This window comes from Ictalurus punctatus, chromosome 2, assembly GCF_001660625.3.
Source record: "Ictalurus punctatus breed USDA103 chromosome 2, Coco_2.0, whole genome shotgun sequence".
NCBI lineage: Eukaryota > Metazoa > Chordata > Actinopteri > Siluriformes > Ictaluridae > Ictalurus > Ictalurus punctatus.
In genome coordinates, this window is record NC_030417.2 from 6537030 (window position 1) to 6681208 (window position 144179).

The window sequence follows — 144179 nt, forward strand, 5'->3', positions numbered from 1 at the left end:
GCCTTTTTCTCACAAAAACTGTCGCCCGGTGAACGAAATTATGATGTGGGAAAACGTGAACTCCTGGCCGTCAAGTTGGCCCTAGAGGAGTGGTGACACTGGTTGGAGGGGGCCGACCATACATTCATGATTTACACTGACCATAAAAATTTAGAGTACCTGAGAACTGCCAAGTGGCTCACGCCCCGCCAAGCACGCTGGTCTCTGTTCTTTTCCCGGTTCCAGATCACTCTGTCATACAGGCTGGGAACAAAGAACTCGAAAGCCGATGCTCTGTCTCGAATCCACTGTCCTGAACTTTGAGTAAACCATGTATTGTTCCAGTATTGTTGGCAGCATAGAGTTGGTTCTAGATCCAGCCTTAGCTTGCTTCCCCAGATCATGAGTTCTGACAGCCTGTCCTCCCGGGAGACAATTCGTGCACACGCGCTACCGTTTGGAACTTGTCACCTGGTCCCACATGACACTCGCGACGGGGCATCCGGGAGCTCATCGCACTTACCAAATGCTGGCTGAGAAATATTGGTGGCCCCACATGTCCAGAGAGGTGCGGCGCGTCGTGTCCTCATGTTCCACCTGGGCTCAGTCGAAGGTACCGTGAGCCCTACCAGCTGAAAAGTTGGTACCGCTTCCTATACCTGTACGCCCATGGTCGCATCTGGCTCTGGACTTCATCACAGATCTCTCAGAGTCTCGAGGTAACACGGTGATACTGGTGGTCGTGGATCGGTTTTCCAAAGCCGGCGCTTCCATCGGCCTTTGCCACAGCCAAATTACTGTTCCAACATGTTTTCCACTACTGTGGCATCCCGGAGGAGATCGTGAGCGACAGGGGGCCAGTTTTATGGTGAAGATGGGAGTCATCATTAACCTCACGTCCGGTTATCACCCCCAGGCCAACGGACAGGCAGAACGGGTGAATCAAGAAGTCATACGATTCCTCCGAACCAAACCGGAGGACTGGAGTCACTTCCTCCCGTGGGTGGAATATGCACAAAACTCCCTACAACATTCCGACACCCAGCTCACCAATTTCCAGTGTGTCTTGAGTTATCAGCCGCCCTTGTTCCCTGGAACGCCTCCCCAATGACTCAATAATAGTAGATGAGTGGTTCCCCCAGAGTGAACAGGTCTGGGAACGTGCCCAGCAACAGTTGGTGCAGGCCTCCCGCATCGCCAAACAAAAGGTGGAGAGGCGTTGCAGGAGTCACCCCAACTATCAACCCGGGGACAGGGTGTGGCCACTCCCGAGTAGGAAACTGAGACCCATGTATATTGGCCCATTCCGGATCCTGAAGCAGGCTGACGAGGTCACATACCGCCTGGACCTACCCAAGCACAGCCGCATCCCCCCATCGTTCCATGTCTCTCTCCTCAAGCCGGTGACACCGGGCCCCTTGGCCACAGCGGTTCCGGAGGACTCTCCACCGGAACCACTAAAGATTGAGGGCCGCCCAGCCTACCGCGAACACGAGATCTTGGACTCCAGACGTAGGAGAGGAGGACCCGAGTATCTGGTAGACTGGGAGGGTTACGGCCCAGAGGAGCAGTGCTGGATCCCATCCCGGGACCATCTGGATGCACACTTGCGCAAGGAATTTCATGCTGCTCACCCAGAGCGACTGGGGCCCGGAAGAGAGGAAGACCTCGGAGGAGTTCAGCTCCCGCAGTGAGCCCTTTGGGGGGGGCTCTGTTACGCTACGGCGAACTCGCGGCTGTAGCACCGACGAGAACTACACTTCCCAGCCGCACCTGCGCTCAAGTTCGCCGGAGTACTGATTGCGAACACCTGTGCTTCGCCCAAGGTTATGTAAGACCTCGTTAACGAGAGCTCGGCGCCAAGTAAACACAAAGTATCTTCAACGCTGTCGTTCTACCAAGCATTTTGTTTTCATATTGGATTTCCCTGGTTCACGGTTTCTTTGCTTGTACCTGACCACGATTCTCTTGATTACCCCTTTCAGATTGTTTACGCTACGTTAACTGGACACTGTCCGTCGTCACAGACTTCTCACACCGGTGAATTCCACGTCTCCCTGCGGCTGCTAAAACATTAAAGAGCCAACACCATATTTAACCGTGTGCATGAGGTAATTTTCCATATGGCTACCTCTCTGTGTGTGCCAAAACCATCTCTGTTGTTTATTGCTAAAAAGCTCTATTTTGGTTTCATCTCCCCACAGAACCCGATCCCATTTGAAGTTCCAGTAGTGTCTGGCAAACTGAAGATGCTTGAGTTTGTTTTTGAATGAGAATAGAGGAGTTTTTCTTGAACCCCTTCCAAACAACTTGTGATGTAGGAGACTTTGGATTGTAGTTTTGGAAACTTTCTGACCCCAAGACGCAGCTAACTTCTGCTATTCTCCAGCGGTGTTCTATGGTAGAAATTTAGACAAACAGCAGTAGACTCGTCCTCTCAGGTGTAGAAGTTTTATTACAGAGAGAGATGAATACAGGATAAAAGAAGCACTCCTCTCAGACATGTCCTATATAAGTTTTAAGATAAAGAGAGCTGGACATTTCGAAAAGGGAGTTCTAGGAGGGCTGAGCCAGTTTGGTGGTTTCAATGTCTTAGCAGATGTGCAGACTTTACTGAAGACAATAACATGTTTGTCAATGAAAGAGGAAAGAATTTTCTGTACTCATCTCCATGACATGACTGCAAGCGGCATTATTCACTAATGAACATGAGCAGAGTGAACAGAGCTATTACAAAGAAAGAAATTAATAATTTCCCTCACACTTCCTTGGAGATTTTTTTGGCCACTCGAACCATCCTGTTCACAGTATATTGAGACAATATAGACACACGTCCAATTCCAGGTTTATTCATAATTTATAATTATTTATCCAGTTGACTGGAACTTCTTAATTATTACTCTGCTGGTGGAAATGGGCATTTTCCATGCTTGTGCTATTTTCTTATAGCCACTTCCCATTTTGTGAAGCTCAACAACGTTTTGCTGCACATCACAGCTATATTCCTTTGTCTTACCCATTATTATGAATGACAAAGTGAATTTGGCCTATGTGTTACCTCATATTTATCAATATGATTTGTGGGTGTGAAACAGGAAGTCATGATTGAACAATTTCCTGTTCCTAGTCACCCAGGTGTCCTAAAAATGTTAAAATATCAATGGGAATATACTTCAAATACATTTTCTCATTAATTCATAGGGGTGCCAATAATTTTTCAACACCTACCTTTAACAATTTTTTTATAAACCTGTGTTGTGTTTGTAGTTGTTTGATATCCATGAGTGCAGAGTATTTTTGTGATTTATTTATTTATTTATTTTTAACAAAAGATCAAAAGTTTAAACAATAAAGACAATTTTTCACAGCCTTCTTTGCTCATATTTATCAAGGGTGTCAATATTAGTGGAGGGCACTGGACTTATGACCTTTCAGTCACTACCAACACCTCATGACCATAAGTGAGGATAGGGAGGATTGAGCAGTAAACAGAGAGCTTCATCTGCAAAATGAGCTCCCTCTTCACTACCACAAAACATTACAGCAGCTGCTGCAGAACAGATCCGTTATTCAATCTCACTCTTTCTTTTTCCATCCCTCATGACTAAGATATAAAGATACTTAAACTCCTCCACCAGGGGTAATGTTTCTCCCCTCCCAGCAGTGGCTGTTGGAGCTTCACTTCAGATGGTGCCAAGAGAACATCATCTGCAAATAGAAAGAATGTTACCCATAGTTCCCCATACTGAGAATATCCTCAACCTTGGCTGCACCTTGATAGCCTGTCCATGAAAATCACAAACAGTATTGGAGACAAGACACACCCTCGACGATGCCCAACAACCAGATTTGATGGTTTTCATTTAATGCCAAGAATATGAATGCTAGACTCACTGCACTCAATCCGCTATGGCTTGCACAAATTAGCGGCCAATATACCACATACTCCTGCAGAACCTTCTACAATAAATGATCAAAGGACTTCTCCAAATCCACAAAACACATGTAGACTGGATTACCATACGTCTCTTTACAAATCTGTAAAAGTGTAAAGAGCTGGTCTGCTGTTCCACCACTGGGAGGAACCCACATTGTTCCTTCTGAAATCTCTTGGATGTAGTCTTCTCTCCAAAACTCTGTCATAGACTTTTGCTGGGAGGTTGAGGAGTATGATTCATTTCAGAACACCCCCTCTGATTTTTAAAATAGGCACCACTGTTTTGGTTTACCAGTCCAAAAGCACTGCCCCAGATCTCCATGTATAACAACAGCTTAATCAAGTTGTTGTATAAAAAGTTTTGTGAGGGAAATTACTAATTTTTACTTTGTAATAGTTTTGTTCTTGTTCTATTTCATTCTCGTCAGAGGATAACACCATGTCATGTCACTGAGATCAGTACAGAATGTTTATCCGCTTACAGAGACACAAACATGTTCTTCTGTTCAATGTTCGTCTAAAAGTCTTCCAAGATCCTAAAATAAAGCCTGTTTGAACTGCCTCAAACTGCTTTTTATTGGTACACAGAATAATGTCATGCTGTGTTTCATATATATAGTAGTGGTTTAGTACAAGGGTTTCAGAGCGCTCTCATTATTCTATCCTGCATTAACCATCTTTCTGTAATAAACTTTATTTTACCTTCAGAGGACGAGCCTGCGAGTGTAGTCTAATTTCCACAACAGTTTTCAACACACTGCACTTTCAAAAAGAGGTGGGGAGAGAACTGGGCACATCAGAAAGTGATATCTCCAGTGTAAGTTTCGTTTATGCCTTACTAGTGCTGAGAAGATAAACTTGCCCTTGAAACAAACACCATATTTGGCTCTTTAAGGAAGAGAGCATATTATACCAGTAAAGGGTAATAGACATAAGACAGTTTCATAAATACCTTATTGTTTGCAAATCCTATTGGTGCAAAACATTAAGTCAGTGTGCAGAATTGTTAAATATTAATAGCCCTTCCACATGTTCTTGAAAAAACCTGAAATTAAACTAATTAGAATATGAGAAAAAGGGAACTTGCTGAGCAGAGGAATGTCATGGGTATGTAGTCATGTATTCTCAGTGTCAAGGTCATGTAAATGCAGTAACAGACACTTTATTGTCAGTGTTACACACAGCTACATTGTGTTGTTAACAGAATGGTGTGAAAAAGCATGCCTGGAGCTGATTTCTGTCTAGCCCAGACTGTACAAAGAATGAAACACCCCTTGATTTTGTGGGCATTTGGTCTGTTTTTTTTTTTTGTTTTTTTTTTTAAAGCAGTGATTGAAAAAGGAGCAATGATTGAAAAATGGAGCATGTGAAATATAGTTGAACATGAACATCTCTATCATCCTTATTTACCCTAAAATGTCTTTGGAGGAGAAACTAAAATGATGTATACTAAGTGCACATTGTCCAATTAAAGTACAACAACCAGTTCCAGGAGGAAATGCAACAAGTGGCGCTGAGATAAGGGGCGTGTTCAGCAGCCAACACAGCTAGTTATCTAGCTACAAAGTGACTAACATGATCAGTCCTTCCAGGATTTCATGATCGCAGAAATTAAATTGCATTTTATCAATAACCTCCCAGAGATATCAGCTATAATTGAATCACCGTCTGATCCCAAAGAACTTGATCAGGCGACTGAATGCTTCAAATCAATGCTCCTCTACACGTTACATAAGGTAGCTCCACTTAAAAGAAAAATAAGTAGAATTATTAGGTAGTATTTCAAACAGCATGGAAGGAGCTATCCTGAACTATAGAAAATCTCTTAGTACTGCTAGATCAGTCTATCTCCCCACCTTAATTTAACATAACAAAAATAATCCATCCATCCATCCATCTTCAACCACTTACTCCTTTTCAGGGTTACGGGAAACCTGGAGCCTATCCCAGGGAGCATCGGGCACAAGGCGGGGTACAGTCTGGGGTACAGACAGGGTGCCAGTCCATTGCAGGGCACACAATCACACACCCATTCATACACTACGGACACTTTAGACACACCGATCAGACTACCATACATGTCTTTGGACTGGGGGAGGAAACCAGAGTACCCGGAGAAAACCCCCGCAGCACGGGGAGAACATGCAAACTCTGCATACACAGAGCCGTGGAGATCGAACCCCGACCCTGGTGGTGTGAGGCGAACGTGCTAACCACTAAGCCACCGTGCAACAAAAATAATCCTAGATTCTAAGTCAGTAGCAAAATTAACTAGGAATAAGACCAGCACAGAAACATGCATACAATCATTATATAGCAGCGGTGATTTCATGAATATTTTCAGTGGCAAAATTTTAAATATTAGGCGATTAACAATCAACGATTACCATGTTTTGCTCCCCTTAGAGAGACCGAATTAATTTAATAAATTTCATCAACATCGTCAACTTGTACAGTGGGGGAAATAAGTATTGAACATGTCAACAATGTTTTTCAGTAAATATATTTCCAATGAAGCTATTCACATGAAATTTTCACCAGATATCAGTTTTAACTCAAGAAATCCACACATATAAAGAATTCACAGCATTAAAGTCCATAAATAAAGTTATGTGTAATAAAACGGAATGACAGGAAAAAAGTATTGAAGACGCTAACTGAAATGTATTTAATACTTAGTGGAGAAGCCTTTATTTGTAATGACAGCTTCAAGACGCTTCCTGTATGAAGAAATTAATGGTCGCAGTATTCAGGTGGAATTTTGGCACATTCTTCTAAACATATTGTCTTTAAATCTTGTTCAGTTGGATTCGAGTCAGTTGATTGACTGGGCCATTCTAACATCTTGATTTTTTTTTCTCTGCAACCAACTGAGAGTTTCCTTTGCTGTATGCTTTGGATCGTTGTCCTGCTGGAAGCTCCACCCACGTCTCATCTTCATCATCCTGGTGGATGGCAGCAGATTCTTCTCAAGAATAAGAATATTCTTCTCAAGTAAAGGGCTCCATTCATCATTCCTTCAATTATATGAAGTCTCCCAGTACCATGCGATGAAAAGCAGCCCCACACCATGATACTTCCACTCCAAACTTCACTGTTGGTGTAGTGTTTTTAGGGTGACGTGCAGTGCCATTTCTTCTCCAAACATGGTGTGTAGTATGACAGCCAAAAAGTTCAATTCTGCTTTCGTTTGACCAGACTACACTCTCCCAGTATTTCATAGGCTTGTCTAAATGAGTTGTAGCAAACTTTAAACGAGCTTCGACGTGCCTTTTCTTTATTAATGGGGTCTTGTGTGGTGAGCGTGAGCAGTGGAGTGCATTTCCTATTGTTTTCTGTGTGTCGATGGCACCTGCTGTGTCCAAGTGTTTCTGGAGCTCTTTCCAAGTGGTCCTTGGCTCTTGGGCTACTCTTCTGACTATTCTTCTGACTCCCTGGTCAGAAATATTGCAAGGAGTTCCTGTGCGTGGCCGGTTGATGACGGAGTGATGTTGCTTCCATTTGTGGATAATGGCCCCAGTGGTGCTTACTGGAGGATTCAGAAGTTCAGAAATACGTCTATATCCAATTCCATCAATATGTTTTGCAACAATAAGGTTATGAAGGTCGTGGGAGAGCTCTTTGCTTTTACCCATCATTAGATGTTTCTTGTGTGAAACCTTGGTAATGCAAAGCCTTTTTATAGACCATCAATTTAGTAACCCTGCTGATATTAATTTTCACAGATAGGGGGTGTAATTACTTACAGATTTCAGCTGGTTGCTTGCCTCACCATGCCTTGGAGAACTGAATTTTCTTAGCATGCTCAACACTTTGATGTGTCATTCCACTTTATTACACATAACTTTATTTACGGACTTTAATGTTGTGAATTCTTTATATTTCCAGACATCTTGAGATAATGCTGATGGCTGGTGACAATTTAATGTGAATAACCTCATTGGAAATATATTTACTGAAAGAAGTGTTGACATGTTCAATGCTTATTTCCCCCACTGTAAGCTGACAATGTTATCTTTTCAATATTTTCAGTTATGATAAATAAATTTTTTAGGAGTTATAGATTAAAACATTGCCATTTTCTGCCATTTTTTATTTTATATTGCAAAGTGTATGGCTCAGTTACAGGCACACACACATTACCCCCCACCCACCTGATGAACAACCAATTTTAAAAAGGCTACATGATATGCTAATAATAACTCTAGTTTTAAATTTGATAAAGAGCACATTAAGACTTTTAGGACTTGAAACTTAAAGCTAAGGAGTGAAAACTTGAATTGGGATTTGAACAAGAAGACTTGAGACTTGCAAAAAAAAATGACTTGGTCATTTATAATCTTGTGTGCAGATGTGCAGATGAGTCAGCTTCTTGTTTCTATTACTTTCATGTCTGCCAGGGCCTCAAACAGACACAGACATAACCAGACGTAACCAGAGGTACTGTTTTTCCTCTGAGCACTGGTGAAACCCGAGTGGAATGCAACTAGAATGAAATATGGCTTCAGGGTCAAAAGTACACAACACAAATCAGGTGCTCTGCAGACACAACTGTGTAAAGTGCAAAAAAGTGCAACTCTCATTCTGATAGACTACACAAGCCTTATCTAACTCAGAGAAGCAATATTAAATGAAACATCCCAGTTCAGCTTCACTAATTCAGAGCATAATTCACATTTCCTGTTTAAATATTTCCTGTTTTCTTTTTTGTTTCAGTTTTTTTTTATGGTGCAACCATGCACATGCACCATAAAGGGTGCAAAAAAAAAGTGTATATGGTTTTATCTGTGTTAACTGTAACTTTTGTAACTGATGCAAAGACATTGAATTGTTATGTTGAACTGTTCTGGCTTCTCCCAAAGAGAACTTGTTTTTTGCACAAGTGATTGCACATGGAGTAACAGTGAAAGTAGATGTTTTTCAGTCTAAAAACTGATGACACACTGAGAAGAGCAACAGAAAAATATAACAACAGGGTGCTGTTGAAGGTTGTGGTGTGTCCAAAGAACAAATTGATCACTTATACTGTAACAGCTATAATAACAGTTGTTTCCTCACCTGCGTCTTGTTTTCCGCTCTCTTGAAAGCTAAGAAGAAAAAAGTACGGCTTTTCATAATACAATGAAACCACAAAGCCCTCTGTCCTGAAGACTTTCTCATGAAGGAAAGTCAAACTTTGAGGTGGATGGGCAACAAGAGCAGAAGAGCACATCAGGTTCCCATCATCTACACCAGGGGTGGGCAGTCTTATCCAGAAAGACCCGGTGTGGGTGGAGGTTTTCATTCCAACCAAGCAGGAGCCACACCTGATTCCAACTGTTTAATCAGTTGATCTTGGCTTTCGATAGACTCAGGTGTGGCTTCTGCTTGGTTGGAATGAAAACCTGCACCCACACTGGCCCTTTCTGGATAAGATTGCCCACCCCTGATCTACACCATAACTGGAGAGTTACAGTTTAGGAAGAAAATAGCAATTTTTTTGCAATCTTCAAAATGACCAGTTCTGGTGTAGTGTCAGATTCCTGTTGGCTGACAGGAGTGGAATCCAATGTGGTCTAGCTAGTGTCTAGGTTTGATGTGTTGTGCATTCTGGTATGCTTTTCTGCCAATGACTGCATTAATGGTTGGACGTCTTATCAGTGAGGTTAAACGTGAAGCCAAAGTGTCTCTGACATCATGTTATCTTTTAAATATTGTCACTTCTGATAAATGTGTTTTTTTAGGAGTTATTGATTAAAACACTGCCATTTTTCCACTGCCAAGTGGATGGCTCAGTTACATGCACACACACACAGACACACACACATACACACTCACACACATATACACACACAAGACTACATGAAGGGTCCAAGTTCAAAAATGCGTGGGAAAACCATTGGCATGGTAAAACTTTTCTTGATCTTAAATATTGTCTCAGTAGTAAGTAAAGTTCTAGCATTTCTAGAATTCTGTATAAATGTTTTTTTGTTTTTTTTTAAAGGTGAAAAATCAGCATATAAGATAGGCCTACCTTTCATTATAGCCTACAGCCAGTTTTGCAGCCATGTTTGTTAAACTGCATTCTTTTTAAGTCATTAAATCATTCTGCGTTGTGGAATTAGATTTAAGTTTTTTGGGTTTTTTACCTTCTGAAAATGTCAGAGTATGTTGAGCAGAAAAACGCAGGTTTTGATGCTTACTTTTTTTTCTGGAATTAAACTGCAGCACACTGAAAACCCTAACAAGTTGATGGTACTCAGTTGATTGAGTAATGGGGTCTCCCAAAACTTGTATATTTAAATTCACTTAACTTGGTGTTCCTATAGTGTATTTTAATGGGCAGCCTTAACCCTCTCTGCTCCAGGGGTGCCGTATCATGGTTGACCCTGTGCTCTGACCCCAACTAACTAGCCCCTAACAAGCTGGGATGTGCGAAGAAAACTATTTTACTGTGCTACAATGTATATGTGACAAGGCTTCTTCTGCTTCTTCTAAAATAATTAAGTTCACTTAACATGACGTTCATATAGTGTACTTTATAGTTTACTGAACGGGAATCAAGTCCACCAGAGAACCTGTATGCTTCAATAATTAAGTTCACTTAACTTGGTGTTCATTTCAAGCGTACTGAAATACAGGGTGTCCCAAAAGTATCCATACATAAGGGTAATTATACTTTTTAGAAAAATGTAACTTTTTTACAAAACAATTTGTACTGTACATGATCACATGAGTCGTCTCTCCTAATCATGATGAACTCTTGAACTTCACAACGCAGGTATCGCAAACAGACAAGACCAAAAAGACTGCCTTTTGCAATTATCTACCAATCAGTGCATTAGTTCTCTTGTTGCCAGGCAGAACTCCTTGCATGGCACATCAAAGAAAGACCAGAATGATCTATTATAATGACTCATGATTTCGAGTTGAAATCTCAAGTTTATATATTTTGTTGGTAAATAAGTTAAACAAACTTAGATTTTTTGATGGGTGGGTCCAAAACATTTTAAGTAATGTTTATTCATGATTACTTCATTGTTTAAGTAAAGACAACATTAGGGTTTGCAGTGCCCTAATGACACAGTCATGGCTCTGAAATCTCACATCCGTTTGGAAAGACTTGAAATGTTGCATATTTTTAGTTAATCTGTAACAGGTTCCACTAATCAGCAAATCGTGAAATTTGGTTGTAATGTTCAAAAGTTAATATTAAATATTATTCGTATATTATAATGACCTAAAGCTTAAACGGTATCTGTTCTGGAATCAGTTGGGAATGTTTCAAATCATTACAAAGGCATGGATCTTTTAGACTGCTATATTTATACATGTGTGGAGTTTATATCACATTGTGTGGTGTGCATAATCCTCTATAAACAGGCTGACATCTATGTAAATGGCAAGCTTTCTGGATACAAACATTTAGTCTTAAAGATGCAGTGTTGCTGCAGTGAAATACACAGGCTGAAGTGAGAAATAAGCTGTGGAGGATGCATCAGTATGTTGCATCATCAGATTTCCTGAAGATAATTAGTAGTAGAAAAGCAAGTTCTCTTATTTTTTTTTATTTATTCACTTCTTTAAAAAATGCAGCCAGTGTCAGCAAAGAAACCTTGTAAAGCTTGTTGGCTGAGATAGGTTGATGCATTTTTTAAATAGTTAAATGCACATTTTCTTAAATTCAATTCTCAAACATAGAGTTATAAAGGCTAAATGGCACACTAACACATTAGTAGCACATTCATAGCCACTAGCTGCTTGTGGCTTTTCCTGTTCTCCTCCTACTGTAACAGCCTAATAGCAGAACTAAACCAGTACTGTATGGTAAAAATACACTAGCTGCATGTTGAATGTCTTAGTCCTCTTGGTACTGTATGTGGACAATATTGCCAAAGCACTAGGATGACCTTTGAATGCCTGTGTGGCTAAATGCAAATGTTTCTATTTATTACATTTTTGATCTCTGCAGAACATATACAGTGCCTTTCAAAAGTATTCAGCCCCCTTAAAAGACATCGTATTTGTCTGGATTTCAAATGACAGTTAGACGAATTGTTGCAGCCAGTATGTTTGGTGCGAACCTGTATGTTCTTAAAATCAATTTTCAACGTCAAAATTCATTATTTGTCAGCAGATCTTAGCGTAGTACTTGGACAATAGGGACAGTAAGTGACCAGTGTAGCGCCGACCAGTACACAGTTCTAATGTGGATATAACAGGTAGTGCAGCAAATGCTGTAAATGTAAACATAACATACATAACATACTATAGTATTCAGCAGATTAGCTTATACTGTATATGGACATAGCAGTTATTGCGGTAGCAGCCAGGTAAAGAGTATAATAGTGACAAGAAATTAAATATGATATTTTATAAGTACAATAGTAGAAAAAAATGCAGGTAGTCAGTACTGACGTGCACAAATTGCAAGGGGAGTGGGATGGGGTTTAGTTCAGGGTGCGTGTGTGTGTGTGTGTCAGTCCAGTCTCTGAGTGTTGAGGAGTCTGATGGTTTGGGGGAAGAAGCTGTTACACAGTCTGGTTGTGAGGGCTCGAATGCTTCGGTACCTTTTTCCAGACAGCAGGAGGGTGAAGAGTGTGTGTGTGAGGGATGTGTGGGTCATCCACAATGCTGGAGGCTTTGCGGATGCAGCATGTGGTGTAAATGTCTATGATGGAGGGAAGAAAGACCCTGATGATCTTCTCAGCAGTCCTCACTATCCGCTGCAGGGTCTTGCGATTCGATGCGGTGCAATTTCTCGGTCCAGTGAGGGGGCCAGCAAGGTGCCTCATGACAAGCCTCTCAAAGCACTTCATGATGAATGGCACGGTCGACGTTGAGGCAGGACACTGAAGACTTCTTCAGCATGGGGACAATGGTGGTGGCCTAGAAGCATGTTGGAACGACGGTGCTGCTCAGGGAGATGTTAAAGATGTCAGCGAGGACATCTGCCATCTGGTCTTCACATCCTCTGAGCACTTGGCCAGGAATGTTGTCTGGCTTGACTCAAACATGGGTTAACGCTACATAGAGTTTTCCTCACATGTCACAACCATATTTCACCATAGGGATGGTGTTAATTGAGGTATGGCCTGCTTTATTTGTGGCACTAATAACACACACAACCATTTGTTTGTAGTAGCAGTTAGACCTGTGAAACTGCAACCTTTGAAATGTGTGTCTCATTTAGGGGAAAAAAATAATTAGCTAGCTAAAACTCTCACTATATATGTGTGTGTCTGTGTGTGTGTGTGTGTGTGTGTGTGTGTTTTGTTATATTGTCTGATCTTTTACTTTCATGTAATAAAGTGATCTTTTACCTTCAAGCTGTTAACATGGAGTTTTTTTTCTCTCTGCAGGCCAAGATTTTCTTCTAAGCAATGTTGGTACATCTGACTGTGTAGCAAAGAGTTTAATCCAAATATTTAAGTTTTTGGAAAAACCCAAGTAACCTAAAGAGCACTAGAGACAACAGTTGCTGTTCTTTGGCTTTTGGCTTCGTGTCTTCAAGAAAAATCCCGTCCTCATCATCAATTTTTAAGAATGGTATTCTTAAAGCCTAGTGGTGTAGTTTCATGAACAGCAGACCTAGCTCAGTGTAAAACACACACACATGCACACATGTGTTCTGTAATGAAAATCTGCCATTCTGCTTTTTAGGCCTGGTCAGCAAATGTGGCTGGCTATCTGTGGTGTTATGAAAACAGTGTGCTGCCCAGGAAAGCTGTTCAAAAACTGTTTTTCAGCTTGAGATTTTTCTTTAATACAGTAGACTGTTAGAATTAAAGAAATTATGTTTTCGGTATAAAACCTCAAGCTGAAATACTCACTGTCAACTTTATTAGGAACACATGTAAACCTGCTCACGTGGCAGCAGTGCAATGTAAAAAATCATGCAAGTCATGAGCTTCAGTTAATATTCACATCAAATATCAGAATGAAGAAATATCTGATCTCTGTGACTTTAATCATGGCATGGATATTGGTGCCAGATGGGCTGGTTTAAGTATTTCCTAAACTGCTGATCTCCTGAGGTTTTCACAAACAACAGATGCTAGAGTTTACACAGAATGGTACGGAAAAAAAAATAATAAAAACATCCTGTGAGTGGAAGGCCTGCAGGCTGAACCACCTTGTTGATGAGAGAGATCAGATGAGAATGAGCAGACTGGTTTGAGCTGACAGGAAGTCTATAGTAAGTCAAATAATCACTCTTTACAACTGTGGTGAGAAGAAAAGCATCTCATAATGCACCACATGCATCAAACCTTGAGGTGGATGGTTTACAACAGCCAAGAAGATGAATCAGAGGCCATCATGTGCACAGACTCATCGAAACTGGACAGTTGACGACTGGAAAAAAAAAAGACCAGGTGATTTGTTTTCTAATCTAATAATGTTTAAGGCCGTTTTGATGAGTCTGTTCCCACGATAGCCCCAGATTCTGACAGGCATTGAACCCATTGTGGCCTGCTGTTGTAGCCCATTCATTTCAAGATTCAATGTTTTTTTTTTGCATGCTGAGATACTTTTCTGCTTACCCGGGTGTAAAGAGTGATTATAAGAGTTATATGGGAACACAAATTTAAAATCATGGTACCTGAAGCGATCACCTTTTGTCTGTGATGTCTCTTGGTGCCCCTGTCCCATTCTTTGAATTGGTGGCCATTTTTCATGGTCATCAATACCTGTGTTAAGTGTAAATGCAATGCTAGGTGTGGACATTTCTTTATCTATATGATAATGAAGTTGTTTGAGTTATATAGTTATGCTGATTGGATTAGGACTGGTGAAACTCCAAAGCATGGGGCAGGTTCCTATAACTGTTTTCTTCCTTTGCATACATTGTTTAAGGTCGTCACATGAGTTCTTTTTCTCCACCACTAAGCATTGCCCCCTAAAATGTATATAAAACTACAATGCGTGTGTTAAAAAATTGGTTATACTCTGTTTTATCAGGGATGTTTTAGGTTTATCCTCTATTCAGTCAGGGAAGGTTAATAAATTGGTTAGCCTCTGCTTTGTGAGGGAGGTGTTAGAGTGTCCAGTTTTTGTCAGAGAAGCACTGCAAAAATGTTTAAAAGGAATGCAAGACTTATTCCAACAACTGAGAAAGGTCGACTACTGTGGCTACCCCTTTATGGTTTTACAATGAGTTCAAAGTCTTGTTAGGAGAACACATGGACTCAATAGTAACAGAGTCAGTCTGACAGAATCTAAATCAAAAATATTGTATATAGATAGAGATTGAAAATGTTTCCTCTGGATTGTCCAGGTGCAAACAATCATCAAAGCCCTTGGCCCTGAGAGACTCGCTCAGAATTTGACATTGGCTCATGTTAACTTTTCTTAGTTTAGGAGAGCTTTAGCGAAGAAAATGTGACTCTGTGACATGTCCCAAGCTGAGGTCATCTAGCTAATGTCACAGATTTTGACAGAGCCAGAATTCATTTAATTTATTGATTTTCTGCCCTATACAGCTGAACACATGGGCCTGGAGATCACACTATTCATCTTTCACATCCACCTCATCTTATCACCAAGACCATACAAAAGTTTTCCTTTATAGACCTCAAAGTCCAACTTGAAGTTATTTGGGCTGACGAGAACGAACACCTTCCCTGAGTGGAGTCGGACTGTCCCTGAAGAAATTGGCCAAAACAATGCCAGTTGGTGGGTTGAACATGGGACATAGACCTTGAGGTCAAATTCCATAGCTAATCAGCCAGCTATATCCGTAGCATCCAATGACTGCAGTGCTGTAAAAAAAAAAAAAATAAAAATAAAAAAATTAAAAAGCTTGTAAATGTTATCTGTTGTTGTGAACTGGCTGAATATTCTTTAAACACAAATGAAGATTTTTTTTTTTTTAAGAGAGATTAAACTCTAAGGTGACTTGTCTTGTTGGTATCTAACTCAGACAAGATTTCAGACAAGATTTCAGACAAGATATATAAACAAGATATTGATTGTCATGTTGGAACAGTTTTGGGCCTCTTTAGTTCCAGTGCATGGAAATCCTAATGCTAAGACAAATGTACAATACAAACTGTTTACAATACAATTGTAAACTTTGTGGTAACAATTTAGGGAAAGCCCACGTGGGCGTGTGATGGTCACGTGTCCACTTACGTTTGCCTGTATGTTCAAACTGTTTGTGCATTCCTAATACACCTTTCATGAACATGTAAGTGTCGAACGTGGCCTGATTCCTGAAATGAGTTGCTCTAAAGGGATAAGAACAGTTACAGGACGTTTAAAGTGTTGTAACTCCTCAGTGGGTTTAGAACGTGATAGTTTTGTTAGTCGTCACTATTGAGTTCCTCACTCCGCCTACTCGCGCGCTGCATTTAGGCTCGCTGCTGCGTGGTGTTACGCATTGCAACGTGTGCGCGCGCTGCCGCAATCTTGACACTCTACGGGATGCGCTACTTGACGTCGAGGCGCGCGCTGCTCTCTCTGCCCCCGCTGCTGCTGCTGCTGCTGCTGTGCTCGAGCTGGAGGCTCGTGGCGGCAGACTGGGAGCTCACGCTTCTGCATACCAACGACGTTCATGCCCGCGTCGAGGAGACCAACAAGGACTCGGGCAAGTGCACGAAGGGCAGCTGCTTTGCCGGCGTCGCACGGCGTTACACGAAAATCAAAGAGATCCGGAGGCACGTGCAGAACGTGCTCCTGCTGGACGCCGGGGATCAGTTCCAGGGAACAGTGTGGTTCAACTACTATAAAGGCAGCGAGGCAGCGCACTTCATGAACAAGCTTGGTTACGATGCCATGGTAAGTGCAGGAAAAATACGCACAAACTCCCGGCAGTTAGACAAAGGGTTTAGTACCTTTCCAGCCTGGACAGCTGTTACTGGTGTTGAAAACGCGCTGTGTATGTAAACATCTCAACACCTGCACGACAATACTCCCTTTGTTCCTTTTATGTAAACAAAACCTGCATATAGTCTGTAAATAATAATAATAATAATAATAATAATAAAGCTTATTAGACACAACATTTCTAGATAAACAGGATGTTAAGTCTTGCATGTTTCTCTTAGAACGTGTACTTATTGTAAGTTAAATATTTACTACATGCAGTTCAAATGAAAGACATGACAAGTAACTTCAAAGTGCTTGCAGAATATGTTCTCCTTCATGCAGACTATCAAATTATATTTATTTGCACAATACTGATATAGAGCAATATCTTTTTTTTCTTTTAATCTTTTATAAATAATTGATCATATTATAAACTATGAAGTAAAGCATGTTTTGTTTTCTCAGTCTTGTGCAGTGCAGTTGGTTGAAACATGCTCGCAGTGAATTAGATGGTTAAGTAATACCATGAATGGGTGTACCCTGGATATACCCCGCTTTGTGTAGAAAATGGATGGATACATGGAGTAATACCATGTAATTTAAAGTCTAGACAGAGCAGACAAACATAGACTTTATACAAGTCAACGATTTAAAAACATTAAAGCATTTTAACCTTAAATTTATCATTAAAGCTTTTTTTTTATGCATCATAAACCTCTCAATAGGGTCCACATGGTTTACCTCATCCTTCGTTGGCTCAGAATTGACAGTTTTGGAACATCAACAAGAAAAGTTATCTCTCGCTCTCTCTCCCTCTCTTGCTCTTGAAGCTAATTAGACATTATAATAATATAAATACAGATGAACTATTTATGTACTGAGAACTAGCAAAGCTCAAAGTCCCATGATGAAAAATGGACACTCCTTCCATAAATGTAAAAACTAAATAAATAAATTCATCAGAAAATTTCAGCATATCAACAATTATACATATTCTCTTCTAAATACTGTAGCAACACATTTTTAAAATTAGATTATGTCTAATCTAAGCAAATGTGTCTGTAAGTAAGTTGCTACTATAGACACAATAACGTATTAGAAAGAGGTGCATTCATATAAACCTGGGATTTGAAACTTCCCACCAATCAGAATTGAGAATTTAACAGCACTACACAATTCTACGAAACGGTGGATGTGGAAAAATATTGTCTGTCCATCCCATTGTATCCTGAGCTAGGGTGTGAGATTGTAACTGTGAATGATGACATGATAGTTTGTTTGCGTGTAAGATAGAAGACACGTCTATACTATACTTATATATGGATATGTGGACTCGAGGTGTAGATTTAGTTTGGATTGTATGCGTGAGCCAAATTTGGACAAGCCAACTATATTGACGTTAAATATGTGCCTTCCTTTATAATAAAACTCTTTCCAAAGAGATGTCATTAGTTAAGAGTGTCTGAAGCGGTGCAAGGGTATAACCCTGAACCTGACCCTGGATGTGTGTGCGGATAGACACAGAATTGGACGCAGGGAGGAGAGTGAGAAGTGTGAGAGCATAACAAAAGAGGACATTAAAATAAACTATGGTGAAATACATAAACAAAGTAAAGCTTCTCTGTTTGTGTTTAGTTTTGTTTTTTCACTGCAAAGCTGAAGTCATATTCTCAAACACTTGTTTACTTTGAACATTATTCAGAATTACTTACATTACTTACAATACCTTTGGGATCATTGAGTCATGACATGGCCCTCACCCAGAACTTGTCTTCTGAAGAAATTCCATTAAGCCAGTTGTTGTGACAACATTTCCATCATCATTAACAGATGAGAAACTTGGTGTTTGGTGTTGGCACTGTTGTTACGGGTGGAGTCTTGGAAACTATTAGGGTGCTGATGAGCTAGTGGACCTGGTTTAACCTCGGGAAGTACATCCTGTCACCCGCTAACCACCAGGGCCATCATTATAGCGGCCAGCACATTTTCGACTGGTGGTTTGGGACACCAATCTCACGTAAACAGTGAAGGCGTTTTCCCCATCGGTTCACATTTTCCGAAAGATGTTTCCTAGTGTGTGAGGGACATATCATCCTGTTCCTGGAGTTCAGGTGTTATGCAGAGTTTTGCTTAAAGCCCTAACCTTCATCTGCTGCAAACAAAGCGTTTGATGCCGAGCGAAGCTTTTGAATAACTGTAATAAGCGTGGAAGGTTTAGAATTCTCCGACAATTCATGGCTGTAATAAGCGTGGAAGGTTTAGAGTTCTCCGACAATTCATGGCTGTAATAAGCGTGGAAGGTTTAGAGTTCTCCGACAATTCATGGCTGTAATAAGCGCGGAAGGTTTGCAGTTGGACCTCACTGATTTATGGCATTAGATCACTAGGAACAGCTTGAGCGCAGCTGCGTTTAAGTCTCTTGGGTTGCTGTTTTCGGATTATCTAGAGGGTTGTATTTGTTGTTTGCGGAGGATAGTGACGTTAACGCTTTGGAAATTTTTGTTATAACATATCGAACATTATTTTGGGGTTCCATTTTCTTTCATGGCAGCTAAACTTCAAACTACAGAATTAAACAAACTATTCCAGAAATGTTACAATTGTTCATCATGAGGTTTGTTTTGGAAGCAAAATGAGGTATGACGCTTGAAACCTTATTGACCCTTGACCCATTTTTTTTTCTTTGCGACTACAATGTGTAGGCTCTAGGAAACCACGAGTTCGACAATGGAGTGGATGGTCTCAAGCCCTTCCTACAGCAGGTGAACTGCACCGTGCTCAGTGCTAACATAAAGGCTATTAACCCTGTTGCGTCACAGATTAGTGGACTTTATTTGCCTTATAAAATCATCAACGTTGGCTCTGAGAAAGTTGGTATAGTAGGATACACATCCAGGGAGACACCAGCTCTATCAATGACAGGTACTTTGATCTACAATTATTCTTGTTAATAGATTCATTACATTTTTTTAACGTAATGTTTAAAAAACTCCATTGAACTAGCCATGCCATGCAGAAGCATTTGTATTCTCATGCTTTCATAATGTTTTGTTTCCATTTGCCCTTTCCTAATGCTTTGCACTGATTTACTCTTTCAGAATGATTTATTGTGAATCATTTTCATAATGCCTCACGTTGATTCAGTTGTTCATAACGCTTTATGATTCACTCTTTGAAAATACTTTACTTCTTATAATGATATAACCGAATGATCAATAAATTCACTTGTTCATAAAGCTTTATTTCATAATTTTTTTCTTTATGATTTACTCATACCTAACACTTTCTTTTAGAGTCTATCCATATCATTTTTGATTAAATTTTGGTTTATTTAATTTGCAATACTGTATTAACAAGAATGATAAAAGATACGTTTACAATTGAACTGACATTTTTATTTATAATGGTATTTGATTAATCTTAATGCAGTGGATATTCCTTTAAAGAATTGAACATGAATTTAAAATGTATCAATAATAATAAAACAGAAGCCTTCTGATCTTGGTTTAGTTCAAAATTTTTTTAATGGATTATTTTGTTCCTTGTGGCCTCAGGACCATACCTGCGTTTTGAAGACGAGGTCACTGCCTTGCAGCAGGAGGTAAACAAACTCACCACTCTGGGCGTTAACAAGATCATCGCTCTCGGCCATTCCGGATTTGACACAGACAAAGAGATCGCCAAAAAGGTCCGTGGCGTGGACGTGGTGATTGGAGGACACAGCAACACTTTTTTATTCACAGGTACTTTTGTAAATTTTTTGCATGTAAGCAGTGAATGTGTTCGTTCTAAAACAGAGTCTCATATTATTGTTGTCATACCAATTGAAAACTTCTTGCAAGCAAATGGTATAGTCTGTGGATCCTTTAAGACCTGGTATTGTTGCAACACAAACCCCATAAACGCTATGCCAGATTATAAATTAATATATATAATATATAATGAATATATATAAATGAAAATACAATGATTCCGCATTGTGAGTGAGTCAGAACTCAGAGTGCAGGATCTTCTCCATTTACCTATCAACTTCTGTGGAGTATTGTGCAAAATTGTAGCCATATGCGTCCTAGGTTTTGCAAAAGGAAACTGTGCAATAATATTTGTAACCTGACCCACTGCATTGCATGCTTTTGTTCTCCTTTCGCTGTGGGGTAATCACATTCTCTAGCAATGCAATCCAGCCGTCTGGTTCATTTCCCAGAAACTCAGCATTATATTGTTCGATCTACTGTAACATTATATAATTTATTATTTATTCATTATAAGAAATTATCATTATACGCGTTTGTGAGCTCTTTCTCGTACTAGTCAGAAAACTTGTATTGAAGCTAAATTACAGACTGACAATGATGCGGAAGTGATTTTCTGGCAGACATTGCTGAAATATGAAAGGAATGTGTAATGGTGCCATCTTGATGAGTCACAGTTGTTCTAAGCGCTTCCACAGTTTCGTTTGTGAAAGTGTGAGAAAATTAGCGGCACTGAAGGTTTTGCAGTTTGTAGAACAAACAAAACATTTCAACTATAGGAAATAACAGTAAATGATGGTACATCGTTTCAAGTTTTTATTATGTGCATTCAGAAATTACTGAATTGCTGGATATGGCTGTATATAAGTAAAACGTGTGTCTCTGTTTGTGTACAGGGGATCCACCATCCAGTGAAGTTCCAGCAGGACCCTACCCATTATTTGTACAGTCCGATGATGGTCGCAGTGTGCCAGTGGTCCAGGCCTATGCTTTTGGGAAATACCTTGGCTATCTCAACGTGACTTTTGATTCTGAGGGAAAAGTTTTAAAAGCCGTAGGAAATCCAATCCTCCTGGACAGTAACATACCCGAAGGTGAGTGCTGTAAGAAAACCTTTTACCAGATATATGAGGCTTTTATCAGACATGTTTGTCGTTCTCAGTTTTAGATAATCCACAGTGACAATAGGAATGTTCCTGATGTACAAGTTGGAGACGTCAAGTACAGTACCGAGACCTCATCCATCTGATTCAGAATAACGGGACTTCTCAATGATTTACTAAAAACATGTTACAAATGTTAGAGGAGTTATATCGTGATTTTTATTGTTTTCCTTTTGTTTGGGTGTGTAATGTACTGGTTTGTGCATGCATAAGATCTGCAAAGTCACAAAGCTCATAGTCTCCCCCAAAGGGATTTATTTTATCTAACGGAGAACCCTGCTCCAGACCTGCCCAAAATGTGTCGTTCGAAGTCCAGATATTACTTCTGTAACACGTCTACATCACAGAGTGCATTATTAGCATAACCCCACCCAAATGCAACGATGAAGAAAAAAGATGAGATTTCAGTGAATTCAGGTGCAATGTCATGGTTTATTTCAGTGCGAAAGTAAAATCCCTTTGTTTAGCCTTCCGAAAAAATGGACGTTATTTATGACGCTGTACCTGAGCAGTACAATTCAAATGTTTGCTTGTGCACAGTGCATTTTATGGAAGACAGCTTCTTGAACCTGGGCGAGTACAAGACAGGTTACACTTTGATTATTTTATCATCATTTATTTATTTTAAGTATCTACTATTGACTGTCTAAATGCGGAGTTTTGTGTTGTGGCCCAGAGCTCAGTTGTAGACCTCTACTAACGTGCTAGCTAAAGTTAGCTAAGTTGCCTCTGTTTTTTAAGTGTGTGTTTGTATGTTGGTGGTCTGATGTTGATTGTAGCTGCTGTTGTGATTGTATCTTGAAACAGTTTATATCAATCGAATCACAAGAATCTTAGCTTTCCAAAGATTTTTTGCATAAGCTGTGTACACAGCAGCTGTGTGCATAGCATAGTTTTGCACTTATCATTGCATCGGCCACCAGCGGGCGTTGGAATTTACATCGTATCTGAAAGGTAAAAGAGCTACAAAATAAAAACTTCAAGTCGTGTTTGTAAAGTTGGTTCCGCTTGATCATCTGCATTTTCTGAATCTGACTCGAACCGATACGGTAAAACTGACGACTTGCTGCTTGGGAGCTTGGAATTGCTTTAGAAGCTTTGGAGGCTCAAGATAACCCAAAGGGCATTACATTTCTGACACACGCTTGAGATTTTTGGCCAGTCACAGTGTAACGGGTCAGCTGGCCAATCAGAGCACTCTGGGCTTTTCAGAAGGAGGGGCTTTGGAGAAATCAGAGTGTTTCAGGCAGCCTAGAAACAGAGTTACTGCAATAATGTACAGTATGTGACAAATAATGCGTTTTTTGAACATTAAAGCATGTTCATCTATTCTAGAACACCCAATAAACAAAACAATTAACGTTTAAAAATCATGTCAAAATTTGGAAGAATCACATGTCAGAGTATGAAAAGATTGCTGTTATATAAACGTAATCAACAACGACGTCGTGTGAGGTGATGCGTTTCCTATAACTGCATGTCTTTAAGCCATGAGGACTGCATTTCTTTTAGTTATTAAAGAAGTACAAGACATGCTATTGATCCATTTAGTTAACATAGACCAGAAAGCACAAAATCTCCTGTCCTGAAGTCTTTCCTCTGGCGAGACAGCTTTACAAAGAGCTAAAACTGGAGACTCCTTTCATGACTTAAAAAAAAAAAAAAATTCTGTACAGGAAACCTCCTCATATCAACAATTGCACATTTTTCTCAGTTTTGTTATTTATAATCTGTGTATTAGTAAGTTTGTATTATGTTTATTTACCTTATTTTGTTATTTCATAAAGACTCAGGAAAATGTTAGCATTGTTAGCATTTTGCCTCAGCATGGATTCAATGTGCACATGTGCAAATATGTTGCTGAATTGACTGCATTCACTGCATATTAGTGGCTTAATCTGTCAACAGTGCATGACCATTGAGACTCCTCAATTACTTGAGAAATACATTCATTATATATAAGCCGCTGTGGGCAGACTCTCGACTAGTCAGAAGGGGAAAACAGTTACACAGATGGTCAAGAAAGCAGCTAAAATATACATTGTTAGTCTATTCTGCAGTCAAGTGCACAAGACCATTTTTAACCAAAATTTATTTTTTCTTAACATATCACTGATATCAATTTTCATGAAATGAGTGCACTTTGTGTGTGTGTTTTTAAAATTAGTGTTTGACTAGTAAAAACAAGCAGTTACGTCTATCTGAGAGAGGATAATTTGCAGCCGTGAAGTGTTCAGATGTTCTTCACTGGTTGTGAGGGGGTGTAACCGTTCCCCCACACCATCATACCGTGAACACTAGCACCACCATGGACTTGTACCGGGATCCGTGAGCATGATCAAGAGGAGCTTGTCGTTTTCTCATCAGCACTCTAGTTTTGATGCTGCCATGTTAAGGGAGACACACTTGCTTGCTCTTCACATGCACCAGACATGCCTGCTGTAGTCCATTCGAAACAAAGTGCTGTGTTCTCAGATGACATTCTGCACACAGATGTGATTTCAGATTTGATTCGAATGTGGTTGTGGCCCGTCTGCTTGTACGCTTCTCACCATGCTTTTTTCACCTCTCAGCTACCAGCCATGATCACTGGTCACAGTCCCCTCCAAAAGTATAGGAACAGCAAGGTCAATTCTATTGTTTTCGCTATACATTGAAGACAGGTAGGTTTGAGATCAAAAGTTTATATTATTTTTACATCCAGTGTTAAACAACTCAGAACATGGCACCTTTGTTGGCAAACCACCCAATTTTTAGGTGAGCAAAAGTATAAGAACAGATAAGTCTTAAAGTAAATAACACTTAATATTGGTTGCATTTTCCTTGCTTGCAATAACTGCATCAAGCCTCATGCTGATATCACCAAACTGTTGGTTTATTCTTATGTGATGCTCTTTCTGAATTTTACCACAGTCTCTTTCTGTATATGAAAGCCAAAGACACTAGGGATAAATCAACTGTAACTGTTTTTAAAAAAAAATATATATATATATATATATAAGCCTGTCTTCATTCTTCTAGACCTCGACATTAAGGCAGATGTGGATTCCTGGAAGGTCAAATTGGCCAATTACTCGGCTCAGTTCGTGGGGAGGACTCTGGTCTATCTTAATGGGACATTTGACGAGTGTCGATTTCGTGAATGCAACATGGGAAACTTGATCTGTGATGCCATGGTCAGTCATCAATCGTTATTTATGCCGTTAGATGTCCGTGTTCATTTTATGCTGTCCATAGATGAATGATTGTCTTGAATATTATCATTAGTATTTTATATATAATGGATTTTTAAATTTTTATTTTGTTTGAATTATTAGTTATAGTGTTGTTCTGTCCCTTGTCGCAGGTCCATCACTATATCAAATATCCAGATGATCTCCAGTGGAACCATGTTAGTGCCTGTATTTTAAATGGAGGAGGAATACGAAGCCCCATTGATGAGAGAAGCAGAAATGGTGTGTGTGTGTGTGTGTGTTTGTGTGTTTGTGTTTGGTTGTACACACTTCCCCTTTGTATGGAGCCTTTTGAGACACCCTTTAAGTTTTTCAGAACTACATAAAGTAGAAAATCAAACATGATCAAAAGTGTGACCTTGTGAAGCGTTTTCTCGGGCCTCTACACATTAGTCAGAATGTTAAGATGAGAAATATGGTTAACTGCATGTCATAAGTTGTAAGACATGTAACATGTCATATGAAAAGAACACCACTGTGGCGTAAACTTCCCTTTTGAAGTCAGTCTCTCACCCATAACGTCTGTGCGTGCGTGCATGCATGCAAAGAAACGATCATATCAACACAGGTCTCATGGACAGGATTAGCATGTCCAAATTCCAGCAATCTACTAAGGTGAAATAATTTGGTTTGTCTTATTCAGATGTAAGTGCAGATGCTATAGGTCTGGTCCTGCTCTCATGTTTTTTTTCTCCATGAAGTGAAAATAGCCTTCTCTGCATTCCCGGTTCCTTGGATTAACTGCTTTAAATTGCCCCTCGGTGTGAGTGTTTGTAAACTGTACGTGTTGTGTTGAGTTCCAGGGAGTCTGGATCCACCATGATCCTGACCATGATAAAGCAGTGATTAAATATGAATGAACGAGACAAATACATAGTTAATTAATGACTTTTTTCTCAGTGTATGTTGAACTATCCACTAAATGTAACTGCTAAGTGAAGATCACTAGATGAAGGATGCTTTCTTCACTTGAATAAAAGGTTCAGGATCTTGACGCAGGTCTACTGAGATTGTGATATCTCAAAAAAAGTTTTCGACTTTCACAGACGTGTATTTCACATCAGTATTGCACACAAATGTTTCACCACACGAGGATTTTTCATTATGACACATTCAACAGTGTGGTTGAAACTGTTTCCTTGGTGTCTTGCAAGACTATAGACTCTATAGAGTCCTGTACAGAGTCTAACTGACTAGCGAAATTTAGTTTATCTAGCATATCTAGTTTAGATACTAACCAACCAACTGACCTATTAAATCACTCACAGATTACATAAGCTTGTCACGTATCCATGTCGTTATATTCAAATAGCAGATAAACTCTTGTTTTTATTATTAAAGATTTGAGTGTTCATGTGCATGCTGGTAAATGGATTCACATTCCCCCAGGACATATTATAGTCCAGAAGTCTTTAGTCGTGTTGATCTGAAACCTCAGACATCATCTTAAGATGACGGATGAATTTGTATCTCAGGTAGCATCACTATGGAGGATGTGATCTCTGTATTGCCGTTTGGTGGAACGTATGATCTGGTTCAACTGAAAGGTTCTACACTGCTCCAGGCCTTCGAGCACAGCGTACGCAGATATGGAGGAAGCACTGGGGAGTTCCTACAAGTCTCAGGTAATTACCTGTCAGTTTTTTACTGTCTCACAAGAAAAAGGTACAAAACTGTGCTAGTGCTTGTCACTGTGTTGGTACCTACAAGGATTTGTGTTGTATTAGATTTACTATCCAAACCTCACACTATCCGTCGTTACCCAGATGAGGACGGGTTCCTTTCTGAGTCTGGTTCCTCTCAAGGTTTCTTCCTCATATCATCTTAGGGAGTTTTTCCGTGCCTCCGTCGCCACCGGCTCGCTCAATTGGGATAAATTCACACACTTAAAACCTGTATCCTGTGTTTATATATTTCTCAAAGCCGTTTTGAGACGAAGACCGTTGTAAAACGCGCTATACAAATAAAATTGAGTTGAATTGAGTGTAACGATCACCTGGGAAAGTGAATACATTTAAAACTCACTTAACCCCAATCCTTGAAAAGGTTTGAGATTTGTACCTAAGGACTGTTGCTGTAACAATTAAGCCTGTCCTGTGCACACCCCAGAGTCTTATTCACAATCTGCTCATAATGTCTTTACTATCCTCCCCCTCTATGCACTTATGCATGAACTTGATTAATGATTAGATTTGTAATATACGATGACACTCAAAAGAGGACACAAACCGCTCCCAGTTTCTTCCTGAATTCATTTCACGGAATTTTCCTTGTCAATGTTTTCTTTTGCTTCATTTGTGTGTGTGTGTGTGTGTGTGTGTGTGTGTGTGTGTGTGTGTGTGTGTGTGTGTGTGTGTGTGTGTGTGTGTGTGTGTGTGTGTGTGTGTGTGTGTGTGTGTGTGTGTGTGTGTGTGTGTGTGTGTGTGTGTGTGTGTGTGTGTGTTTTTGTTTGTTTTAGAGAACAGGGAGTCTCAGATACATACTAAAACTTTCAAAGACATACCCTCGAGAGTACCACCATAGTGACTGCATGCATTTATGTGAGGTTTATTTTTCTGAATGTGGATCAATACAAATTAAAAAATATATAATAGTATAACATTCATTCCTGCCAGCTTTGGGGATGTTTATTAGACTTTATTGGAATCTGACATCTTTTGTTTTCAACTTTACAAGGCTATATCACTCCTATTTATTTATGGAAGGGATGCAGAGACTAATAAGGCATCGCTTTGCATCTCTTCGTATCATATCTTGTATATCTATACATGTCTGTACATAATATTCAAAGAATATCAACTATGATACCTGTAGCCAAGATATCCATGGTATTCAGTGGCTAGAAAATAGCTCAAGAATATAAAGAGTGAATTAGAAGAATAGCATGTTTCTGTCATTTCCGCATAAATGCATACTTTCTCACAAAGCAGATTGCAAAATGACTGAAGTAGTAGAAGTAGTAGTAGAAATTGTAGTAGTAGTAGTAATACAAGAAGACGACGTAGTGGTGGTGGTAGTAGTAGTAGTAGTAGTAGTAGTAGTAGTGGTGTTGAATCACTCATAGTCAATAGAAGTGACGTGCTGTTTCCCAAAGGTATATTTAGTCCTGGAAGTAAACACTTTTTTCCCTATCCTGGTGTAGCTGTAAGATTGTTCTGGTCCACCATAAACATATCAATGGTATTTGACCTCTTGAAAATAGACCATGAACTGTGGGAAGGACTCTTCTGATAAGTGCTAATGACACAAACAAGCTGATTCCGCTAGTCCTCATGGTATGTGCGCGTGTGTGCGCGTGTGTTCAGGATTTCAGATGGAGTATGACCTGACTAAGCCCCCTGGTGAGCGAGTGAAGAAGGCGAATGTGTTGTGTACTCAGTGTCGAGTGCCGCACTACGAGCCCCTGGACCCTAAAAAGGTCTACAAGGTCATCATGCCGTCCTATCTAGTGGATGGAGGAGATGGTTACTCAATGATCAAGGAGGAGAAGCTGAAACATGACAGTGGTGAGTCAGTCTGCATCCAAACTGCAATTTATTACACTGAGTTTATTATAATTTCACATAAGGATATTAATCCCTCAGTACAGCATGTGTGAAAAGTAGTGAACACCTTTCATTAGAAACAGCAATAGACAATGATTTCATGATTAGACAACATACATACACAAACAGTTAATGTGTGGATGCAATCTCATCTGTCTGCTTCGTCGATTTTAGACTAGTGACAGAAATATTTTATAGATTTATGTGTGGTGAACACTTTCAAAAGAGGAAAATGTATATTAATATGATAAACTGTTAGCTCAGACATAAATATTTCAGATATTGTTATTAACTTGCTTTATATCACACTATTGAGTTTTTGAATCTGTTTGGTCAGAAGGTGTTGATTTAATTTTCTCTAACAGCAGCTCTGACAATAGTGTCTGCTCAAGTCAAATCGCAAATCTGCTCATTCTAATGTGATCTTGTTTCTGTGACAGTATCAAAATGACGGACTTGTACAGCAGACACTACAATAAACAGATTAAAATGTGTCTGTTGACTGGATGAAGTGAGATGTTTGTTTCGCATTGTTGGAAGGAGAGGAATATATATTAGTGAGGGCATGACTGTTTTAAAACAATTATAATGGATAGCCAGTCCCTCTATGATCTTGTGATCACAGAAATTAACGCAAAATAAGCTCTGCAATAGATCTTTATTCAAATCTTTCAAAATTACCGCAGATTTTGACCAAGTTGTGTCATGTGACATCATTCTCTCAGTGTAAAAAAAAAAAAAAAAAAAAAAAGCTCCATTGATCATTTTGTTTAAATTATTATAGACATTTTTACTTAAATGAAAAAAACTAAAAAGCTCTCATATCATTGATGCATTATAATGGAAGAACAGTGTAATGCTTTTAAAACTTATAAAAATGAGTACAGTCTCTTTTAAACTCGAGGGTTAAAGGAAAACACTGGCAAATGCTTGATGTATGACCGAAATGTTTCAGACAAAATACATGTTGTATTCCAGACAGAAGTGGTAAACATGTCTCTCGTTTAGAAAAATAAATGCGGTGCAGGTGTTCATGTGTTGATATTGGTTAACATTTGATTTCCCCACAGGTGACCTTGACATATCCATCTTTTCGGGCTACATCTCGGAGAGGCAGAGAGTCCATCCGTCCGTGGACGGACGAATCCGTTTCGTCAATTCTGCTGTTCGAATCTCAAGTCGGTTGACCACTGTACTGCTCTTTGTGCTGCTTTGGGTCTCGCATTTAAGCTTGTGAGCTTAGTCCAGTACACCCGTTGTATCGCAGTTGTATATATCAGTCTATTTGTGATATTTTGTAGAGATTTGCTATAGACTTTTTTTTTTTTTTTTTGTCTTGTATACAAAGAGAAACTTTAGTTGGTACATACTTGATTTGTATGTATTCTGTCTATTAGTTTGTTTGAATAATGTTTTTTAATTGACACCGGTACCAAATTGTTCTGGGAAATTATGTATAGACATGTATAAAGTCTTTGTTAATGTCAGATATAATTTGTGATTTAAAACCTGCAAAAAATCGTAACGGTTAAAATTATATCTAAACATTACTTATTTATTAACAAGGCCAAAGGTAAATTAGCAATAAGAGTTATTTGAGCTGATCTGAACTTTCTTCCACCAGTCCAAAGACACGCATTGTAGGCTTATTGGCATTTCCAAATTATCCGTAGTATGTGAATGTGTTGTGTTGTGTTGGCCTGCCGTCCATTCACTGGAACAGGCTCCAGGCTCCCCTGCAACCCTGTGTAAGAGGTATGGAAAATGGATGGGTTTTTGGTCATATGTTTTGTGGTTATGTACTAGTTGTTGTTTCCCCCCCATGTTTATTGGCGTTATGTTAGCTTCATATTGCTACCTTAGCCACTATCCTTAATAAATGATTATTAAAGAGTACATTTATTTTTACACTATATATAGTGCAGGTGACTTAAATGATAAGATGAACCACACATTTTAGCTTCCACAATGCCATTGTAAAGAAGTATCAACTGCAATTTTAGATGACTGTATGCAATTTATGTTTTAAAAAAAATTTTTTTTAAAAAAGATTCAACTGCTCAACTAGATCTCAAATAAGAAAATTGTGTGCCAAGGCCATGTAGGAAGTTGACTGGAGAAGGAAGTCGTAATTCCGTACGAAAAAAGTTCTCAGGGAGCCAGAATTGGAGAACAAAAAGTACTTTGTTGCCATCTGTTGCTGTTTGCACTGAAATGACCTTGAGCTTGCTTGTTTTTTTTGTTTCTGTAGCTCACTGTAGGTATAGTTTAGGGACCTCGAATGGGAGTTTCACTTAATGGCACCAACTTTCTAAGCATTCGGTCTAAAGGCTTTGCTTTGTTTCTTGTGTTCCTTCCTGTAACTGCAAGGCTATTATTCAGACACTGCCTCAGTCAGATGGAGAAAATGCATCATCTATATATAAAAAAAAAATAAAAAAAAATCTGATTTCCATTGCAAATGAGATGGGAATCAAAAGTCCCCAGTTCCATGGGTCACAGAAGCAGCTGTGTTCACTTTTCATAGTGGAATTTTAGTATCTTTCATCTGATCTAATTGTTCATTAGGTTAAAGGGCAGAGGGGAAGCATGTAAATGCTTGATACATACAACTGGTAATGGAGCTGAAGATAACCTCACAAACATATGGGAAAACTGTCACGGCACATGTAGAATGCTCACCTTAGTCTTTTAATCTTTGATTAATTTTCTATAATAGCACTTTTACAAAAATTAATAATTCAGTTCTAATAGAGAGTTATTGTGGAGGTTCCTAAAGAAGAGGTCGTGAGAAACTAGGTCACAAGAGAAACTTGCATTCTCCTCTTTTGTTTCATTCATTTTGCAAATTAATATTAGACATACCTGAGATGCTAATATTTGAAATGTTAGTGGGAGTCACATGCAGAATAGCCACATCTTTGTCACTACTGCAGTAGCGTAGAACACTGTAGTACACGTTTATTGAGTACGAATACTAATCGAGTTTCCTATTACTGTTTGAATTTTAAAAACATCTCACGTTGCCTTCAAACTTACCGAAAGCTCTGTTCTGGGTACCAGCCTTCCATGCCAGCCTTTCTATAAAATAACACCCCTTCCCACTAGATGGGTAAGTCAGTGTAAGTAATATCCCTTTGGTTTTTAGTCACTTACATTACACATATGCACGTTACTGACATAAATGTTCAAATGTTACAGTATTCCTATATTATAAACCACAATGCCACCACCACGTTTCATACTTAGGATGAGAGCTTAGTGTTGGTGTTTAGTACTTTTCCATCTTTTGTTCTTAAAAATTGGTCCCAGAAATGTTGTCCAGAAGATTTTTTTTAGACATGAGACATACAGCAATATTAATTTTTTAAAAAATATTTCCTTCATTAAAACCTGTTTATGTTCAGTAAGTTTTTTTTTATTTTCATTTTTATAGTGGAGGATAAAGCAACTTCTAGAGCGCTCTAAGTCTTTGTTACCTTTGGGTAATTTGTTCTTCAACTTTGCAGATTGTTTTCTTGGTGTGATCTTTGACACCTACTTTTTGGGCATGCATCAACGCTACCAAATTTCTTGTCTGTAAACCTGTTCTCTTATTCTGGCTGGATGAACTCTCAGAAAGATAGATCTATATTCCATATTAATTGAATATTTACAAGGGCTAAATGGCATTTACATTACTCCACCAGATACTACATCTACGACTGTCCACCTCTCTATAGGGAATGGAAGTATCTACTCAAATAGGTGTTGTCATTAGCTGTTCTTTTATGATCTGTACATTATTAATTCTGAGCTCAGAAACTCAATCTTTGTGCACGTTCACACTCAATGTCCATTCCATAAATAATAAAGTTCTCCTGCTCACAGTTCAATTAAAGAGATCTTCATTTTCTTTGGTTTTTCCTGTTCAGAGGTCAGAAATCCAGATCAGTGGTCAACAGATCTTTTAGTACCAAAGCCCCCAGACTTTGTAACCTCGTCCCCTAAAAATGCTCATGACTGCAATTATCTCTATCCTTTTCAGAGCAAACTTAAAACATACGGTCATGTTTTGTTTTTTAAATCTCACCCTCCATTTTTACAGGGAGTGTTAGAGAGCCACTAAATAAATTGAACTGCAAAAGGTATACATCAATTATTTTTGATGAGAACAAGTACATGTGATTATGTTGTATTAGTTTCGGTATAAAGTATTTGTCATATTATGGTGAAGGCTATTCCACATTTTGGTAATTAATCTAGGTTATTCCAAGGGGTTCACAAACTTTTGCAGCACAGTTGGTGTTTGTTTTCACATTATATAATGCGTTTTCTGTCAGAACAGTCTAGTAAAGTTTTCCTTTACATCAAGTTTACCCAGATGAGTTCCTCTCAAGGTTTCTTCCTCATATTGTCTTAGGGAGTTTTTCCTCGCCACTGTCGCGCTCATTAGGAATAAATTCACACATTTAAAATCTGTCTCCTGTGTTTATATGTTTCTGTAAAGCTGCTTTGAGACAATGTCCATTGTAAAAAGCGCTATACAAATAAAATTTTATTGAAGTGCTTAAGCAAGAACGGCCCAAAATGTACCTAGTATTCCAAAAACTTTTTAGGAACACTAAATAATAACTTGCTTTGTGCGGTTTTATATTCTTTCCACTGGCAGAAAACATCCTGAAATAAAACCTAAAGTGTTCAAATTAATAATAAATACATTTATTTCAGCACTGCAATAATAAACACTGGAATGTCAATACGTCTCCAAAGTATTTAAAAAATCCGGAGGGCATCCGAGTATTCTTTACATTCATCTATTTCTTGGGTTTTCTTTCTGTGTGAAGAGACAAAAGAGGGGAAAATCTGATTTCTAAGGCTGGCCTGTAATGACATCACATGACAAGTGTGTGGTGAGGAAAGAGTAAAGAAAACAATAGGTTTACCACACTGAGCTCTGGGAAAAGCTCCTCAACTGCAATGTCTAGCAGCACATAAGTAATCTAAAAATAAGAACAGGCCACAATGACACATTGCTCATCAGGTCTCTCTCTCTCTCTCTCTCTCTCTCACACACACACACACACACACACACACACACACACACACACACACAAAATCTCACTCTACCTGTTTGTTGAGGAGAGGCTGCTGGAGGCAGTTGAAGAGCAGCTGAATTCCCTCATATTTGTTTTCCTCTCCTATACACTTACCCACGACATCTAACAGATCAGATAAATCACATTACTAACCCATGATGCATAGAGCTGCAACAACCGTTCCGATGAATTTATTTCAAGTTGAGGCGTGCTATTAAAAATAAATGAAAACAAAAAGCTTATTGTCACCGAGTAATATACGGGGTGTCTCAGCCGTTACCAAGACAAACAGCAGTCGCTGGGCTGCTGGGACATATGAACGTTTACACAAAAAAAATGTGGTTTTCATGACTATACTGTCATTTCAGAAGAAGGTTTGCATCCTACTTGTGCTCATGAGTACCAGTACGATGGCTAGTTCGCCATGTCCAGGCGCCATGTCCATTAATTTCCTAAAACAAGCTCTGTATGTTCCATCTGCAAAGTGCTTATATTCAATGTAAATTATTAATGTGCTCGTTCTAATACGTTATTGTTCCTGTGGTAACAACCACAAGTGTGTAAATAATATGCTTTCGGAGGGGAGGTTTGCCCACATTAACTAGTTCATGCAATGCAGATGCCTCAGTGAACCACTGTGCTGTGTCCTTAAATATAACTGTATCTGAAGCATAAATTTCCCTTACAGTTCATCAAAATGAAATGTTTATGGTGAAATGATTAAGATGAAGTTTTACCTATTGTCTTGAGGTCACTTTAAGTCTTGCGCGTGAATGAAGCAAGCTGATAAAATACTGTTAATTAAAATAGCACACGACTCGCATGAATTTGAGCATATAACTTACGACCACAAAAATGTTAGACGTTACTCACGGCGTGTATTTTAACTGGCGACATAAGGCAGTTTTTTTGACTGGCAAGAGAAGACAAGTTGAGGAGTAGTTGAGAAAGTCTTGTACTTTTTGAAGGCATTCATGGCACTAATCGTCACAAAGCTGTATGAATTATAGCATTTAAAGTGCTGTGTTTATGTTCCAAGAAAAAGTGTCTCTCAAACACTTATGGCATCTCCCGTACGATCTCCATTGCATTCGGCTGGTTGAGTGCACGTTTACGTGGTATTTCCTGCATTTATGCTGCGTTTTATGGCCGCTCATGCATTGACAATAGTATGACCCATTTTAGGGGTGGTCAAATTTATACTGATGTTTATCTTTCAGACAGACTGAGCACTGCGAAATACATTTCACCCGAAACTTTCAAGCCTCCCCCCTACATCTTGTTTTGACGTCCTTCAAAGGGATCCAGTCTTAATTATTTATAGGATCATCAGCCAAATATTGTTGGCTTTAGGCCCAGTTATGACAACAGCTCACTCAAACGTAGCCAATTGGATAAAATGCAGTGAAGGAATTTGTTATTGTTTTATTATTGCCATGTTCCTGCTGTCAGATTTATCGAAGTTTGCTCTTTACTTGTAAGGAGAGACCTGGAGTCCTTCAGCTAGGAATAACATCCATAAACCGCCTGGCATTTCCATCCAGTTGATGATTATCTTGTTCTAAGAGGACTGGAAATAGAGAACTCTGCTCTAGCTTTTAACCATCAGCCGGCTGGATCATTCTGAATGGTGGACTCAAGAATCTCACACTGGGGTTCATGATGTTCTCATTCCAGTGCAACACTCAACCCCCATTACTACGCCAGTGTGACAGAATGTCTGAGGTGGTACGTTGAGATTAGAGAGGCTGATTTTCATGTGCACTGTACAATGTTATCAATTTAAGCAAGGCACTACCAACCTGGCAGGTAGTTCATCATCTCTTCAAATGTTTGCTTGGCTCGTCTCTGTTTGTCTTCCGGGGAGCGCTCTTCATTGTTCTCACAGAACACTGCGTCTGGGGGTGAGATTGAGGGAGAGGGGTGGAAACAGAGCCTTCATCCAGTATTCAGTACAACAGATACAGTGATTCAATACGCATTAACAAATGAAAAGTTCACAGAGGGACACCCTTTAAACTTGTCCTTAACGTCTGGGAGGCTCATTAAAAATAAATAAATAAATAAATAAAAAAAACAAGAAAAAAACAATAAAAATAAAACTATACACGACAAAACAGCACAAAATGAAACAGAGACAGAGAGTACACTGTTGCCTAGTGCAGTGTTTTGTTATTTTTTTTTAAATTGTGGTTTCACTTCTCAGCAAAAGCAGCTGACCTCTTCCTCTATAAACATCTAGAAAAAAAAAACAAGTCTGCTACATCACATGGCTCTTGAGCCCTCCTATTATTATAAAGATGAGTGTAGCTAAGAAGAAAAGCTATTTTTGCTTTGCACCATGCAAAAAGAGGATCGCAAGATGGCTTGCAGTCTCACTGGGAGCATTTACTAATCTCAGTTCCTCACACAAAGCATTGTAAAAGGTCATTTTTTACCAAATGACGTCCTTTCAATTAGTCACCTGTCCCAAAACCGATGACTTGCATTGTAATGCATTTAACTGGTTAGCAAAAAAATGTGCTAACCAGTAGGAATTGGAAATATGAGTGAGATAGATGACCATTGAAAAGGGCATATGCACTGATAATACCATAATAGTGAAGTTTGTGAGCAAGTAAATCAGACCTCTCAGGAGAGTGATTAAGGAGACGAGGCGGTGCTCCTGTAGGATCTGGTCCAGTTTGTACTGGACGTATTGGTCCATGTACGCCTCCAGAGTCTTCTTAAAGAGTATGCGGCCTGCGTAGAGCACGTGGTGCAGCCAGTCAGGCATGTGGAAAACCACTCGACCTAACCCACACACACACACACACACACACAAACAGTTTAGTGTGAAAGCAGCTATAAATAATGTATTGTGCCCCTCCAGAATTACTGGCACTGAAGCATTTATCTACATGAGAGTTAAATGGTGATAAATAATTAATCATACATACTACTATTCACCTATTCAAAAGTTAACATCCCCCGGCCCTTAATGTATTGTTAATGTTTCTCAATTCAATGAATATTTCTTGATTCTTATCTACTGCTTGATTACATTTTCAGAATTTAGACTACCTGAGCTGACGTTTGTTTAAACAAAACTGCTAAAACAACGCTTCAACTCGCGATGTATTTGATATTTTAGAGTAAAATCTATTACTTGCACTGCATTAAAAAAAAAGCAATACAAGTTGGACAGATAGAATGTTGGTTAGATAAAGTTTAGTTCTAGACCCACATGTGTGGTTACTCACCCACATATATCATGTAGTCATAAACACCCTCCAGCTCCATCCGCTCCAAAAAATAGTTCTGCTTATGCTTCCTGTCCATGCTGTCGGCTTGGTCAGCATTGTTTTTATAAAGAGCGTTGTAGAGCTAAAAGGAGCAGAGAAAAAAAGAAAGAAAAAAGAAAGAAAGAAAAAAAAGTCACGTAAACTCACCGTCCACTTTATTAGAAACACTTGTACATTCATGCAGTTATCTAATCAGCCAATCATGTGGCAGCAGTGCATCGAGAGAGAAAAAAACAAACATGCAGATACACAAGAGCTTTAGTTAATGTTCACATCAAACACCAGAATGAAGAAAGAATGGGCATGGATATTGGGACCAGATGGGCTGGTGTGAGTATTTCAAAAACTGCTAATTTCCTATGATTATTCATAATAAACCAGTTTTGTCTCAGTGTGCTAGTTTTATTGCACTCGGGTACTGGGAGCTCAGTGGTTATGGTGTTGGAGGACACAAGTAACCAGGAGGATGTGAGATGTGAAATACTAACACTAGCAAAGAAGTTTGAGCGAGACCTTTAACCATGACCTGCTCAGCTATATGCTTAGATTGCATTCTGCCTAAATAAATAAATAAATAAATAAATAAATAAATAAATAAATGGGACTGCTAAGTAAATACCTCGAACTGTATTGTTAAAAAAAATGTCAGAATGGAAATTAGCCCCTGCACAAGAAGCGATTTTACACCTTAAATGCCCAAATCACTTTAACAGTACAGTTTGAGGTATTTAATTAGCAGTCCCTTTTATTTAGGCAGAATGCAATCTAAGCATATTGCATTGATTTTAAATAAAGAACAACATATGGTACTTATAAGTTTATAATTACATTTAATGTTATGAATGTGCATGAAACAAAACTAATTTGCTCCGCCCTTGTCAGAATAAAAGAGCTTTCACACATTTTATTATTTTCTTTTTTTTTTTTTTTTAAACAGAAAAGCACCTTTCGTTCTGCTATAAAAAAAAAATAAAAAATTTTAAATAAAAAAAAGCTTGCCTCCTGTGCCGAGACCTGATTGAAGAAGCCTATATAATGTCAAGACTGAGTTTCGAGTTTTACATTTTAGCACAAGTACCTTTTTGTTGCTGCCAGCAGTGGGGCTGAGCACGGTGAGTTCGGGACGGCTCGGTTTGGGTCTCGGTTGCTCGCACGAGTTGAGGAAGGACTGGAGGAATGGCTCCAGGTTCTGTCCTTTCTGCACAGACCAAGCATCTCATCACACCTCCGTTTACAAATAGACTAATCTTTTGTAAGAAATCTCACTGACACGATTATTGTGGCAGTTTGTACTAATGACGTAATAAAGTACATGCTTTACCGCTCACCTCCTTGATGAGTTTCCCTGGTACTGACTTAAATATCCTTCCTGGAACGTAACAATGCAGAAATGATGGAAATGTTTATACAGTAAGTGCAACACACAATCACTGACCTGTACACCTGAATATTCATGCACTTGTCTAATCAGGTTGCAGCAGCACAATGCATACAATGCATACAGATACAGGCCGACAGCTTCAGGTAATGTTTGCAACAAACATCACAATAGGGGAAATAAGATCTCTGTGACATTAACGGTAGCATGGTTGTTGGTGTTAAGACAGGCTGGTTTGAGTTTTTCAGAAACTGCTTCTTCTGTGGGGTTTTCACACACAACAATCTGTGGAGTTCACATAGAAACAACCATTGTGCAGCAGATTTGCATGTGGCATAACCTTGTTGACGAGAGAGCGGTCAGAGGAGAATGGGTAGACTGTTTTGAGCTTGACGAGGAGGCTTAGGTAACTTAAATAACCCCTATTTACAACTGTGGTGAGCAGAAACGCATTTTTTTTTCCAATCTTCAACTGTCCAGTTTCAGTACGCCTGTAGAATCATTCTGATGTTTAATGTGAAGCTCTTGTATCTGCATGATTTTATGTATGTATTGTGCTGCTGCTACATGATTGGCTGATTGGATAATTGCTTGAATTTGCATGTTTTTCTAATAAAGTGGTCGTCAAGTGTATACAATGCTGTGAAAAAGTATTTGCCCCATCCTGATTTCTTCTGTTTTTGTTTATAGCTCGTACTACGTTGTTTCAGAAATTAAAACAAAATCTAAGATAAAACAAAGGTAACCTGAGTAAACACAAAATACAGATCTTAAATGATAATGTTATTTATTGAAGCAAAAACATTATCCAATACCAACTGGGCCTTTGTGAAAATGTATTTGTAAATGTACTTACTAATTCCCCAAATCTATGAACCTGCATTCATAATGGGGTTCAGCTGGACTAGACACAACCAGGCCTGATTACTGCAAACCCTGTTCAATCAAATCAACTTATAAATAGTACTTTTTCAACAGCATGAAGTTGGTTTAATGGTCTTACCCTGTAACACACTATGCCAAAGTTGAAGGAAATTCCATAAATGATGATGAAGGTGACTAAAATGCATCAGTCTGGGAAGGGTTACCAAGCTATTTAAAAAGGCTCTGGGACTCTAAAGAACCACAGTGAGACATATTATCTCCAAATGGAAAATGGTGGTGGAAGTGTGATGATGTGGGGATGCTTTGCTGCTTCAGGGCCTGGGCAACTTGTAATAATCGAGGGAAACATGAATTCTGCGCTCTACCAGAAAATCCTAAAGGAGAATGTCCGGTCTTCAGTCTGTAAATTGAAACTCAAGTGCAATTGGATTATGCAGCAAGACAATGATCCAAGGCATAGGAGTAAATCCACCTCTGAATGGTTAAAAAAAAGCTAAACTAAAGTTTTGGAGTGGCCTAGTCAAAGTCTTGACTTGAACCTATTCTGGCAGCACCTTAAACGGGCAGTTCATGCTCGAAAACCCTCCAGTGTGGCTGAAGTAAAGCAGTTCTGTAAAGAAGAGTGGGCCAAAATTCCACCACAGCACTGTGAAAGACTGATCTCCAGTTATCGGAAGCGTTTGGTTGCAGTCATTGGTGCTAAAGGTGGCACAACCAGATTTTAGGTTCAATAAAAAAAATTTTAAAATAAAAACTGTATTGTGTGTTTACTCAAGTTGCCTTTTTATGTTATATCTTGTTTGATGATGAGATACACACACACACACACACACACACAAAGAAGAAATCAGGATGGGGTAAATACTTTTTCACAGCACTGTATATCACACATTTTATTCTGTGCTTTCCAAACACAAAATAAATGCTCTGTTGATTCATGTGACTTACACGTGAGTCAGAATCCAATCATATGGCTTAATAGTTGTCATGTTTGGTGTTCGAAGTTTAATTCTTCCGTTTGCAATAGAGTTACAAAGCTAACATATTTCAGTCGGTAAAAAGTATATAACTAACCATTCTTTTTAAATATACGCCTTCATCGGTTATTAAGTAACGTTACAGAGATTTCTGGGAAATAGCCTGACAATGCAAAAATGTGGAAAAATTTCAAATTGGCCCATGTTAGTTTAGACTAGGATGTGCTGTAATCTATAATAAAGAACAGAACTTCACTATGAAGCTGAACACTAACACTGAACATCCAGAATCAAAATATGTCTAATTAACTACAACTTACATCTTTCAAGGCCCTACAGTGGTTCTCTGGAAGCTTCCACATGCTTAATCTTTATAACAGGCTAAACCACAAAACAATGTATGAGCTTATGCTTATGAATCAGTGAGTAGTGTTGCAAATAAACGTAACAGATGTGTATGTGCACGTGAAAACGTTCCTGCACCTAGGTTGACGTCAGGCAACATCTTGTCGTGGAACTGCGTCTCTGTGCTATAAGGGGAGAGGAAGTCTGCTAACAGTTGGCTGTTGCTCAACTCGGGGTGTCGCAACAAGTTCTGAAAACACACAACATGAAGGAACATGATCAGAAACGGAAAAAAAACCTGATAATCGAAAACAGGAAATAAATTATATTAACAGGATGTGACAGACACATGTGAAAATGTGTTGTATTTTTTAAAAAAATCATAGACTTATGAGGGGGGCAAGGTTTTAGCACGTTTGCCTCACACCTCCGAGGTTGGGTGTTCGTATTCCACCTCTGCATGCACTCCCTGTGCTTCGGGGGTTTCCTCCGGGTACTCCGGTTTCCTCCCCCAGTCCAAAGACATGCGCTATAGGCTGACTGCCATTTCCAAATGGTCAATTGTGCCCCGAGATTCCCTGGGATAGATTCCAGGCTCTTCGTTTTACAGCAATACAAATAAGTAATAAATCACTTGGTGGTCCTGATGTTATAAGAAAATAACCAAAAAATTATCTGGTGTGACTTGGCCCAATGTGAAACGGCGTTACAGTTAGAGGTCCGATTGATCGGTTTTGCCGATTAATCTGCACTGATAACTGATTGCTGGACGCTCCTACAACGGACGATAACCGATAGATTATCGAAAATCCACACCGATAGTTTTTCCCGGTTGCGTCTGTTGAGTGGCTGAGGAGGGTTCGCTGTCATTATACAATACGAGAGCGGTGAAATAAAAGCTCTGACAAATTTTGTTGTGTTATTTGTAGTGGGTTTTTTTTTTTTAATTCATTTTGGATGTCTTTATTTTTATTTGTTATTTGGAGTGTTACTTTTTGGTTCAGTTTTGATGTATATCTTGTATTTACAATAATATTTATTAATTGTTCATATAGATTAATATTTATACATTTATTTCATTTAAAAAAAGTACAGTAAATCTTCTACAGTCAGTACCGTTTACTTTTGCAATAAAGTTTAGCAATATTTTACTTTGAGTGTTATGTTTTCATTCAGTATTAATTAAAAAAAACTATCGGTTGATTAATCAGTTATCAGCAGGTACCGCCCAACTTAGTTATCGCTAAAATCCACTATCCACTTCTAATTACAGTCGATTATTTTCTAATAGCAGCACATCCTGAAGTGTCTATCCCTATTATACCATAGCAATTTGATAATTAATTTTTTTCATATTAATATAAAAATAAATGAAGCCGCATACATTTGATCTGTTTATCGTTACATTTAGTATGGTAGAACTATAAACATTCGTTCCCTCATCAGTCTCTCTTTACGTTAATAAGACAAAGAAATGCAGCTTGTCATGTTGCCAGTACTGAAAAAGCACTGATACTAGAGACACCTTCCATAAACACCTCCCTATGGAAAGCATAACCATGCCAATAACTACACAATATATTTGTTAAATAACATTTTTAATTCGTTTATTATCCATCCTTTTGTATGAGCTTTTATATAGAAACGATAACGTATTCGAACAAGCGCATTAATATAAACCTGTGATTGTGAGAGCTGCTGTTATAGAGAATTAAATCAATAACTTCTGACCATTCAGTATCAAGAATAACATTTGGGGATTTCTCCAGACTTTGACAGCGTCTGTGCTGGAACTTTCATGAACCTTGTCTAGACTCGTTATACACAGTTTAATAACACAACTCTGTAACCCAACTTATTTGTGGTCGTAAGTTTTCCAGTCAAACTATTTGTTCCGCACCCACTGAGACAGGCCAAGAACCTCAATGTTTAGTTTTATACAAATACACTTTGCAGAGAGAAACCAGTTTACCTGCAGGTATTCCTCAAATTCTACACGTTTGGAGTTTAGGAACTCAAAATTTTTTGGTCCGATAATTCTTTTGGAAGGGAGCTGTGCATCCTGGAATGAACCTGTGGAAGAGAAATGAGATAAAATGCTTACCAAATAAGCTGAAGAGAGTTGGGGCTAAAAACAAAGAGAGAAAAATCACGTGTACCATGGAACTCTGTGAGTTTGGACTCGAGGACATAGAACTCAAGGTACCTCCTGTAGACTGACCAGCTTTCTGTCTCATGACCCACTAAAAACAAGAGACAAACAGAGACAGAGACAGACAGACAGAGAGAGAGAGACAGGGGGGGAAGAGATGGTAAAGGGGAGAGACGGAGAGAGGGGAGAAAGAGACAGAGAGAACGAGAGAGAGAGAGAGAGAGGTGGGAGGGAGGGGGAGAGAGACAGAGGAAGAGTGACAGAGGGAGAGAGACAGGGTAGAGAAACAGAGGGAAAGAGACAACAGAGGGAGGGGAGAGAGACAGGGAGTGGGAGAGACAGTGACAGAGATAGAGAGATAGAGAGGATGAGAGAGAGAGTTAGAGACAGGGAGAGGGAGAAAGAGACAGAAGGAGGAAGAGAGACAGGGAGAGGGAGAGAGACAGAGGGAGAGAGAGACAGTAAGAGGGAGAGAGAGACAGTAAGAGGGAGAGAGAGACAGTAAGAGGGAGAGAGAGACAGGGAGAGGGAGAGAGAGAGAGAGAGACAGGGAGAGGGAGAGAGAGAGAGAGAGACAGGGAGAGGGAGAGAGAGAGAGAGAGACAGGGAGAGGGAGAGAGAGAGAGAGAGACAGGGAGAGGGAGAGAGAGAGAGAGAGAAGGAGGGAGAGAATCATTTTAATTGTGTGAGAATAAAAATAAACTCCATGCTCTAGTTAAAACAAGCACATAATTCTTCTACATATTTAAAGCCTGTAGTTGTGTTCATCAGTGTGTTTCTGTGTTCTCTGAAACTCTCTCAGCAGTGTTAGACCTGAACACAGGTTTGCGCTGTGTGGTGTAATGATGAGCAGTAAAATGAAATAAAGTTCCTAATTACTCAACAGATTTCTTCTCCCCGTCTCAGACGTACAGTGCTACTAACTGTACAGAGAACACTGGTACACTAGCTGCTCCATTTTCCACACATGATCATGTTAACAGTCATCTCTCAGAACTGTTCGAGTGAATCTTCTGCCCCACACCTTGCTCACGGTCGTGCCGCTCCACGTCAATGCAGAAGACAGGAACACGCTCTTTCTTGACTTCATCATCATAGAAGTCTACGAAGGGAATAGAGATGAGCCACGCTGACAGGTTCCGCTGTGTTCCTGGAATAGCCACCACTTCCACCGGCACAGGACAGTCGTCCTCCACCACCACCGTGGCCTCCTCCACCTGCAAGACATGCAAACATTAGGTTCTACAAGTCTCAATCTTCACCATTAACACATGGTGGTTTGTCTTCATTGTGTCAATACTAGCACTTGAATTACATCAGTGTGTGTTAGGAGCAAAAGCGTTATCAATAAAATTATGATGTCACAAGTGCTAAAGTACAATTAGTGTTATCATAGATCTTTTTAAATTGAGTTCTAGAAAAGCAAAGTATGCAGAGTGGCGGTGTAAGAGCCAGAGTAATTTTTTAAAATCATTTATTTATTAATTTTTAAAGAATAAAGTGGGGTTGGCGTTTTAGGGGTTAGTTACGTGCTCATGGAAGAGGTGGGTCTTTAGCTGTTTTTTTGAAGGTAGTGACAGATCCTGCGATTGAGATTGGAAGTTCATTCCACCACTGAGGGACAGTTAGTTATACACTACTCATTATATACCAATTTTCTTTTTTACTGGATAAAGAAATGATTCTCACTTTTAAATAATGCATTCGTGGGCCATAGGGTGGAAATAAGAAGATGCCTCTTTGTATGTTGTACTTTTGGATAACAAATTAATTATTAACTGTTCCTGGTAGTAGACTAAATGTTCTCATTTCCTCCAGAGAAACCATCAAAAAGTGGGTGCAATCACGGCAGAGCAAGTCCTTTGTTCGCATTGTCAAAGCACAAAAGCTCATACCTGTATGAAGCTACTTCAACAAACTTTTTACAGTTACAGTTCTACTGTATTGCCCTTTAAAACATCCATTTGGGACTGAAATTTTTATATATTAACTGATCTAAAGCCAATACTGCTATAAACTCATTTTATTGTAGAGAAGGGAGACTTTACACTGTTCACAGTGTGAGAGGCCTTGTTGTTTTGATGTCACTTGATAAACGGGGAAGGAACTGGTAGTTGAGGGGAAAACCCCAAGTTGATGAGTTGAAATTTCAAGTTGAGGGGGTGTTTTCAGTGTTTTTTGCCGGTTGTAGGCAGGGAATTACAAGTTCACCTCGAATTCTGTTTTTCTGCCAAATAATATCTCTACTTTAAGAAAACAACTATATTTTACCAACTCAATATACAAATGTTGTTATTTAGGCTTATTTCTAACCTTGCCATGGCTGTTTGCTTACAATGATGTGGAGTAAGAAGACAGTTTAAACGCAGTGGTAAATGCAGTCAGTCTGCGTAAAGTGTGGCTTTTATCACTTGTGCCTATCCCACGGCACAAGACAGGACACACCCTGAACAGGGTGCCAACCTATTACAGGGCACGATCGCACACACATTCACACCCCCATTCACACACTACGGGCAATTGGGAAACACCAGTCAGCCTATGCAAACTCTGCACACAAAGGGCCGTAGTGGGATTCGAACTCTGGAGGTGCGAGGCAAACGTGCTAACCGCGAACCAATTCCCTTTTGGTTGAGAAGGAATGTGTCTCACCATGTCCTCTTCTCCATCAACCATGGTGTAAGTGGGCAGCATTGCTCCTTCCATCGTGCTGCTTCTAAACACACCCTTCAGCTTACTGCCAATGCGGCTGATCCCAAACGACTCGCCCCGTTTAGGTGGGTTCCTGCACATGCACACACATTTTTACAGCTGCATGAAAAGTCAAAGGGTGAAAACGGTGAACAAACAGGCAATACTGCAAACCATCCAACAACAGGAACATGGCATGAAAAAGATTGTGCAAACCCTGAGGACAGTTTAAACTTACTGATGAACTGCAGTCAAGCATAGTTGCACGCATCAGATATTAATGTTCTCACATTATTCGAATTCAGGTCACGCAAATCCAAAAACAGGCAAAACACAATGCACAAAGATCACACGCAAAGCACAGAGGGCATCCAAAAATAAGCATGCTGATCACATTAGCCAGATGATGACACGTCTTTCTGGGATCACGCCCATCCTATATGCTGATCTCAGAACAGCTTTGCCTTCTCAAAAAGCAACCCTCGAGCAAATATGCTACACGTAAAAATGATGGAGAAATAAAAACCAGGCTGTTGTGTTGAGTGTTTAATCCCTTTTAGGGTAAAACTGGTCTCAGATCAGCACTCGAGGGCCACAGAGCGCACACACACACACACACAGACTCACTTCATTGATTTGGGGGAGGGCTTTAGAATTCTGGGCCGCAGTGTTAGGATGGTTTTGATAGATGGGGAACTTGACGTAGGTGAAGATTTTGTGCTGACGAACGTAATATTAGCCCGTCGTGGAGGGGGGATGTTTGACCTGCAGGTCAGTTGTATCCAGATAGATACAGTCCAGTGCACACAGGCAGCATTGGGTGATGGGAAAGACACCATTCAGTCCGGTCACTTTTTTTTTTTTTTTTTTGCACTTTATCCTTCAATATGAACTGTGTATGTGGCGATTGCAATATTAGTGTCTCATGTGTGTCCCACTGATATTACATTTACAAATATGTATGTACAGTAAGAAATATTTCAAGTGTCTGTACAGGATTTTGCAGAGTTTTCTTTTTTGTTTTTTTTGGTGATTGTTGCAGCTAAAAATGCTTGATTTTGCTGCGGCTTTTTTAGAAATTTGCGATGCAACTTGCAGAGATTTTTGTGCTTTTTTGTGCGGAAATTGCAATTGCACGAAAAGTCTTTGTTTGTTGGTAAATGAGACCTTTTTGCTCTATTCATGTTCGACGCACGTGAATCAAAGGGGGCTTGGGTTGAATGCGCTTTGTGATGATGTCACATGACACGTCTTGGCCCAAATCTGCGGAAAATTGGCGTAAATTTTGAAAAGCTGCAAACTCCTGCGAATAATTTGTAATTTGCTCGATTTTGTGTTCATTTCTGTGATTGCAAAATCCTGGAGGGACTGACAAGTTTAAGGTAATAAAACCTTAGAACTCAGCCTTTTTGCCTGTCCAAGCCCACTATAACTATACTTGTTACGAATACTTGATCAAAATAGTAGTGTTAATCAGTGGTTTCTGGGGTACATTTAATAGTAATCACAAGAGTTGCATGCCTTGGTTGTGGAAAAAATGCACCATCTGAGAGTAGGACTTTTAAATTGCAAAGTCTGAAAACTTGTTTATTTTCTGGATGCAGTTTTGCAAAAAAGACAACAAAAAAAAAACACATCAAATCTCAAAATTTCAACCTCAAGACAGGACCCCTTTTTCTCTCTCCATGGGAAAACTGTGGCTTAGCTTGTACGAATCGATCATCTATATACAGCGTTCAGTTAACTTAGCTTGTTAGCATGCCATGAGGCTATCATTAACAACAATTTGCCTTTAAGACCCATAGATGAGAGAAGCTGGACAACTGTAGCAACCAAAACTGGGCTTTATGGAAGCATGGCGAGAAGAAAGCTATTTGGTCTCTGGTATAACCAGACCAGAATTTAACTTTCTGGCTTTGGGACAAAAGCATTGTTATGTTTGCCGGAAACCCAGCACTGCTAATCGCCCTGAGAACACCATCCCGCTAGTGAAGCATGGTGGTGATAGCATCATATTGTGAAGATGCTTTTTATTAATAGGGACTGGGAAGCTGGTCAGGGTTGAGGGCAAGATGGCTGGAGGCATATACGGCGCAATCCTGGAAGACGTCCTGTTCCAGTTTGCAAGACACTTGAGCGTAGGAAAAAGATCCTACACTGAAGGGGTTCAAAACCAAGAACCTGAATGTGTTAGAATGGTCCAGGCAAAGCACAGAACACAAACTGTCTGATCTGTGGCAAGACTTGAGAGCTTGAGCAACTTTGCCAAGAAGAACCAGCAATGATCTCAGGATCCAGATGTGATACAGAAATGCATCCCAGAAATCTGGGTGAATACTTATGCAAGGCACTGTATGCACATATGGATTCATTTTACAGTAATCACCACCATGAGGGTCCTTGCGGATGTAGGATTTCGTACATGCTGCCAACAAAAATAAGTGACTTCCACTGTCTGTGCTCAAATATCTCAAAAAATAAAAACAAAATAAATAAAAGTGCCAGAAACAGTGCGCAGGCGCTTGCGACTGCATTCAGGCTAGTGTAGCTTGCATGCAGTAAAATTAAGGGTCACACATCACACTGGCCCATAAGCATGCTGATAAACTTACCTTAAATCATCCATACTCAAATTCCTGGAATAACAGGCATAATGGGGTTACTGCAATAAACTAGATTTATCTGCACTACATTACCAAGAAAGTAATGAAACAGCTGCAGTGTACTCTGCACTCCATATCACTGAGGAGACACACACATATATACATATACATATATTACACATACATACATACATACATACATACATACATACATACACACACACAAACACATACATATACACACACACATTATATATATATATATATATATATATATATATATATATATATATATATATATATATACACACATACACACACACACACACACACACACACACACACACATGCACATATATATACACATACATACATACACACAGTATCTCACAAAAGTGAGTACACCCCTCACATTTTTGTAAATATTTGATTATGACTTTTAATGTGACAACACTGAAGAAATGACACTTTGCTACAATGTAAAGTAGTGAGTGTACAGCTTGTGTAACAGTGTCAATTTGCTGTCCCCTCAAAATAACTCAGCACACAGCCATTAATGTCTAAACCGCTGGCAACAAAAGTGAGTACACCCCTAAGTGAAAATGTCCAAATTGGGCCAAAAGTGTCGATATTTTGTGTGGCCAGCATTATTTTCCAACACTGCCTTAACCCTCTTGGGCCAGCAGTTCACCAGAGCTTCACAGGTTGCCACTGGAGTCCTCTTCCACTCCTCCATGACGACATCACGGAGCTGGTGGATGTTAGAGACTTTGTGCTCTTCCACCTTCCATTTGAGGATGCCCCACAGATGCTCAATAAGGTTTAGTCCATCACCTTCACCCTCAGCTTCTTTAGCAAGGCAGTGGTCGTCTTGGAGGTGTGTTTGGGGTTGTTATCATGCTGGAATACTGCATACTGATCATGCACTGCTTCAGTATGTCACAGTACATGTTGGCATTCATGGTTCCCTCAATGAACTGTAGCTCCCCAGTGCCAGCAGCACTCATGCAGCCCCAGACCATGACACTCCCACCACCATGCTTGACTGTAGGAAAGACACACTTGTCTTTGTACTCCTCACCTGGTTGCCGCCAAACATGCTTGACACCATCTGAACCAAATAAGTTTATCTTGGTCTCATCAGACCACAGGACATGGTTCCAGTAATCCAAGTCCTTAGTCTGCTTGTCTTCAGCAAACTGTTTGCAGGCTTTCTTGTACATCATCTTTAGAAGAGGCTTCCTTCTGGGACAGCCATGCAGACCAATTTGATGCAGTGTGCGGCGTATGGTCTGAGCACTGACAGGCTGACCCCCCACCCCTTCAACCTCTGCAGCAATGCTGGCAGCACTCATACGTCTATTTCCCAAAGACAACTTCTGGATATGACGCTGAGCACGTGCACTCAACTACTTTGGTCGACCATGGCGAGGCCTGTTCTGAGTGGAACCTGTCCTATTAAACCTGTCCTATGTATGGTCTTGGCCACCATGCTGTAGCTCAGTGTCAGAGTCTTGGCAATGTTCTTTTAGCCTAGGCCATCTTTATGTAGAGCAACAATTCTTTTTTCAGACCCTCAGAGAGTTCTTTGCCATGAGGTGCCATGTTGAACTTCCAGTGACCAGTATGAGGGAGTGTGAGAGCGATGACACCAAATTTAACACACCTGCTCCCCATTCACACCTGAGACCTTGTAACACTAACAAGTCACATGACACCGGGGAGGGAAAATGGCTAATTGGGCCTAATTTGCACATTTTCACTTAGGGGTGTATTCACTTTTGTTGCCAGCGGTTTAGACATTAATGTCTGTGTGTTGAGTTATTTTGAGGGGACAGTAAATTTACACTGTTACACAAGCTGTACACTCACTACTTTACACTGTAGCAAAGTGTCATTTCTTCAGTGTCGTCACATGAAAAGATATAATCAAATATTTGAAAAAATGTGTGGGGTGTACTCACTTTTGTGAGACATTGTATACACAAGCACACACACACACACACACACACACACACACACACACACACACACACACACACACACACATACATACAGTGCATCCGGAAATCATGTCCATGTCCATGATCCAAATCATGTCCAATCAACTGAATTTACCACAGGTGGACTCCAATCAAGTTGTAGAAACATCTCAAGGATGATGAGTGGAAACAGGATGCACCTGGGCTCAATTTTGAGTTTCAGGGCAAAGGCTGTGAATACTTATGTACATGTGCTTTTTTGGTTTTTTATTTTTAATAAATTTGCAAAGATTTCAAACAAACTTCTTTCACATTGTCATTATGGGGTACTGTTTGTAGAATTTTGAGGAAAATAATGAATTTAGTCCATTTTGGAATAAGGCTGTAACATAACAAAATGTGGGAAAAGTGAAGCGCTGTGAATACTTTCCAAATGCACTGTATACGCACGCACATATACACGCACACACATACACACATACCTGTTTAGTTTAGCATTTCTAGGAGGAGATTCTACGCCACACAGCAGGTATCTGAAATACTGAAAAAACAATGACAGATGGACAATTAAAGAGTGGTGCAATTTTCTCAGACAACAGGTGTTGATTCTGAAAAAGAGCAACAGCCAAAACAATTTATCATCACCACTCCCAAAGCACTAGAAATTCACACCCAAGAGTTTACGTGTACATTAGTGACTACCAATTTACAATAGAGGGTGTGGACAGAAGAAGCTGTATCACAAAGAAAAGACCAGGACATTTTGTAAAAGTTGTTGTATTGATCCTAGTTAAGTTTGTTGGTGCAGGGAGTGTCATTACTGTTCCAACATTTTATTCTGCATCCACAAGCTGCTCAACCACATTCATAACATAGAGAAATCTGATCTGGATGGATCTCTATGGTGTCTACACTTCAGTTACAAGTAGAAAAAAAAAACATTTCTGATCCTTTTTTTTTAACTTTAATGCTTTAGCTTTAAACATGATTTAATACACTATAAATGTTTGTGTTGTACCTAGGCATACTATATAATTCTAGGCCTGCCATGATAACTACATTTGGTGAATGATATATTGTCCCAGAAATAATTGAAATAAATGATATTATTGACCATATTATGCCAGCCGGTACACTGTAAAATAAACCTTGAAAGGCTTTGTGTAAAATACTGTTCTAATTAAGAAGAAGAAGACTCTGTATTGATAACCTCATCACTGTGGCAAAACATCGGAGTGAAGACATTCTCCAGCAAGGACAGGACATGCTCATAGGCCTCAAAGAGACATCGCATCTTCTGCAGCTTCACTACTCCTGGGTATGGTCCCTCCGCAACTACATAGAGAAAATAGACAGAGCACGGGAAAAGAGGGGAAAAAAAAATAATAAAGCAAAAAATGAAAAGAGTAACAGAAGACAAAATACAAGAGGAATTGACAGTGATTGAGTGAGTGAGCATATGTAGAGGTCAATTTAAATTCATAGAGAACTACAGTTATGTCTTTTCATACTCATTTTATTTTTCCATTACAGCCTTTAATGATGCCGTGACAAACTCAGAGAAATATACATGCCATCTTCACCATTCTGGACTGATAACTGTTGTCCACAACTTCTATATTCTTAACTATGGCTTGTTTTGGGGCGGGGCTCATAATCACAGATTTGTGTTCACTATGAAGGAATTCCTTCCGAACCGTAAGTATCATTTTTGGTGTGTAAAATGATCGGTATTTCATCGGTTCATCCCTTTGCTGCTTTTCACTCAAGCAGTGCAGAACAGTGCATTTTTCTCAGAAACAGGAACGGTTAGAAACGGAAACTAATGAGGAAAATTGTACCCAATCACGTGAATCGGTTGGTTACTCCAACCACACAGAAGCTACAATTTCTGAGATTTTGTCATGACACACCTGAGAGCTTGAAAGCATGTGATTATATTACATAATAGAAATCTGGCAGCAAGGAACAGAGTGTAATATAACGGTGAGGAAAAACCCCTACTCATATGACAGACTGGGTGCCAGATAAGAAATGAAAACTAATGAGCTTATTGAGAGACATCACGATCATCAAAGCGCAGACTAAAAGAATATCTTTTTGCAAGAATGGTTGGTATTCATCCTTCGTGTTCAGTTCCAGAGACTTGCAGGAACTATATTCCACTGAAGCTGTTCTGGAAGAAACAATTAATCACGTCGTCTTATTGAAGCATATCAATTTAAAACCAGGTATAGATGCGCTCACTGTTGCGGATTTCCTCGATGATGAAGGGGTCGAAGCTGATCTTGTCGATGCTCTCCTCCAGGCAATAGGTCACATAGATCTTTTGTACCTCACCATGCAGGGAGCGCATCTCAGAATCACTCAGCTCCGGACACAAGATCTTATCATTGAACTCTTCTACACACACAAACACACAACAAATAAATGTTATTATGAAAATATTAATCAAAACCCACAAAATAAGAGCGATACATTGTGCACAATTAGCATGGTCTTTAAATAACATACTACAACTTCAGATTCTGAAGCTTGTGGCCAGAGAAGTGTATAATAAGTATCTCAGTGGGCCTTTGTGGTGGAGTATCCTCGATTTAAATACAGAAACGTATGTGGTTTGTGCATGTATGCGTTGAGATTTTGGGTAGACACTCACACAGTCACACTGGAGCTAAAGGTGATCCCAAAGCTGTAATGCCTAAATCGCCATATCGTTAACCACTAGACCGACACACTCATTTCTGTTTTTACTGCACTTCCCTTCCAAAGCGTACACTCACACTTAGGATGTCGGACATTATGCGTACACACTCACCCACAGCAAGGCAGAACTGCAGCACATGCACGGCTCCCTCCTGTTTGAGGAAACTCATAAAGCGGAACAACAGATCCTGCTGCTCACGGATCTCCTTCAGGTCCAGCTTCAGCACCTAACACACACAGGTCATAAATTTACCTACACCTTGTTATTATTTTGTATTTTGGAAGCATGTAAATAGCTTATGTAGTTCTGAGGGGCAGTTATACAGTAAATGAAACAAACAAAGTTTTTTTTAAATCAAAATAACAATTTACACCGATCATCCAGTTCAAAAGTTTACACCCCCCCCCGGCTCTTAACGTATCGTGTTGCCTTCTTGAGCATCAGTGACCGTTTGCACCTTTTGTAATAGTTGTGTATGAGTCCTCAGTGTCAGTGTCAAAAGATGGATCTGAACATCATATAGTCGCTGTTGGAAAGGGCTCAAATATGCAGATGATGCTGGACAAGCAAAGAATGTGCAGGATCTGGAGGAGTTTTCTGAAGAACAGTGGGTAGTTTAACTGCTCAGGTCAAACAAGGGACTCATGAACAACTCTCATAAAACATAAAAACAGTCGCTGATCATCCAGGTAACGACACACAGTATTAAAAATCAAGCGTGTGTAAACTTTTGAACTGGTTCATTTGTGTAAATTCAGTTATTATTGTGTCTTGTGGACTATATGCACACATCTGTTATGTGAAATAGCTTACTCAGGGAAGGACTACATAAAAATCTAACCACTGATGTCACTAAATACCCCAGATATACATTTCAAGGACTTGCTATCTCGCTGGACTTACAGAGGGATGTTTGTTGCGCGAGTCTGCATATTTGTGTAGGAAGGGCACCAGGGCAGATGGAGGCTCAGTTGCTGGCTCAGGCTAACAACGAAACAAGACAAAAGACTCACAGATGAGAAGCTCATTTCTATAGTTAAGCAATATATTGTCAGCGTGACCTGAAGATTTCCCGTTGTTCTAGTTCTTCATGTGTCCTTAGTTGTTAATTGTCTGTAACAGAAGCTCTGACAGGAGTTCCAGCTGCAAGGTTTATATTAATGCACTCTTCGTGATAATATATCATCATTTCTATAGTAATATTTTCAAAATGTAATTGTTGTCGAATTGCTGCGACGTAAGAGGAATAAAACACTTCGGGATGCGCTGTGACCGGAAAATAATCAACTTCAGGTTGGCAACACTAACTCCATATCATGTTAGGTCAGGTCACACCACACCTAAAACAAATGCTTTTGTACCGAAATGCTTTGCTTCTTATGCAATAACACTAGCTGGTTTCCCGTTTCAGATTCACACAGGGCTTACGTTATATAGTTTACGCTGTAAATCCTTCTCAATATTCAGGCAACAAAGCTAAAACGAACAGCCTCCTCCTCGCTAGGTTTGAATAAATGTTGAGAAATTAATTGCACCTTTTTTTTTTATTTATGTAAATCAAGTGTAGACAAGTAGCTAAGCCTGCTATTTATTTAACCCTCTTACCCCTAAGTTCCCACAGTATTACGTCCCATAACCCTATATTCCCCAGAGAAACAGCACGTCAACCCTGAGTTCCTGGGCCAAAATCAACATTTTAATTTGAACATTTTTAGGCCTTGAAACAACTTATAATGTATTTGTGAAATATTACTTTGAAAATGAATCAGTTCAGTGTTTTTACTAAACTTAGAGCACAATTCTTAACTAGAGAAATTACGAAAAAATGCTCGCTAAAATCCTTCTACTCATTTAGAAGTACCATACGAGCATCAGCGTGGTCAATGCCTTTGAATAAATTCAGGTAAATAATCAATAAATAAACGCATTTTAGCGCCAAAAGTCAAGTTTCTGGTGATAAACAGACCAGCAGGTAGTGTTTTCACGAATGCACAGAGATGGTCAGGTTATGACTCCAGATCCCTGCAGTGTCAGTCGCGCTCGTTGATGCTGAAGATGAAGACGGATCAGGGTCTGAATCAGGCGAGTTTGCGTCTCTATATCAGTTTGGGTTTCAAAATCGCTTGAACTTTCACTGCTGTCACTATCTAGAATCCTCGCTCTCGCCAGTGTAACTGTGTATGTTTTCTTTTTTTTCACTGTTTTAGATGTAGCTGTGTTCACTGTAGGTGTAACTTTAGCTGGAACACAATTAGCTTTTCGCTTTGGCATTTTTAGTTCACTTCTACTAGTACACCAATATTCACGCTTGGATCAGCTTCATCGTAATGCCGGCGTAATGTCATAATGATGTCGTGACGTCATCAACCTTCCGGGTTAAAAAATAATAATTAAATAATTAAGGAATCATAGCAGAGTAATGCCGGTACACCGGCCTTACGGGGATAACGTTTACACTGTAAATCCTCTATATCGGCCTCACGGGGATAAAAACCCTAGAACAACTCCAGGTATCTTTAATATAAATAAATTTATATATATATATATATATATATATATATATATATATATATATATATATATATATATATATATATATATATACACACACACAATCTGAACTAAATCAGCAGGTCTAAGTGTCCGGTAAATCTAAAATCACTCACAGGAGTGTCATCGATGAACAGGAGTACCATGTGGTTCACCGTATCCTGGAAAGGAAGTAGGAAAATAAACTCAATCGCAAATCGTGCACAATGTATGCACAGTATATTCAATCTCAAATGAATATAAACAGTAGAGATTATGAAGACTACAAAAAATATGCAATATGCAATATAAGCAATATGTGTCTCATATAGTGGAAGCGATTCAAACTGCTCTACATCAGCTTTAATTCCTATAGAGTTCTGTTTCTCATGATGATCTAGACAATAAAGGGAAATTATCAATCTGCACAATGCTGTAAACTGGAATATATTTGGAACGTCTCAACCCGGTTGTCATGTTTCTCATCAGGAAATGTTCATTCAGCCAAGAATAAAATTCACACACTATTCATATTCACACCGAATGTAGTCAAGACAAGTTTAAATGTCTGGAGTTTGCTTCTTTAGTTTCGGCCGATGTAAGCTTATAGCTACCAGATTAGCAGAGCATTGGCTGTAAATATACAAAACCAAACTGTAAGTACTGTATATCCATATAGTCATATATTAGGTAAGTGACACCACACCATGACCCCAGCTTCAGGAAGGAACCACCGCTACTGTTTTTAGCTGGGTAACATTGTTTAATAGATACATACATGCCTTACAGTGTCATGAGCAATAAATAACCTTGAGGTAAATGTGTGACGATTTAGACATGTAGTCTATATAAGGCATGTTACATTTTAACAGAAACGTTCCTACGTGTCAGCTACGTTAGCCTTGTTGCTCCATTAAAAAAAACAACTTTCCAACATCAAAACCTTTGCCTGATGAGCGATCAGCGCGGGTTTGTTTTGACAAAGACGAATTTCGTCATACTGTCAGTCAATTTTGCAAATTCGTGACACTTTTGCTGTGTGTGTGTGGGAGATCTTTACCAAATGGGAGACAATCTGTAAATTCCTGTCCCATATTATTAATGTTTGCACCACAGTGTTTTTTATATTATATATATATATATATATATATATATATATATATATATATATATATACACACATATACACACACACACACACACACACACACACACACATATACACACCCAAATATAAATTCCATATACAATTTCCATGTGATATTTTTTCTATAGTGACAAGTAGCACTTGGGACTTGCATGGCAGACATGCCACATAAATCAATTTTAAAAGCTGATATGTTGAAGTTGTCTTTAAGGAGAAGTTTACATAACATTTATGGAAGGAGTCTCCAGTGTCAGAGCTTTGTAACAGTTAGAGGTAAAGCTGTATTCTTTTACGTCTTCCGCCATGTAAAAGTCTTCGGGGCGGACGACTTTGTGCTTTGTGGTTCCTTTGATGACATGACAAGCGGAGTTGTTTTATTTAAACTTACAAACAAAGAGGCTGGTGAGGGAGGTTGACTGTTTATAGTTATTATAATGTGAGCGATAACAGGATCTAACTTCTTTTGCGGACATTCCACAATGTTAAATGTAACTATAAAGGGATAAAAAGTAATGGTTTGTTATTGTTAACATCATCAAGTTGCTGAGGTATAAGAGGAAAGAAACACTTTGGGACATGCTGTTTAGAGTGATAATAGTAACTCTGCTTTGCTTTGAGCCACATCAAACATGATTAATTTCAGTTAACAGCATGCCTCCAAATATTTTATTCCTTACAAATTGCATTATTTAGTTCATTACTTTCGCTGGGCACTGACTGACAGTTCAGATGAAGCCCTTGAGTCAAAACTGCTATTATGCAGAAACATAATTCCTCCTTTCATAATTTCTTCTTTTTCTTTATACATTTTATACATTTCTTGTTTGTTGTGAAGATTATCATTTAGCGTCTGGTCACAGAAGTGGATTGCATATACCACAGAGGAGTTCATTCGAAGCAAATTTTTCAGGTGGATCGGAGTCTTGGTGCAAAAGCACAAGTGTGAAAACACTTTGTTTAGATGCGCTCTTCTTTACGTACCGGGTCAGCCATGAAGTCCATGGTTGGGAGAAACACAGAGCCGGTCATGACTTCTCGAATCAGCAGAGACAGAGATCTAAAAGTGGAACAGCACAGAATAACGTTTCATCACAGATCCCTCTAACATTTCTTGAACAGTCATTACAGTTTACACATAAAACTCACTGCTGACAGGAGCAACTGTCTCAGCTCATAATAATAACAATGAGTCTTTACTGGTCACATATACAGTAGAGCACAGTGAAATTCTTTTCTTTGCATACTGCAGCCTGTAAGGAAGTTGGGGTCAGAGCATAGGGTCAGCCATGATACAGCGCCCCCTGGAGCAGAGAGGGTTAAGGGCCTTGCTCAACGGCCCAACAGTGGCAGCTTGGCAGCTATTACTGGATCAGTAACCCAGCGCCTTAACCGCTAAGCCACCACTGCCCCAGCTGTGACACATAATATCCAGCTGATGCAGATTGCTGGTGTGAAAATGAGGGCTGACATTTTAAAAAGCAAGATGCTGACTCAAAAAAAGAATAAATAAAATAAAAGCACTAGTGAATACACACACACAAACATCTTTTGCTTATAAAGTTTCACATGTCATTCTTTAACTGAAATATGGTCAGTGTTTGCTGTGTATAAGAAAAATAAAACACTTAAAGTCCCCATGAAGAGCCTTAAAACATGCGGCGTTATTCGACGTGTCGACGTAATTTCCACTGAATCAGGAAGTCAGGGCGAGAAGTATCGAGTAGCCCCTCCCCCTTTTTAAACAGAAAATGGCATTCAGTTTACCTCACAGCCCGGCTAAACCGTTGTAATGTTGGGGGCAGGACACTTCAGATTCTAGACAGCATTTGATTGGACAGAAAATCTGATGTGAAGCTGAAGTGCAGAATGATGTCATCAAAACTACTGATCCTTATTGGCAGTAGAGAGAGACTGTAAATTTTATATGCATATATCTTCCATCCATCCATCCATCCATCTTCTACTGCTTACTCCTTTTCAGGGTCACGGGGGAACCTGGAGCCTATCCCAGGGAGCATCGGGCACAAGGCGGGGTACACCCTGGACAGGGTGCCAGTCCATCGCAGGGCACAATCACATACACACTCACACACCCATTCATACACTACGGACACTTTAGACACGCCAATCAGCCTACCTTTGCATGTCTTTGGACTGGGGGAGTAAATCGGAGTACCCGGAGGAAACCCCCGCAGCACGGTGAGAACATGCAAACTCCGCACACACAGGGCCACGATGGGAATCGAACCCCCAACCCTGGAGGTGTGATGCCACCGTGCGCCCTATGCATATATCTTGTAACTTAAAGATATTCTTAAGGCTGACATATTCATACTAAAAGCCACAAAACTTTGATTTTGTTTTCATGGGGACTTTAAGTGCATATTTTTTATAAGAACTTCCTGTCAGACTGCATCACAACACCCAGTCATTGATCTTTGTCCTATTACAGTTTAATTCCTTCCTGATATCACTTATGTACTTCCTGGATTTAAAAAAAAAAAAAAAAAGTTAAATACTTGAGAGGAAAGCAAAAACTGACCTAAGGGCTTTAGGACAGTGTCAAATGTCCTCACACTCACACGATAGTCAAGAATGAACAATATACAGATGTATATACACATGTTTTTACAGATTACATAAAAAAAGAAAAAAAGAGAAAAAAAAGAAGCCAACGTATTTCGTTGTGGTTACTGAGGTTAAAGTATGAATTAGTTTTAGACAACAGATGACAGTCGCAGGTGTGTATGTGTATGCGGTGGGGATTCGATCCGCCTGTTTTTAAGTGAACCTGTTGTATAGCACAAAAGAAAAACACACTATATCAGAATGAGGTAGAAAAATTCTTGGCTTGGTGATGGAGAGGATGCAAAAAGCGTGATAGAAGCATATTAGTAGCATGAATGATGTGTCTCTGGAGCTCTTTGCAGCAAATCTTTACCTCTTCAGAATGTTCACAAAACACTATTTAAAGGAAATAAACAACATTTCACATTGTGCTAACTTTCAGGAGTTTATGTACAATGTGTGAAATGTTTGGGGGGGAAGAAACATCGTTCGAGTGCCGTGTGTGTGTGCGTGCGTGTGTGTGTGTGCGTGTATGTGTTCTGCACCTGCAGTCAGTAGCTTTAGGAGGCATGACATATGGAAAGAGCATCTCTGTGAGCTTCCGTAAGTAGAGCAGCTCGTCTCGTCGACTGCGCAGGGCCACGTGCAGATCTGCGCCGTACTCCTCTAGCGCCACCTGCTGCAGGGGCCGGTTTTTATCCACTGTCCACACACACACACACACACACACACACACACACACACACACACAAAAACCCAACTTATCACTAACATCGTTATTAGAAAACACAAACATGTTATCATGTTATATTTATATTTACACTAAGTCACATGACTGACCTTTCTGCTGTGCTTTGGCAGCAATCTCTATGTGCTTCATGGCTGCTTTCATCATTCTGCCAGTGATGGCTGATGGAACGTTCACCTGGACAGAAATTAAAGAAAATCACAAGAAATTAACTTTAATCATGTAATAAGAACTGTACCAGAATAATAAACAAACGCATTACAAAATTGAAAGATTTTATGAAATATATTAAATAATTCTTTCTTCCTCTCACTTTTTCTTAATTATTATACAAAATGTATTTACAAATAACTGGTATGTTATATGCTCTGTTGTTACATTATGACCACTGCTTATGATATTTATTTTCATATAATAATTATTCATTGTGTAATATTTTACATTAAGGTTCGTTTAACGAACACTACAGTACTTAACAGATTAACAAGACGCTAACACACCTATTAATTGATGTCAAACTAAATACAGCTGCATGTTTATTTCACACCTAACTAAACATAAATATTGGCACCCAGCATCACATACATTTTACACTGCAAAATCAAAATCGTCGTCACGAGGATTAATTACTTAACATTAGTTGTGGTTTATTTAAAGTTAATGTAACCAATATCATTACTACTTGACTTTATTTAACATTCATATATATATATATATATATATATATATATATATATATATATATATATATATATATATATATATATATAAAATGCTTTACCTAATCTAATGAATTGTAATGAATTTACCTAATTTAATGAATTGATAGGACATCTCATTTTCTGAAGTATCATTTCACAGAATCTGCTGCTCACCTTCTGGACTCGCCGAACCAGAACGGAGGCGAAAAAACGAAAGGTCTGCCTGAGTTCGTCCACGCACACCTCATCATCTGTTATATCCCTGAACAACACAAAATCCCGACCCAGATTAACTACAGAGGAGGCAGTAGCCCAGCGATCACATAAAAACACTGCTATACATGTGGAAAAGATTCCCTCTCCAGGGAAAAATACAGAACAGTGAATACTTGATTGTGCCGTACCTGTACCACGGATACACAAAGTTCTCTAGGACCAACTCCAACACCTGGACACCAGGACAAGATTTTATCAGTACTCAGTACAGTGCTGAATGAATGGACCTAGAAGTGGTTAGAGGGCATACCTCTCCGATGGAGGCGTCCACCTTCGAGTGCACCTTCAAACCTAACCATGGCTGGTAGTTTTCCAGAAGAAGAGCTGGTCTATAGATAAAAGTAATTAAAGGGCATTGTGTTATTATTATTATTATTATTATTATTATTATTATTAGAGATATCATGATACTTTGAAACATAGAATGTTAGAAATTTACTAAGAAATGTCAATATATGTACATTTTGCCCTAACACATATATATATTTAACAAATACATTGTTGTATATCATGATGCATGTAATTAATTTGAAATACATGAATTAGAAATAGACACCTCTAAAATGTCATTAATTGTAGTTCTTGATAGTTTTAAAATGAATACTGAATGAGAACACCCAAAGTAAAATGTTGCTGAACCTTATTACAGAAATAAACAGTACTGACTGTACCATGAAAATGCACTACTTTTTTAATGATATATATATATATATATATATATATATATATATATATATATATATATATATATATATATATACTATTAATAAATATAAAAATAAATAAAATCCAAACTGAACCAAAAAATAACACTAAGTAACAAATGAAAATAGAGACGTCCAAAATGAATAAAAAACACCAAGTAATGCAACAAAATTTGCCAACATCAGCAGTTTTTATTTTGCCTCTAGAGGCCGCTCTCGTAATGTACAAGCAGACAGCGGAACCTTCTCAGCTGCTCCTGCAATGGACGCAACCGGGAAAAACTATCGGTGTGGAATTTTGTGGATGACTGATGTCCCAGTAGTCCGTTATCAGTGCCAATTAATCGGCAAAACCGATCAATCGGTTGACCTCTAGTGCATGTTTTTCTTCTGTGTAACGATGTGTGTATATTTAAATCTATTCCAGACCTTGTGTATGCCCAAATCCTTAGTGGTAGAAAAGTGTAATCAAGGTACATCACACTTATTGTCAATCATATCAGTGTCATCACTCATATCGGTGATCACAACAAAGACTGATCAGGATGATACACTGCCTGAAGATTTGCCAAAAAACAAAACTGTTTTTAAGAAGCACAAGAAACGCTTGAAGAGTAGCTCATCAGTTGATTTTTAAAAAGTGCATCAGTGCAGTTCTAGGGTTTTTAGCCTCGGGCACATTTCAATCAGAAACTGATGACAGGTCCGGCATTTCCCAACCAACTCTGAACTGAATAATGAGTAATGCAATAGACTAATTTTCTAAATACAATTCCTTGTAAAAGAATCAAATAAAATAATATTTTATTTATTTATTCTGCTCCATTTTGTATCGCCATCAAACAGGCTACTGGGCTTTATCAAAGAGAAACTGTTTACCATATATGGCAGTTTGAGGGCGTTTCTTTATGCAAATGAGCATGGCAGGGCAGTGCAAGAGCAGAGCAATTTGGAAGGTGTGGGATTTATCAACTTCCACGGCATACACACTTGTAGAACGTGTATCACTTTTAACTTACTGCATAACAGGTCTGTATTAAATGAATAAACAGAAATTTTCACCGCTGCTCTGTGCTCGAACAACAACGTGTAATACTCTACCTGTGTCGTTTGCACTTGTTCTTCCCACAAACTGCACAACTGTGGCCCTGTGGGAAGAGCTCCTGCTGCTCCTGCTGCTGTGTCCCACACACACACACACACACACACACACACACACACACACACACACACAGAGAGAAAGACAGTAACAGGTCAATTTTCCCAATGTTTCTCCATAACGAGGAATTAACTTCTAAACGCAGGCTCTTACTTTATCCTTAGTCGTTATGGAAATCAGGACGTTTGGCACCAGGCTGTCGGGACTCAGCGAGCAGTAGAAGGTGATCGCTCCAGCCAGGAAAAACCAAAATATCAACAGGACATGGATATATCTACAGAGGCAAGGAGAATTCGTAAAACTTAGCAACAGTCTATAAGTTAATATAAATAATTATTCACTGTATTTCAAGTCATTAAAGTTAGTATGTAAGGAATGAAACACTTGGGGGACATGCTGTTACAGGAAAATAATCAATGACGATGTGGTGACACAAAATTGGAGTAACTGTTCCCACCCCAATGTTGATTATTTTCCCTATAACAGCACATTCTGCAGCGGCTTATTCCAACAGCAATTTATAAACTACAACTAATTTTATTTATTAAATATGTTTTTTTAATCTGTTTATAGTTACGGATATATCTAATGTGGACTCCACATGAAAGTTTTATTTTTTTTTTTTTTATCACTCACGTTAGAGCAGCTATAGACTCATCGTCCACTTTATTAGGAACACCCGCACATTTATGCAGTTATCCAATCAGCCAACCACGTGGCAGCAGCAAAAGGCTTAATATAATGATACAGATACAGGTCAAGGGCTTCAGTTGATGTTCACATTAAACATCAGAATGGGGAAAAAGTGTGATCTCTGCGACTTTAACCATGGCATGGATGTTGGTACCAGAAGGGCTGGTTTGAATATTTCATAAACTGCTGACTGGGATTTTCACACACAACAGTCTCTAGAGTTTACACAGAATGGTGCAAAAAACAAAAAAAACATTGAGTGGGTGGGTGGAAACACCTTGTTGATAAGAGAGGTCAGAGGCCAGATTGGTTCAAGTTTCCAGGAAGGATATAGTAACTCAAATAATCAGTCTTTCCAACCATGGTGAGCAGAAAAGCATCTCCACGTGCACAAAATATCAAATTTTGAGGTGGATGAGCTACAACAGCGGAAGACTCACTCAAACTGGACAATTGAAGATTACAAAACAAATCACCTGGTGACCTTTTTCCAGACTTCAGCTGGCCAGTTTGGGAGAGTCTGTGCCCATGTGTAGAATTATTCGCTCACAAATCTCTCTTTTTTTATCTCTTTTGCAATTTTTTCAGAATGGGGTTTCCCTATCCTGACGACTTCTGTTTTTGTATAAATGTTGTAATAAATAGTTTTAGATCTTCAACCAAAATACATCATAAAACAAAGGCAACCTGAGTAAACACACAATACAGTTTATTTATTTATTTATTTTATTGACGCAAAAAAAAAAGGTTAGCCAACACCTACCTCTAATGTGAAGAATGAATTGCCCCCTTAAACTTAAAATCCGGTTGTGCCACCTTCAGCAGCAATAACCAAACGCTTCCGATAACTGGAGATCAGTCTTTTACTTACTTCTAAGACTAGGACTTTGGATCATATGCTTTTATCCTATGCATTGGATCATTGTCTTGCTGCATAATCCCATTGCGCTTGAGTTTCAACTTACACACTGAAGACGAGACATTTTCCTTTAGGATTTTCTGGTAAAGAGCAGAATTCATATATCCCTCATTTATTGAAAGTTGCCCAGGCCCTGAAGCAGCAAAGCATCCCCACACCATCACACTACCACTGCCATGCTTGACTGTAGGTATGATGTTCTTATTGTGGAATTAAGTGTTTGGTTTATACCAGACGTAATGGGACCCCTGTCTTCCAAACAGTTCCACTTTTGACTCATCAGTCCACAGAATATTCTCCCAAAAGGTTTGAGGATCATCAAGGTGTGTTTTGTCAAAATTCAGACTAATGTTCTTCTGGGTTAGAAGCGGTTTTTAAATCGTCACTCTTCCATGGATGCCATTTTTTGACCTTTATTGATGTAAAAGAGGCCTGTAGGTCCTCTGATGTTGTCATTGGCTCTATTGTGACTTCCTGGATGAGTCGCTGCTGTGCTCTTAGGAATTTTGGAAGGTTGGCCTCTTTGCTGAACCCCATTATGAATGCAGTTCATAGATGTGAGGAATTAGTACGTTCGGGGGCAAATACATTCTCACACAGGCACGGTTGGTATTGGATAATTTTATAAATATCATTATAAATTATAAATCACTATAAATAGCATTATTATTTATAAACTGTATTTTGTGTTCAGTTTTCATTAGTATTAATTTTTTAATTAATTTTTCAGACATTGTTTTAATTTCTGAAACAATTTAGTATGATATACACAAAAACCGAAGAAATCTGTATACACACACACACACACACACACACACACACACACACAGCTTGTCATGTTAGTGAAAAATACAGAGCACAAGATCTGCTATTAGTTGGACAAGTCCATGCTGCAGCGATTGCCATCCTTGTGAAAACGAAACCAGGGAAACGAACCATCGACAAGCAAGTTTGGCGTTGTAAGTGTGGATCCAAACCCGCACCGATGAAGAGCTCCAGCGTTACAAGGTGCTAAAATCAGCTGCTAAGCAAGCAGTAGCGGCAGCCAAGACTGATTACTACGACCACGTGTATGAGGAATTGAACACGACGGAAGGAGAAAATAAAATCTACCGCTTGGCCAATGCACGTCATCAAGCCACTCAGGACATCGCCCAAGTCAAGCACATGAAGGATGAAGATCATCGACTCCTCCGAGAACCACCAGCCATCCTCCGTCAATGGAGCGGTTACCTCTCCAAAATCAGAAACAAGGAATTTGACCACCCACTGATCCAAAGTGCCAGTCCGGTCTCTGGACCTGTGCCACCAATTACCACCAAGGAGGTCAAAGAAGCAACAAAGAAGAAGAAAAATGGGAAGGCAACCAGCCCAGACGACATCCCAGCCGAGGTGTGGAAGATCCTCAATTGCCAAGGCGCCATGACTCTCACTGCCCTCTTCAATCGAATCATCGATGAAGGTGAGGCTCCACCAGCTTGAACAACTAGTACCACGATACCCATCTGGAAGGTCATGGGCGATGCTAAAACTATCGGTAAATCCGACTCGTGTCACGCCATGAAAATATTTGAACGGATTATCGATGCCAGGCTCCGCAAGATTGTCTCAATCACTCAGAACCAATGTGGCTTTGTCAAAGGGAGTGGAACAATGTACACCATCCACGCTGCTCACCTGCTTTTGGAAAAGCACCGTGTGAAGACCAAGCCCGTCCACATGGCATTCCTTGACCTGGAAAAGACCTTCGATTGCGTCCCATACACACTCATCTGGCACACCCTACAATCCCACAATGTCCCTGAAGCCCAGTGAACCCAACTACTCTACCACAATGTCACCAGCGTGGTTCAATGCAGTGGGAACATCGCCTCCCTTCACCATCAATGTCGGAGTACGTCAAGGATCGGCACTTTTGCACCTCCTATTCATCCTCTGCATGGACACTGTGACATCTGACCTCCAATCGCCTCATTCATAGTCACTCCTCTATGCTGACAACATCTTCCTAGCAAATGGACAACGTTGAGAACTCCAAGAGCATGTAATGGAATGAACGGTTTGGTGAATTTGGACTTTGATTGAACATCAAGAAGACAGAATATATTAAATGTAGGCCTCAAACTGATGGAACCATCAGCATCACTGTATAAAATCTGAAGAATGTGGAAAAATTCAAGTACCTAAGTTCCCTCATATGCAGCAGTGGAGACCAGATGCTCTTTCCCGTCAACGCCACCTTGATGAAATGGCGCCAGGAGACTGGAATCCTGTGCGATGCCCCAAGTCCCAAGTTAGAGATCTACAAGACAGTGGAGCGCCCAGTCGCCCTCTACAGATTGGAGTGTTGGCCAACGACAGCAAAGCACGAGCAGGCCCTACACGTGATGGAAATGCGAGTGCTTCGCTGGTGCCACAGACTAAAATGACTCGACCACGCCATGAACGACAACGTCCGACGATGGCTGGGAGTCGCACCAATCGTTGCGAAAATGCGGGAAGGAAGGCTTAGTTGGTATGGACATGTCGTACGCAGCAAATAATACGCTGTAACAAGGACAACCATGCAGTAGACTCAAGAAACGATGGATGGATCGAATCAAGGAGGACATGCAACACGTGAACGCCACCCCCGAAGACGCCTTGGATCAATCCAAATGGAGACAGACGTGCCGACAAGCGGACCCTGCCATAGCGCATGAACAACGCTAGGAAGAAGAAGATAAGATCCGCTGTGTTAGACTTTCCCGTAGCAGAAAAGTTAAAGTGCATTAATATAAACCTGCTGCCTTGTACAGAATAACACACAGTGGTGTATGATGCCACCCCAAAGAGGATTATTGTCATATAACAGCACAGCTTGGAGTGTGTTATTCTGTTTATATCACAGCAATTTGTGATGATTGCAATGTTTACTTTCTTGATGAATGAAACATTGAGGAATTAATAGTTTACGGTTAGATTTAATCTCGTGGAAAGTCTGGGGGATAAATCAGTTACTGTTCTCATTTACATCATAGTTGCAATCAACAGCCGTTCCCTAATCCCCTACTCTCTCTCCTTCTTTCTTTCTTTTAAAAAAACACAGCTTCTCATTTTTACCAAGAAACCAGAAAGTATAAACTCCTCTGTCATGAAGATTTTCCTGTGCTAGGAAACTTTGTCTGTTACAAAGCGCTTACACCTGAGAGTCATTCCATGAAGGTTAAAAAAAGTCTCCAAAAAATGTTTTTTTTTTTTAAACCTTCACTAAATCCACGATGTTAATTTTAGGTGTTAAACAAACAACAACAAGTTTTTAAAATTAGTTTATTATTAGTATAGATAAACTCCTCAACTTCCTGTCCGCCTTCCGCCATACTTGTTTTCGCTCTGCAAGTGAGCTGCGAATGGGTTGCACACAGAAATACTCCATCAACTATGCTTTATCGTTATTATCGCGGGAAGATGAATTCTTATTGTGGGGAGAATTTCTACCGGTGTATCACAAACCATAAGATATTGCCCATCCCTATTATTACGGCCAAAAATGCTTGATTATGCTGCGACTTTTTTAAAAAATTTATGCAACTTGCAGATTTATGTGGGGTTTTTTGCGCGGAAAAGTACTTGAATTGGCGAAACTGCAATTGCACAAATAGTTTTGCATGGTCTTTCACAGTAATGTTGGTTGGTAAATGAGACCTTTCATCTGTATTCATGTTTGACGCATGACAATCGAAGAGGGCATGCACGTTTTGATGACGTCACGTGATGCGTCTTGGCCCAAATGTGCGGAAAATCCACAGTAATTTTGAAAATTGAAAGTCCTTCCGAATATTGTGGAGTTTGCTTGATCTTGCATTAATTCCTGCTATCGCAAAATCCTGGAGAGACTGTACAGAAACAATAACGTATTAGAACAAGTGTATTAATATTAATCGGTCGTTCATGTTACAGTCGGAACTACTTTTGAGAAGTCAACCGCGCCGTGCTATAAAAAAAAATTATGAATCACGAATTCGAAAGTTTCAATCATTTTAAAACAAAAGTATACAAAAAAAACATAAATATACAGCAAATGATCAAAATACATAATTATAGAACTGTCTCTGTGTTTCTGTTGGATTATGGGTTTCTGTGTCATTTCAAGCAATCAATGATTTTAATCAGTACGTACATTCTCAAATGCAGCGTCACACCTTTTTTGTCTCACTCACCTGTTGAGGATTATGGTTGAGGAGAGCATGGAGACAAGCACGAAGCAGATGAACGGGTACTGCCGGGCCACTTCCCTAATCAAGTCCACTTTCAGTCCCCTCCTAAGAGACTCGAGGAAAACTTTAACGCCTGCCATGTGGTTCTGCCAGAACAAAAATAAATAAAAACATCAGGACTTAGCGAATGTCAAAATGTAAAAACATTGTATACCACAGCGCTGTTTTCGAGTCTCCAATCTGATTAATCAGAAGGTTACAGAAATTACAGCAAGACAAATCACAGGTTTATGTTAACGCACTTATTCTAATGAGTTGTTTCTACGGTAACAACCTACACAGGATCTAACGTGGCGGACAGTCCATATAACCTACGCCTTATAACGTATGTTATTCAGGAAAGTATAACTGCTGATAAAGTCATGTTTATTCAGCAATTTTTGGACGGAGTCTCCAGTGTCAGTGTTTGGTAACAGTCAGAGGTAAAGCTGTAACAAAGACGGACAGTTTATAACTGCTATAACGAAGGGAAAGACTTTTTCATGGATGTTCCACGACATTAAATATAGCTATAAATGGGTAAAATGTATGACAGCTTTCTTTAATAAATAATGAATTTTAACGTTGACAACAGCTGTGGTATAAGAGGAATAAAACACTTCAGGGTGTGCAGTTATTGTGACATATTCAATCCATCAATGCGTGTTTAACAATGAATGAAATTCTTAATAAACAGAACACAGGTAAATATACACCTAAGTAGTTGTCTAAAATTGATTGTTTCTGTTGTCAGAGCTGTATTTTTCTACAGTAAAAAAAAAAAAAAGTTTGACATTTACACAGAACTTCTTTCATCCTAAATGAGTAAGAGGGGGGAAAAGCTGTTCAATGTCACTGGACTGCACAAGACTTCGTGCTTGTTTTCGGAGTGACGATTAAATTGTTTGTTCACAATTTCCTGGTTATTATCCTCTATCCTTTCTCTACCCCAACACACACACACACTTTTGTATTTCTATCAGTGTTGAGTAAGTTACTCAAAAAAAGTAATCCACTACAGATTACTAATTACTACTTTAAAATGATAATTTGCTTACATTACTAATAATGACTTTACTTTCAAGTTACTATCAAACCTACAAAAATACACGACAACGTGAAACTCGTAGTTCTTTCAGTAATTTTAGCACACATCAATGTATGACATGATCAGAAAAAGTTGGGGTTTTTTTCATAAAACTTGCCTCGGGTGTTGTCACTGTTTGTAGGTCTACCACACTGATAAAATATGAAACTTTTCTAACTAGGCTAGTTTGGTGTTGCTAGCCAAGAGGAGGCACAACTAAGCTATCATTGTATGGGTTTAGCTGCTACAGTGCCATGCAGAGTACATTATCCTTCCTTATGCTCTGCTCATATCATGTTCATGTAAACTGGAACTCATATAGACATTTACACACCTCGTTTTCCTGCTCAGAATGAGAGGAAAATAGTGTTTCAGTTTCAACCGCTTTAAAAAATTTTTAATCGGAGAGTGTATCCATTTTTCCTCACACTGACTGTGAGCTAGCATTTGGCAGAATTGAGAGATTATCAGCCAATAAGACACGAGTATTTTAACATATTTTCCTGTAAACCCTGTCTGATTGGTCTCGCCTCAGTTCACTGAGAATATAAAATTACAACACTGCTGTCTTCTTTTACTGACATTCAGTTACGCAGTGACAAACTGTTCCAAGTGGAGAATTATTCAGGGATACAGCCCCGGATGCCCAAGCCAGGTTACACCCCTAACAGTCAAGTAAAACATGATTTATTTTAAAAATGCATTTTACTTAGTAATATGTCTTCTTAACAACAGATTTGTAATGCAAGTAACGTAATTTTATTGACATCAGTAACAAATCAAATTACATCAATTTTAAATGTAATGCGTTACATTACTGCGTTATCAGAAAAAGTAATTAGATTACAATAGTGTGTTATATCCAACTCTGATTTCCATTACTGTGGGATATTTCCGACCACAACCTCAGGACATTTTAAGGTTTTGCTTAATTAAAATCTGGAGCTAAAGCCACTTTTCACATAGCAACCAAACAAAATGTCCCTTTAAGGATAAATCTGTACTGTGGTCTCCATAATAAAAAAAAAAGACACACACACATAGAAACACATTTAAAAATAGGTTTCTATATTAGGAGTAAAATTAAATTACAGTCTGGGTATAATAACTCTACGAGGCAGTATCAGGCTTTTTAGGAAGCTCTGTCTCAGTGTCCACTTACAATGTCAATGAAAGATAAAACCCTGCAACAGCAGTGTGGATAATGCTGGTAACCAAAGCGTCTTTATTTTGTATAATAACACACTTGCTAAAGGTATGCAAAACTCGTTTTAAAGGCCAAACATATTTTTCACTAGTTGATATGAATTTTCTTATAAGGCAGATGTCAACATCTCATTTTTTTTTTTTATTAAAGTTATTAATCAATAGAACTACAATTGAACACAAATGTTATTCTATTAATATGCTTTTACTAACAGGCTCGTACTTTACACATGTCCACACTCTTCCTCTGGTTTAAAAAAAAAAATTATGGACTGCATTTGCATACTGAATCCTGATTGGCTCTTATATGTTATGACACAATAACCAATAGGCTGTGACATTCAATACAAACTTTTCTGATTATTATTTTCCAATAAGATTTCCAACTCCCGTTAGAACAACTCCAGCAATGAATAGTGCCAGTGTCACGTCTCTTCATCAAACTATTTTCCTTTCAAGCTACTGGAAAACATCATGAAATAATCCTGAGCGCAAACCCCAGAACAACCAAGAAAACATTTCATCTTACCAGTTGAATCTAATATCAAGCTGCAGTGACGGCCATCTAATAACTACAATAAATGTGTCATGTTTACACAATCCAATTAACCTGACTGCAGAATAAAACTTCAGGTATACGCAAGTCACCAAATAATCAAATTTATACCACAGCAGGTCAAATTCTCGAATCTGACTGGTCAAAATGCGTGCATTATTTAGTACAAGAGCACGAGTAGTAACATTCAACATGAACAGTAGGTTTATATTAATGCACACGTTCTAATACGTTATTGCTGCAAGTGATAACCGAGTGATTTCTCAGACATTCAACAACATTAAACATAAACAGATAAAACATGCAATGTTTTGCTCTTTAATTTAAAAAAAAAAAAATTGTTGTAATATAAGAAGAATAAAACACTTTATTCCACCCGGTTGTTAATTATACAACTTTCATTTATGTGTTTGTTTGTTTATTTTTTTTATTTTATTTTTTACTCTTAAACCCCACCCATTCCTGGCCATGCTCACTAATATCTGCCCCCAGGATCTACAGTAACCCACAGAGTGTCTATAAAATAACTGACAGGAGGCACATCCAAACATAAACAAGCTTCCGGACCGGAGTACTGTTTTCCAAACTGCTTTTCTCAACCATTAGTACACTTGTGCTGAGATCATGGCTTAAACCAGTATTATTTTTTATCACGTCCTAAATACCTTCCAGGTTATTTGTACAAGTTAGATATATTTTTAATCGCCTATTGTACCTTTAAATATGTATTACGAAACAAAATTCAGAAAGAAAACGACTCTAGAGAAAAGTCAGCTGATTCTCATCAAGCTTTTAGCATGCTAATCCTACAAACAATGCAATCGATGTTGGGGGGGGGAAGCCGTGAATAGTGTGTGTCATGTTTCTTTATAATGATCTCTAACTGAACAATAATAAAGCAGTTATAAAAGTATTTAATCCACAATCCCATCTCATCACCTATCTGTACACAGCTCGCGCAGACACACAGCTAACCTGGTCATGGACGAAGTTACCGGAAAGAGTTACCGGACATAGTTACCTGCAAAACAGCCGCTTCTTACGAGTTACACAACATTAACAAAATGTTGCTGTTATAAACTATATTCTACATTTTATTTCAACAGTTGGTCAGCTGACAAACTTCGTTTCCAGCAGATTAACGCATTACACAGGCGACGGCAGAAACATTACTAATACGGAAGTGGTGATATTTTCAAAATAAAAGCTTTCAAGCAAAAAAAAAAAAGTTTCTTAAAATGGTCTGTTAATTCATATTGTAATATAATAATCTTACAATTTATTTATAAGACTGTATTATATTGTAAATTATTATATCAATTTCTGCTCTATAAGTGCTTCCTGTTCTATACATCAAGGCCAGGAACTTTCCAATTATAATATGACTTCATTCATGTGATGTCATAAAAAGAGGGTGTGGTCATCATGAAAAAAATAATTAAAAAAGAAAAGAAAAGAAATTGAAGCCCAAAATTATTGGAGTAGGAAAAGTGACATATGGTTTGACAATTCATGAGGCTGTAAAACTGTCATGAGTAATGAAATCCACGTGTAAATATATACAGATGTCTACAGATGTATTACTGTAACTAATTACTGTCTCAAATGACCAGACAGTATTTTTCAGATTAATTCATTTCAGATTAAGTCTTAAAATACAGTAAGTGGGGAGAGGAAAGGTGAAGGAATACAATGGACGGATTGAACACCTCACAATTATGTTTAAATGATGCACTGATGGATTTCATGTGCATTAAATTGTGCTTTAATTATCAGAGGTAAAGTAAGGAAAGATATAAACAATAATAATAATAATTGCCTTGCCTTATCTTTTAGTGGTGTATTCTTTAATGTGTATTTTTATATACATAATCTGTTCATACAAAACTTCAGATTGATTTTGGAAAATATTGAAGATATATAATGAATATTGAATATTGAAGAAGTGTTATTGTTGTTACTGCTGTAAGAAATTAATTATAGTATGTATATACAATATAAGAACGTAGCCTATTGATGAAGATTTTTTTCAAATATGATTTACTGATTCCATGAATAGTTAGCACGTTCACCTCACACCTCCAGGGTCGGGGGTTCGATTCCCACCGTGGCCCTGTGTGTGCGGAGTTTGCATATTCTCCCCGTGCTGCAGGGGTTTCCTCCGGGTACTCCGGTTTCCTCCCCCAGTCCAAAGACATGCATGGTAGGCTGATTGGCATGTCTAAAGTGTCTGTAGTGTATGAATGGGTGTGTGAATGTGTGTGTGTGTGTGCCCTGTGATGGATAGGCTCCAGGTTTCCCCGTGACCCTGAAAAGGATAAGCGGTATAGAAGATGGATGGATGGATGGATTCCATGAATAAATACATTCCCAATAAACACTGTTTCAGAGATATAACTGAGGATATAAGTAAAGGCCTAAACCAATACATTCGTTTGCATTACATTTACGGCTTTTTGTCGTTCAACAATTTAATTATCTGTTCAATTGAATTCATTGTTTTTGAAGGCCTCTTCAGAAGACTTTAGAAATACATCAGACATCTGCGCAGTACTCTACTAGTGTACTGCACAAGGTGATAAAATGGAATTACACTATTGAAATAAAATAAAATAATCATCTTTATGCAAATTATTATAATAATGATGTTGTGATATGCACAAAGACGCTCTGTACCATAACACGGGTTATAGTACATACTGTATGTATGTCTGTACTGTTTGAGCTTTATGGCTGCAGTGATACAATGATTGTCCACTAGGGGGAGGTATAACACTGTCCATTCAGCTTTGGTTTAGCGATTCATTTATTTTGGCAGACTTCGTGTTCTGCACTGTCATTGATGTACTTTATTCAATAATTTTTAATAACATTAGAGATCATTGTGAACAGCCTTTTTTTAATAGTTATGATAGTCCAAATCCCAATTTATTAGAAATTTTAATTAACCTATATTAAAACAGAAGTTGTTTATTTTCTAAGCCACATCTCAGTGATGGAAAAACAGCCATAAACTGTCATATTGACTCTAACTACAATTATAAATGAAACTATTAAAAGTGCTACAATTCTGAATAAACTGAAAAGAGTCACTGGATGCAAAAAGTTTACGCATCCCTGTGTCGATGTCAGTTGACGATAAATGGTTTCAGATCTGCATACAAAATGTATTATTTATATGTATTATAAGTGTGTATGTATATATTATAATATATGTATATATATTATGTTGCATATACAAGACAAAGACAATTTAAAAGGTGATCGTTTCATTTATTTAAGGAAAGAGGTTACGCAACACCTATATCACCCTTGTGTAAAAGTAATCGCCCCCCACAATACTCCAGTAACTGCAGATCAGTCTTTCACATCACTGTGGAGGAATTTTGAACCACTCGAATTTTCACTTTCACTTTTTTTGGCAAATGTGAGATGAACCTTTATGTTCCTCTTGGTTAGCAGTGGTTTTCACATTGCAACTCTCTCATGGATACAGTTATTTGCCCAGTCTCTCTCTACAGGTGATCCTATGAGGTGTGTGAGGTCTTCAGTTCCACTGATGGTTTGTCTTGGTTCTTTTCTGACTTCCTGGACGAGCCATCACTGCGCTCTTGGAGAAATTTTCATAGCCCAGACACTTCTGTGAGGATTCACCACTGTTTCAAGTTTGGACATAATGGTTCTCACTGTGGTTCACTGGAGTCCCAGAGCCTTAGAAATGGTTTTGTAACCCTTTCCCGACTGATATAACTTTCTTTCTATTTAGCCTACTTCACATTGCAGGAAAGGTTCTATTAACAATCCTATTATGTTATGGGTCAATTTGACCCATTTCCACATTTAAGATGTCTGAAATACTGTTTAATCTTTTTTGACTATCCTCATTTAGGGTCATGAACATATATGCAAATATTTCTTATTATGGCTTGTCTCAGACAAGCCATAATAAAGGTTTACTGTTTTAAACTGTTCTTTGCTGTTTTTGTGTGTATTTAAACTGGGAAGTCATTTAGACCCATCGCATAATGGATGTAACTTTTTCCTCCAACATAATAGGAGGGTTAAAGGGATGTATAGCTTAAACAGGGTAGGCAGTAATCAATCCTGTGTGTGTCTTTTCAAATTGAACCCAATTATCAATTTAATTTGAATGATTGGTTGATTGAGTAACTAAGGGAGTAATTAGTTTTTCACACAGGGCCAACTGGTGTTGGATAGTATGTTTCCTTCAATAAATATAATGATCATTTAAAAACCTGTGTTTTGTCTTTGTCTTGTACTAAATATTGTTTGAAAGTCTGAAACAATGAAGTGCGACAAATATGCAAAAACAGAAGAAACCCAGTAGGGGTGAATATTTTTCATGGTACTATAAACGTAACCTAGCTGTCTGTGAAATGCTAAATTGTGATTGTAATGAATGGGCTTCTTGTTGTTGCTCTCTGCAAAGTGTTGTGAAGTGTGACTATTTTGTGAGTGTGATATTTTCCCCAAATCATGATGAATGTAGCCTGCCACCTCATTTCTGCTGATTCAATATTACAGATTTGGCTAACGATTAGCAACAATAACTGAAGTTACATTTTTAATGCTGCTGATTCATTATGACTATTTAAATGTTTTCATTTTGTCTAAAGTGTAGGATTTTGCCAAGAAGTGACACATGAATGTTTTTAGTAGACTATTTGATCTGGATCTTAAAAAGATTATTATTTTTTGCCTCCACCACTAGGTGGGAGAGGTATTATGTGTTTGTGTTGCTCATGTGTCTATTCCTCCATCCATGGAGTCTCATTAGCACAATATCTCAAAAACAAGTGGTTGCAGCATTTATATAAAATATATATCATCGTAACCAGCTGGTGAACTGATTAGCTTTTGGAATTGATCCAAACATGGCCAAGGTCACAGCAAGGTCAGATGTCTTTAAGGGTATTTGAGGCATACAAATTAGTAACACGAAGGACTAGACTTGTTGGCAGTGAAGGTATCCCCTTCAACACCAATGGCGTCAAGTTCTACTTATTTCATTTTCATTTCCTTACATTGCGTTTATAGACTGATTTTCATTTATATTTTCCTGTTTTTGATTTTTTTTTTTTTTGCTTTCTAACATCTGAATCTGCTCACCGAAGAATATTAGATGTATTTTGTTGATCAGGATACCAAAAAGCTCCAACAGCAACTGCCTAGTTTAGACTTGATGTTATTTTCTCTATACACTTTCTAATTAGAAATAGGCGTTAAAATGGGCGTTAAAATTTAAAGATTTTAAAACATTTTAAAATCTTACTTCTGGGAATAGATTGCTCTTCATAACTGTTTCCAGTAATCCAACATATGTGGTTAAATTTATTGGTGCATTAGAGCAGCAAAATTTACAGAGAATGGATTCCACCACTGGTAATGTGCTTTAATGTCCATGAAATCACACAAAAAAATTTTTTATTATTATTTATTTTTGTTGTGTGTGTGTGTGTGTGGGGGGGGGGGTGTATCATCCACCATAGCAGGTGATTATTAAGCCTGTATGATGACTGTATGATGACACATGGATAAACACAAATTGACCAAGAATTTGTCTGTGTATTTTCAACATGTGGGAAAATGCCCAAGATTAACTCTTAAAAAGGTTAACTCTTAAATTTTGAATGAATCTTCAGTATCCACCTTGTGCAGTAGATCCAGAGTTTAAACATGGAGTAACTGGGTAAAAAGCAGGAAAACACCCAGGAGAGTTCTGATGGTCAGTTGTGACTTTATTGAAAATCTTAAAACAGACCACATTGCAAAGCATTAATTACAAGTTGTCACAGCGTCAATATTTTCAGATGTACAGGTCATGTGCCACTTTGGAACAGAAGCCACTTGAATGTTTTGTGGTGTTTAATCTCCACTCCAAACACAACGATGGCAGAAAAAGCAGAGAGTCAGCAAGGAGGTTAAGGATGCACGGTAGACGCCAGCTAATCGGTGTTTAGTAACTATCAAAAAAAAAAAACGTCACTGAAATCCTTCATAATGTTAATAAAACACATTGAAATTCAGATTTACACATTACACATTGACTGAAAAAGGATTCACAACAAAGGATCCCCTTTTTCATGGTGTGATTTCGCCTGACACTAGGCTTACATTTGTGCAAATTTAAAAACTATTTAAAGCGAGAAGGAAAGACAAAGATGAACAGGTTAAACTGGGGAAAGTGCTATTCAAAGTAGTATCATTAACAGAGCTTGTGACTAGATATAATCTGCATCTATAGGACCTCAGCCCTATCACAGGAACCCAATTCACCATGCTTTGGGGAGTCACTTATTTCTTAAAATGAAATATATATATATATATATATATATATATATATATATATATATATATATATATATATATATATATATATATATAAATCTAAACAGTGGAATGGTTAGGTAAAAATAGGTTGTTCAGGAAGATGTATTAGATGTAATTATAATGTATATTTCAGGACTCGACTGTGGCCATAATTGATTTTTTAAACACGTTTATCTTATCTGAGGTGTAGCCAGCACACCATAATGTTAACACAACCTTGCAAATGTTTTGCTTTTTTAGGAAACAGAAGAAAAAAATGCTATACATAACAGTTTTGGATTGATCTCATCACTATTACTACCACAACACACAAAACGTTGTACAGCTGGATTGTTTTATTTTCAGTCTCTGGCTGATTAATATTCTTTTATATTTCCTCAAGATCATTATTGGTATTGCCATTTAAACCTATCAACATCTTCTGTCCCAATCCTAAACTTAATCATTATTCCAGAGACTGCTAAATGTTCTGCATAAAAAGACATAACAGGAACTGGCCTGTTTTTGGCCACACCAGTAACAGAAACCACAAGAAAAACACCACATTACAGTTTAATATTGTTATTACTGAATAGCAAGATTTACACCTTTTTGTTTTAACTAAATGTCCATGTCGTTTCTCTGCTCCTATTATTCAGTGTAACCCATGTGGTTGGTTAACCAGACAGAAGCTATTCCTTGTTCTGGCTGGGAAATGGTGATTCACCATTATCTTCCTCCTGGATTAGTCCTGGGTCCAAGAAACCAGCACACCATGCACTAAAAAGACAAACTGTATCAAAGCAACAGCACATTTTACTAAACAGTCGATCCATCAAAAAGAAAAGAAAAAAAAAACACCTCTCTGGAACAGTCAGGATAAGTAAGGAGACCCAGAACCAACAATGGGATAGGAGTCCTAAAGAGCTCAGAACAACACCACATAAATTAAGACTTAACACAATAAAGAACAATATTCAAGTCAATATTCATATTTGTTCTGGAGTACAGTCCCCAATTTTGCAACGTTTCAATGTTTCACTACCATTACTAACAGACATATCTCACAGATAGTGAGAGATTTGTGATTTGTTTTTGAGCACTACTGAACAGATTATACATATAGTACAGTGTATTACCAGATATTTACAATATCTACATTAAGTACATCTTAAACATTTTCATACTAAAAAGATCAATAGCCCCTTGTCCCAATGAGAGAAGATATAACTGTTCAAGAACCTGATTTTTCAAAGTATAAAAATATAGTAAGCCTTCATGAGAACATTCACGACATCCACGCATGATTGATATGATTGATAAGAATGGCACAACAAACACAGTAAGAATCCCAACTGAAGAACTGATGCCATGATTGAGAATGATGCTCTCGCTCTGGAGAACGATTTTGGCACTTTAATACTAACACGCCACAGTGGCACACATAATCCAACAATAGAAATTAATGAACTGCCCCTTTTGTGCTGCATTTGAACCCTTCATCCATTATTGTCTTCAGTTAAATATTGGATTCTCTTGTTTGATAAGCTGAACCACAGTTGAACTTGAAATGGACAAACTCTCATGCCAATATTTAGCACATGGCTTTTATCATTCCTTCCCCTTTATCATGCCCCAGAACTGTCTGGGGCATTAGACGGCTTCAGCCGAGGTGTCGGTAGAGACGGACATGGTCACTTTGGCTATTTTCACAGTGGTCTTGACACAGCTCTCGGCCGCTCGTTTGGCATGGATCTGCAGGATGCGATTCTGGCAGTCCGATTCCAAGCTGTTGTCCAACTGCTGTGTGATGCTGCTGCTCCTGCAGCCTTGGCAGGTGGCCAAAAAGGCCCGGCGCAGGTCCTTACTCCTCAGTGCGTAAATGATGGGGTTCACGGTGGAGTTAAGCAAGCAGAGCATGCTGCAGAAAGCAAACACTGTCTTGGTGTCATCGGTCATCTTCCAGAAAAGGTCGTACACCATCATGGCAAGCAAGGGGCCCCAGCAGATCACCAGTACCACCAGAATGAGAACAAGCGTCTTGGCAAGGCGAATGTCCATCCGGGCTTGCTCAGGTCGGGTGGTCTGAACCTTGGTGCCATCCGTGGAGTAAACCACCAGACTTTTCTGCGAGGTCCGGCTAAGCATTCGTACGGCATGGTGGTGGGCCTTCCACAGGATGTACATGTACGCGTAGATGATGAAAATCAAAAGTATGCTGGTCACGCCAATCCAGAACATCAGGTAATTTTCATCAATGAGTGGGAAGAGGTCCGAACACACAGAGTTCAAGCGTATGCAGTTCCATCCGAGAAGTGGAAGCACTGCAATGATGATAGAAATGGCCCACATCATGCAGAACGCGATCACTGCCTTGGTTCGCGTCACGATGCGTCTGTAGGACAGCGGACGATGGATTGAGATATATCGATCAATGGCTGTGAGAAAGAGACTCCCAACAGACGCAGTAAAGGACGCTGTGACACCTCCAAGCTTAAACAGAAATATGTTGGGACTATCTTTGCGGTGAAAGATATGGAAGTCCAAGAAACTGTAGACAAAAATAACACTGCCCAGCAAATCTGCCATGGCCAGGCTACCAATGAAGTGATAAGAAGGTCTGCAGCGCAGTGTGCGTGAGTGCAAGATCACACACAGGACCACTAGGTTCTCCAGAACCGTGAACGTACCCAGTGTCAAAGACATGACCGCCACGGCCAGTTGCTGGCTTGGAGTCAGGATCATGAAGCACTCCATGTCCATGAAGTTCTCCCCACACTGTACACTGGCCCCTTCCTCCCCCAGGCTCTGGTTCCCAAACAGATCTGTGCCATTGGTGGGATAAAAGGGAAGCCCTTTAACGATGAGTTCCTCGTCCGGCCCGATTTTCTCTGGGAAGGAGCTGCTGCGGAATGCAGATGGCGGTTTCTGAAAGGAGTAGCTACCTTTGACAAAATCAGCATTGATAGCGGGGTCGTCATAGCTGGCGTCATTGGACCCAAGGTACTGGAGCCCGGAGGTGATGGTCCTGAAGGTGGTGTCTGCCACGCCATCCAGAACAGACTTCATGTCTGCTGCTGAGGAGGGAACGCTGTGGCCAGGGATGTGTCACGAAATCTATTATATGCGGTGGAGAAAATATTGTGGACAATGAATTAGAATTTAGAGTCTTATCTCCTATGGACACACACTGACTATAACCACATAACCTCTGGAGAATTAAATCCAAGGGCTGATACATCACTGAGTGCATAATGGAGCATTCGAGGAAAATGGTATCTTGACGCTTTTAGTACTTTTTCCATAAAACATTTTATGAGCAAACCTTTAAGGACGTACTGTCAGACACATTAAAGCTGATTAAATGTCAAGTTGCGCTCAACTTTTTTTTAATATATATTTTGAGGGAACAATCCTCATCTGAGGGGACCTCCAGGGTCTGCACACTGGGGAATCACCGTTAACCAGCTGCTACTCAAAGAAATGAGAGAATGAGAAATGAGCAGTCTGTGTGAATAATGAGTCTCGAACGCACAGCAGACAGGCGGCTCGACTCCTGACTCTGATTTATCTGAACATACTACTTCAATCACTTTAATTACTGTATTACATCAGAACAACGCGGATCATTTTAGCTGATTACCTCTCGTTAATTCAAGCGAATTAACTGTTGATGGACGGCGTTGTTTATTGCCATTTACAGCTAATACATCGTGTTTAGGACTGCCACAAGAGGTCGCAGTCTCGCCAAATCAAAAAGAGTTGTTTTTTTAAAAATATATTATTTTAAAAATTATTTTATTTAATCACACATGCACTATTTTATTTAGGCTATTTGTTTGTTTGTTTATTTATTTAGGGCCACTCTGTTTGAAGGGTTTTGAAGGTTATCACTGGTTACATTTCTATGCAAAATATATTTTTTTCAAAGATGTTTTGAAATACACTGATATCCAAGTAAATAGCTGTAAAAAGAAAGAAAAAAGAAAAGAAAAAGAAACTACTTCTACTACTACTACTAATAACAACAACAACAACAACAATAATAATAATAATAATAATAATAATAATTATTATTATTATTATTATTATTATTATTATTATTATTATTATTATGCACTTGTTTGGAAACAATACATAAAATCAATTTATCTAAAAAAGAAAAAAGTGATGGTAAAACTTCAAATTCGAAAAAGTGCATGAAACAAAGTATGTTTTAAACCGAAATTATACAATCTATAAAGTGTTCTTATGTACCTTCACATAGTTCCCGCAGATGCTGGGTGCTCTCCGGTTTCTCCGATCGTATCCAAAGATTAATCCAATCACAACAAACACCGAGGGGGGAAAATAAACTCTTCACAAACACCGACAAAAGAAAAAGTGAGCTCTTACATTGTACGTATCACTTAAGCGTGTGTAAAAGACTGGCTCTAATGAGACCGCACTCTGGTGCACTGAGAGAGAAGCGCGCGCTCTGCGTGTGCGGCTCAGGGCTGTGTATCGCGTGCGCTCTCTGCATATTTATGACGCCTCTTCGGAGCGCAGCGCGGTCACGTGCTCTCCGCGCGGCAACAAGTGCAGGAGTGAGAGGGGAGCTGCGGCTGCGCACCAAAGGCTCGCGTCCTATTTTTTGCCTTCTTCTTCTTTTTTCCACGTATGGGGGAGAGCACGCCTCCGTATGTATAGAGTTACACGCTCACGCTGAGTTTTCAAGCATCACCAGTCACGTCAATCAAGACCGTGCGCAGACTTTTAGACATACAGAGGGCCAAAATCTGAGCTTGCTAGAGGGGTTTGGGTTCGGCATTGTTACTAGTTTGTCTTCTGGGAAGTATGTAAATATCTTATGTAGCTTCTGAAGGGCGGTACTAATAATAATAATAATAATAATAATAATAATAATAATAAAGATATTTAAGCTAAATAACCATTCACACCGATCATCCTGTTCAAATGTTTACACCCCTTCCTGGCTCTTAATGTATCATGTTGCCTACTTGAGCATCAGTGAATGTTTGCACCTTTTGTAATAATCCTACGAGTCCCTCAGTCGTCCTCGGTGTGAAAAGATGGATCTCAACATCATATAGTCGCTGTTGGAAAGGGTTCAAATATGCAGAAGATGCTGGAAATGTAAAGAATGTGCAGGACCTGGAGGATTTTTCTCAAGAACAGTGGGCAGTTTAACTGCTCAGGATAAACAAGGGACTCGTGAATAACTCTCACAAAACAAACACAGTCGCTGATCATCCAGGTAACGACACACAGGATTAAGAATCAAGCGTGTGTAAACTTTTGTACTGGTTCATTTGTGTAAATTCAGTTATTATTGTGTCTTGTGGATTATATGTAAACATATGTCATGTGAAATAGCTTACTCAGAACAGTGCTAAATAAAACACTAAATGCAATTTTTATGATCCCTCTTATTACAATATATATATATATATATATATATATATATATATATATATATATATATATATATATATATATATATATAATTTTTTTTTTTTTTTTCAAAATTCAAATAATATTTGGTCCTAAATGTGATAAAGTCTACATATGTAATACATTTTGGCTTTTGTCAAACACGTGTTTGTTTGTTTTTTTTATTCTCTGAGAACATAGAGCTGTAATAAAGTGGAACAGAGTGGAAAATAAATCTTCTATGATGTGTCATGAAAAATAGCACTTGGGTAGGTAAATGATAACGGAATTTTTAATTTTTAGGTGAACTATCAAAATATAGTGGTTGCAGACACTTAAAGATTTCTTGTCAAAAAGAGAAAATTAACGAAATAAAGGTGTCAAGAGCGCCGGAGCTTGCAACGCACTCTGAAACCCGAAGCGTGAGCTTGAAGTGCGAGCTTGAAGCATTAGCGCGCTTCTGGGTTTTACAATGACATTGACTTTGTTTACTTGTGATACATGTGCATTTATTATGATTCCTGTCCTGTCTCCAACTCTGTATTGTCATTGGTTGGTTCCCATACATGTCATCATTGTATTCAGCTGTTGTGTGTTTTACGTTTATTATTTAAACCCCTCGTGTCTCATTGTTCATCGCGAAGTACTGTGTGAGGGTTACCACCGTACCAAGCCTTTGTATTTTATTTCTGGTGTTTCGGTTCATGGTTTTTGATCTAGTTTCTTGTTTTTCATTTCGTGCTTTGCTTTGCCTGTTTTATGCCCGTTTCCCGATCGCCTGACCCTTTGCCTGTTTTGACCATGTTAGTGTTTCACGATTTGGATTTGTCTGCCTGCCTCTCTTTAATAAAGTTCTTATCTGCACTTGCATCCATCCTAAACTCCGCTATGTGACAAAAGGAAACTAGTTAAAGAACCAGAATTTATTGGAAACTATTGCATTTGAACTACTTGCAAATAAATATTTTTTATTTTAATAGGCTAAATGACCTTGTCCTAAACCATAACCTAAAAACACATTTGAGGGGGCTTAGGGGGAGGACAGGCGTGTTCTGTCACAAATTCCCCTCGCGCAAAGCACTGGAGCTCGCAGCGTGCTCTGAAACGGGTTTTTTGGGTGACATTGACTTTGTTTACTTTTGACACATGTGCATTTGTTATGATTTCTGTCCTGTCTCCGCACCTGTATTGCCATCGGTTAGTTCCCATGAGTGTAATCATTGGGTTTGTTCACCAATTTGGGTCACGTGTGATAAATATTTTTTATTTTAATAGGCTAAATGACTCTGTCTTAACCATAACCTAAAAACAAATTTGAGTCAAAGCCACATGTTTTTACCATGTTTACTGTAAGTCTGGGGATGCTAAACTCAATTAATTCAAATCAAAAAGTTCATTACAATCATTCACAATATGCACACGTTCATATTTTTGAGCAGATAAGATGTACATTGATTCAGTTTGAATAAGAAAACTGGAAAACTTGCAAATTATTAGTCAAGATAAGAAACAAGTAGAAACAATTTAAAAAGAATGCTTTTAACTTAAAATGGCAATTGATATGAATATAGTTGAAGTTATCTTCACTTAAGTGTGAGCTGAAATAGTGAGGAATTGTATGTTTTTTGTATAAGATAAAGTGAGTTTTCTTGAATTCATAATGTTACATAGTATGGTAGCTGTTTTAACTCAGACAATCAAGTGATTAGTAGTTAAACACCTTGTAAAACTTAATTTTGTAGTTGAAACAAAGTTTATCTTCAGGCTGAGTTTACTCATGTTTTTGAGGCAGCAGGTGAACTTTCATTTGTAAGTTTAATCAACTTGAAATGTCTTACAGTCTGCATACTCGGCCTCGGTGAACAGTATAGCACGTCTTCTTTGATTTCATTGGTCATCTTAAACATTTTGACATTGATGAGCAGTGTCATTATGCCGAGGCAGCTCAGATGAGTAAGTCGGTTACCTTGGACCCTCAGTGGTGGGTCCATTCATCCATTTTCCATACTGCTGATCCTACACACGGTTACAGGGAACTCGGGGCACAGGGTGCAGGACACCCTGGACGAGGCGTCAACCCATCGCAGGGCACAATCTCACACTACGGACAATTTAGAGATGTCAATCAGCCTAAAACACATATCTTTGGAAACACTGGGAGAACATTCAAATTCTACACACACAGGACAGAGGCAGGATTCGAATGCCCAACCCTAGAGGTGCAAGGTAAACATTCTGACCAGTAAGCCACCATCTTAATGCACTGGAAACGCTGCTAACTATAAAATACTGCAGCAAAAGAGTTGTATGCAAAAGTAAAACCATAAAAGATTCTGGATAGATTTTATTTGCTTTTCCAGAATGCATCACAGTACAAAGATCATCGCTCATTATGGACCCATCACTCATTACTTTATGATGCTTTTTAAGAAATTGTGCACATCTTGGTTTTTAGAAAATGTAAACTAATTAGCCTACAGTTCACAAACTGATTGGTCACATTTCTTTATTCAACTATCTGATCAAAGGTGTGTGTACACCTGACCATCACACCCATATATGATCCTTCCCCAAACTGTTTCTACAAAGTTGGAAGCACACAATTGCTTCCAAAAACAGATGCGCTTTGTATGCTGTCTTTGTATGCTGTAGCTTTACAATTTTACAATTTCCCTTCACTGGAATTAAGAGGCCTAAACCTGTTCCATCATGACAATGCCCCTGTGCATAAAGCAAGCTCCATGAAGATATGAAGACTTTGGACTTGCACAGAGCCCTGACCTCAACCCCGCTGAACACCTTTGGGATGAACTGGAACACAGACTGCACCCCAGACCTCCTCGTCTGACATCAGTACCTGACCTCACTAATGCTCTTGTGGCTGAATGAACACAAATCCCCAAAACCATACTCCAAAATCTAGTGGAAAACCTTCCCAGAAGAGTGGAGGTTGTTATAAGAGCAAATGAGGACTAAATCTGGATTGAGATGTTCAACAAGCACATAAGTAAGCTGCTCAGGCAGCCACACACTTTTGATACACAATATAATAGTGTATTATTCGAATTATATCACAGGTGTACTTAAGTATGTACATGTGCAATTTCAGGGCATAACATGTTCAACACAGTCACATGTGAAGTACATCATATGATCATGTGTGAAATTGATGTGATCATATGGATTGGAAGAGAATGTCACAAAAATACATTATTAAAAATTCTTAACAATATCTTGAAATTTTTAAGAAATATATTTAAAAAATCATTATTTGATTTTAATGACATTATTGGATATTAAAATAACTAATATTATCATTCTTTTTGTATGGATATTCAATAGGTCAGTATGGAGCAGACTGATGGTGTGTATGTGTGTGAGTGTGTGACCTCAGAGTTGTCTTTTGCTCTGCTTCCCGCCTGCTTCAGACCCCCTATGGCTCACAAACACACACAGCCTGTGTGTGTAATAATAATAATAATAATAATAATAATAATAATAATAATAAAATAATAATAATAATAATAATAATAATAATAATAATAACTTATTATTATTATTATTATTATTATTATTATTATTATTATTATTATTATTTTGAACCCAGGTTCGTATACTGCTTCTTTAGAACAGAAAATATGCGCATGCAGTTCTGTCTTACTATAAGCATGAGTAAAATAAGATTCCTTGTCATGTGTATCATCTATTTATTGTGTTAGCAGTGAACAGAAAGTGAGAAAGTGAAAAATGAGACGAAAGAGGAAGCACTAAACTATAGTTTGGCCTGAGCATACAGGTGAACATTAACCACTGTCAAGCTTTCAAGACACAATGAATCTGAATTCTGTGTTCGGTCTGTGTTTTATCAGACAGAGAAGATTAATTGGCTGTGTGTGTGTGTGTGTGTGTGTGTGTGTGTGTGTGTGTGTGTGTGTGTGTGCACCGTTCCTGTTCCTCCTCCTGTGTAAATGACGTTTCAACAGTCTGTGGGCGGCAGCTCTTGGACCCACATTAGGCAGGGGTGTGCAGATCTCGATCTCTCTCTCTCTCTCTCTCTCTCTCTCTCTCTCTCTCTCTCTCTCTCTTTCTTCTCCTGCTAGAGAGATAGGAATGTCAATGACTCACACCGTACAGATTTTTGATGTCCCAAAGGCAAGATTAGAATAACAGCAAAAGCTGCAATATGCTCCTCTGCCCCTGGGAACAATAGCAAGAAAGTGTGTTTAAATAGACTGGGAAACAAAATAAATAAATGTTCATCGACCATGCTGGCAGTAAATTGAGGCATTGCTACCAAAGACTGTACAACTCATGTGTGAGAAGTAAAACCCAGTTGCTGCAGGCCACCCGTTTGATCCAGGCAAGTCTGATACAAGCAGATGAGATGCAATCATAGTCAAGTGTGATTGTTTTGTGCGACGGCGTGGACGCATTGCCAATCAGATGGCGTACCGTGACGCACGCCCAGCCCCCTGCCATCTGGGCATCTCTGGTGGTACAGCTTGTTCTGCGGAGGATCCAAGTGCTCTGAGCATGACTCGTAGATTAGGAACATGAGACAAGGAGCTACTCACTACCACTATGGTCTGTCATGAATAGCCAGATTGAAAAACATGCCCAGGTTCTGGAGAAAAGACCAAAACTGGACATTAGTTTTAAAACTGTTTCATTAAAGCACATAAGAATCTAGTGAACCATCCAGATTGTTAAACTACACACTATTTTTAATCACATCACATTGAATTCTTGCTAGTCTGTGCTAGTCTGACAAGTCCACACTCCATGTTTAATTTTACACATCAGGGGTGCCAGTGTTTTTAGTCACTTTTTGTAATATTTGGTGAAATTCTCCTCACATTCTGATAACTGGCAATAAAAGTCTACGAGAATCTGGTCTGTAGCATCCTAGACTCTGTAAACAGGAAACAATTCAAAATTATATGGACCATCATTATCTAATTGAGGTGAATAAAAGGAAGCATCTTTATTTACCTGTCAGTCATGTTTCCCATCAATTCAGAAAGCTCCTCTTGGTCTAGCATCCAATCATTTTAACATAGTTTTTGTATGTGTAAATGTTTGATTGTAGCTTTGGGTAATTTCTGTCAAAATCACTGATTACATATTTTATTTTTTTAAACAGTTCCTTAAGGATCGCCAGGATGTTTAAGGCTGAAGGGGTTCTACTTGGAACCTTTTGTAATGCAATCCACTTCTAGGGTAAGGTTTAAAAGGATAAAAACCCAGATAAGTAGAACTACTAGTTCACCAAAATGTGTTTTAATACACTCTTAGAAACATGACTTATCAAGGGTTCATTGGGTTATTAACAATTTTACCTTTCTAAATAGGTTCCACATGGACACTTTTCTGAAAGGGATAATCAGTAATTAGATGGCAGTCTACCGCAAGGCAACATGCATACACATTCACACACAGGGGCAGCTTCATCCATCTATCCATCCACTTTCTATACTGCTTATCCTACAAAGGGTCGAAGTGGAGCCTGGACCTTCCCAGTGTCCCAGGGAGCTTGGAGCACAATGTGGGGGACACATTCACACACTACAGACAATTTGGAAATGCCAATCAGCCTACAACACATATCTTTGGACTGGGGGAGGAAACCAGAATACCCAGAGGAAACCCTCAAAGCATGGAGAGAACATGCAAGCTCCACACACAGCGCAGATGTGGGCATCTAACCCCCAACGCTGAAGGTGTGAGGCAAACGTGCTAACCACTATGCCACCATGCCCCCCTAGGGGCAATTTTATCATAGCAAATCTAATGTTTTGAGGGGTGGGAGGAAGCTGGAGAACCCAGAGGAAATCCACACAGACACTTAAGCTCCTGGAGCTGTGAGTGTCATTGCTGCTGCACATGGAAAAGGATAACACATTTAAAATTTATTTGAGAGGGTGAGGAAACCGTTTTAGTTATTCACAAGATTTAAGCAGTCATTTCCGGACACTGCCGATGGGATTCGCAGCTGCTGGTTCCCAGTGGGCAAAGATGGGTAGCAAAACACTATGTTCATGTGACATGTAACTTTTGAATTCACTGCATTTGTAAGATTTGTAAGCATTCTTCTAAGATCTATTGGGGATACATTTGGTACATTTTTTGCATTTGTAAGATCTATTGGGGGTACTTCTTCTTCTTAGTAGGGAAAATTTTACTTTTCTTTTCCAGACTATTGTCTGGGGATACAGTGGACTTTGGACAGTGGTTATTGGGGAAGAGGTTGTACATTAATGTACAGTTAACCTACATAATTACATATTGGCTCACAGTTATCAAATCAACTGGGAGGTAACAAGTGGGTTAACATGGAATGCAAATTAAATATTGTAGTAAAAGGAATAAAACTCTGGACTTTGTTTGTTTGCTGGACTTTAATCATTTCAGTAATTAGCAGTTTTCATGCATCTAGTATCGAATCTGAGTTTGCAAACTCAGATTACACTATAGAAGAGCTAGCTAGCTAACCAATCTCCAAGTGAACAAGCTAGCTACATATACGCGTGTCCTGATTATCACGTATACGTACCATTACAAGCTTTGTTAGACAAACACGGAGAGTTAATTCACCAATTTTTACCCTCAAATATTTACCCTCTCCTAGTTACTCAGAATGCCAGAATGTGTTCCCCGATTTTTCCAGTTCAGGCTTTTTGAATGTTTTACTTTGTTCACTTAAGGATATTTTCATTTCTGGTTTGACAATACAGTTTATTTGGCTCTCATTTGTCACACTCTCACATACTGTGTGTAAGTTCACATTTTTATCCATCCATTTTCCATACCGCTTATCCAACAGCGTCGCAGGGAACCTGGAGCTTATCCCAGGGCATATCATGCAAAAGGTGGGCTACACCTTTTGGATGGGGTGCAAAGCCATCGCAGAGTACAATCACATACACATTCACACACCCATACCAATCAGCCTCCCATGCATGTCTTTAGAGGAGGGGAGGAAACCGGAGTACCCAGAGGAAACCCCTGCAGCATGGGGAGAACATTCAAACTATACACACACAGGGCTGTGGCGAGAATCGAACACCCAAACCTGGAGGGGTGAGGTGAACATCCTAACCACTAAGCCACCCTTCACATTTTCATTTTCTCTATTTATTACTAAGACAGATCATTTCATGGAGAAATCCAGTGATTTAGTGAGTCAGCCAACAGGGCACATACCGAAAGAATTTCCTTGACAGACTATTAAAATAACAGCTACACAATGTGCTGCCTAGTTTGTGCCCTGAAAAACCAGATGAAAAAACATGTTTGACTTAGTTGTCACTGTGTCAGTGATAATGCTGAATCCTATCATTCACCCTGTCAGCTAGTTATCAGGTGATTACAGAATGTTATACTTACTGTTAACTTTCTTTTGCAGATAACAGCTGTACCTTATGTATTATGTTACATCCATAGCTTAAATAATTGAATAATAATCCAGGAAATGTTTGCATCAGTCGACATATAAAAACAGTTCTTAAGAGTGGACTTAGAGTAGACTTCTGAATTCTGTGTAAAGGTCCTTGGAAAAAGTGCTTTTATATTAGATTCTTCACTGCAAAGCGCAGACATACATAGACACTCTCTTGAGTTTAAACGTCTGAACGCACTAAGGAGGTGAAATATTATCGAATGACTAGTCAGTGCTTATTAAAGGAGGCGCGTCTCCATGATTTCCACTGTGCAGAGCCTGTAATGAGGCACTAAGCAGCCCATCAATTCCCCAGGCCTCCTGCCGGTATCTGATTTCAGATCTATAGCACTGATAATATCCAGAGCACATTTCTCTACTACAGATGTGTCTTACAAAACCTATAAGATCTAGGATCTGAAACCACACTAAAAACAAAATTAAAACTACACTCCATGTTTGTGGGAATAAAAAAAAAGAGCAGCCATGCATCTTCATTAAGCTTTAAAGCTGTCTTGATTCATAATTATAATTTTGTAGCAATGCTTTGTAAGAAATGTAATATTTATAATTATTTTAAACTGCAAAACCTAATTAAGTAAGGAATAAAACAGCATGTCCTGAAGTGTTATATTCCCCATAGACCAGAGAAATTGGCCAAGGAGTACAGATTTCTTTTTTCTTTTTTTCTTTTTTTTATAAATTAAAGAATGATGTCATACTTTTTTATTGGTTAAGTGATACATTTAATGTTGTGGAATGTCCACAAAAACTTTCCAGTGGTGTAAAACATATCTACTGTTACAAACTGCTGACACTGGAGACTCCTTCCATGTTAACTAAATGTCTTCTTATGAAAAGCTTCACCAAATCAACAATTAAGTGTTTTTTATTTTTTAAATAATAGAATGTTTATGATTAGGAATAGATTACATGGACAGTCTACCATACAAGTAGCTGTGTAAGCTAAAGGAATGATAACATATTAGATCAAGCACATTAATATAAATCTGTGATTTAGTATGACTGTGACACATGGTGTTATAATAATATAACCAATGAGATACAAGAATTTAAGGATTTATTTTTAAACCCTCTGAACCAGTTTTATGAACCAGTTGTGACAATTTATCACAATGCCCTGTGGGTATACTGTTCTTTTATTATGACTTAATTTGTGTGTGTGTGTGTGTGTGTGTGTGTTTGATATATATATACACACACACACACACAGTATCTCACAAAATGTGAGTACACCCCTCACATTATTGGAAATATTTGATTATATCTTTTAATGTGACAACACTGAAGAAATGACCCTTTGCTACAATGTAAAGTGGGGGGTGTACAGCTTGTTTAACAGTGTCAATTTGCTGTCCCCTCAAAATAACTCAACACAGCCATTAATGTCTAAACCGCTGGCAACAAAAGTGAGTACACCCCTAAGTGAAAATGTCCAAATTGTGCCCAAAGTGTCAATATTTTGTGTGGCCACCATTATTTTCCAGCACTGCCTTAACCCTCTTGGGCATGGAGTTCACCAGAGCTTCACAGGTTGCCACTGGAGTCCTCTTCCACTCCTCTTTGATGACATCACGGAGCTGGTGGATGTTAGAGACCTTGTGCTCCTCCACCTTCCGTTTAAGGATGCGCCACAGATGCTCAATAGGGTTTAGGTCTGGAGACATGCTTGGACAGTCCTTCACCTTCACCCTCAGCTTCTTTAGCAAGGTTATCACGCTGGAATACTGCCCTGTGGCCCAGTCTCCAAAGGGAGGGGATCATGCTCTGCTTCATTATGTCACAGTACATGCTGGCATTCATGGTTCCCTCAATGAACTGTAGCTCCCCAGTGCCGGCAGCACTCATGCAGCCCCAGACCATGACACTCCCACCACCATGCTTGACTGTAGGCAAGACACACTTGTCTTTGTACTCCTCACCTGGTTGCCGCCACACACGCTTGACACCATCTGAACCAAATAAGTTTATCTTGATCTCATCAGACCACAGGACATGGTTCCAGTAATCCATGTCCTCCGTCTGCTTGTCTTCAGCAAACTGTTTGCGGGCTTTCTTGTGCATCATCTTTAGAAGAGGCTTCCTTCTGGAACGACAGCCATGCAGACCAATTTGATGCAGTGTGTGGCGTATGGTCTGAGCACTGACAGGCTGACCCCCCACCCCTTCAATCTCTGCAGCAGTGCTGGCAGCACTCATACGTCTATTTCCCAAAGACATCCTCTGGATATGACGCTGAGCATGTGCACTCAACTTCTTTGTTCAACCATGGCGAGGCCTGTTCTGAGTGGAACCTGTCCTATTAAACCTGTCCTATGTATGGTCTTGGCCACCGTGCTGCAGCTCAGTGTCAGAGTCTTGGCAATGTTCTTTTAGCCTAGGCCATCTTTATGTAGAACAACAATTCTTTTTTTCAGACCCTCAGAGAGTTCTTTGCCGTGAGGTGCCATGTTGAACTTCCAGTGACCAGTATGAGGGAGTGTGAGAGCGATGACACCAAATTTAACACACCTGCTCCCCATTCACACCTGAGACCTTGTAACACTAACAAGTTACATGACACCGGGGAGGGAAAATGGCTAATTGGGCCTAATTTGCACATTTTCACTTAGGGGTGTGCTCACTTTTGTTGTCAGCGGTTTAGACATTAATGGCTGTGTGCTGAGTTATTTTGAGGGGACAGCAAATTTACACTGTTACACAAGCTGTACACTCACTACTTTACATTGTAGCAAAGTGTCATTTCTTCAGTGTCGTCACATGAAAAGTTATTTTCAAATATTTACAAAAATGTTAGGGGTGTACTCACTTTTGTAATATATATATATATATATATATATATATATATATATATATATATATAAAATATAAAACATCATCAGATTTTCACACAAGTCCTAAAGGTAGATGAAGAGAACCCAAATAAACGAATGAGACAAAAATATTATACTTGGTCATTTATTTATTGACAAAAATTATCCAATATTACATATCAGTGAGTGACAAAAGTATGTGAACTTCTGGGATTAGCAGTTAATTTGAAGGTGAAATTAGAGTCAAGTGATTTCAATCAATGGGATGACAATCAGGTGTGAGTGAGCACCCGGTTTTATTTAAAGAACAGGGATCTATCACAGTCTGATCTTCACAACACTGAGCATGTCAGTAAAAGAGTTGTTGATGCTCATCAGACTGGAAAAGGTTACAAAGCCATCTCTAAAAAGTTTGGACTTCATCAAGCCACAGTCAGACAGATTGTGTACAAATGGAGGAATTTCAAGTGCATTGTTACCCTCCCCAGGAGTGTTGACCAACAACACTCTAAGAGCAAGATGATTGGTCCACAATATAATATAATATAATATAATATAATATAATGGTCCACAAGCTCACAAAGAAACCCAGGGTAACTTCTAAGCAATTAAAGGTCTCTCACACATTGGCTAATGTTAATGTTCATGAGTCGACCATCAGGACAACATTGAACAACAATGGTGTGCATGGCACGGTGTTAAGGACACAGAAACTGGGGATCCAAGTGCAGAACAAAGACACATTGACTGAAGGTTAACAGGATTTTTGACTTGAAGAAGGCGCTTGAGTGTTTGGTAAAAGGAGTGTGATAATTTGTAGTCGGGGTCAAGATTTGAACTCGGGTCCGCTGCATGAGCTGAATGAGGTGCTGGTGAGCAGGATGTGCTGGGTATAGCAAGAAGTGAGCCACGGGTGTGCAGGAGGTGCTGGGCGTTGCAGGAAGTGAGCCACGGAAGAGCAGGCAATGGCATGAGTGGTGGACCTAGAACACGAGGAGAAACAGACAGGGTAAGCATGGGGAAATTCAACAGAGAAAACACTAGACATAGAAATAGACATAGACATAGACTAGAAAACAAATGTGAGGGAGACCGAAAGTGTACCGCACTAAAGCCAGAATGATCTGGTGATGAGTGGCTGAAAAACCAGGGTTTATATGAACTGCTGATTGATGAGGTGATGGGAAGCAGGTGAGTCATTGATTCAATCAGACAACGTGAGAGGTGGAGGTGGCCGATGTGAACCAGCTTGAGCTGGGAGATGTGAAAGGGGTAGATGCACAGGGACTTGGAGCACTTGAGCTTAACTTGAACTTGAAAGGGCCTAAGTACCAGGGTGAGAGTTTTCTGACTTCTGCCTTCAGTGGGATGTCTTTGACAAAAAGCCATACCTTCTGACCTGGTTAATAGTCGGGTGCGAGAACCCGACGGTGGTCAGCCAGGCATCAATTGTTCTCGGTGGAGCAGAGCAGGGTGGAAAGGGTCTCTTGCCACATCTTGGGGCAATGGCAGAGGTGGCTTGCACTGAGGGAACCGCAATATCGTTCTCCTGGGTAGAGAATAAGGGAGGCTGTTAACCCAGGGGAGAGTCAAAGGGGGACTTGTCAGTGGTGGTGCTGGTCATGGAGTTGTGGACATACCGCACCCAGGGTAGCTGGGAGCTCCTGGTAGAGGGGTTACCTGCCATGATACACCACAGCGCAGCTTCCAACTCCTGGTTGGCCTGGTCTGCCTGGCCATTGGTCTGGGGGTGGAATCCAGAGGACAAACTGACTGTGGCCCCAAGAGCATTACAGACTCCAGACACAAACAAATTGTGGCCCGCGGTCAGAGACAATATCCTGTGGAATGCTGTGCAGGTGGAAGAATCGGCTGACAAGGAGGTCTGCAGTTTCTCAGGCAGTAGGAAGCTTGGAAAGGGCCACGAAATGTACAGCCTTCGAGAACCAGTCTATTATGTTAAGGATGATGGTGTTGCCTTGGGAAGGGGGTAGACTGGTGACGAAGTCTAAAGCAATATGTGGCCAGGGACGACTGGGGATAGGCAAGGGTTGTAGTAGATCAGAAGGCTAGTGGTGTAGAGTCTTATTACGGATGCACACAGAGAAGACAGTGACAAATGCTCGGGTGTTGGTGTCCATTGTAGGCCACCAGAAGTGTCATTTCAATGAGCCTAGGTTGCGTTTGGAGCCTGGATTACAGGTGAACCAGGAACAGTGGATAAACTGGAGGACCTGAGAATGTGTGGCGTCAGGGACAAATAAGTGACCTGGAGGCCCATGACATGGGTCTGGTTGGGTGCATTGTGCTTTCCGAACTATGGACTCAATCTTCCATGTGACTGCCCCTAGGGCTTAGCATTCTAGGAGCATGGGTGATAGGTGATTGATTATATATATATATATATATATATATATATATATATATATATATATATATATATATATATATATATATATATATAAATATATATATATATATATATATATATATACAATGTGTGTGTGTGTGTGTGTGTGTGTGTGTGTGTGTGTGTGTGTGTGTGTGTGTGTGTGTTTAAAAAGGTGTCTTCTGCACTCTGGCCAATGATCAGGTTAAATCAGATACTGAAGATAAACTGAAGAGTCTCTTTACAGAGAACTTAATCATATCAATCAATATACAATTTTCTTTCTTAAATAACAGCATGTTTTTTATCTGGTTATTATTAGGCTTAGATTATTTGGACCCTGTGAACGACAGAAACAATGCATCAGAAGAAGCACAGTAAAATTACCCTGGAACTATTGTCAGAGCTGCTGTTTTAGAAAATTAATAAACCTTCTGACTAATCAAACTTGTGAAGTCTACAGTTCTGTGGTATAAAGTAAATCAAATCATTATAAGCAAAGTTATGATTGATCAATAAAAACTTCAAATGAAGTTTCTTCTGTATTATTTCTCTTCTTTAATATTGGCTCTTTTGCAGTGCCATTGATTTCCATCACTAACTGCAAAAAAGCTCCACTTATTTGGAACAGTTATAGATTGGAACAATTATAGCAGAGTTTGATTAGCTGTCACAAAGCCATAGTGCTATAAAGCTGTAGCAATTTCTCACAGGGTTACTGTGAATTCTTTAGGCGTTGTACATTTTTTTGAGCAGTCAGCGTGACGTCGTCAGGGTTATTTGTGTAACCCCACTGCTTCCGGGCGCTAATTCCGCTCCTTGGAAAAAAATTACAACCTATCCTCTATTATTTATCACGTCTCTCACTAAACTCTACTTGTACTGCAATTACTCAGCATGGCTATTCTTCTTACAGTAGATGCCACACACTACGACAAAGCCATATTTAGACATTTATTTATAGCTGTGTAAGAGGTTGGGGTTTTCTGGGTCAGGGAACTGATGTTTCATTTGTCTGTGTGCATGTTTGGTTTGGTCTCTTTTTCATTTGACAGACATATGGATCCAAAATGACTTTAGGCAATGTTTATAAAGTGAAAGAACATCTGATAAAAAAAAAAGCCAAGACAAAGAAAGCCACAAATAAACACAAGGATTAGAGTAAGTGTTAATACGGATGAAGCGGATGTACTATTACCACCATCAGGTGGATTATTTTACATCCCTATATCCTGAAGTTTTTATTCCACTTATATTCTATAAATAATTTACCAATGCTTATAATTTTTTAAAAAATTATGAAATAATGACACAGTGCACTTTTTTATTTATTTAGTCACATGTATTGTTGTGGAACACCCTCTAAACATTAGGTCTGTCATGTCTACGTCAAAATTGGCACCCATCAGCCCCAGCATGTCACATGAACATGCCACTGATCACTCACACCTGTTCTGTGTTACTCCTAATATGCAACCCTATTTAAGTTCTGGTTTCTGTGTGTTTCATTGTCAAGTTTCTGTTGTTGTCATGTTCGTGAGTTTATTGCCTGGATATTTTTTGCTTAGTATTCTGTGTTTGAGTTCTTGTGTTCATGGTTTTGGTTATCTGGCTGCACTTTATTTAAATAAAATCTGCACATGCATCCACCTCCTCTACAACCTCCTGACAAACTCCTGTCAGGAGGTTGTGCTGAATACTTTTACTGTGTCTGTAAACTTACCGACTGTTATAAAACACTGACAAAGGAGACTCCTGCCATGAATGCTAAAATAAACAACTCCTAATAGAAAGCTTCACCATATTAATGATTAAAGTTTTGCTAAATAGCAAAATTTTTAGATTATGTGGAGTGTCTGGCAAGTCACTATTTCACAATTCACAAGTCCCTGTGAATTAACATTTACTATAGAAATGATAATGTATTAGAATGATCAGTATAAACGTGTATTTTGACTCGCAGCTGAAACTGTCAGAGCTGCTGCTCTAGAAAATGAATCAACACCTTCTGATGAATCAGACTCAAGAATTCAACAGCACTGTGATTCTCTCTAATTCAAAACTAGAACCAATTACAACATTCTCAGGATGAGACATACCTCAATGTCCTAACAAATATGTTCTTATACAGATTTATTTAGTGAAAAGTCTATATATTTTTTGGTTGTTTATGCCTGAAGAATTTATGGTATCCATGCGAGTAAGACATAACCACAAATTCTTCCCTCTGCAAAAAGTAGTTGCATCCTTGAAAGGACATAATTTACAAATAGGTTAGATTGAGAGATTCATGAAAACACTGTCTTGTATACAAATGTTTATTTATGGGAATTCAATAACTGCCCTTAGATTTAGTTATTACATTTTTATATACTCAGAAGATACAGTACATGTTGACATGTAAAGATTTAACCACAGAGCTCCACCGTTCATAAGAAACCCCTATTAAGACAGCAGAAATTGTGTGCGATGCCTAAAGATGTTTTCTTCATCTCACTATTCTTGCCAGATGGAAAAAAAAATGTGGCTGGACCGGCTATCGGCCGAGCTTTTGTCTGCATGTAGACGAGCAAAAAATTATTTTCATCTTGAGAGATATTGCATACTGTGATAGTGAACATCTTACAGAAAGCAAATACTACATTATGTGGACTTTCATTTTAAAGTCATAAATCAATTTAATCTCTAATTTTTTTATAGACAGAAAAGAAAGCTTTTCCGTTTCCAGACGTGTACGCATTGCAGACATGATCGTAGAGAGTAGTGAATCAATCATCTTAAATCCACAGGAATATATTGTATAAGATCAATCACACTTTCAATGTCCCTCTGACTGGTTAGTGGATAGATTAAAAAAAAAAAATTGAGCATTTTGGTTTTCAGATGGCTTTGGCTTAACCTGTTCTCAGCAATGCAGGGCAACATTTCAAGCGTTTATTTATCACATATACATTACAGCACAGGGAAATTCTTTTTTTGTATATCCCAGCTTGTTAGGAAGTTAGGTTCAGAGTGCAGGGTCAGCCATGATACAGCGCCCCTGGAGCAGAGAGGTTTAAGGGCACAGCTTGGCAGTGCTGGTGCTTGAACCCTTGACCGTCTGTTCAGTAACCCAGAGTCACCACTGTCCTACCAATATTTCACTGTAATATCGAAATGATTTAAATATAGACATCATTGAACATATATACAAAACAATATTAAAATTATTTACACTCACCATTCACAAGCTTCAGTTAAAGTTCACAACAAGCATCACAATGGGGAAAGTATGATCTCAGTGACTTGACCATAGCATGGTCGTTGGTGCCAGACAGGCCGGTTTGGGTTTTTTCAGAAATATCCATTTTCATGCACAAACTTTTCTAGAGTTTACAAGGAATGGTGCGAAGAACAAAAAACATCCCCTTCTGTAGGTGAAAATGCCTTGCTGATGAAAGAGGCCAGAGGAGAATGGCCAGGCTGGATCAACTGATAGAAACGCTACAGTAACACAATTAACCACTCTTTACAATTGTAATGAGCAGAAAAGCATCTCAGAATGAAAGCTACATATGAGGAAGATGGGCTACAAAGCAGAAGGCCAGATCAGGTTCCACGTCTGTCCGACAAGAACAAGAACATTCAGAGACTACATTCAGCACAGGCTGACTGAAATAAATGTGTATATAGAAATATATGAAATAGAAAAGAAAACTTGAAAAACACAAAATTTAAAAGTGCTTGCTGAGTTCTAGAATGTGCTTTATGTCACATAGCAGCTTGGGCTGGATTTCCAGACTTTCCAAAGCCATTTTTACATTACCCATGTGCACTTCCCCGTTCCATTTCCTCTCAGGAGAACCCCTGCTGCCATGATTCCATTACTTTATCAGTTCAACTCACTATTACAACGTGATTTGAATCCTTGAAAGGTCGAAAGATCGAGAAAACATCACATCAAGTTCTGGAGTAGAACTTGCCTAGAAGAAATTGTATTTTTGCAGTACTGTAACCAGTGATTTGTTAATAATAACTATCAAATGCTTGTTAAATAATGCAATAATATAATTGTGTAGCTGCCAAAAAAATAGCAACTTGGTCATGTGTGTGCTTTTGCACAAATCGCAATGAACACTTGTTTCGCTCTTGTGGTCACATGACTACAACATGGCAGCCATAATGGCAAGGAAACCAACAGGAAGTAAACGGAAGAGGCTCACTTAATGCCTACACAGTAACTTAATTTTTATCTTATACTGAGTGAATGTTATTTAAGGAATGTTCAGACCACAAAGGTAATAAATATGGCTTAGATTGTCTTTAATCCAAGTCTTGTCATATTTCTTTCTTTTTTTTTTTGTTTAAATCTAACTCATATAGATCTAATAATCAGCATGTCCTCAGTGTTTAAATGCTTTTGGATAACTTTTTTAGCTGCAAAAGCAATGGTTTCTAATATATTCTTCATTATATAAATAACCTTCATTCGGTAGTATTACAAATTAACTATAAGTATTTCATTAAGGAGAATGAAATACTTTTCCCAGTGGACACGGTGACTTACAGGCGTCAGTCGAGCTCATGTGCTTCTGCTGTATGCTTTTATTACGGTCTCGCTGTAAGCATGGCTTCTTCATCTTTCTGCATCTTGTCTCGGTTGGCATGGCAACCAAACAACACGAATTCCTCCTGGGTACTCTTCCTTCCTATAGATGTGATGATGACAATGAGATGAGGCTCCCGTGCATGGAATGCTGAACGCGTGCGGTATGCTGCCTTTAGACGTGAACAACCCTGCTTGTTAGCCTGCTATATATTACACACAGAGCACACAGAGAATGTGAGAATACACAAGAATGAAGCTGATTTTGTTTTGGTTCTATTAAATGTAAATTCAAATTTGGGTTAAACATGATACATATACATATGACCCTGACCTGACTCTATATATGACCGTGCCTTAGGATGCTTCATTAACCAGGGATCCACTCTCATCTTATCTCTTGATAAGCACACACACAAACACACACACAAACACGACCCTGAGAACTGTGTGCCTCTATCGTTGTGGAACTCTCAATACCTTCCAAGCCCACTCTTCTCTTTAGATCCACACAGGATCACACAAACACCCACTCAGTGTGTAAGAACATTAAGACACAAATACAGTGTATGCTCTGCAGTCATAGCAACCGGGCTGCTGCAGATGAATAGTTGACACCTTTCCATCACTTTCCAAGATGTCTGCCTGCCAACGGCCACGAGACTAGAGTGCTTCTCCTAGTTGGACCGTAAGAACAAACGTCTCACCACCTTATCGTACTCCACAGACACCTCCAAGAGACGCTTACTGCTCTGGCAAGCTCCACTGTAGAAGGCTGCTTAGTATTCAGCAAGGGCGCTGTCTGTCTGGGTGGCTGGACGAGAACATGAAGGCCGAGCGGCCAGCACTGCAAAGTGTACGGAACGAGGTATCGAATTGAAAAATGCCTTGTATACTTTTACACTCTTAAATAAAAAATAAAAAAAAACACCCACTGCACTGACGATGAGTGTGAAATAGGCCTCTTTCAATCTCTACAACACAAGGCACAAAGCCCAGACTTTTGGTCCTGAAGATCATAATTTCCAGCTCCCCATGTCCCAGCAGGATAAGAAGTATAGAAAATGGATGGATGGAGGGATTGATGGATAATTTCCAGTTCTTTTTAAAAGCATCCATGGCTGCATTCCCATATTGTTTTAAACAATGGCCTCCCATTTCCGCTAAAAGAATCCAAATCATTTGCATTTATGAATTAATAATTATGCATGTTTTTTCCCCCCAAAGTGAGGCTGAATATATTCCAAGCCAGTGCCGTCTCGTAGATGTTTCAAGACTTGTAAAATGAAACAAGTGACGTTTCTGTGATGAGGCCCAAGGGATCAAAGTATATACATTATAGGCTTTAGGATCAGAACATGCAAAAAGACATTGTTTTTTTTATGCAGTTTCCTTTTCAGAAAGAAAACTTGAAACTGCTTTAAAATGTAATTAGCATTGAAATACATAAACATTTCAAAAATCAAAAAATGTGCTTAATATATTTGGTTTATCTCTTCATCTAAACTTATAAGCAAAGGGGACTTTTGGATCCTGGAATCTGTTCTGAAAGGGAAACTCTATGGAGTAGAGTTCTACAAAAAAAAAAATTGTAATGGTTGCTTCTGAAAAACAAACCAAGGAACCCACAAAGTTCCTAAAATGGAAACTTTCTTTCCATGTATACTGTAGATTTTCCTTCACTGGACTTAAGAGACCCAAACCTGTTCCAGCATGACAGAGCAAGCTCCATGAAGACATGGTTTGTCAAGGTTGGACTCGAAGAACGTGAGTGTCTTGCACACAGTCTTGACCTCAACCCCACTGAACACCTTTGTGATGAACTGGAAAGTTGACTGCACCCCAGACCTCCTCGCTCTACATCAGTGCCTCACTTCACTAATGCTCCAACTCCAAATGAATACCCATGATTTTGCAACGGGATATTCAACAAACACATAGGACAGTGATGGTCAGGTGTCCACATACTTTTGATCCTGTCGTGTAGTTAGGAAGCTCCTCTTACAGAAAAGTCACATCAATTTTCACATGAAGATGATCAAGTTGCACATTATCTAGACGGCAAGCCAAAATATAGCCAGAGGAAAAATATTTTTCACTGAAATACGGCTTTAAATATATTGTATATTGCGCTCGCAGAAACCGTCAGAGCCTGTAATTTTTGCCACAATTGATTGTAATTCACATGTCTGAAGTGGAACACGTTGTCCATCCGGCTAGGACACAAGGAAACGAATTCTCACTGATTAACACTGCGGATGTTTTTGCTCCCTTAATGGTGTTCCACCCTCTATTACCATTCTCTTTCGATTGCTGTGCAGAGTTTCATATTTTGCCCAGAGAACAACATTAAAAGTACTGTTTATGTGAACTTGGACCTTTCTGAGGCGCTGCTCTTGGAGTACTGTAAGAACTCTGAGCTATTTGAAACCTCTGACACCTATTAGAAGAAATATACAGTAATAAGGGCAGAATTTCTCAACACTGGCAATTACACCCTGAGTAGCACCTCCTGCTGGGTATAAGAGCAGTTTGGTTTTCTCTTCAATTTACTAATAGAGACAGGTCAGAAGGTGTATGCTTAGGGCTGAGAGTTTCAGTGTAATCGAAAGAAATGCTTAATTCAAGGTTTAAGATCTTGGTGTATGAGAGAGGTGAGATGCATGATGGGTACTAGTTTGGTTCAGGTCAGGTAAACCCTTCCTCTGAAGTCAGTCGCTGCATTGCTTCAAACTGCTGCTCATGCGGCATCACACCTTCGTGAGGAAAGTGTTATCTACCCTCTTCTGCATACACGAACTCGCAGATGCCAACGAGTGGCGAGTATATCTTATCTGGAGCTTAATAAATTAAAATAAATAAGACATGAATGAAAGTAATTATTTCACTTGCACAAAGCCAACCGCTATAATGTTCTCAAGACAACAGCTGGTTAACTGTCCACTTGGTGTGTAGCAGAAACGTTCAAGACTTCAATTAGAGATAACATCGAACATTAACGTTATTTTTCTAAAAAGAACGTGCTTTATCAGTGAAGAATACCAGCAATTTTTGTCAAGTACAATGAGAGAAAAAGCCTTACTGACCACAGCAAAGAACAGTAACTCCAACCATTGATCTGTTCCAAAAGATTGGCAAGATCCGGACCAATCTGGATCTGGCCAGCAGATATTTGTTGTCACCAAATTAGCATGACAGATTTAATGCTACAGTGCTTGTGGATAAGGGAACTCTAGCACAACAATGGTACAACGATTGAGGAAATTGTGTAGACTGGTGACAAGCCTACAAGGAAACCCTGTTTCTCTGTGACATTTCTATTTCTATACATTTATTTGATTTACACTAACGAGTCTGTGAACAGCAACCACATAAAGACTCGATTCTGTGCCACTCTGTCATAACCCACTACTGACTGAAACTGCTCATGTCTCAGAACAGACTCCACCTCAGCAGATCAATAGCAACAGGCTATTAAAGGTGTTCTTTCTATAGACAGCACTAAATCTCTGTAGTGGATAAAACAGCCTCAGTTCTTTATGCACTTTAGAGCACAGGATTCCATTAGACAATCTCCATTACAATAGACTCACTGCCTCGACGCAGTATCGATATCAGCTTTATGTTTGGTTGATTTGTGGAAACCTGGCAATGATATTTGGTTCATATATTAGAATCTGTGGTTGTAATTTACTGTGAATCAATATACCATTTCAAAGCATGACAGAAGTGAGAAAGCCAAGTGCGTCAATAACCTCTCGTGAATACAGATGCATTTCAATTCACTTCACTACTTGTTGTTATTAAATGTTACTTTTACTTGTGACTCTCTAGCTCTCTCGAGTATCAGCACCGACTTAGACAGCAGATAATTCCAAATCAAATAAGACTTAGTTTAGCGATAAAGATCGGTGAGGCCTATGGCACATGTATTGTGGATGAAACATTTCATGTCATATCGCATTTGGGACAAATTCTGCAACCAACAAGAGTTAATGCCTGTGTACTGTATGCTTCAGATTGTTCACCCAGGGACCACAAAGCATCGGATATATATCTGTACACTTTTCTGGCAACACTCTTGAGCATCTTAATGGGTGAAATCTGATTTCAGTGTAGCTGCAAACAAACATTTGAACACAATGAGATTTTCCCGGCAAGATCTAGTCATTGGATTGAAAAACCATTCCTAGCATCCCATCATTAAAAGTTCTTTACGTTAGGGTTGCAGTAGATATAGATTCCATCCAGGGAATACAGTTTAGAAATTCTAATCCACCTACAGACATGTTCTGGGGAGATGGGAGGAGAACCAGGAGGAAACCCACACAGACACGTGAAACTCCTGATTTCAGGATCGAACCAAGGACTCTGAAGCTGTGAGGCAGCAAAGCTCCTGCTTAGCCATCATGCCGGTATCATTAAAAGTTATTTAAGAGTTTTGTTTGAAGGAGTTATTGGTAAGGAAATGACACAATCTTGAGCGCTGGCTGGCAGGCTACAGAAAAAAATCTGCGGTTGGTCATCAGTTGGTAACGTCAGTCAAATGGATTCTTACTGTGGCAATGAGTGATAATTATTGGCGACTTTAATGAGAAAAAGTATGAGAATGCATTGAAATCTGCCTGCGTGTTCTTTCAATTTAGAGTCAAAAGCCTCCTAACTGTAATTTCCATTCTACAGTAATATCTTGGCTGTGTTCTGGCAGACAGATTCAGTTTTATCATCATAATCCCACAACAGTATGTGGGCCAGCACTGGAGAATCACCCATTTTTCATGATTTATCATCTAGCTGTGTGTATTTGTGAATCTCTCATCTCTCTCACAACTATCTTGCACATGTTTCTGGTCAGTTGGTGGAACCGAAGTCCTGACGCACTTGAAGCACTGCCAGTTCCTGCATCACTTCACATGGAGTTGGGATAAAACTGTCTGCCAAACGAATGTAACTCTCACAATGAGTAACGAGAGAAAGATACCGAGAGGAAGGTAATGAGGAAAACACAGAAGAAAACAGAGATAAACAGAAATCTTTTCCTTGAGTCCAAAATAATCTGCGTGACAGATAATAACATATCTAATATATTGATATAGAAAGAAATACATGCATACCAATGCAAATGCTGTATAGTATGTATGGTATGCTATATAAGTAGAGCTTGATCTAAAGCATTGGTTGAGGAAGTTTTATTTTCTTGTGTGAAAAAAAATGCAGACATTGCAGAGGGTGTTTATTTGTACTAAAGCTTTTTCTTTTTAATGGTTAATAAATTTTCCTACAGTGCCCAGGATTACTAATGCGATTAGTTAAATCACAGCCACAACTCTAACTTTCTCCCTTTGTATTGATTGTCCTTTGGCTAAAATCCCTCAAAGTCAATCCCTCTGGTGCACAAAAAAAAAAAAAAAAAAAAAAAAAAAAAAAAATTGAACATGGTTCTTTCTTTCATCTCCGTTTGGTTCCGTGTGAAAAGCACCATGACCCGAGGGTCATTCAGGCTGCCTTTTGAATATAAAATGAGCCCCCATGATCCAGCTTTTGTTCGATAATATGTTTTTCGGGGGACTGGACTGCAGCGTGCTGTTTGAAGTGGCTGAGGGCTATGCTGCATCTAATTCAAGGTCGGAAGCTTTATTGTACACGCACAAAGGAGGGGGAGAAACAGGCTGCATCTTGAGATACACAACTTAGATCCCTACAATGGTCCCAATAAAGACTCTTTCAGTCCATCACCCTCATAATCATCCTCTTCACCCCAGCAAACCAGGCTGGAAAATTCCCCCCAGTACGGGATCTGAATACTGGGTAATTGTGTTCATAATTGAGTCAGTCTGCGAAGCTGCTTTCAAAAGCACGCTACCGCTCCAGCCCATGTTTTCCAATGCAAAAGCAAAATTTGATTTCTTTCGGGAAAACGTATCATTACTTCAAAACAACGGCCCAGCCAGGCCTGATTCATGGGTGTTTAATAGAGACAGCAAGGCAAGAGAGAATAGGTAGGGAGTTTGATTTCAATTGCAACACTATTTGTGGCTCAGTAAATGAAAGCGTTAGACATCAGCATGCTGGTGGAGTGTAATTTATAAGCAAAGGAGAAGAAAGAAGTGACGAGAAGGAATATGTGAGGAATGAAATAGAGAGTAGGCGAGGCATGGGGGAAGAGGAATTAAGAATAATATAAGAAAAGAGGAGAAAGAGAAAGAACGGAGGATAATAGTAGAGAAAAGATGGACAAAGAGAATAGGAGAAAGTATGACAATTAAAAAAGGGAGAAATTTAAAAAAAAAAAAGAGAGAGAGAGAGAGAAAATGTAAAGGACAAAAATAAGGGTGGAAGGAGAGAGGAACAAAAGAGAAGAAAGGAATACCAGAAAACAATAGAGATGGGAGGAGGAATGGTGAAGGCATCAGCATGTCGGTGGAGTGCGGTTTATAAACAAAGGTGAAGAAAGGAGAGCCATGGAGGAAAAGTGGAAAAACTAGAAGGGAAGAGGGATGAGGAGGAAAGACAAGGCTTGGGGGAAGAAGAATGAAGAAAAATAAGGACAAAGAGAAAGATAGGAAGATACTATCAGAGAAAATGATGAGGGATGAGTGAAAAAATGGGAGAATAGGGAGAAGGAGAGAAGGATAAAGAGAAAGATGAAACGATGACGAGAAGAGAAGCAACAGTAAAGAAAGGAGAGAAATGTGGAAAAATGGAAAACTAGAAGGGAAGAGGGAAGGAGAGAAGAGATGAAGATAAAGATGACTGATTTACAGAAGTAGAAAAGGCAAGAAATAGATTTAAAAAACAGAAGAAGAAAGAGATTGAGATGAGATACAAAGAGACAAGAGGAAAAGAGTGAAGATAAGAGAAAGGAGAGAGTGTAAAAATGGAGAAGAGAAGAGAGAAATGGAGGAAAGCCTAAAGTTAGGAAAGGACGGCAAAGGAAAAAAGAAAGACGGTAGAAGAGAAAATACGCGACTGAAGGAGAGAGAAAAAGGACAAACAGAAAAGGTGAAGGATGAAGAGAAGTGCAAAAGGCAGTGGAAGGTAATGGAGCAGAAAAGAGGGATGAGAAAGAGAGAAAAGAAAAGGACAAAGAAGAACAGGATTAGGAAACGGGAAGAGAGGAGAGCAATGAAGAGTGAACGGATGATGAAGGATGAACTTAGGAAATAGCCAATCATGTACGATCACTATTACCACTTATTATGTTCTAATGTAGGAAAAGACAGACAAGAAGGAAAGGAACGAGAGATCACACGCGGACGCCTCGTCCAATCCAGACTGAGATCCAGATGAAAGACGTTTCATGTCCACGCCGGAGGAGAAAGCCAGCATGAGGGACAGAGATATGTGTCAGTTTCAGAGATCAAATCAAATCAGAGTGACGCGTCCATGATTCACACATCAGATGCCTGGTCATGCACTCTGAGGAGGAGGAACAAGACGTGAGTGTGTTCTCAGGCATAATGTCTACTGACGAGGGGGGGAGAATTACACACTTGGCCAGTGCGCTCGGTACTTTGGCAGTTGTTGGCAGAGATTTCAAAAAGTTGTTGTTTTTCGCAACTTTCTGAACACTTCAACGATGAATGGATCTTTAACTTTAAAGTCATTTATTCCTTCTTTCAAAACAGAAAGATGAATAGATGCAATTTCCCACTGCTTTCATCTTACGACTCGATTTACTGTAAAACGTCTGTCAAAAACTTCAGTCGTACACACAATAAAGCTTATTCGTTCCTTTTCGGCAGCCACTTTATCCCGCTCGGGGTCATGGTGGATCCGAATCAGGAATACATCCTGGATGGGCCACACACATTCACACACTCATTCACACCTGGGGCTAAATTTAAAAAGAGTCTCCAGTCCACCTACCAGCAGACAGAAGAAACCCAGAGGAAACCCACACGGACACGGGGAGAACGTGTGAAACTCCACACAGACAGTAACCTGAGATCAGGAGTGAACCCTGGAGCTGTGAGGTGGCAGTGCTATCTGATCACACCTGATGTATTTAACTGTACCCATTTTGAGTTTTTTCCTATCTGAAGCCAGTGGCAAAGTGACTCATTACTCGTGTGACCTACTCAAATAAATGTGTGTGTGTGTGTGTGTGAATATGTACAAAGGGGTTTGCTGGCTCATAAGAGTGGCATGAGCAACCGCAGCCTAGATTCCTAAACAACTGTAAAATATGATTCATACAAATCACATTCAAGCAGTGTTCAGTGACACCAAACGTCACTAAATGTTTACCAATATATTAATGATCAATTAAAACAGTCAACTGATTCCAATAATAAAAGAGTCACCCAAATGTCATCCATCCATGGTTATGAGAGTCTACGAGAGCACAAGAAACAGGTCGAGAAAGGGTGGTTGCTTCACGTGTGTTGGATGAAGCGTGTATTAACCTTCGACCTTCTACATTGGTAGCGGTCATGAAATAGTGGGTGATTCGGTAGCAAAAGAAAACCTCTATTAACATGCAAAAGAAGAAAACAGTGGTTCCTGACTACTTCTCCTGACATCATGAAATGAACAAGTAATTGCAACTGCCGCGCTCTCTCTCACACACACACACAATCTATATGATGGCACTCCTATGGAGAACCACCGAGAGAAGCAATGTCTCACAAGACTAATGTTTTATTCATGGATATTGTGGGGTTTCTTTGTTCCCTTTGTTGGTGAAGCTTGTACTTGATCACGTTCCGCTCCAGAAGTAGTACCTGTAGCTACAGTTAGATTGTGAGGATTTCTGCTTATTATTTATTTATTTATTTATTTATTTTTACACAGGTGTCCGAGTAAATTATGGGCAAGAAAAAAATGTACATGTTTCATTGCAATCCTTAAACTCTCCTAAAACAGTATACAGATTAAAAAACAAATATCCATCCATTTTCTGTACCACTTATCCTACACTTGGAGCTTCCCCCCACCACCCCACACCCCACGCTACAGACAATTTAGAAAATCCAATCAGCCTACAATGAGTTAGGAATGAGTTGAGTATTTAATACACATTTATCCAGAGGAAAAAATTTAAATGGAAACAAAAAAAAAAAAGCGCTTTTCTTTTTTCCCCCCATGACAACATGGCTGAAATTTTCAATAAAATACCATGCTAATAATATGTGTCTCTTATATGCAGCCAATGTCATTAAACAGTCCAATAAAAATAGAGAAAGCGTGTATAGAATGAGCAAAGCAACATATAAAACGTGAATTAATTGAAAGTGTTTTTTTCATGTCAGGGCATCTGACTAACAACAGAAGCTGATGAAATTCAAGTCTGAACTGTGGCTTGACACTGCAAAGTGACACTGGATGGATGGATTTAGTAATAACAAATGTGCACAATGATAAGACTCAAGTAGAGCGAGATTAATCCTTTTTTTTTTTTTTTTTTTGGACGATCACACGTATTCACATACAGAGGTCCACTATCCATCTGCCCGTCATGTGGGTTTCAGTCACAGACCAATTTCCATGAAATGACAAAAAGCATTTGTTCCAGATTTACTGTATATGAAGCGCCAAAAAATGAATATAATTTTAAGATTAAAATTGAGTGTGTAACTGCTTTATCATGCGCTATACACTATGGCAGATCCATCTACAGTGTGTCTTTTATGACCATAGGAGTTTCACTACATGACAAAGAGGAAGCATCATTTCTTTTCCCTGTACTGTTCTCCAACACATTCCCGTTTCTTTCTAATGTGAATAGATGCCCAAGAGCTGACATCAATTTCATCAGGTGGCCAGAAAGAAACAGGATCAATACATGCATAAGGACTGACACCCACCTCTACTAAATTCCCACATCAGACATGAGATGAATAAGAGATGAAGCTGTTGGACATAAAGCTGTGATGTTTTATTCACTTTCCTACCATCCCCTTCTGTTTATTCCTGAAATCCTTTCTCCACTTCCAGGAGTTGCCAGGAGGTAGCCTCCCTTCACTGGAGACTTTTTTATTTTAAATTTTAATCTTGGCAGAATTCCGTGGCATCCATTTCCACCTAATAACACTGAGGAAAGTGAATCAAATATTTGCTTTGGAGTGAAATGCAGAGGATAGATCTTATAGAATATTATCCATCCATCTTCTGTAGCCTACACAAGGTCACAGGGAGCCTGGAGCCTATTCAGAGGACTCTAGGCAAGGGACACCCGGGACAATCACACACCACGGACAATTTAGAGATGCCAGCCTACAACGCATGTCTTCGGACAGTGGGGACTAAAACCCCGAAGCATGGGGAGAACATGCGAACTCCGCTTTAACAGACATTAGGTAAGGGTACAACTTCCTGACCACTTTAATAGGAACACGTGTACACCAGCTAACTGACAGAATTGTCTAACCAGCTAATCATTCAGCAGCAATGCATAAAACCATGGAGATACTGTAGATCAACGCCTCAAAGCCACGGAGATCACATTTTTCCACATTCTGATGTCTGGTGTAAACATGAACACAGACTGTTTCTTGAGCTGTTTCTGATACATCATTGGTGAATTGGAAAATTGCTCGAATGAAAAGCTGTACAGGTGTTCCTAATAAAGAGGGTGATCAGTGTACGGGTTTTCAATTCAATCAAATTTCAACACTACTGGTTAACGTGTCTAATGTAATAATGTTGAATTATTAAAAATCATTTAAAACATAGGCAAATTATGGTGTTTTTAAGCACAATCGTAGCTATTGAAGTGCAGTTCTTGGTAGTGGATTCAGACTTTTGAAGCTTCCTGTAGATGTGCCTAGAATCCATATGAGCCCACTTTCCCCTGCGTACTGTGTGTGTGTGTGTGGGGGGGGGGGGGGGGGGGGAGGGAGGGAGTGAGTGAGTGAGAGGGAGAGGGGGGAGAGAGTGATTGAGTGTGAGAGAGGGAGAGAGGGGGAGAAAGAGAGAAATTAGAAACATGCATGATTTCATATCACCTCAAACTGCGGCATCTCTTGCTGAACGTCTCAGTCAGTCGACCATCGGAGCACTCCCTGCCAGATGAACGGAGGGCGCGTCAGGCAAAGCCATCATGCTCCATTACCATCACATTAAGGCAGTGGGGAACCTGTGTGCTAATGTAGGACTCTGAGGCCAGAGCTTAGTTCACCCACAGCTACTTAAAAAAAAAAAATTAAAAAAAAAAGCTGCAGAGTTAAAGTTACATGCTAAAAGATTTTGTGCAGAAAGCTTATCAGTTTGTGTTTTTAGCTGCAGTGTTACATTTTTAATATACAAACAAATATCATCACATGCTGTACTCTGTCATTTGTCTCGTTTCATTTTTATTTGCATGGCTGGACCATGACATCACATTCGATGTTTTTATAGCTTCCTCTACATGCAGTACCTCCTGACTTCTACATTTCTCCGAAGCAAAAATTCTCACGTCTCACTTCACAGGCTGCCATTATGTACATGTACAGTTTTGATGGGTTGTTGCCACAAAATGGAAAATGTAGAACAAGGTTCAGCTTCACCTCCGTCCCCCCTCTCTCAACACTTCTCTTCCGCGAGAGTTCCAGGCAAATCAAACGCGAACGCACCACTCAACTAACAATCCGTATTGACTTTCCTCAAAATAAACTCATTTTTGCGTGTACATTCACACAAAGTGCTGTTGAAGTCTCAAATCTTCAGCGGCTCTGACAATAGCTCTATCTTTAATTCAAACGGCAATGTTTACTAAACCTCTTGTTCAATTATATCCTGTTTTATAGCATCAGCTAATCCACAGAGACTTGTGAATTACGGAGGTGAAGAATAAAAAAAAAAACAGATTTGAAAAATAACTTGTTACGTAACAAAGAAAAGTTGAGATGAGATGTTTATTGAATATTTATGGAAGGAGTCTCCAGTGTAAGGATGTGTGATTATAGACTTAAAATTATATCACAGTGTTTCATGGTATTTTTGATTTTTTTTTCCGGTAACAACGATGATATGAAAATAGTGAGTCAACACTATCTTTTGGGCCACAAGTCACATCAGCATACAGTGGTTGGTGTTTTAGCTTGAACTGGAGGAATAAATTTGATGCGTTTCCACCCCTTGTTGATGCGGATTTTTGACACGCTATACAAATCACAGACGTCTGATTCACATCTGATCTTCTGCATCAGAACCACTTCCGTAATACAGAGGAAGCTCCTTTATAGGGATCAATTCTTCTTCTTTGTCTAGGGTTGGAGCTCCGCCTTCCATCATGGGGAGGAATTGTACCGGTGTATTATGGACGATACGATATGGCACAGCCCTACTCCAGCGTCAGGCTTTGTAGCGGTCACAGGTTTTCTACCACAGGAGAGTCTCAGAGAGTTTCTCAGTAACAAGCTTGTTTTTCAAGTGAGGAAATGAATGCCAACAGGAGCTAAACTGTTTCATGGACAACTATAAATGGATAAAACGTAAGACGTGTCATTCTGTACTAAATAAAAAAAAATTGATGGCTCCCAAGTGGCGCATCAGAAAATTGTCCAAGAGATCGCGAGTTTAAATCCAGATGATTCCACAGCCATCTGGGAGTCAAGGGAGTAAAACCGTCAATGCCTTCTGGGTGGGAGGGACGGCGTACGCTCTTTCCCCTGTCAATCACAGCAACACCAGCCAATCGTGTGCATCTGTGAGCTCGTGTATGCGGAAGAGGGCGGATAGCACAGTCAGCGAACAGCTCCAGGGTCCCTGATTTTGGTCCCTGATTCCCAGAGCTCGGGTTAGTGTGTGTTAGGGGTTTCTACGGGTTCAAGATAAATGAGCTCCTAGGTGTGTGTGTGTTGCCCTGTGATGAACAAGTGTTCCAATCAGAGTACAGTATATTCCCATTTTGGCACCAAATCCACTGTGAAGATGGATGAATGAATGAAAGAATAAATAAACAACGAATTAAAATCAGTTGAACTTTTAACTCTAAGAACCGTTTGCATGAAATTGACCTTTTTCCATCTCATCGTCTCGCTCTTCCTTCCTCAGGCGCCTCTCTTTTGAGAAATCCCGCCCTCTCTTTATCCACTCTCTTTGAGGCAGCACACTCACTGTAATCAAGGCCTAATCACTTTAGTATGTGGATGATTCTGCTCAGGGGCTTGATCATGGCATCATCGAATACAGTCAATTTTGTGTGCGCACTCGGAACCACCGAGTGCTAATGAACGCTGCTGAAGAGGAGCTGAAATCACAGCAAACAGATGAAGCGAGCACTAATCTAGGATCTGTTTTCTGCGACTGAGATCACGTTAAATAGGAGAAAATATCTGACTGGAGATGAGCTTTTGAGATGTTTGATGAATACAGACTGCGGCTGTGTAATTACACTAAACCATATATTCTGACACGAGCACTTTATTTATTAACATTTTATCATGAGGGATAATTTAAGATAAGCTGTTTTCCCCCAAGTGTAATAAAACAGCGGTGTGCTACACCGCTATAAACTGTTCCTGATGATAAGTGCAACAGGTTAGAGAACTCTGAGGAGTGAAAAGCAACGGAGAAAAAAATAAAACAGGTATTAGGTACGTTGGTATTGTTATTTACATGCATGGTTAATGACAGTTAAGGGAATTTTAACGTAAAAACAAAAACAAAAAGACAATCCAGCTTTTCTCAGTCTGGGGGCAGTGGTGGCTTGGAAGTAAAGGCTCTGGGTTACTGATCGGAAGGTCGAGGGTTCAAGCCTCAGCTCTGCCAAGCTGCCACTGTTAGGCCCTTAACCCTCTCTGCTCCAGGGGGCGCTGTATCATGGCTGACCCTGCGCTCTGACCCCAACTTCCTGACATGCTGGGATATGCGAAGAATATAATTTCACTGTGCTATGATGTAAATGGGATAAATAAAGACTCATTATCATTATCTCTGATTATTGCTGTCTGAATGAAGAATCTCCGACTGTGGAAAGGAACCTGTCCAAGCACCAAGATGAGCACGCATCAATCCCGACGCAGTGCTTTAGAATAATGGGATGAAAATGAGAATTTAGTGCATGCGCATGAATGCAGAATATGAAATAGATAAGGTGAGTGAGTGAGCTGGCAAGTTATTAAAAATCTGTGCCAACTTACCATAGCACATTAGTCATATTGTTTTCCACACTAAAAAAAAAAAAAAAACAAAACCTGAAATGTTGTTTTCTTTCTTCTTTTTTTTAAAATCCGGCAAGAATATTAAAAGCATAAGGCTCTGTTGCTCAGCTCTGCTTTAATACAAACACAAACAGCAGTCTGAAAAGAAACCTGTGCCTTACAGCCCTCAGGGCAGGTGACAAAACTCATACAGGTCTACTCTCTCTCTCTCACACACACACACACAGACATTTTCAGTAAGTGTCATGGTGGTTCCAGAGGCTTTAAAGGGAACACTTGACGTGAGATGGGAATACACCCTGGATGAGACACCAGTTCATCACAAGGACACCCCACTCCTAAGGACAATTTATTGTACCAAATCCACATACCAGATTGTTAGGAGGTGGGAGGAAACCGGAGAACCTGGAGGAAACCCGTGGAAGAACTGGAAGCTCCACAAACCTGGTGCTCTAGAGCTGTAAGTCAGCGACACTTCCTGCTGCTCCACTGTGCCACTTCCAGCTCTACAGCAGAACACAGGATCTGTACAAATTTGTCGTCAAGTATCCTTCACAATCAGGATCATTCTTCATTACGCAAAAACGTTTCATCGGGACGAGAATATAATAAAGTGTCGTGTCATCACTGAAATATGACTATTAACACTGATTTGGGAGTGTACATGTGCTATCACGGTTTCAATTTCAAATAATAAATAATGCAAACAGTGTGCAAACAGGATGTTCAAATATATTTCCTGTTGAGGAATCTTCGAGGATTTCTCATAAATATTGAAAAGTATATGATCTATTATGTAAAGAATAACACACAGTAGACCATGGTTTCTTTTATTAAAATCATTTATGTACATCTACATGGTGTGACGCGTGTCATTTCGCATATACCACAGCGACTTGCCGACAGGTACAATTTTCTATTTATTAATTCAATTAATTGTGTGTGTGGGTGTGTTTAAAAAAAAAAAAAAAAAAAAAACTGTTCATAGTTACATTTAATTTTGTGGAACGTCCACGAGTTGCACTGTAGATAGTTACTGTTATCGCTTACATCACAATTCAATTCAGTTTTATTTGTACAGCGCTTTTAACAATGGACATTGTCCCAAAGCAGCTTTACAGAAACATATACATTCAGGATATAGATGTTAAATGTATGAATTTATCCCTAATGAGCGAGCCAGAGGCGATAAGCAGATAAACATTGTTTCTGTCACCATCCTCTCCTATATTCTCTCTCTTCAAGTGAATCGACGTCATCCGACCGAACCGAGCCAAGAGCTCAACAGTGCTGTGGTCTAACTAATCATAAGCATCAACTGAGTAAAATAGGGTGAAGTGAATGCAGCTCGTAGTAGTGGACTGTACGCAAAAAACAAACAAACCATGAACCCTGTAAAGATGCTTCAAATTTCCCTTTGCTTTCTCTCCCTCTCACTCACACACACAATAAGTCTGCTGTCTATCTGTCTGCTCTTCCAGGCGACTCTGTAGGAGATCTTCCTGGTGTGTGTGAGCGTCTGTATGTGTCTGCTTGTGTTTAGAAGGAGTTGGACACAGAGCAAGAAAAGATATGAGACTGCTACATAAGAGTGCTCGGATTACAGACGTTTTGACATGGAATGAATGCTTTGATTGAGCAATGACCTGCTTTTATATGCTGCAAGGGAACCTGTGTGTGCGTGAGAGAGAGAGAGAAAGCGAGAGGTGCCACCATCACTCAGACACAACACAATTTTCCACACTCTCACCTGCTTTAATGTCTAGTATTTATCAACAAAATGCACATATTGCGCAGGGTCCAGACAAAACACACTACTGTTGTTTTGACACACACTGCTTTTAATAGACAGAGAGAGAGAATGAGTGAGAGAGAGAGAGAGAGAGAGAGAGAGAGAGCGCAGCATATGTACCTCTAGCTACTCCTTTACTGAGCAAACGATGTGGACAACAGACTTCTATTCATCCAGAAGATCTTGGCCGTCTTGTAGCAGCAGTGAGGCGACTGGACTCAAAGACAGATTAAAGCCACAGATTGGCGATTTTCATTCAGAGCACTGAAACAGAGCCAAGCTTCAGCATTCGGACTAATTCTTGTGGTGAAACACCCAATTTATTTGAATGAGAAAAGGACACATGCTCACGGAAAGAAATTTGGTAGCAGTTCTTTTTACTTTCTGCCATGTTAATCTAGACCAACAGTCAACATCCCTCTTCCTTTTCTGCAGGCTTTTATCTCAAACACAATCGAACACACCTGTTTTAGCTGATGGACTTCTTTAAGGCTGCGGTTAGATGGACAGTTTTGCACGATTACGCTTGGAGCTAAAGTCTTCAGGAAGGTAGATCTCCAGGAACAGGGTTGGTGATCACTGATCCAGAGATGAACTTCAACTCCTCCAGAAGAAAACACAAGAGTAGGCTTGAGGTGAGGTGTAAACAATAAAATAGGGCAACTATCATGTGAACTGACTGTATTTCTATATTTATACCACAGCGCAGATGAATTCTGCAAGCTGATTGGTCAGAAGGTGTACAACAGCAAGAGAAAGAAAGACCAAGTGAGAACAGGAACTAACTTTTCTCTTGGACGTTCAGTCTAATTATACACTGTTAAAATGCGCAGCGTGTTGTTTATTAATGCTTTGAACATTGGCAAATTGCTGGAGTATAAGCGGAATAACACACTCCAGACTGTGTAGTTCTATGAAAATAACTCACGTACATCTCTGTTCATTCTGAAATCTATATTTTTGACGGTGCACTGATGCCTGCAACCATCTCGCACTCACTTTTTTGCTGACAAGATCTCGTGGACTTCCTCTTCCTTCACCAGGAGATCTTGCACCCCAGCCAGGCTTTCATTTCAATCCTGCTGAGTGATGAAGACAGTCCGCACGGCGCTGATTTCTAAATTGTCTGACATTTCTGAAGTGACGCCAACAGGAATTTCTAAAATCAGAAAACCATCTGGTCCTTTCCTGTCACTGAACTAACAGCTTCTATGTTTGGAGGCCCGGGGCAATGCCATGATGAGAATCACACTGGAAGCAAAAGGTCACGTCAGCTATCTATAGAATTTATTATACAAGTCTTAGGAACAGCGTATTCACGGTATGGTGAGGGCAAAATCAGTGAAATGTCTGCCCATCGTGCTCAACCTGACAAAAAACTGGCTTAGAGAAAGAAATCTGACATCATTAGTGCATGAACCGGGTCTGAAAATCAAGCGTCAACACAAAGTGCTGCTTCCGGCACCCTGTTTAATTTAAAACAATTAATACAGCACATTGCTTAAAGCGATTGCTGGTCTCTGTGGATGATAAATACACAAAACATATCCAACTCAATCAGTCTGGAGAGTGGCATTGAAAGTCTTGAAAATAGTTCTTTAAAGCACTATGCTAAAAAAAAAAAAAAAAAAGAAAGAAAAAAAAGTGATAAAACGCAATAAAATAAATACAAAGAGAGGTAAACAAACGTCAATGTAACATTTATTTAATTGTTTTTTCCCCTTTTTTTTATTTATTTATTTTTTATATATACAAGACCATGTCTCAGCTCTGAACGCCCAGACAAGGTCTCCACACAAGAGATTTCAAAGAAATGCAGCATCTGCTGTCTGGTAGATGTTTGAGTAGGAAGGCTAAAGCTGTGAAATGTCACTTTACATCTCAGAAAGTCTCTTCATCAGGGTGTAGAAAGGGATAGGGTTCCAAATACATATATTTAAAAAAAAAAAAAAAAAAAAACCCTAAAAAAAAACTGCTACACAAGAACAACTTCAAGATGCAAAAGGTTACGGGAGGCCGTGACTGGGTCTTTTTGGAGGGGGAGGGGGCATGAGCTGAGCGTCAGGGTCCGAATGGTGCTTGCGGCTTTGAGCACAGCGGTCCAGGAACTCCAGCAGGCGTTCCTTTGTGACGGGATACTGGATGCTGTTACACACCGCTGTAGGGAAGGAGACGGGAAGAGGTTACGCTGTAAAGTACATGTGATGACAAGCTATTTCCTGTAGACATGGTCAAGCTCGGGCACATTTTATTCAGAATCCTGCTTTAGCACTATGCCGCTGTTAATGTCTATAGCTTTAATGACTCGACCACCAGCCAAGTGAGAATGAGAATCGAAACGCACCAGATGCCGCTGACAAAAAAAAAAGCAAGAGCAGAAAATTTGTTTGCACAGATGGTCAAAATATCTTTAAGTTTCTTTATATATATATATAAAAAAAAATAATAAAAAAAAAAGCTTCTGACTGGAGGAAACGTCCGAGTCCTGACCTCTATTAGAAGCAAACCAGATTTATTTGGCTTAAAGAGCTTCATCATAATAGAAATTTCCACCTGAATGACTAAAATATTGAAAATCTTTCCGTGATGCAGTTTCTATTATGTATTGAAACCATGACTTGACAGAAGTAAAACGGTCAGACGTAGAAATGTGGAGAAATGAATCACTAAACACTTGCAGTTAACGATGCAGTAAAACGCAGATGTTTCCTCAAAACTGTCTGGCTGTCCATTACGGCTGAATTTTACTTTTACATTCTAACAACGGTCTATCAAAAACACATATTAAAGGGGTCATGGCATGAGAAATCAAACCGTCATTGATCTTTTGACACTGTACTATTCCAACGTCCTGCAAGTTTCATAGTTTTTAATACGTCCTCCTCAGTGCAAAAAGAGCATTTATTTAACCAAGCTCCAAAAAAAAAAAATTGTCTCGTTTGGAGGTGGAGGGTTTTGTGATGTCACTCGGGCGAATACATTTGCATACGACTTACGACTGCTCCTACAGCAAGACATCGACACCTACTTTTACATCATCGCACCGTTGGCCCCGCCCACTAGCGCTCAGTCCCTGAAAACAGTTCCTCACATGTTACAGCAGAGGGCGTTGTTAATTAATTCACAGGCAAAGATGTTAGCCAATCACAGCAGTGAGTGCTTACACTGAAGTCTTAAAGGTAAAAGACATAAACCAATCGTTTCAGTCAGACAGAGGGTGGAAACAGGCCATAAATGACTAAAGTTTGTATGTTTTTTGTGTGCAAAAAACTTTAATGATATTATAAGTACACCTATTAAAAAAAAAAACGTCACGACCCCTTTAACCTGTTTTCGGCCTTTGTTACTGAAATATCTTACGCATACTTGATTTTCGCATTTCTAAAATGATCTACAATTGGCATATAGAGTACTATAAAGTAACATAATACATACGCAATGCGATATATACATGCACACATGCTTTATTAGGAACACCTGTACACCGGGTCATTCGTGCAATGATCCGATCAGATCGGATTTTCTGCTCACCATGGTCGTAAAGAGTGGTTAACTGAGTTACCGTAGCCTTCCTGTCCGCACAGACCCATTTGAAGTGAACATTAACTGAACTCTTGACACGTACGGGCATGACTTTACGCCACTACAACATGACTGCCTGATTTGAGAACTGCATGAGATGAGCACGTGTACAAGTGTTCCTAACAAAATGGACGGTGAGTGTATATTTTATTTGAAAGCATTTAAATATTTAAGTAATTAACAGCCACTACTGTGAGCCTGTGGAAGACAGGAAGCGTTAATACTCTCAGTAACACATGCAGTGAATGTTGCTCCTGGGGTGCTGTCACTCACCCATTGCTGTGTCATAAGAATTGGGGAAGCTCTTGTCTATTCTCTGCCTCATGAAGACCCAGGTGTTATTTTTGAACATGCACTCGATAATCTTGTTATCGTACTGCTTCAGGTCCTTCGTCACCTGCGGAGGAAGAGCAATGACGAGCGTTAAGCACAGGCGCTGAAAGTTTTGCACAAAGACGCTAAAATAAAGCGACCCTGAAATCAATTTCTCCTGAACATAGGCTATATTCTGACTACAGCAGATCTGTATATCAGGTCATGAGTTTATAGGTGGTATTCATTCATATTGTAGTTGCTATATATAACAGCGTGTACTCATGTTTCTATCTGCACTACAATCCCGTAAGCGATCCATGTTGCGTCACGTTGTTGCCACAGCAATATCAGAAGTCCTCAATGTTTGCTACTCTTGTATCAGTGCAACACATTTGACTGAAATGTATACCTATACCAAGTGCTGTACAGTCCACTCCGAAAGTATTGGAACAGAAAAGCCAATTCTATTGTTTTCATTATACATTACAAATAAAAAGATATTTTATATTGTTACTTCCTGATATTTACATCTAGACGTGTTAAACAACTTAGAACTCACTGTGTTCTCCAGGTGGGCACTGTGAAACTGATTGTTTAAGCTCCGAATGTCTACTCTTCGTTTGAGCCCTAGGTTTCGCCTGTGAAGACTGCACTTGTTAAAAAGGATAAACCAACATGAAGACCATAGAGCAATGGGAGAAAAGCAAGCCATTTTGAAGCTGAGAAGGAGGGACTGTATGTTTACGAAACACATGTCCTAAGCCATGGTATTTGTATTGAACCAGGAATTCTTGTTTCTTAGTAGTGCTGTGCCTTTCATAAGAGGTAAAGAAAAAAAAATCAGAAATTCCCTTTAGAAACATTATAGAAAAAATAAAACTTGACATGGGTTGAAGTTACAGGCAAGTAATCAATGATTTGGTGTGTGGTGTGACGCAGCCTGATGCGAAGTATAAGAAACAGCAATTTGGCAGTGCTGTTTTTTTTTTTTTAATTAACAAATGACACATTGTACTTTTTAATCTGATTATACTTAATGGTGTGAAACGCCCACAAAAACAATTAATCACAGCAGGTATAAACAGCTGTTCCCTCTTCTTTTTTATGGTCTTGACGTTAATAACATGCAGCTCGTAACGTTACAGAGAAATGACTTTCCTCTGACCCTTACAAAGCGCTGACACTGGAGACTCCTTCCAACAATGCTACTGTAAATACACACCTCCTCGCAGAATACTTCACCACCTTAAGATTTCAATCCATATGTGTGATGCGTCTGAAATACGAATCCCTTTGCAAGGTGTTATTAGGGAAACGATTATGTATTTGAACAGGCGGATCGATATAAACCTGCAACCGGAATTACTACCAGAGCTGCTGCGCTGTTGGAAAAGTAACCGACCAATCAGAATCAGCGCCGGTTTAAAAATGGCATAACATTCAGTTTAGTGGACATGTATGTGGTGCATAGGGGCTGACAGTGCAAGAGAGTGAATGAGTGTGTGTGTGTGTGTGTGTGTGTATGTGAGAGAGAAGGGGGGGACTCGCTCTTTGAGACAGTGGGACACTAGAGGAGTAGGCGGAACTGGAAGGAAACACTGCTGTGCCAAGCTCAGTAGCATGCTGGCTAAGTAAAAGCCTGTGCACTCAGGCCGTGAGGGGCATCTGTGAGATCAATGATGGGAGGGATGGATGAATTAGAAGAGCAAAAGGAGACATACCCTGTGAACTCACACACACACTTGTGAGAGTTGAAATATAAGCATAGCAAACACACAATGCAGGCGACTATGTGTGAGCGGAGCTTATCGCTCCTCGTTCTGACTGAGAGACAGCAGCTCCTTTTTGGCTCGAGTCCACACCATCCTCGCACTCCCAGGTGTAGCCGTGAGATTCTGGAAGCCGGTTTTGGATGCTGCACTTGGTGCCTGATCCAACCAAATCCACTTCATTATAGCTGCAGTCTGGAGTGCAGTTGCCTCGAGTTGCTCTCAATATCTCTACTCAATCTGCTCAAATCCTTTCTTTGCTCAAAATATTACTGCATTTCTCTCTATTAGCTCGTCCTCATGAGACCCAAGCTTAGCGTAACACTAGACGACAGGCAGTGTTTTCGGAGCATTAAGCTAGCACTCGGCTAAAATATACCAGAATCCATAGTCTTTAGAGTTTAACTTGCTAGCTAGCTAGCTAGGACCCATAAAACCGCTGGTCTACATATACACACAGTGAGGAAAGTAAAGCAGAGATGTTAGAGAGGTAGTCAATGAGCAGAAACAGTTCACTAATTCTTACACTAACAAAACCACGTTTGGGCCAAAACTCGATTATTCTGCCTTCTATAGTTCGGATTGTACAGATTCTGCTTGTGGTATCGTCAGTTGCTTGGAAATTGCTTCCAAGTAGGGGCCACGATTATTTTCTGAGGTCTTGGCTGAGTTGCACAGGCTCTAAAGGCAGGCCCTTAAATACAGCCACAGGTGCATTCCCAATGAACTCCTAATTATGACAAAAGGCCAATCAGAAGCTTCTAAAATCATTCTATCACTTTCTGGGATCTTCCAGACTGTTTAAAGTGAGCGTCAACTTGGTGGATGGAAACCTTTGACCCGATGTAATTCTGATAATAATCTTATCTTGACTTGTATGGTAACATGAAAGGTCCATCATTGTGCACGATTGACGATATGATGGGTTTTCCCAGGCCGCCACACATTCTTGATGTCAGCATCCTAACCTTGTTTCTCTCACGCACTACGTGATGGAGAGGTGGCTGCTTTCGAGTAACGGGTAAAAGGCAGGCTGTACTCTGGGCTGGCATCGAAACATCCAACACGGCAGTGGGAGTAGTGCACTAAGTGGGCTTCGTATTTTGCAGGCGATGCATATACATTTCACACATGCTGCTTGCAAAAGTGAAAGTTCAGCTGACGAAATATGACTCAGAGAGGCGTGACTGACTCAGAACACCCCCTCGCTGGCTCTTATGGGAGCGCAGATATTTCTATACCCCCTTCTTATAGTCTCTCTCTCACGCTTTCTGCTAAGCCTGCCATATATTTTAAGTGTAAACCAGGCTTCGGAAAGTCCTGAGAAGATTTCCAATCGCGTGGCTACATTTGTTTTTTGTACTCTGAAGAGCATCATATAGAGTTCATAATGCAGGCTGGAGGCAAACTGTACAGGTTGACAGAAGGTCACTTTAATAAATAAATCAGTGAGAGAGAAAGAAGTGCAGAGAAAATGGAATATATGGAAACACAGCAGAAGCATCGTGGTTTCATGCGTGCGGCGTGATGGGCATACAAGTGAAAACAGCGAGTCGGCACTCAAACACACATGGATGTCGGATATAGGCGGATTATTATTCTTTTTTTAAATTTAAGAAAAAAAGATTTAGCGGGCTACGTTTTGGTTTTGTTCTCACGTCATGTAACAAACATTCAAGCTTAAGGACAACAGATGATCTATAAAGCTCATTGAAACTGACCATCGGTTCACTTTCACGGGTCTACACGGGAAAAGGCTGAGCAATTGCCGTGGCGACAGAAACATCAGTCAAAGTGAAGTTCGAGCCACACAAAACAAACAGCCGTGCGATTGAAATTAGGCGTTTATATTGCCGTGTCGCTTGTAGATGGTTAACGACAAGCCATTTGTCTTGTGCAGAATTGTGTTTCGCCTCGGTTTTTCCCTCCGTCGCCGGTTCTTCTTCCGAGGGCAGCCTGCTAATTAGTTTGTGTCTAATGAAGTGAATAGGTACTTTAAACACAGAGGACACTGTTGAGGAAAAATCCTCAAACTCAAACTTGAAGAAGTTTGACAATTTCCCTGATGGCTGTGTAACTCACCTCTTCAGTTCCCTTTGTCAGTATTTCTTCTGTAAGGAATGCAAGCTTGAGGGTTCTCAAGTCATTTTATTCATGTATTTATGGAGATCAGAGTGAATGCCAGACACATCCAACATGCCCACGAAATTTATTCAGCAGACAAATGATTATAAGTGGAAAAAACGACTGTTTAATTCCTTTTCAATGCTAATTGGCTAGCACTAATCCTACTACTGGACTGGAACTGGCCTTGATACATTTAGACTGCCACACAACTGTCTAACATTTTCCCCCATACATTCGTTATGTTATAACTGGAAATATGAACACGTACTTTGTACTGCTTTCTTTGTACTGATCATGACAGATGATTTCATTCCGTACAACTGTTGTTTTGACTTTAAATATGTTTGCTTTGAAATATATGTGACGTGTTAAATGATTCTGATTCAAATTTGTTGCTTGGCGCTATAAGTTCAACGTCATATTAATGAGAAGTAGTGGAGACAGCAGACGTTAGACTCAGAATGCAACGCGGCTATACCACAGTTACAGCGGAGACTCGGCTCGGCTGGTTAGCGATTGACGAGCGGGACGGTGTTGACGGTGGCATTAGCATGAAAGCGGATGATTTGGAAGCTATGAGCAGATAAGGAGTTGAAAGAGCTGGTCAAGCTAAAGCACTAAAGCTCTGCTGCATCGCTCTTAAAGCAAGAATTAAATCCCACTGCCATCAGCATCAGCGGATAGTAAAATGGCACTGTGGGTAATGTAGGGAACCATTAACCAAAGTGTTCAGAGAGGATTAGCACCTAAAATAGGAGTGGCACATTCTTACAGTGAATAGACCAGCATCAAAGATAAGATTTTCACTATTTAGAGAACAGCATAGTAAAAATGTGATTGCCTGATAAATTGTTCTCTGTACTGTTTGCATGTTTCACGCATGATTAAAACTGGATTAGGCGATACTTAACCCAGACCAGCTTTCGAAAGGCCTCGGGGGAGCAGCTGCTCCAAACCAAGGAGATCGCAAACCTGTTCCCATGTGACGCATGCAACAGGATTACAAATAACTTTTATCTCAGAGTTTCCCAAGCTGCTCTATTTCACCAAGCGGAGCATTTCAGGCTTTCTGTGTGGCACTACTGTGCTGCTGTGACTGGACTCTCGGCTTTCTGCTGCATTACACGCATACGCTTTTGGGTGACAGACTCCCCTAGAAACGCTCCCTTGGCTGCGCTCTCGCTGCAGTGTGATATCTGATCACTTCTATTGTGCTAAAGCTGTGTTACAAGGCTGAGCGGCAGCAGCAGGAACCTTTAACTCTCAGGCATCAAACTGAAGAACAAAGAAAATACACCTAAAAAGACGCGCACTCTATTTCATACCATTCCCTCACTTCATTTTTATTTTATTTTATATTTTAAAGAACATCAGACATTTTTTAACCCCATGAAGAGAAATCTATTCTTTACAGCCTAGCAGGTTGTACAAGTCCCCCCACCCCACCCCACCTATGCTTGAATCAAAGCCCATTTTCCCCCAAAGCCTTTCGCCTCTCCTGAATGTCTAACCCCCCTGTAGCTAACTGAACAAAGAGTAAGGTTTACTGAGTGCGACATTGATAAGGAACGGGAAAATAAGATTAAGCTTTAGATCCCAATGGAGAAGGTACACGTCACACGAGTGCGTCTTACAGAAGGCAGGATCCACGTAGAGACTGGGATGGTTATAAAAATTCCCAAAATCCCTAGGCACACCCATACATATGTCGCACTTATACCCTGACATAAGCCTGCTTGTTTGGGATCCGGTTTAATGAATGCAGGAATATGAGAGTTGGCATTACTGTGTTGCCAAATTAAGCATAGATCTCACCTTCATCTGAGCAAAGGGCATGTCGTAGCTGCCGACGTACAGCAGCCCCACCGTCTGAGTGATCAACCTGCAGAGACACAGTTACACAGTGATACAACACACACATACAACACACTACAATTAATGCAGTTCATCCTTACACACACACATACACCTCACTGAACAAATCTCTTACTAGCCAAAAAGAAATCTTATATCCCAGAAATAAGATTAATTAAAGGGAAAGTGACGGGAAATATGGCAATCGAGTTCATATCCATCACCGTCCATAGCACACGTGAACAGTTCTTAGGTTAGGTCAAGGGCATGCAGTTCTAGGAAAATAATAAACAAAGCAGAGGTGTGATGTAAAGTTAACGATACCACCCTGAAATATTTGCTTATAAACGGCACGTTTTATTCCTTCTACACCACTGCAACGTGCCAGCGGTGACAATTTCTTTACTAAAGAGTGACACAGCATAATTTTTGATCTGTTTATAGGTAACGTCGTTTGATGTCCGGGAAAACACCTCTGTCCTGAAGGCTTTCCTGTGTCAGAAAATTTCACAAAAGCAGATTATAGTCTAACTGTTACAATGTCTGACACTGGAGACTCATTCCATACCCCCCCCCCCCCCCCCCAAAAAAAAAAAAACCCACATAACTTCACCATATCAACAATTACACGTTTATTTATTTATTTATTTATTTATTTTTACTAATGCACGGTTAGACGAGAATAATCCGGAACGAGGTGCTGTGGTATGACCTGACGTGTATCCGAGGACCATGAAGTGGGTTATTTTTATTTATTTTTTAAGTCTGCAGTGTGTTACTCCACAGAGATTTGCCCACGATTATGGGAGTTACGTCTGCGACAAAACACAGTCCGGGATATAAACCGAATCGGACTAAATAAATAGGACTGCGTTTAATTTGACGCCGAGTGCCGCTGTATGGTCGCCTCTTACGCAAACAAGCGTACCTGCAACTGTGAACGGGAAGGGGACTAGAGGTTACGTGTGGAGCCTTTTCCAGTCGGGACAAAATCCCTTTAATTAGAGGAACGCAACAAAAAACGCTTTCTATCCTGACTTCATTTAACCACACACACACACACACACAAACACACACACAACCCCTTCCAGTCCATTACACTCAGATTGTCAGGACGTGCTTCCGGAGTTTGTCTGGAGGTTTGGTTAATCGCAGCGAGACCCAGCAGAGGCAATGAGAGGCTTCAGGGATCATCTGACAGCGTAAATACAGAGAACGCTCACAGCTGGAGGCAGCGTGAACAATTCAGCACTTGCAGAATTACTGGCTAAGGTTAAGGTTAGGATTTCAATCAGAGAGACTTTGGTCCAAAAAAAAAAAAAAAAGAGCACCAACAAGGGTTCAAGCCCACGGCTGACTCAGCCATGTTCTGAGACAACAGTAGGTTAGAACTGGAGGTTCTTGTGGCTAAATTTACTGAATTTAAGCGTGCTGTTGACGTGATGGGCAGAAACGCCTACGGAAACGTTCGAACAGTGAACAGCTCAAAACAAGAAAGATCTCCTTTTCCTTTATAAAAAGATAAAACATCCCAGCAAGTGGAGAAATAAAACTGGATCATGTTTCCAGATCCTCAGGAAGTGTCTTGCGTCTGAAGCAGAAAACGTTTGCCACGTCTGTGTCGACAGAGTTGTATTGGCATAGCGTTCCAAATATAACCCATGCAAGAGATAGAGGCCCTAAGGAAGGTTGATGCTGTGGTTATCGCCCCCTCCAGGTTCAGATCCAACTACAACACCGATGCAGGCATTTCTTCCAACAGATATGGTGTCAGACTTGCTATAAAATACCCTCCTTTGCTTTTCACTTCCCTTATATGGTCATTATTTCCTGCTTTGGTTATAACGTTACAATGATTGTTGGTTCTCAGCCCTTACATATTTCACTGTAAGTCATTTCTTAGCTCAATACTTTCCTCTGTGCTGTTATTAGTGTTATACTCTGGTTTTGGACCGAACCGTAGTTTGCCCCTTAGCTTTATGAACAGAAGATAATTATTAGCGTAACCCCAATAAACATGCTCCAACACCGCACTTTCCTCCTGCACGTCAATCCCGTACCCGCATTTTCCAACTATCAGCCTTCGGGAACCAATTTTTAAAATCAAAAACCCTGTGGCTAACTCCCAATGGACGCGTATCTCAGGTGCATTATGCCTGCATGAGGCATCAGCACTTTCTCTCGCGTACTCTCTTTTAGTATTTCAGACAAATATGTAATCAATATTTCCCTCATCTATTATGGATCGCATTACACAAGCTGGTCAATAGCAGGGCATCTGATCCACAACCTGGTCTGACCCACAGCTAAGTCAAGTACCAACAATGTCAAACCAATTTACCCTGAGATATTTTCTTATAACGGCACGTTCCATTGCTTTTGCAGATTATAGTCTGACTGTTACGATCTCTGACACTGGAGACGCATTCAAAAAAACCAACAAAGAAAAACCCCAGAAAACTTCACCATATCAACAATTACACGAAAAAAACATATATATATATATATATTTACTAAGCGACAACGTGCAGGTATAGGAAAGTAATCCACACCGAGGTGCTGTGGTATGACCTGCCGTGAATCGGAGGACCCTGAAGGGGATTATGGTCGCCTGGGTCTCTCAAAATAATTAGGATAGCAAACCAATTTGTAAATGTCGAATATCATTTTTCAGTTCTCAGTTTTTGGAATATCATTCTTTCAGTTATCTTGTATTGTGCTTTAGGTATTGCTTCTGCAACGCAAACCTTTCCTCTGCACACAACCTTTTCAATCTATATATTGATGTAGCATAGAACATAAAACTGTGCTATTGATGCAGTCTCTCACATAAATAAAGAAAAAGAAAAAAAAAAAAAATACAATGCAGACTTTGCTAAGAGCGCCAGAACCCAATATCTAACCCTTGCTAAGCCTTCAAGAGCTCTGTTATTCTTGCTCCATTTTGAAAATGGCAACACTGGAATCCTTGATTACAAAATAGATATGCATGACCATCTTCATGGCACTTTCCAGTACATCTTTAAGGTTACCTGGCAAGTTCAGACTGCTAATGCTCAGTACTCAGATGAAAGATAGCCCTTCTTATTTATTCTTTTTTAATCCATGACGACCACTACAAGAGACAAAAGCGTCTCGAATGATTGCACAAAATCACGTCAGGTTAATAGCAAATAATCTGCAGGTTTGAAATGGGAACACTAATTATAAATCATAAAATACTGTTGAAGATTTCCCTCATAATCAAATGAAAATCAAATTCGGAAATTGCTCTTAGTTGAACACTGACTACGTTTACATGCACAGCAGTAATCTAATTATTGACCTTAATCTGAGTAAGATAATAATGCAGTTAAGGTGTTTACATGGGTCGCTTTTAGAATACTCCTGTCATGTTCCCGTTTTACATGTTATAGATCATAATTAGATTAACAGCACACGTCATCGCGCCACGCCGTCCGACGTCCCTCCAGAATTTCACGTATTAACACGTTCGTCATGGTACCGTATTCAGTTTTGGGTGTTTTTATTTTAAATTTTTACGAAAGCTTCCAGTGCAGTTTATTATTAGTCGTGCTATACGTGCTAATAGACGACTGCTTGAAACCGTGGGCTGCGTCCCCAAACCGCGTACTTACCTACTGTATAGTAGCTGAGATACATGTATTTCACCTACTATAGGCCTACAGTGGGCAAGTACGCGGTTTGGGACGCAGCCGTGCTCTCTTGTTTGCCGTAAAACGGTTGAGCACTGCCGTGTGTGTACGTGTCCTGTTGCAAAATGCGGTGAGAACTCCCACATGACGTTAACAGTGTGATTAAGGTGTGTACATGTCTGTAACGCACTTCGATAATGCGACTAAAACAGGAATACTCCACACGTCTTAATTCGATTAATGTTTACTTCGAGTATGACTTTAATCGGATTAAGGTAATTAAAAATTGCTGTTTATATGCTAAGTTCTTAATCAGAGTATCGTCTTAATCGGGTTAATAGTGGATTAATGTTGTCCATGTAAACGCACTGATTGACTAGGTTTACATGGACAGCAGTAATCTAATTATTGGTCTTATTCTGAATAAGACAATATTGTGATTAAGGTGTTTACATGAGTTGCTTTTAGAATACTCCTTTCATGTACCCGCTTTACATGTTATAGAACATAGATCGATTAATGGCACACGTCGTTCCCTCCAGAATTTCACGTAATGGCATACAGTTGGTCTTCGTCATGGTACCGTATACAGTTCTGGCTGTTTAATTTTTAATTTCACGAAAGCTTCAAGTGCAGTTAATTATTTGTCATGCTGTACGTGCAAATTGACGACTGCTTGAAAATTGCTGTTTAACATGCTAGTTTCTTAATCAGAGTATTGTCTTAATCTGGTTAATACTGGATTATTGCTGTCCATGTAAACGTACTGAATGATCCCAAGTAAAATCTGTCTCAGTGCCTGACTTTGTCTCTGAAAAGTCAGAAATCTGGACACTAACCTTGATTACTTTTCCAGATGTATAGCTTATATTTTAACACGAATTATTTTCAGAGTTTTGTCTTAATCAGGTTAATATCAGATTATTATTGCTGATTGAGACAAATCTGGAAAAAATACAAACTTGAAGATTAAAAGTAGAAAAAAAGTAAAGAGGTGATACTGATCGACAAGGATAACCCTGTTACCAAAATAATAGATTTAAAGCCAATTATTAATGAATTAAAAAAATACTACATTATACACATACAAACACAAATACACGTTTAGAGTATTTCATAATTATATTCTTAAAATTAAAAAAAAAAAAAAAAAAAACCCTGCTACTCATTCAAAATGTTGCCTGAGATGAGGTAACACATTATTTTAAATGGTTAGATGCATATTTTCTTAAAGAATTCATAAATTCCAACATTGAAAAATGATTTGTAAGAGGTACAGAGGAAAAATGGCACCACAGTCATGGAATCACTTTGATTTTTTTTTTATTTAGGATCATTTTAAAGATTAAATTTCTGTATTCTGGCAAAACTGCAGGAGGATGAAGCACGGAAGTTGCTAAGACACGTTGGTAACCTTGAGGAGAGTGACAAGTCACTGCACAAATGACACCGAGGTTTAGCATCCCTTTGTGTTGAAAGAAGTACTTAGATCCTTGCTTTATACATTTGCATAATATCCAATGTTAACTTCACATCATTTAAAGTTGAGTTTGAGAACAGGACGTGTCCGTTTCTGTGATGAGCTGATTATAATCAAGCAGCGCTGCCTACTGCAGCCAATGTTCTGTGTGGTTATTAGAGATTTCACGAGTTGAAATAAAACCTTTCGCTTAATTAAATGGAGCTGAAGTTACAAAAATGAGCCACTTCAATATTACTCGCTGGGAAGATTTGCTCCGTGAGGTCACACGCCTCGTATCAGTGGCATGGGGGCCAATTTAATTGGCTCTTAATTTCAATACTGGTCAAATAGCCCTTGATTCTGTTCTGCTCTTGAAATAGGCAGCAAACATCACAGCTCTCAAGTGGACCAAAACGGCATAAAACAGTCGAGACTTGTCTCTCTTTTGGACAATAAGCTCAAGGCTGGATATATTAGTATTCCAGTATTCTTCGCCTTTCCTGGTTTTGTGCATTACATCTTCTTATCTCCTCCGACTTGTTTCAGTCCCTCTCCATTTCTTGAAGTGACTCTCTGAGCCTCGGGTGTAGCATTTGAATCGCGTACTTAAAAGCGTCCATGCTAAACCGTGACAAAAACGGCCAAATCTATACAAATCATTTGAGCACACTGGAACTGGGTTTGTTTTTAAAGCAAAAGGAGCTCGGGGCGATACACGGCCTTGTGGTACAGCAATGGATTCCAGCCCACCAAGCTTTAGGTATTCATAGCCATGCAGCAGAGGGATTGTGGCTATTCACAGTCCATGCCTGGAAAGCCAGTGATAAAGGCAAAAAAACAGTTGGACATCCAGCGGCCATTTCACTCGGACGCCCTTTGAGTTGCGTAGTATTGCGTCAGCAAAGAGCAGACTGCAAAAAAAAAAACCTAATAAATAAATAAATAAAGTCTTGAAAATGACGTCTTAAAGAGTTCGGACTAACCATTATCCAATAGCACCTCGAATTGTGCGTGAACGAGCATATGATGGCAAATTCTACATAGCTTTAGAGGAATGAAACCATCTAAATTAGGTGGAACATGTTAGAACATTTACAGGTCAGTGAGTTAAAAGTACAGAACACTATGTGCTTTCATTTACTCCTTTCAAGAACAGCAGGTAGAGTCTACCCATACACACCAAGCTTGAGTTCTTTTTCGTCAGGCTTTTTGTCTTTGTAGCTGCTTTTTCTGTGAACCCCTTGAAAATAATGAGACGAAGGTGTAGGGTATGAGAGCTTATAAAAGGACTAGACAGAGTAGGAGGAAGCGAGGGATCGCGTGGGTGGGAGCGACAAGTGCTTTACACATTTCTCTGTTGCTTGGCAGGGGCAGACACGGAGCCTTAACCTCGGTGCCTAACAGCCCTCTTCATCACAAGAGCTTTGTGAGAATCAACCCGCAGGGTCCCTAAGTTCTCGGGTCCAGAGGGGCTAAATCTACATCTGAGTATCTATAAACCTGCTTTGTGGAATCTGTCTATTGATGTTTAATTGAACTGATAAGCATGGAAGACGCAGGTGGTAACCCATACTGGCGTTGCTTTGCTACCAGTAGTATGGTGGAGGTTCTGATGGAGGTTTCTGAATTAGTACTGTGTATGTGTGTTCATGGGTACGCTGCATGGTGGAGGAGGACCACGTCCACTCGTGTAGGAGGTACTGATCTGTCTCCTTGCATTGCACAGAACCAGAACCTCAAATTCCTCCCATCGTGAAGTACTTAGGTATACATGCCATATCATATCACACTGCACAGGATTTTCCAGTATCATCATTAGTCTTCACGGTAGACTAAGAACACCATAATGAACACTTCACATGCCAGATAAGGCCAGTAAAAAGTCACAGAGCTCCATTAGGAAAACCTATAAAAACCCTGGTATTTATAAACACCTGCTGGCAAGAAACTCCTAGGGCAGAATAAATCTCACAGAGGCACCAGGGGGCGAGGTGAATTAACCATGCTGTTACTGTCTGCATATTTTACCGTATACGGTAGCTACGTGTGTTTTGATGATGCTGACTCACCCTTCTCCTCCAACTTTGGAGATCTTCAGTCGGAAGTCCACAGAATTGTGACTGGGAGGTTTCCACTTCAGGATTTCATCACAGCGGCCCGGCTTATACTTCTGCTCGGTGAGAAATAAACAAAAAGTCACAAAAGACGTTTAAAGGTTTAAACATTTTCAAACTAATAGATTTGCATAAGTCACAAGTGACATTATGGCTATTATTGAAAAATGTGTGTCTATATAAATATAGACACACACACACACACACACACACACACACACACACACACACACAGGTGCATCTCAAAAAATGAGAATACCATGGAAAAGTTCATTTTTTCCCCTGTAATTTAATTCAAAAACAGGAAGTTTCATATATTCTAGATTCACTATACACAAAGTGAACTATTTCAAGCTTTGTTTGTTTTAATCTTGATGATTACAGCTTTCAGCTCATGGAAATAAAAAATACAGTTTTTCAAAATATTAGAATAAAGGATTTATAATGCAGAAATGTCGACCTTGTGAAAAGTATGTTAATTTATGCGCTGATACTCGGTCGGGGCTTTAATCCTTTTGCATGAAGTACTGCATCCATGCAGCATGGCATGGAGGCGATCAGCCTGTGGCACTGCTGAGGTGTTCTGGAAGCCCAGGTTGCTTTGATAGCGGCCTTCAGCTCGTCTGTATTGTCGGGTCTGGTGTCTCTCATAGATTCTCTATGGGGTTCGGGTCAGGCGAGTTGGATGGTCAATCAAGCACAGTAATACCACGGTCAGCAAACCAGTTACTAGTAGTTGTGGCACTATGGACAGGTGCAGAGTCCTGCTGGAAAAGGAAATCAGCATCTCTATAAAGCTCGTCAGCAGATGGAAGCATGAAGTGCTCTAAAATCTGCTAGACACTGCATCGACTCTCGACTTGAGAAAACACAGTGGACCAACACCAGCAGATGACATGGCAACCTAAATCATCACTGACTGTGGAAACTTCACACTGGACTTCAAGCATCTTGGATTCTGTTCCTCTCCACTCTTCCTCCAGACTCCGGGACCTTGATTTCCACTTGAATCATCTTCCCCGTGATTGTGGTTGTGTATAGTGAACCAGACTGAGAGATTAAAGGCTCAGGAAACCTTTGCAGGTGTTTTGAGTTAATTAGCTGATTAGAGCTCTTCTCAGGTCGACATTTCTGTATTATAAATTCTTTTTTCTAATATTTTGAGATACTGGATTTCTGATTTCCATGAGCTGTAAGCTGTCATCAATATGTAATGAATCTAGAAAATATGAAAGTTACACTTTTTGAATTCATTTACGGGGGGAAAAAATGAACTTTTCCACGATCTAATCATTTTTTGAGATGCACCTGTATACATACATATTCATGATACACTGTAAAATCATCTTCCATCAATATTATTTTAAAACATCACAAAACGAAACAATGAACAGCGTGCCAGTGTCCATATTTTGTTGGTTGAATATTGATGCAATGTTATTACAGAGGAAAGTTCTTCCCCTGTCCAGCTCAATAGATCAATCAGATAAAGGGCAGAACAGAACAGAAAAGATGACTATTAAATCATGGCGTGATCTATATGTAGAATAACTGTCATGGTTTTTTTAATCACTGTTCTCGTCTTCAAACCCTCTGAAAATAAGGAGAAAATGGCTCAGGGAATGAGTGAGAACATAAGGCCAAGAAAGAGAGAAAGAGAGAGAGAGAGGAAGAAAAGGATGGTGTGGGAGGAAGAGAAGATTTCCCATTTGTTTAGGAGTGACTTGCAGGGCTCTTCATCACATGAGCTTCGAGCACAGCTAAACACGCATCTGTTTGGTGCATTAACACCTACGAGGATCATCTGCTAAAGTGCAGTCTTAAGTTCCCATGACACAAACCCAGCTGCGCATGGACGGTCAATTCTGGTTTAAAACATCTTACCAAAAAATAAAAGGCAAAACTAATTAGCACATTTCTGGGCAGCTTAAATCTTGCTGTATATCCCAAATGCATAATAATGTGAGAGCATGCCAAGGCAATAATGCTGCCTTCAAACCAATCAATGTGTTCTACCTCGGCTGGTAAAAGTGTATCTCCTGATTTAAAGCACAGCATGCACCGATCTCTCTGCATTCCTGTGGGCTACACGATGTTTTCCTGACATCGGCGAGTTTGAATATTCCTCTGTTTCACACGTTATTGAAGTTGCTTTTCATGAAACTTTTTCAAAAAACATTGACATTTGGCCCAACTTCCGCACCTGGAAGGATTTCGGCGCTGTGCGTAGAGCCCCTCTCAGGGCCTGATGTGTGTAACTTAGCAACCACAGAAGCACTGATTGCACTTAAAGGGGCCATAACGCCGTTTCTTGCCCGTGCGCAGTAGAGTGGGCGAGACTCACGATTTCCAATAAATTCATTCGAACGCGCTCAGACGACTGGCAGATTTCCTCAAAGTGAGAATTTAATACGTTCTGTTAGGTTTATGTGTGAAAAGTTCATTATGATAGTCTTTTTGAATCATTTCCCATTTTAATCAAGAAATAAGAGTGTGAAAACACTTGAGTTGTAGCTAATTAACACTGTTTATATATTTACTAGGCCAAAATATAACTTTAATGATTAAGTCCGAACTAAACATTTGTGGTGGCACAAAAAAAAAAGAGGGGGGAGGGGGGACTAGGGTGCCAAAACATTTTCTAGACTATTATTATTAGCCTATACATGTCTCCATCTCCATCCAACATATACGTGTAAGACGCAACAGTAAAGATACTATTCTGGGACGCTTTTCTGCTCACCACGGTTATAACGAGTGGTTATTTGAGTTACTGAAGTCTTCCAGTCAGCTCAAAGCAGTTTGGCCATTATTCTCCCCCCTCAGAACTGCTGCTTAGATGATAGCCGTGTTTTCGCACCGTTCTGAATCCCTTTTGGATGCTGCTCTGGGTAAATCACTTTACCCAGCGTTTCAGCTCGGTGAGATACTAGCCAACAAATGTTGTATAGCATGTGTGAGGAACGCGGGTGTTCGCTACACTACAGGTCTGCTGTGAATTCTAGACAGTGTGAAAACACTGAGTAGTAGTGTAGCAGTGTTTTGATATTGTTTTTAGTAAGTTCGCGTGGGCTGAATGAAACGAGGCAGTGGGCCGTGTTTGGTCTGTTGGCCTTGAGATCTACAGTCGCGCTGGAGTGGTTTTACTCCATAGTGCCTCAGTGCTCGCAGAACATGAAATACCAAGAGCCTTCACCTTTGCTAGTGTCTAGTGACATGCGTGGCATTAAGGGAGGCTAAGAAACCTTGCAGTGTGACCCTATACTGTGTGACTTTCTGAATGAGGGGCTACTGAAATGCCACCTGATGAGGTATTTACCTGGATAACATTAGGTAAAAGTAAACCCAAGCACCTTTTGTGTGATTGGCAAGTCACAAAGTCATCCATTCTTGTAAAAGCAGACAATGACCAGTAATAAACACGATCTGCTGCAGCTAACATTGTCAATCTCAGATATCCACGCAAAACAAATCTAATTGCTAATCCATTTCTGGCCAAAGCCTGTTAGATAACTGCCTGAGAGCATGTCTACAGTACAGGACCATTTCCTCTAGCTGTTTGCTGCAGGCATCCTCAGGGACACCTCAAATCCTGTTGCAGACCCCCAGCACAGGAAGAGAGCCATCGACCCACACCCTGCCGTGATCGTGGCTCACAGGATCTCTAAATAAAGAGACAAGCTGGTGGTGAAATGCAGCAAAAGAGAAACTGCTGATAGGAATGAAGATCTCTGGACACATAGGAAGGTCGTTTTCTTGTCCCTTGTGTTCATGTTGTAATGCAGGCAGCATTAAGTTCGCAATTAAATTTGGACTTAACATTTAAAAGAAAGTCCCCACTGAACATTAAATTTTTTTACAGCCATTCTGTGCCTTTGGCAGGAAAAGAAAAAAAAAACAAAACCAACCCTCACCTTATCGTAATGAGGTGAAGGTGTTAGCATGAAGTACAAGCTTTGTGGTTATAAGGACTGAGCACTTTTATTGAAATAGCTCAAAGCTTATTTTTCCCTGCCAGAGTTAGCTCTGAGGTTAGAGCCGAGAGTGTGAGATAGACATGCAAAAAAGACAGATAGGGAAACGAACGAATGAGAGAGGATGAAAGCTTTCACACTGTGTCCTTCTTGTTGAATATCTGATATAGTGGTGTGTGTGTGTGTGTGTGTGTGTGGGCAAGGGCTTTGAAAAGAAGCTGCGCAAAATGTCCCTATCTTCCACAATAGGCACTGCGAGTAGGAACAGCCAGGTCATGTGCCTCGGTCATCTCGTGAGCCAAATCTAAAATCACCCATAAGGCGCAAATAAAGCATGTTATGTGGTGAGTGTTTTGGAACGGGAGTAAATAAAAATTAATAAATAAAAATAAACACACACATTAACTGTATAATCAAGTTGTTGTCATTTCATCGTTTCTGTATGCTGGCTCACATTGCTCAGTCAATCAAAAGCAGCACATCATTTTGAATAATTAGACGAAGAGCCTCACAGCAGTCTCATTACACAGCAGCGTTGTGCATGCATGAGGGGACAGAGCGTGAGGGTGAGAAGCTTCCGACTAAAGCTTGTGACTTTGCCGATGTCACAAATGAAACGGTGGAATTAACGAAGAACGAGAAACGAATCCGCCGTGCAGTCATTCCGCGTAATACACCTTGCAGGTGAAGCGATAGTTGGTTCTCTGATGCGAGTCTGAGCTGCATACTGATGTACTGGCTCTTCAGCAGTGACAGTATAAAGATGGAAGATCAGTCTTGATCATTTGCCATAAGTGGATAGAGCGCCCATCTGTTTTGCACAGGAAAACGCTGTGCCCTACTGTTCATCCTCATAAAAACCTCACTGGAAATTCGCAGCACATGGGCAACATTCTGGAATAATCTGAGCACTTGTCGGTGCCATCTGTCTCTGTGGTAATGTGGACAATTTTATGGCCTGGTCATGCACTGGGGCACGAGGGTCAGCTTCCCTAGTACACAGGGCACAGTAATGCTTATTCCCATACCTCCAGGCAAGCTGGCACGATGCCTGCTCTGATCGTCATCTAGGGGAAGACTGAAGTCTGCAGTGACTGGCGGAATCTGTTGCTGCCAAATGTGCACCGGACTTAATTAATCCATCATTGAGCAAGACATGATGTGTGTTATTAGGTCGTTCAGGGAGCAAATTACTCATGCTTCATTAATCCAGGTAAACAACACAAGCTTTGGGATGGATGGACGGTCTCTGGTTGCTGCATTGTGTCATTGTTTAAGACATCGGGAAGCCCACATACTCGTCAATTTCTCTAGCTACAATTTATGTATGCAATGAATTCCAATACGTTTAAAGTTAACCAAATACAGTGTTACACCATGTCGTGCATTTTCGAGCATCTGGTTAAGACTACGCGCTTTAAGTGGGACTCTGCGAGTCGCAACAAAAAAAGAGTTGTGTGAGTGAGACGTTAATACTTCTACTTAATGAAGGTGTGACTGCCATGTGGTCCTCCTTGCTCTGTTGTAGCCCGCATAAATGGACTGTAACAAGAGAGGGCGTGACCATTTTATATTGAATCAAAATTCATACATGGCCCGACTGTTTGTTGTTTAACTGGTGTACTTTATCTGTGTAGACAATGTGTCTTTGGAGGCCTGCAGTGACTAGATTTGTGTTGGTAATGTGTAGAATAAATACTAGGCCTCCAACATTGTGATATTCTAATAAATGAATGACTTGTGCTGCCATGGAGAAAACTAACGTTGGGTAAGTGTCTCTGATATACTGTAACACTATATGAATAGGTGTGGTTTGATATCTTTGTCACCTCTCCTATTGAATTTCCCCTCCAGTTAGGTTGTAGCATCAGTTCCTCATAAGGAGGTATTGGTGTTTTAATTTTTCTTAAAATTTTTTGGAAGGGCTGTTGCGTGGTGTCCGTTCGGCTTGAGCAGTCGTCTCGTTAGCACGTCCATTGCGTTGTTTGGGACGATAGGCCCTCCCGTGAGTGCAGAAGTACCGACCGCCAGCACACACATGAAGACTAGCCTTGAGTTAGTTTTGGTTTGGTAAATTTGGTCAGAACACCTTCTGGCAATAATGCATGGTTGATTATTATTAACTTGATTTGATGGGGAAATACCTTTTTTTTTACTGGTTCTGGGTTCTTGGTTTATTTTTTAAGGAGAAAAACATAATCCTATAGTAGCTGAAATGGCAACAGCAGCAGCTTTGGGTAGTACTTTACCTCAATCTCATAGCTGGCACTATATTTGGGATGGCAAGAAAGTAAACTTGTACCTAAAAAGAGTAAGTTGAGAAATTGTTGAAGACCTAGCCGTATCTAGCCAAATTTTAGATGTCGATCAGGTTCCGGTTTCTCCTGTTAGCTCACCATTCATAGCATTTATCTTTTGAACAGGAGAGAGGCTACAAATTCCAATTAGACGATGATAGAATGAAGACAGGGCAAGCACAGAGACACTGGGAGGTGGAAGCAGAACTAGAAAGAGAAAAGCTAGAAGGTTGTACAATTGAAATTAGATTTATAAGAGAGGGAAAGCCTACTTTTAGGTATAGTTTGAGGTCTCTTTCGGTATAGGGATGCCTGGTCAACCTGTTGGGAAAGTGACCGATTTGGATGCTGCTGGAAATTTACGTTTACTGCCGAAAAGTAAAGAATAAGACCCTGATACTGTTTTTTTTTTTTTTGTACTGTTTGAAGGTGTTGCAGTGACAACAGGGTGACTTGATGCAGATAAAACACTGCTGTTATAGTGTGTTTTCACAGGCAAGGCCCTCAGTCCTAGTGAAAGTCTTGATTACATTAAAGTTAAAGCTGCTGTACTTTAAGCATACGAGTTCGTTCCAGAAGCATACAGACAAAAGTTTAAGAAGTGGAAGAAAGGGCAAAAACAGTCTCGTGTAGAATTTGTTTCTAACATTTCAGCTCATTTTGCTCTGCCTCTGAGGTAACCCCTTCTGAAGATTTGTGCAACCTGATTGTACCTGAGCACTTTAAATGTTCAGTGCCAGACCACATTGCTACTTATATTAACGAACATAAAATAAATACAGCATCAGCAGCTGCAATTCTAGCTGACGAGTACATATTGACTCAATCGCGTGGGTTAACAGCTTCCCGACATTATGGTGGTACACAAAGGGAAAATTTTTACATTGAATTCAGGAATATAGGATACTTCTCAGGAACCTTCTCAGACCAGCGTGAGGAATGCTCCAGGGAGAGATGGGAAATGTAATCCAGATAGAGCCTGTAAGTCATGTCCGAATAAAGGTCATTGGAAAGGAGAATGTCCGATTAGAAATATAGATCCTACCGTGTATGTAAAATCAACTTCAGTAGTAAAAAAGTTTGAGCCGTCAGTCGTTCTTCTAGCACAGCCAGCACTTTTTTGTGAAAAAGATTAGGGTTATGTTCCCTTCATTACAGAGGGGTTTGTGTGTTTGGATACCTCAGTGAGAGAAAACCTGTTAAAATTTTATGTGACACAGGAACACAAAGTTTTATCTTAGAGGGCATTTTACCTCTCACCACACACAGACACATCAACACAGATTATTGGCATTGGGTTGCCTCCATTAGAGGTACCATTACACATTTTTTAAATTTTATTTTATCTTTTGATCTAGTGTGTGGGGAGGTTGCTATGAGTGTTTGTCCTTGTTTGCTTATGGATGGCACTGATATTATCCTTGGAAATGATTTAGCACGTGGAAGAGTTTGGAAAAATATTTCCCCAACATTGGTCCTTATTTCATCTCCTCTGTGACCAAATCAGTCACATGAGGGTGTAAAGAATATCCATAATATTTTCCCTGCATGTGCTGTTACTTTGGCAACGAGTAAAGCTAACCCACTAGAGGTAGATGGGGCCTGCATGTTCCGAGTCTTTTCAGTGCTCATCTTCCTCGGCGGATTTGAACTTTGAGAAGGATTTAAATGAACCGCTCCTCATCCATTTCCCATCAGTCTCTAGGAAGGAAGAGGAGGACCTGATAAGAAAGTGTAGATCCCACACTAAAACCTTTGTTTGAACTGATCTGTCAAAACAATGTTGAAGAAAGTCGATGTGGTTAATACATCAAAGAAGGTTTGATACTGAAAAAATAGGCCCTCCAACTTTAGGGATAACTGGAGTAAACCATTTCTCATGGTGGGGTTGCTGGTCGCCTAGGGGTCAGGAAAACCTGTGGCCAGGTACTCCAGCCTCGAGATGGAGAAACGAGATGTCTCCAAATACTGTAAACTTTGTTATACATACAAACGGACTGGCAAACCCAATCAAAAGTTTAAGCCAGCGTCTTCGTATCCTATTCCAGTGATGGGAAAACCCTTCTAAGTACCTTATAATTGACTGTGTGGGTCCTTTACCTAAAAGTAAACCTACCTGGTAGAAAATACTTGTTGACTTATGTGTAGAAGTACCCTTTATCCAGCAGCTTTTCCTTCGCGCTCTATTAAAACCAAACCCGTCTTTTAAGCTTTAACCTCCTTTATATCTACTTTTGGCGTTCCTAAGGTAATACAAATTGATCAGGGGAGTAATTTCATGTCACGCACATTTATTCAAGCTGTGAGGCTTAGAACATTTCTAGTGCTAATCAGCCACGGTCTCAGTGATCTCTGGAGTGCTTCCACCAGACAATGTCAATGTTGTGCTCTTACTGCACTGAGCTCTCACATGATTGGGAAGATGACTTGCCATGGCTACTGCTTGCCATACGAGAGGTGGTTCAAGATAGCACAGGGGGGTTTATGCCAAATGAACTGTTTTTTGGACACACAGTTCATGGTCCATTAGCTGTGCTCAGGAAACAGTGGGACAATGATGTACCTCCAGCCAACCGTTCTAAATTATGTTAATGATTTTCGATGTCGTTTGCATGGTGTCTGTGCAGCTGATCTTAAGAACCTTGGGAGTGCACAGGAAAAGTAAAGAAAATCTATTTGACTGTAAGGCCAAACATGGTCAGTTTGAACCAGGTGATGAGGTTTTAGTTTTGTTGCATATTGTTGACTCTCCCTTCCAAGCCAAGTTTAGTGGGCCTTATCTTGTGAAGAATCAGGTGTCTGAACATGAATATTTGATCCATAGACCTGATAGATAAAGGAAAGTACAATGGTGTCATAGAAATCTTTTAAAACCTTACTTCCCTCCTCACTCTCATGTTTTGGGAAGGGATGGTGACACTGATTCAGTAGTGGATTCTTCTGATAGAAAGAGGCGGTACTGTAATATCTACCACAACTGTTTAGATTAGATCATTTTTCCTATTTGTAAAGTTTAGAATAACAATTAAGTCACTTGTCAGACACTCAAAGTTCAGATCTTAAACTGATTAACTCTCATTATTTTCAGATGTACCATCAGCCACCAATTTGATTGAACATAACAGATGTCAGCAATGCTAAACCTATAAAACGGAGATTCTATCTCCCCCCCGGGTCATACGGTTTTGTACAGATTATTGAAAAGTCTATTCTGTTACTAAGCCTGATTGTTATCCAATGCCTCGTATGGAGGACTGCATTGATCAGGTGGGAGCACCACATCTGTGACCAAGCTGGATCTTTTGAATGGTTACTGAGAAATGCAATTGTCAGCAAAGGCCAGAGAAATTTCTGTTTTTTTGTTTTGTTTTTTTTTAAACACACAGGGGATTGTTTTCTTACTCGGTTGTGCCTTTTTGGGTTACGTAAAGGCCCTGCTATTTTTCAGCGTTTAATGAACAAGGTTCTGTCTGGGTTTGCAGGTTGTGCTGCTTATTTGGCTGATGTGCTCCTTTACAGCAGTAAGTGGTCGGATCACGTCCAGCACCTTGAGGCCCTGTTTGAATGTCTTGTTGAAACCAATCTAACAATGCAATCTATCACAGTGTAAGTTTACCAAAGCAACACTCACCTATCTTGGTAGAGTGGTCGGCAAGGGGAGATAAGGCCTGTTTGGGCTAAAGTGGAGGTTGTTAACAACTATCCAATAATTAAAAAAGAACGAATGAGATTTTTGGGGCTGATAAGCTACTACTATAGTTTCTGTTTTAACTTTTCTAAAGTAGTGGCTCCATTGGCTGACTTTTTAAAGAAAAATACAAAGTTTGTTTGGTCATCCCAAATGATGATGAAGCTTCATAATGATAATTCCAGGACTTTTCAAGCACTATTCTTTTTGTTTTCAAGGACTATTCAAAGATATCAGTGAAACATTCCTTATATATTCTTTTTAACTGCAAATATTATTATTATTAATAATAATAATAATAATAAAACAAACAATTTTTATATGGTACCTTTTCCAGCCATGCTGAACTAAATTTGCATTTCCCAGGCACTGCTTCATCTTCACCTTGTGACACCTTCATCCTGATGTGTTTTTTCTTGGTTTCCTTTTCTTTTGTATGTTTGTCTGTCTCTGTGTTTGATTGAGGTTTTTTTTTCTTCAGAATTTTCTCTCCATCTAACATTTGCATCACAATGACCACTTGACTATACGATCGGATCTTGGTATCCTGATTGTAAATAAAACACCAACTTAGTTTTGAACTGCCATGTGGTCCTCCTTTCTTTGTCTCAGCCTGCAGAAGCGAGCTGTAACTCCGGCGTATGCGTGTTGTTAAGACAGGAAGCTCGTCGGACAAAGACCACGCTCATCCACATGTGACGTACTTACGGCATTCATTCTACAACCTTTAGTAACTGCCTGGTAGAGCAGTGGTTTACAGTAGGCTACTAGTTTGTTTATATTTTGGGAAATAGAACCGTTAGAAAATACAAACAAAAATATTTATAACTGCACGACCTGCCCAAATCTCTAGCTGAGATCAATCATGAACTTGAGTGATGTAGCTGAGGTTGAAGAACTCTCATGCTGACAGGTTTTTCCTTAAATCAAAAAAAAAACTTAAATATAATACAAATCACTGGTTTAGGCCACGCCCATTTCAGGTCCGAGTTTTTGGAGCTACAGGTACAAACAGTGGCTTTGAGTTACACCCCTTGTAAATACAATCTCACTAAATATTCATAATCTAAAACTTTCTACATAATATTACCATTTTTTAATTTAAGTTACAAACTCCCCCCATCTCCTGCCTCTCTGGACTACCCCGTCTACTCCAGACAGATAGATATGTAAAACCCGGCGGCGAGATTAATGATATCTATCTCAGTCTACATCAATTACTCCAGGTCACTTCAGAGACTCCACATTTGGGGCGGACGTGTAATATCGCTCGCTTCTTCTGATCGACACTCTTCATAAAGCCCAGTGACAAAGCTAATTTTCTCGAAATGTCCTTGTCTCACAGACACCATTTCAAATTGAAACGGCTGTACCGCGACATGTACAGTAAAGCATGTACAGAGAAAGAAAAGGAAAGTGACAAGTATAATATATATGTGTCA

General features: G+C 39.6%; 4 protein-coding genes across 11 annotated transcripts in view; 1 reads left to right on the plus strand and 3 right to left on the minus strand.

The window, feature by feature from the left end:
* The first annotated feature begins 16076 nt into the window (after window positions 1-16076).
* nt5e (5'-nucleotidase, ecto (CD73)) lies at window positions 16077-32267 on the plus strand. The gene is made up of 9 exons (XM_017494380.3): window positions 16077-16675; window positions 19408-19627; window positions 20260-20448; window positions 21354-21551; window positions 24642-24796; window positions 24967-25075; window positions 26329-26478; window positions 28159-28359; window positions 29469-32267. The coding sequence occupies exons 1-9, from the start codon at window positions 16322-16324 to the stop codon at window positions 29633-29635; spliced, it is 1743 nt and encodes a 580-aa protein (XP_017349869.1). The 5' UTR covers window positions 16077-16321; the 3' UTR covers window positions 29636-32267.
* Window positions 32268-33077: 810 nt separating this feature from the next.
* Window positions 33078-72192, minus strand: snx14 (sorting nexin 14). 6 transcript variants are annotated; one of them, XM_017494353.3, is made up of 30 exons: window positions 72030-72192; window positions 68124-68266; window positions 62466-62586; window positions 62255-62322; window positions 60700-60778; window positions 60578-60621; window positions 60348-60435; window positions 59565-59649; window positions 59270-59426; window positions 57138-57213; window positions 55147-55191; window positions 53384-53464; window positions 52592-52706; window positions 52021-52176; window positions 50984-51108; window positions 50256-50314; window positions 47801-47824; window positions 45150-45282; window positions 43522-43714; window positions 42505-42588; window positions 42318-42418; window positions 40484-40595; window positions 38089-38129; window positions 37839-37958; window positions 36719-36842; window positions 36105-36269; window positions 35279-35374; window positions 33508-33599; window positions 33324-33380; window positions 33078-33214 (listed from the first exon to the last, which is right to left on the minus strand). In XM_017494353.3, the coding sequence occupies exons 2-30, from the start codon at window positions 68258-68260 to the stop codon at window positions 33191-33193; spliced, it is 2802 nt and encodes a 933-aa protein (XP_017349842.1). In that variant the 5' UTR covers window positions 68261-68266; window positions 72030-72192; the 3' UTR covers window positions 33078-33190. The 6 variants fall into 6 exon arrangements, with proteins under 6 accessions (XP_017349842.1, XP_017349833.1, XP_017349813.1 ...); XM_017494344.3 differs by having other exon boundaries at window positions 62255-62328; XM_017494324.3 differs by having other exon boundaries at window positions 62255-62331.
* A 5233-nt stretch (window positions 72193-77425) lies between these two features.
* cnr1 (cannabinoid receptor 1) lies at window positions 77426-81906 on the minus strand. Its single transcript, XM_017483684.3, has 2 exons — window positions 81596-81906; window positions 77426-80455 (listed from the first exon to the last, which is right to left on the minus strand). Exon 2 carries the CDS (start codon window positions 80405-80407, stop codon window positions 78992-78994), a length of 1416 nt encoding a protein of 471 aa, XP_017339173.1. The 5' UTR covers window positions 80408-80455; window positions 81596-81906; the 3' UTR covers window positions 77426-78991.
* A 35446-nt stretch (window positions 81907-117352) lies between these two features.
* The window catches only part of rngtt (RNA guanylyltransferase and 5'-phosphatase), a 130238-nt gene continuing 103411 nt past the window's right edge, over window positions 117353-144179 (minus strand). For all 3 annotated transcript variants that reach the window (XM_053687151.1, XM_017452662.2, XM_017452656.3), the window contains 4 exons: window positions 132734-132834; window positions 125508-125574; window positions 119755-119878; window positions 117353-118057 (listed from right to left, as the gene is read on the minus strand). In XM_053687151.1, the coding sequence (XP_053543126.1) occupies window positions 117906-118057; window positions 119755-119878; window positions 125508-125574; window positions 132734-132834 (444 nt within the window). In that variant the 3' untranslated portion in view covers window positions 117353-117905. The remainder of the gene's footprint in view (window positions 118058-119754; window positions 119879-125507; window positions 125575-132733; window positions 132835-144179) is intronic.

Bases quoted from the DNA above. Each gene is read 5' to 3' on its own strand.
- snx14 (XM_017494324.3), bottom strand. From the start codon at position 68,260: ATGGCAGGCGTTAAAGTTTTCCTCGAGTCTCTTAGGAGGGGACTGAAA. The intron at 33,600-35,278 runs GTTGGTAGTGCC...CTGATCTGTTAG, and splicing joins GATGATGAACTACCTGCCAG to ATGTCGTGGGTAAGTGTATA. The intron at 33,215-33,323 runs GTAAACCTATTG...CTCTTCACACAG, and splicing joins TTTTCCCAGAGCTCAGTGTG to AAAGAAAACCCAAGAAATAG.
- nt5e (XM_017494380.3), top strand. From the start codon at position 16,322: ATGCGCTACTTGACGTCGAGGCGCGCGCTGCTCTCTCTGCCCCCGCTG. The intron at 20,449-21,353 runs GTACTTTTGTAA...GTTTGTGTACAG, and splicing joins CAACACTTTTTTATTCACAG to GGGATCCACCATCCAGTGAA. The intron at 28,360-29,468 runs GTGAGTCAGTCT...ATTTCCCCACAG, and splicing joins GAAGCTGAAACATGACAGTG to GTGACCTTGACATATCCATC.
- cnr1 (XM_017483684.3), bottom strand. From the start codon at position 80,407: ATGAAGTCTGTTCTGGATGGCGTGGCAGACACCACCTTCAGGACCATC.